Below are 121,896 nucleotides of genomic sequence, written 5' to 3' on the forward strand. Positions count from 1 at the left end.
ATGTAAGTTTAATTCTGAAAATACCCTTGAGTTGGAAAAAATATTCCTAAAATACCCATACGAGAAAGTCTTGATGGCTGATGCTATCGGATTGTCTGAAGCAGCCCAAAACTAACAAATCACCGGCACATATATAGGCTCAGACCCTATGAGAGCCCACCATTTGGCACCGCCTTTCAAAGGTGCCAAAATTTCCTTGAATGATCATTATAGGCTTATAGTAATAGTATAATACAATTAATCATATAGTAACAGTGTAATACAATTAATGGTTGATTTTTTTTTATTGGTCATTTTATCTGACATTTTCACAATTTTTTTTTTCTAAATTATTTAGAACTTTCATTTATTTTATTTTTAATAGTCGTGGAATACGACTTGGATCTACAATTATAAACTATTTTCAGCCTATAGATTATACAAATTTAAGGTGGATTCATCACTTTTGACAACAATTTCATTATTTCACTCATAGAATTCATCATAATTCTAAGCTTCTTAATTTATATTTTAAATAAATTTATAGCCTAACCACTTATATATCATGCTAGTATAATTGTATAAATTAAATCAAATATTCAAATAAAGAGGAAATACAATTCATATGTAGGTGAAACATGTACAAATAATCTCTTGCAATAGAGAAAGGCTTACGTCTCAACTTTATTATTTGAACTACATTTCCACAAAAAATCTATATGATTTTTATTTTCTATTTTTATGTATAATCAAGAAGCGACAAAAAAAATACAAATACTATGAAGGTGGATCAAAATTTTACATAACTCAAACGTGTTACATTGGAATTGAACCTGGAACTCAAGGTACAGATAAATTTTCCTTGCCGTTGAGATAATCCGTAGATTAATTTGAAAAGTTCATAACATAGCTCAAGCATGGAATCATAATACCAGAGAAGAGGGTAAAAGAAAATTATTAAGAAAATAAGATAAGATGAAGAAGAATTAGATATCCCTATAGATAGGGCCTAGGGTGTTGTTTGGCATTATTTTTGCTTGGGCTATAAATAGTTGGATGCGTTTGGTCCATTAAATGAATGGGTCACACTCCTTCTTGAACAACAAGTCCAGAAAAAAAGAATCTTGGTCACAGACACAGTTGCAAATAAAAGATTTTTGCTTCATAAAGGGAAGTGAATAATGGAGCTGAAATACATGATTGATTTGTCCACAACCAAAATCAGAGCCACAAGAGAAAGTTTTGGCTCTCTTTGTCCCCATATATCATTTATTGTAATTTACAAAACAATTGTAATCTTTCGACAAAAGAGAATATTTTACATGATACTCGTACAATATGCAAAAGGAAAATCCAAACCAAAATCATTGGGCTAAAGCTGGACTATGCGATTAGGAGCTGTAACGTTCTGGCATCAGGTAAGAATATGTGGCAAAAATTACTAGGTTTAGTTGAATTGGTGAGGCCTAGCTAAATATCAATAAATCTTTCAAACTGAATCCAAATTCAAATTTTGCACATTTGATTAGAAAATATTTCTTTAAATAAAAAATATTCACATAATATAAACAAGCAAATAAAGCATGCTAATTGCACTAATTTCCTCTTCCTCAAGTGCGATTATTGGTTTCGCGCTGCATACCTAAATAAACGAAGACAATAGTTTAACATCAGTTACTTTTTGTAGTACTCTAAAATAATTTAAGTTGAAGGAATTCCAAATTTAGAGATCCTAGACCACACAGCAGCGGATTATACAATGTCGATCGCAAGGTCAAATTAGTCATTCCAGATCCAGCATCTGACCTTCGGTTGAAGCATGCCTATTTCCGTAATTTCAAGCTACTGTCGTCACACAATGACCATGACCACGCTCCGAATGAAAGGCTTGCAGTTGCAGACTTATTAGCAATGTCTTCTTCTGCCCGCCAATGTCATCTCATCTCTATCTATTATATGCATGTATGTATTATATACGTATGTGTATGGGCGTGCCCACACACACACGCCAGATATTCGCTCTCTCAAGTTGAGCTGCTGCAATCCCCACCTAATATCCTCTCTCTCTCTCTCTCTCTCTGATCAGTCTATACGTCCTTCCATTTATCAACCACAATTCCTCGCGCACTCCTTCATTTGTTCCGCACTCAGAGAGGGAGAAATTTTCAACTTCTCTGAACCTGCTATTGTTCTGTGCGTTTGTTTGTGCGCAAAACGATGCCGTTGGTGCGAGTGGAGGTGAGGAATGAGTACGGATTGGGAGCTCCAGAGATGTACATTGATGCGAGCAACGAAGAGCCTAAGGAGATTCTCCAAGGAGTCGCCGTCGCTGGTCTCGTCGGGCTCCTACGCCAGCTCGGTGATCTCGCTGAGTAAGCGTTCCTTTTTTTGAGCCTTCATTTTTATTAGCGAGTGTTTTTCGGAAAATTTGTAATTTTGTTCACTAGTTTGTTTCTTATGGAAATTAGTTGCATCTTTTTACGATGTTCTTAGAGTTCTTTCCTAGCTTGGAAATAAGTTTTCTATCGTCTGAATTCTTGTCCAATGAACTAAGCCCATATGCTGGCCTCTTGCCAGAGATGGGAAACAGAGATAGAAATGTGGTGCTCTATTTGTTACATATTCATCATCAAGACTTTTTAGACGGACGCATTTTGAAACTCTGTATGTGGTAGTTTTGCAGCGGAAGTTTTCCATGGCTTGAACGAAGAATTGATGGAAACATGTTCTAGAAGCCGAAAGTTGATGGATCGTGTTCTACAGGTTGAAGCAGAAGTTGTTCCAGTTGAGAAAGCTGTACTGGCACAACCAAGCCACTTACACTTAGCTTATACTGCTGGTATGTTTAATAACATTGTTTAACATGTTCTACTCTTCATCATACCTGACCTCATCTGCTTCTTCTAACCAATTTTTCATAGAAGAGGCTGCTTTTGTCTTGAACTATTTCTGCATTAGTCCTTTTCCATCAGCTTAGTTAGTTCCTTATTGAATAAACCATTACAGGTGTCAACTGGCATGTTCCAGCTCGATGTCAACAAAATCTTTTTGTATATAATGACATGCCTCTGTTTATCTTGGATTTCTATGAAGTTTGCCGTAGCCCTCCACAGTTTCACTTGCTTGATAGGTATAAGATACTCTTAAATTCAATATCGTAATCCACATATTGGTTATACAATAAAGATTTTTTTTTTTTTCTTTTTCTTTATAATTGCTTCAGGTTTGACCCTGGTGGCCCTGGATCTTGCTTGAAAAGGTATTCAGATCCAGCTATCTACAACATGACATCAAAGTCATCTGGTGATGCAAGTACTGAGAAAGTTGCAAAATATAAGAAGTTAGAAAAGACTAAGGTAATACAAGCCACCAAGAATTAAGAACACAATGTCTCTGCTGTATATCTTTAACTGTCTAGTTAATAGCTCTTGGCAATGCACACCCTTAGAGTTGAACTTTTTCTTCATCAACATTGATTAGGAAATCCTGTTGTTCAAACTTTGAAGAACTATGTTTGACTATCGCAACATAATTGATATTGTGATGGAGACAGAGCCTAAGGAGATTTTTAGTTTATGTTTAAAATAGCATGGACTCCTAGTACCACATTAGACATGCACCAGAGTTAAATATATGTTTCCACCGAATATGTACTACAACTGTTGAAACAATGTGCATATGATTACCTGAAACTGAGGAAGAAAATATCGACAAACAGTGTACAGTGAACTCATGATTATCTTATATCATTGGAGATATTATGTGTCTCTTACCATTAACGCACTAGTCCCTTTCAGTTATGTTAATTCATTCAGTATGGTATCCATGCATCATCAGGCAGAGAAAATAATTCTCACAGAGTATGAAACAAAATTTCACATTGAATGAATCAACTTATCCTTGTGTTTGCTGCCAAATAAGATAATCAAATAACTCACAGAAGCATTTGGTTGCCCATCCTTAAGTTAATAGGTTCTATCATATCTTTGTTGTCTTTTAGTTTTTCCTTAAGTGTGTGTTGCTCATTTTTCATCCGACTAAGCTGTGGTGAAACTTGGGCAGAAACGAAGGTCATGCCCGATGAATGGAGAAGTATCACGAGGTGCATCTTTTGCGTATCTGGATTCCAGGTACTGTATGTTTATGCTTGAAACTGAAAGTAGAAATGGGAAATCCGAAGTGGAGAACAATGGGAAGTTGTGATGAAAACATGGAAGGCATAATATGAATAATTGAATAGGATTGCTTGCTAAAAGAATTCACTGCACTTTGATGAGGTGTTAAGCTTGAAATGTTTAACATTGCAGAATGCAGTCATCCTCTAATGTAGGTCGCAATACTTCATTTTGCCAACCAACAGATTATTCTGCATTAAGATCAGACCTGTATGAACAGTCAAATTCAGGCAAGAGAAATGAATTATGCTATAGTAAAGATGATATGTGTTCAAGTTACTCAATGCAAAGCCAAGAAGAAAAACTTAGAGGACTGTCAGCTCAAACGACTGGAGATTCCTTGAATCCAAGCAATGCGAAAAGCATAGGTTCTCGTGGAAACGATGGAACTATTGATAACACGAATAAAAAGCATATTCCCCACGGAGTATCGTATAATTTCAGAGATAATGGTTCAGGGATGCCAATTATTGGCAATACAAAGAGCAAGAGCAGTCATGAGCCTGAGAAACCCATAGCAGAAAGTTCTAAAGTTACTTCAATCACCTTCTGGAGTAATGGTTGGGAGGAAGACTCCAGCCACGCTAGCTATCTGAACTCAAATGCTTTTGAGCAGAAAAAACATCCAAACTGTGCATATCAAACAGTTCATGGACGAAATGAAGATCTTTGCAAAGGTGTGTCTTTAATGCAGCTGCCTTCTTCATCACCTCCACTTGCTCACATGAAAATTTCGGTCCAACCAATCGGTGGCTTTAGGACTTCAAAAAAGAAACTGAAATTCATGGAAGGCATTATTGATCATGGCAGCATAGATGTATTACCTTCATTTCAGTTAGTTCCAGCGGTTTCCAAGCTGAATGTTGGTTCAGACTCAGATGATGACACATTCCGTGTGTCATCATCACCTTCTCTATCAGATGACTTTCACAGTCATCACTCTGAATCAAGTTCTGATCAGTTTGAGTCCAGTATCCTAAATCAGCCATTCCAAAATGAAAAAAGAAAAGATACTTATTCAAATGAGCCAGAATTTGCAACTGCTGCTGATCCTCCTCCTCCTCTACCTCCTGTGCTATGGTGGGCTACAGAAAACAGTCGTGATGCGATGCCTAAAGCCTCCAATGATGCTTCTGATCTTATGCATGCAGCATCTTCAAGTTCTCAGCAAGATAAGCCGGCCCCCTTGAATCATGACCAAGATTTGGAGACTGCAAATGAGCAGCAAAACAAGGTTTAGTATTTTAAACTCTTTGATCATACATCATGCTTAAGCTAAATGAGATCTAACAGTCTTATCTTTTTTAATATACAGCCATTCAGTTCAGAGAAGTCAGATGCCAAAGAAGAAGCTAAGGGGGGCAAGAACATAGATGAAAACAATTTCCTCAACCAAATTAGAACAAAAGTGAGTTGCTCAGTAGTTTTTTGCATTACTATTTTCTCACGAAACTATGACAACCTTTTTGCCTCTCCCATATGTTGTGGTTTCAGTTAATGAATCTGAGACCAACTGTGCCATCAGGGACCTCTACGAATGTCCAAGTAATGACGATTCTGGAAAAGGCAAATGCGATTCGCAAGGTCTCTCTCTCTCTCTCTCTCTAAGCTAGTAAATTCACCTTTCCTCTTCCCTAATATTCCTAAAGTTATTCTGTTTCCCTTCACTTTCAGGCTGTTGGAAGCGATGATGGAGGTAACTGCAGTGATACCTGATTCAAGACCCGAACGATCAATATGGTAATTTTTTATTTTAATTTTTTGTCGAAAATGAATGATTGAGGAAGTATAATGCCAGATTTATTGGTAAATAGAAGATTAGTCAGTGCTATAAATGAGGGACTCCACGGTCTCAAAAAAAAGAAAGAAAAGGAACTCCACTTATTTAGCAATATTTGATGTGGCTTGTTTAAATGCACAGTAAAAAGTTAGCTTTCCTCTACTTCTTTCAACTATGGTCTATGGATTCTTCCTTTTAGATCAACAACTTTTTTGAAATTAAGCGCACCTTCAAGTAATTAATTGACTTCTAGTCGCCTCTCTTTTTTTCCTTTGTTTGAGTTGAGAAGAAGTTATTAGCCACAGGAATCTATATTAATGGAATATTTTTCATACTTTTAATTTCTTTTAGAAATTCTCTTGTGCTATTAGTCCGCACAGTGCGGATGGCAGCATGACAGACGGAATGAGATTCAATGTCCTACAATTTTATATGTCACTATATCTTATTTTTATATAGATTATTTTAATAATATTTTTTATGAAAAGAAAATTTACTATAATTCTATAAATTATACTTCATATTTATTCTAAAAAATTATATACCATAACTTTTAATTTATCAACCTATTATTAACTAATAAAAGTAAAATTAAATAATAAAAAATAATTATATATCCTAATTAGATGGAATACATCTTAGTTAATAATCATAAAACTAAGCATACAAAGTTGAAATTAAAATAAAATATATAAAAATATATAAATAAAATTAAAAATAAAATATAAAGTGGGACATCACGTGTGATACACTGAATCTCAATCCAGGAGGAACCTCTAGTTCTCTTGTATTTTCAATAGTTATTACAATTACTATTAACCTACATAAGCGAGCTAGTAACATGGTTAATTCACCTTTTCCGATAGTATCATCTGATTGAGAGTGATACGAGGGGAGTCACATTTATTACCCAAATGCGAATACCACAAAATAAATTGTTTAGATCCGTCTCAATCAATTTATCAATACAGTTTACTCAAAAAAGAAAAAAAAAAACATTATCAATACAGATGTAATCGGAATTTGGATTCTCCTTTAATGAAATTTATTTCTGTAAAGTGAAAGTGTATATATCTTTTTAAAATGACAGTTGATATGGAAAAAGATTTTGAAAATGTGGCTAGCCACTTTTGAATTTACCGAAAATAAAGAGACCTTTATCAAAGTAATCCCATAAGCAAATTCAACTTTTTCCCAAATAAATCTATAATCCATATCCATGATATTAAAAAGTTGACTTTTAATTTCAAATCAATTTTAAAATTAAGTGATAATTGTATAGTTATAATAAAATTAAAATTTTATTTATATATTATAAGTTTATTTTTTTTCCTTTTTCTTATATTTTTTTGTTTCATTTCTTTCTAGAATTGTGAAATTCGACTAATTATAAAATATTCAATATGCAATTATAATTAAAGATTATGATAAGAGCTTTAATTTGATATATTTTATGTAAATATTTGATTTAAAATATAAAAATTATATTTATTTAAGATTAAATTTTTAAAAAAATCTCTCTCCTCTCTCATCTTTCTTTCATGATATCAATTTTTGTTATTGTAAATTCTTCTTTATTTATTTTATTTTTTCAAAATTCGGCACAAAAATATTTAGTTAAAATTTATTTATTTGTTATACTTATAAATATATACTAATTGAGTTTATATCAATTTTATATTAATATAAAAATATAAAAGATTCTCAGTGCATTGCACGTGCAAATGCTAATAAATGAATACATTAATAAGGAACATATTCATGTAATTAAAGAGTAAGTGGAGATTCGAGTTGCAAACAAAAGGAGGAGCATTACCATAACAAGCATCAGATTAAGATTATTGAGGATCTATTCACCTTTCTTTTATATTTTATTTTTGTTTTTGTTTTTGTTTTTGTTTTTTCATTGAAATTACATGCTGCCGACTCCGAGTCCATCGTGCCTTTTTAGTTCTTTGATTTGTATAATTGGTTTGGGACCAAAATCTAAAGTTACACGTGAAATTGGGAAAAGAAACAACCCATTGGAGTATATAGCAATATCACAAAAAATAGTGTATTAACATAATTAAACTTTTATCATTATTGAAAGCAAGCACTTGATTCCCAAATTCTAGACATATGAGTATTGATTCAATACTTTCAAAATGAAAGATAGTTCGTTAACATTAAAACAAAACGTTAGAGCACCACAAGGTAAAAGAAACATTGAACTCGACAATATGGAAGATTTTGTTCCAGCTCCAAAGCCTCCCTTTGACCTCATTAACAAGATTGGACACCTCCCAATTCTTGTTCTCAAACCTACTCTCATTCCTATACTTCCAGATCAGCCAAACAGTCCCAATCCAAAGAGCTTTAAGGAAGTTCTTGTTTCTTTTACCTCTTCCTCCTCCAATGAAAGATATGAAATGATCTTCGACTTTTTGTGGTTTAGCCGTTTCCATTCCAATCCATTGATGGATTTTGTCCCACACGCGATCGACTTTCGGACAATGGAGAAAAGAATGTTCAGCTGTTTCCTCCCTCCACACACATGCATTGCACCACTGTTCTTCGGCTGGGATGAGGACATTCCTTTTGAGAAGGTTTTCGCAGGTTGGCAGCCTGTTACAAATGCTTCTCCAAGCTGTCACTCTGGCTTTGTGAGGAGCCGGTGCCGTCCACATTTGGGCAGTACTACTATTTAGTTTATTTATGTTTTAACACATATGCATGATGTATATTCAATTTTTGTAAATGGATCACCTGTCAAATATATGACACAATGAACTAACCAGTTAAGTGGCTGACTCGACATTCACTTTATGAATTTTAAAGTATTTTACTCAATTATAGTTTGTTGGAATTTCGTGATATTTATATATAAAAAAGAATTAAAAAAAATGTCTCTACGCTTGATTTAAATAAATATAGATACTTTTGAACGTGATCGATTTAATTTCACCATTTATATTCCTAAGAATTTCAAGACAAGAAATAAAGAAACAGTGTCCGATTCCGACATAGGGAGAGAGGAATACAAATGGGAATTTTTTTGAAACAAGTTGGCCAAAACCCAAAGCGTTGGCTATTTTTCAGTTGACTTGGAAATCTAAGAATTTCATTGACTCCTTAAAAGTACAACAGCTGTAATTGGCATTGCACTAGAATGGGGAATTTTTCTTACTTTTTTTTTTAAGAAAGCAACGACTATTAAATCAAATCACGATGTACAATATCTGTAAGCCAGATTGGAAAAATCCGACTTCCAGATCATTACACCATTCGACCAAGCGGCGAAATTCGCTAAAGCATGAGCGACACGATTTGCCTCTCTGCGAGCATGACAAAACTCGATAACAATCCTATCCTTCAAACGGACGAAGGCCTCAAACAACTCGTCACTCAAGGAGTCCATACCTCGAAAGTCCTCTTGCAAGACGTGCACCGCAATAAGAGAATCCGTGAACGCCATCACAGGACCCAAATCATTCTCAAGACAGAAGCCAACTCCAAGCATCAAAGTATGCAATTCACCCATCAGCGTGGTCTCGGTGCAGCCAACCTAACGCGCCACTGCTGCGAGAATAACCCCAGCCGAGTCTCTGATCAGGAAGTCAACCCCAACTGAACTGCCACCATCGTGAACAGAGACGTCAACGTCAAGGCGCAGAGTGCCGCGACGAGGAGGAATCCTTGCATCTATTTTATAAATATTTTAATTAAAGATTATATGTAGATTGAGGGTAAAAAAAAAAAAGGAAAATTAACGACGGGCATCTTAACTCTTAAGACATATTAATTGAATTAATTATATATATACCCAAAAGAAAAGGAAAGAAAAAGAGGAAGAAAGTGGGGGAAAGAAAGAGTAAGTGCATTTGATGTTAATTATTCAAATGAAAAGAAACTTTTGGGCTTTATCCCTTTAATCTTTATCTTTATGCTCCCACTTTGCACTCAACATACCTGGCCCTGGGACCCACTTTCCTGGTTTTCAAACTAAACAAGATCATGACATGGACAAAAAGTCGAGCATCAACTTTTTCACTTCTAATTGGCTACTGCATCATTTATTAATTACACTGATCGTATATATATACATATTCTATACAACTACAACAATATTTTCATTACATAAAATCCTATACTTGACAAGTCAAAACTCGTTACATCATATACCCTTAAATACTTGTTCATCACACCAAATTACTTCTGCAATTAAATCTAATCCCCTCTCTCTCTCTGTCTCTCTCTTTTCTGTTTCTCTCTCTTCTTCGTATGGCGGAGGTGGAGGAGACAAGCATATCGGGGATCAAGTTGTTCGGCACAACGATTCCAATCAACAAGGAAAGATCATCAGAAGCGAAGGATGGTGGAGAATCAACGGAGGATGATCGGACGGCGGAGAAGAGGGCGGCGGAGAAGATCATCCGGTGCCCGAGGTGCAAGAGCATGGAGACCAAGTTTTGTTACTTCAACAACTACAATGTTAATCAGCCCCGACACTTCTGTCGGGGCTGCCAGAGGTACTGGACCGCCGGCGGGGCTCTCCGCAACGTGCCCGTCGGCGCAGGCCGCCGCAAAAATAAGCCGCCCGCGCCGGAGGGCTGCTTCTTCCACGGCGACTGGCCGCCGCCGCCCAAGAGGAGGAGATGCGATCCCAATGCTCAAAGTTGCTGAAATATCCGCCTTCTTGTCTTCTAGTTAATTCAACAACAAATTTAATCGTAAAAAAGAAAGGGAATATATATAAAATGTTCATTTTCTACGTTTCGTGCTGTACATATACACCTTCTACTAGTTGGTGATTTAGAATTTCGAATATGATTTAACTAAAATATATGCCGTTGAAAATACAAGTAAAACGCGTAGATTAAAAAACATGTTTATGTATAAAACTGAGTTGTTAATGTTTAAGGTGAAACATCTTGTGTTTGAATTTATCGTGACGCAGTTTTTTAATTTTTTTTGTTTAATTATTTATTTGTATTCGTTAATTGGTAATTTTCCTTAGCTGGGACACTATAATATACTATACGTTATATAATCCATTTTTAATTCACATTGCAGATATGAGTGGTTGGGAATCTGATCTTATTACAAATAATATGTGCCGCAATAATTTGGTAGGAAACTACAAACAGATACATACGATGTATGATTGCTAAATGGAGTATATGGGACTGAAGAAGTCTTCCATTATTTTATTTTTCTCCGCATATGCATTTTGGATTATAATGGGTTTTTGATAAATTTTACTCGGCCCAAAACAATTAATGGAGATGATATATACAATGAAAATCTACATAGAATATTAATTATAATAATTGTCTTTTTCTATGAAAATCTATATAGAATATTAATTATAATAATTGTATTTTTCTAGTGGATCACATACTATGCTTTAACTAGAATGATATTTCATCTCATATTGTAACCATACGAGTGGGCATATTTTGAAAATTCTATAAAAACACACAAAAACTTGCTAACAATAGATTACAAGAAACTATAGCGAAGCAATACATAGACGTGATGATATATGAGGTGTTAAGATATAAAATCTGGAAGTGGGATGTGATCGTAGAGATAGAATAGTTGTAGAATCTTGTACTAAAAGGGTCATATTGATTTCTACCTTTCTAATTTCTTACCCATTATTAGGTGCAGAATTGGGAACCTAAGCTTTAATAAATCATTTGATTAATAAATTTTTTATAGTATGCTTGAAATTTGCAGCCTAGAAAGAGCTAGCTTTCGGACAATAAGCTCACGCTAGTTTGAATGTATGATTCTATTAATTTTAAAATATTACTACGTTCCTTCCATAAAAAAAGATATACAAGTAGATAGTATTTCATATTTATAGTAATTGAAATACTACTCCATTCACCCCATAATAGTAATGCATTTTTTTGATATTTTTGATGCATCCCACAAAATTGTGCACAAACATTATATTTATAATCCCCACTTTTTCAATTTATTCATAATTTCTATCACATTATGATTCACCACAAACTCTCGAATTCAAGATTTTTGACTTTAGGCATAAATCCCTTACTGCTTGGCCACGCACACACCACAAACTCCTTTTTATTCTCATTAAAAATGGTCCATTACTGCACCCTAATAACACATTAATTGACTTCATATTTATTAAAACGCTGGTTGAAGTTTGAGGTGCATACTACTCTGTGATTGATTTGTGTATTATGTATTTCATAAGTATTCATTTCATCCTATTACAAATGTCACTTTTCATAATGGATGTTTCATTACAAATATCTCATTTAATTTTTGACAACATGTTCTCTTTCTATACCTAACTAGTATATGCCCATTCGTGCGATGCACGACGAACATCGAAATTAAATGATACGCTCATATTTAAATAAATAAATATAAATAAAATTAAAATATAAATAAATACGAAACATGTTTTAAAAATAAAATAATCCGCATCAATTACTCAATAAAAGCTTGATTTTTAAAATGTAATTTTCAACTTTAAGTGTAATAAAAATAAGCATTACACATTATTATTATTGAGTATTATCATGATTGATGCATCATAATAAATATTTTCATATATAAACATAAAAAATTATAAAATTTTAATAGAGAGAGAAAATAAAAAATTTTAAATTTTTTATAACTTATTCGTTTTGAATTCATTTTTGATATTTTTTATACTATAATAAATTTAAATTGTCCATTGAATATTTTTTCATGAATCAAATTTGACAATGTTTAAAAAAGAATTAAAATATAAAAAATAATAGAAAATTGGTGAAAATAAGAGAAAGAAAAAAAGAGGGAAAATATGGAGGGAAAAACTCCTATTTTATAGTATTATATAGATATTTAAATAATTTTCACCAATCCACTTTATCTATACTTTCTACGCATTTCTCAATTTCTGTATTTAAAAGTAATGAGACATTTCTAATGGGAAAAAGAGAGGACTGCCTTTGTTTCATTTAACATGGCCATTATGGGCGGTCTCATTACAAATGAGACGACGACTCATGGAAGTTCCTTCTCTTTTCCGCAATAACATTGGCTGCAAATATTAGTTGTGCATCTGGAACTACCAGTTGTAGGGTGGATTGATAACATTAGGCACTCATGGTGGCCCAGCACAGGTGTCTTCTTCTTGCTTTCTTGGGCCTTTCTGCTGCATCCAAACAAATAATAATTCAATTTGGTTTTCTTGGAGTTTTCTGTTCCAGACAAATAATTCAATTCCGATTGACATTTTGGTGGCATTGTAATTAAAATCTTTGTTCGTGTTCAAATATCAGACAGTAGAAGTAGATGATGAAGGTCTCCTCTCTCCTTCTAAGCGACTGAGAGAGAGAGAGAGAGTGCGAAGAGAATCTTGACTAAAGGCAGCGGAGTTCGGGCGGGGCGTGCTTACGACGCGCCGCATCTGACAAGTACTGGAACCCGGCGCTGACGTGGCGGCTAGAATCTCCTGATTTAATTAATTTATAATTATATTACCAAGTATAAATAATACAGAGCGCGGACAGATGGCGGCCTCTCCTCCTTTGTTTTACTCTTGCTCTCCTCGAATCATCAGTCGCCGGAATACGAATTCGCTTAACCACCACAATACGGCGTCGTCTTCTTCTACCTCTTGCTCCCCTTCTCCTTATTCTTCTTACTCTAATTTCTCGTCTCATCGCCCAGGCCGTTATTGGAATTTCATTACCTTCTCCGGTACGGTAGCCTCTTCTCTCTCTCTCTCAAATACTCTGTATGTAATGTGTGGACACTTTTTGCTCTCAGGATTTTCACTATTTTGTGATTTACAGGCAATGGAATTGTGGAATTTCTGGAGTTTCGTGATTGGCGTATTGGTTTTTTACTGTACTGTAAACCTAGTTCTTATTTCTATTGTAATTTGATTGTGAAATGTCCTTAATCTATGTTCAATCTCGCGTGAAAAAGATGCACTTTATAATTTCGGACTTTGTTCAAAACTGAATTTGCTAATTTTAATTACATAATTGGCCAAAGCCACTTGATTGGGTCCACTCCATTATTTACAAATAAAGATCATGGAACATAATGAGTGTAAGATATCCCTTGCCTCTTAATCATTTCAAGATTGATTACTTAGGTTTGCACTGATTATTTCTGTGGATCTAGTTTATGAGTCAATCATGCTTCTTTGCTTAAACTTCATGTGCTAGCTTACTATAATAATTCAATGCATTGAAAATACAAGTATATGTATCGTCTAATGCGCAAGGTATACTTTGATGCCTCCATGTCAATGTATTCAATTATACAGCATCTTACTACCTGATAGCATATCCGTTTCAATTTCGCTCTGTTGATTTACATCTTGCAGGCTTAAAACTTATCTGGAAGCACCATAGCCTTAAGGCTCAAGCAATGAGTATTACTCAAGGAGATCTTTCATCTCCAACAGCCATGATAAATTTGGAGGACAAACCAGATCATCTTCTTGTCCTTGTTCATGGTATCATGGGGAGGTATGCTAATTATTGTACATGGATTAAGTAACTAAGGATTATGCTATCTGGAGAATGTAAAGTACATATTGAATCTAATACTGCATTAAGTTGCACATGATTTCTCTGTCTTCTGATGTGTGCAAAAATTGAGTTTTGCTGAAGTTTCTAAGTATTGCAGTCCAAGCGACTGGACGTATTGTGAAGCAGAGTTGAAGAGGCGATTAGGGAAAAAAATCTTGATATATGGTACGTATTCTTTTCTAATTGTTTCACATACAAATTCCACTCGACAAACTTCAGTCCTATTTTAAGGTTTGTTTAATATCGTGTTGTATAATATGACATGGGGATGAAATTGTTTGAGTGGAGAAAATGTTTGGGGTAGCATTCCCACATTGTGTTTCCACTGATGATGCAGCAATATGCTATTTAGACAAAGTCTGAGAAGGCCTTAGTGAGGGTTTTTGGGTTGAGTATGTCTACCAAATCCTTGTCAGATCTGATGCACATTTGAGATTCCTGCCCCAGTATTTTGCAGTCTTTCCAATTAGTTGAGGAGGGAAGGTCAGAGACAGTTGGTCTTGTTAAATTATTTTCTGTCCTTCTTTCCTTCATGGTTAACCCGGTACCACCCTTCTTTCTTTCTTTTTTTCTTTATTTCCTTTCCCCACTTTCTTCCTCTGCTTTTACACGTGCTCTTTTTAGATTGGGGCTATTTGTTAAAAGGAGAACATATGGCCCAGTCTTGTTTGTGGTATTGTTAAAGTTTTGTGATGTTACACAGGCTCAATTTTTTTCTTCCCATCCCTTTTGCATAATTAAACACCAAGGAGGGGGTTATTTTAGAATTTTACAATTGGGATAGATTATCCCTTATTGTGAACAATGTTTTGTATACAAGAATAGTGAGCCAATTTGCAACTGTTTAGAGTGTTTACTTCCCACGAATATGGGGATATAGATATAGAGGGGCTTTGCTTGGAGGACAACTAGAGATTTCATATGCAAAAGATGTTTGATGAATGCATACAAAACCGTGCCAGCATTTGATGTAATTCGAACTGATGCGTTCTCACTTTAGGGTAATCTTTGAGCTTCACTGTAAATTTATTGAAGATTTTTACTTCCTTTCTATTTGCAGCAAGTTCTTGTAATATGTATACCAAGACTTTCACGGGCATTGATGGTGCTGGTAGACGACTGGCTGATGAAGTAAGTTCTTTGGAGTGTGCGCTTGTACACATCTCTTTAATACTAGTGTGCTTAGGTTGTGAACCACAATAGGAACTGATTTTCTATGAGCTTTCACTTCATATTCCTGGGCCAGAAGTCTTTCTACTGCTCATCATGAAGAGTCGAGTCTGAATTGACAATCAAAGTGTTTCTATCCTGTTTCTTTTTCTTTTCTGGAACAGGTCACGGAGGTCGTGAAGAAGGCAGATAGCTTAAAAAAGATTTCCTTTTTAGCCCATTCTCTTGGTGGATTGATTGCAAGATATGCAATTGCTGTCTTGTACACACCTAATGTTTTTTCTGATTATCCTGGTGATACTGCTACGAACTCCGAAACCTCATCTTCTTCAAATGGTGGTTTGATTGCTGGCCTGGAAGCAATTAATTTTATTACCCTGGCAACACCTCATCTCGGAGTAAGAGGAAAAAAACAGGTATATTTTGCTGATGGCAAGATTATCTTGTAACTATTTATCTTGTGTGTGTTGATTTAGAACAAATGGCTTATTTCTTAGAACCAATCTTGTCTTATAGAATATTATACTATTAGCTTATATTTGTCACTTAGAGTCAAGTGGGATCTGACCTCCAGACAGTCAATTTTCTTCAATAATTCAGCTTCCGTTTCTGTTGGGTGTGCCTTTCTTGGAGAAAATTGCTCCGCCGATTGCGCCTATTTTTACCGGGCAAACTGGCAGTCAACTCTTTCTCACTGATGGAGAAGCCGACAAACCTCCTCTCCTATTAAGAATGGCCTCAGACTGCGACGAAGGAAAATTTCTGTGAGGAAACTTAACTTCTTGTCATGTTCTTTTGTTAACTTCTGGCTGGTGTTTGACTTTTAGGCTTATTTTTCTGAGTTATCTTGCAGGTCTGCACTTGGTGCTTTCAGATGTCGGAATTCTTTATGCGAACGTCTCTTATGACCGTATCCTGATCTTAATCACTATAAAATTGGTTGTTTTCCGTTGTATTGATTACTCAGATTCTTAACGATGTCCAGATATGGTTGGTTGGCGAACATCCTCCATTAGAAGAGAAGAAGAACTTGTTAAAGTAATTTGACATTTCTTAGTTGTGTACAATTATAGTGATTAGTTAGATTTCTAATTTCGACACTGGCAGCCTACAAATGGGTCATTGGATGGCTACGAACACATTGTTAATGTGGAGTATTGCCCGCCAGTTTTGTCCGAGAGCCCAAATTTCCCTTCAGAGGCAGCTGAAGCAAAGGAGGCTGCTCAAAATGACCCGAGCCCGCAGAATAGCCTGGAATATCATGAGATTATGGAAGGTACATTCCCAATTATGAGTGAAGATGCCTACTCTGTTAAGACGTATCACTGTTTATCCGTTTGGGAGATGAAAGTTGTCTGTTACAGATGAAATGATACGTGGATTACAACGAGTGGGATGGATGAAAGTTGATGTCAGCTTTCACTCTGTATTCTGGCCGTTCTTTGCACACTACAATATTCAGGTAAACTTCAAACTCCTCATACAACATCATAAGCTAATGGCAGCAATAGTCCTTGAATCTATACCGTAATTGTAATTACCCTATAATAACAGGTGAAAAATGAAAGGTTTCATAACGCTGGAGCCGGAGTGGTGGCGCATGTGGCCGATGCCATAAAGCAACAAGACTCTTCACCATGTATCGATGCTAGTGGTTGTATGCTGACAAAATGATGGAAAATTCCAGTTTGTTCTTTTCCCCTCAATTTGTATCAGAATTCTGAGGATAAAAGTCTTTTTATTGATATATGATGTTATATTTTTCATCCACTAATCAAAGGGGATAAATTTTGCTTTCACTTTCACATGATCTTGAATTCTTGATTTTGGTATTTGAGATTTGCTGCATCAGCTCTTAACAATGTTTTGCTCCATCTTTCATTTAATCACATTACAGAGCAACCAGTGGCGTTTTCGTCGCTAAAAATGGCCGCGGTGCGGCTGTCAAGAATATCCGACGCGGGTGGCTGCTGGTAGTAGCCGTGGTCGTGGCCATTGTACCCGTGCTTACGATAGTTGTAGGTGGAGGTTGTCTCGGCTGCGTAATAATTAGCTGGGGTGCTGTAGCCGGAGGCGGAGCCGTAGTTGGCCGGACTCCCGTAGTAGTGGCTGTAGTAGGCGTGGTACTCCGGGTTGTACGGGAACGGCCATAGCTCCGCCTTCCGGCCGGTCTTCCGTACAGTTTTCAGAACCTTTTTCTGATCTGCCCACCCTGTCACCGTCACCTTTTGCATGTTCATATCTACGTCTATGTTGTCCACGCCTATTTCATCAAATAATTTGCACCTCAATTATATGATTCTGAATTAAAGAATGAATCGAAATAGAATGATATGATCGGAATTGGAAAGTAGAGGTTTTGTTTTGTACCATCTAATTTTGAAAGGGCTTTCGTTATTTTTCTTTCGCATCCGGGACAGTCCATGTGCACTCTCATCTCCACAATCTGGAACCACAATATTGATGTAAGATGCATATAAAATAATGATATTACGATAAGTTTAATAATTTCAAGCATTAAAGGCTTTGTCATATTGTGATAATTGTTGGATAAGATAATATGGTTTAAAATAATACGTCGTCATCAATTAATTTGGGCCTTCTCGTAAATCAAGTTTCAATTACATCAAGTTTGTGATAAATCAAGAGTACTGTTTCTTTGTTTTTTTTTTTGAGTACTCCTTATAAAAAATCAAGAGTACTGTTGCTTTTAGTAGAGTAGAGATTATTTAGAGGTGTTTTGCTAAATTTGTTTGAGAGAATTTGTAAGCTTTAGTGGTTTATAAGATGCTTTAAAACAGATTATAAGTTATTTAAAAGTGTTTGATAAAATAAGCTCATAAACAACTGTAAAAATAAATTTAAAATTTATAAGTTTCCCCAAAAATAAATTGCTCAACTTCATTTTTTTTTTCATAATCTTAATTAGAATCAATAATATTCATTTTACAAAAATAATTCTACAATGATTTTTTATTTCCATTAAATGCACTTCCAATCTCATCTCTCTCCAATTCTCCTTTTCTCTAACTAAGATTTTTTTTCTCTAACTCACAATTCTCTTTCTAATTTATTAGTTTAATTATTCAAACACTTTAACAACTTGTAGGCTCTTTAGACATTACACTTTATAAGCTCTTGAAACATTTTATAGGTTGTTAATGCTTATAAGCTCTAAAATAATCTTAGCCAAATATTTTCATATTATAAAGTGGTCAAAGTGCTTGGATAATTGAGGCTACAAGCTATAGAGAGAATTGTGAGTTAGAAAGAAAAAAATCCCAATTAGAATATGAGAAAATTGAAGAAAGATGAAATTGGAATAGTATATGATGGAAATAACAAATTATATTAGAGTTATTTTTATAAAATAATTATTGCTTACAAAATTTTGGAAAAATAAGTTGAGGCTGCTGTACTTATGTTTTGATAAGCTTATATGTCGTTAATTTGGAAGTTTATTTCCAAAAGCCTATATATATGAACTTCCAAATAACTATAAACTATTTTAAAGAGCTTATAAACTTAGCTTAACGTTGAATTTGAATTGCATGGCAGTCAGTTTCTCGAAATCTCTCAAACTGGGAACACATGAATTTTTTTCTGGGTTGATGGCGTCTCAAGCTAGATAACTTAATTTAGAAGTAATTAACTAATATGCGTGACTCCAACAGCCTTAACTACGAACGTTACTTGTTTCATATTAGTCATATTTGTTCATTGTTGAAATAACGTTACGCGGGAAATTAAGCTTAATTAAATTTCCCTGTACCTTCCTTCCATGACATTATCGTATCAATTTTTCTAATAATGGAAAAAAGAGTTGATCCTTCCTTGATGGCTAAATCTTTCATATATGAATTTCTTGCATAAAGACATACAGGAGCACACAAAAACCTCTTTCTATACTAAGTTTCATCTTAATTATACTAATTCTCGTATACTCGCATATATACATGCATCATCTATATTTACCGATACCATAATATACTACACACACACACGCAGTCACATATATACGTGTGTGTGGGAAGCAGAAGCTAGCATGCACACACACATTCATCAACAATGAACATCATCTTCTCTTCAAAACTTAATTAGTTATGGATACATCGTGTGTATATATATAAATATATATATGCAGTTGCAGATTCAAGAAAGGGAAACTAACCGACATGGCGAGACTTTTGCTATCTTCGTTCCCAAAATCTGAGCTATAACATAAACAATGAATGAGAAGATGTTTGTGATAAACTACGCTAGCTGCATTTATATATATATATAGCAACAGCTTTTCTGTAGTGTATGTATATATATAATATTTAATTGGCGAGCAAGTAATGTTAATAATGCAAGAAAAACGATAAGAAGCTGGATATAATAATCAATATTCAAAACAGTTATCCTAATGTCTTTACCTCAGCCTACTATTATAATGCTTCTTTCAACGACAACCAAAGCGTGAAATTACACTGAAATGATTTGTTCGTATAAATGTCTTTTAATTTTGACAGAGTCTTTGTAATTAAAAAAAATAAGTAAAAGAATAAAATATGTGGTTGTGACGTTAATATTTGAGTCCAATAAAGCACGTAAGTTGTGGAGCGTCGGGCAGTGACCTCTATCACTTATTTACAAAACAATAATATTGGGACTCCTTGCTCATGGCCACAATTTGGTCGATGGCCAAACCATACAATTTCTTGCCAATATTTTATATTTTTAGTTTTCCGAATTTCAAATATATTTTGTTAGGCATATGCATACACTTGCGCAGACTATAATCATACAGAACCGATTATTTAGGAAGGGAATTAATAATTCTTCCTCTAATTATAATTGTCACATCAGTTGTGGGCACGTTATATTTGCCCACAGTGGATGGGTGATCGGTTCTGTATAATCATAAGTTTATTGAATTAGTGGCAGTAGAAGATAGGCGTCTTAATATTTTCAGACCTTCCATATCTTTTTATGCAATATATAGAAACTTACTTTTATATATAATTAATTGTTCCGATTAAAAAACCATACATTACAAATTAAAAAGTTATTCTTTTTAAATGTTATAGTTTGGTTATAATAGACCAAATTGTACTTAAAAAAAAGGAAAATTGCACCTAAATACACAAACTTTGTCGAAAATTCATATTTGACGCGAAGTTAGGATTTTACATTTTAATACACCAATTTAAGAAGTTATTCAATTTTGACACAATTTTGAATTCCGGCGACCGGGATATTGATGTGGCAGCCGGAATCGCCACATCATCGCCACGTCACACACACACACACACACACACTCCACCCTCTCTCTCTCACACCCCACTCTCTTTCTCTCTCTCCACACGTCAGCTTCCCCCCACCCCCCTTCCCCCCGGTCGGACCCTCCCCTTCCCCCAGAACTGCGTCGCACCGCCGCCGTCGAGCCCCCAACCGCAAACCTTCCCTCCCGTCGTCAGCCACTTCCCCCTCCCAGAACCGCGTCGCACCCGCCGCCACTTCCCTCACCGGCTTCCCCCACCACCATCACTCTCTCTCACCGCCTCTTCCACCGCCGCCCCTGCTCTCCCCACCACCACACCTCTTCCTCCACTTCCTTCACCCCTGCCGTTGGGCGGCGACATCTCGGCGGAGCTCCGGCTCCTGTGGAATTTCAAAATCGTGTACCTCCGGAGGCTGAACAGCGACACGGTGGTCGCAATGCGGAAGAAATCGGAGGCGAATTCGGGGGCTGGGCGAGTGATTTGCGGCGGCGGAATTGGGGGTGAGAAGAAGGAAGCTGCATTGAGAGGATTGGAGGAAGTGTATCTCGAACCCCCGAGATTTGTTAAGAAATCGAGTTTCCGATTCCTGCCGGATTTGATGGAGAATGCGCTAGATGGGTACCGGCGGCGGGTGTTCATCGCCGATGAGGACGGCGCGCTGGACTGGTTCTACAGCAATTAGGGTTTAGGGCGGGGGGAGGGGGGTGGGGGGAAGCTGACGTGTGGAGAGAGAGAGAGAGAGTGGGGTGTGAGAGAGAGAGGGTGGAGTGTGTGTGTGTGTGTGTGTGACGTGACGATTCCGGCTGCCACGTCAATATCCCGGTCGCCAGAATTCAAAATTGTGTTAAAATTGAACAACTTCTTAAATTGGTGTATTAAAATGTAAAATCCTAACTTCGTGTCAAATATGGATTTTCGACAAAGTTTCTGTATTTAGGTGCAATTTTCCCTAAAAAAAATTCAATTTAAGAGAAAATTATATTCTTTTTATTCTTTTAATTTTTTGTTTATTTAAAATGTTTCTGGATTTGTCAAGGAAGAGTCGAATCTGATTAGATTTTATATTCAACATTATATGGTGGCCTGTAGCGATACTGATTACGTTTACTTCAAAACATCACCATAATGTTGGGAAATACTTAAAGAAAGACCTCAATATACATAGTCCCTTTTTCTAATATTGTGATGAAACGCTGCTGACGCAATACTAATGAATTTAAAATTTAGTGAAGTTTACTTTACACTAAACAAAGTCAGAATATTAGAAGGCATTGGTGCAATGTAATTTACACGAAAATGACCCCCAACTAATTGCTTTGCAGTCACGTAGCTGACTATTTAAACTTGTAATATTATTATACAAATATAGACATACATATATAGTTTGTGGATTTATATTCAAGGCAAGTTGTTGTGCGAAAAGGTCTTCGAAAATAGCAACTTGGAATATTCTGAACACGACGAGTTAATTACAAAGCCTCGCATTAGGTCTTCTAAAAAAAATCACAAAGCTTCCCATCATAGTTAAAGAATTATGTTTTGAATTTCTATCCTCTTATTTATCGTTATCCTCTAAAATAATATGTGAGCCCGATTTAAGTTGGATCAAGTCCAGCACTTGCGCTTCATAAAGAAATCCAATACTTATGGGCCAAATACCCAAAATCAAAGTATGGTATGGGAAGACAAGCATGATAAAATCTTACTTTATTAATTTAGTATATCTATTGCAAACTAATATAAGTAAAATCTTTTATTTTATTACCGTAGGTGTACTCCCTCCCTCCATATAAATTCAGGTGTGATTTGGGGCATGAATTTTAATAAATGACTAAGAGATGTGTATAAAGTGGACAAAAAGATCCATCAAAATTCAATGAAAAAAAGGAACTCAACAAAGTTGGTGGTTTAAATGATTGAGATTTTTAAATAAAATATTGCATGTGAATGGAGTTTAAAATATTAAGGGAAGTGTACAAAAATGAAAACACCGTCATTTTTGTGGATAGACGAAAATAGTAAAAAGACCACAAGTTTTGTGAACAGAAAAAATACAATACAATATATAAAACTAGTATATTATATAGGAATTCTGCTGTAAATTAAACACCATTTCCCGATCGATATATGATCCCAATTGTTGAAAATCTGGATCAAGATCACAATTGTAAGCACATATGTAGAAGCAAGAGAAATAAAACCCAGAGTCTCAAATTATGCTGTAGAAGCCATAATCGAGAAAGATCACACAGTTGAATGAAAATGACAAGCAGCATTGTTGTGCAAAACTGCGAAAAATATACAGTATTAAGTGATATAAACAAAGCTCGTCACGTTGGTTTCTCCATTACATTTTTGTTTTTTATAGGTCAATCTTATGTATAAATTCTGATCAAGCAACTACTTCAAAACCCCACAAATCTGACAGCTAAAATATTAAACAAAGTACCTTTGTCAAGAATGGCAGAAAAGGAAGGAGCAATAGTGAAGCAAGGCCATGAAGAAGGGCTAAAACTGGCCACAGCCCTCCTCGAGGAGTTCGAGCTGCCAGGTGGCCTTCTCCCACTGTCTAATGTGATCGAAGTAGGGTTCGTGAGGAGCAGTGGATACATGTGGATCCAGCAGAAGGAGAAGGTGGAGCACAACTTCAAGATGATAAGCAAGCTCGTGAGCTACGACACGGAGATAACGGGCTACGTGGAGAAGAAGCGAATCAAGAAGCTCAAGGGAGTCAAGGCCAAGGAGCTGATTCTATGGCCTCCAGTCGGTCAGATAACTGTTGATGATCCACCCACCGGAAAGATTCACTTCAAGAGCCTTGCTGGAATCACCAAGACTTTCCCGGTCGAGGCATTTGCTACGGGCCAGTGAACGGATCTACCTTTGTCTAACTATCCCTGATTCTTGATGGCCCTTTGTTTCTCATCTTCATTTGAATGCTTCCTCCTCTTCAAATTTCCTGTGTTAGTAGACCAAATAAAGAGCTCTGTTTGGAATATCAGCAAGATCAAAAAGCATTCACACTATCATATTCCGGCAACTTCAGACCAATCCTGCCAACATCTTATGATGATGAAGATGAACTCGAAAAATGAAATTAGAACAGCAAAGAAAGAAGCTTAGACTACTAAAAAAAGTATAGAGCACCATATTATAAAGCTCCAACAAAATTTCAGAAGAGGATAAATCTACATCCTCGTCACACACAAGACACCCTTGTGGTGAACTAGTAAGTAACATTTCAGCATTCCAAATAGCTGAACTAACAACATGACGCATTTACAAATAGCCTTAGGCGTCTCATTGTCAAAATATATGAGATGAAGGTAGAAATTAGGTACGGCACTCATCTAAACGACTTTTGTGCAGCTGAAACGCAGGATTAATCCACGCCCCACAATTGCACTGCATGCCTGCCCAATTGAAAGAACCCAATCGAGCTTTGCAACCAATGCATTGAAGCTTGTCTCCCACACAACCCTCTTCCACTGCGAACACACACACAAAAGTGCCAAAATAAATAAGGATTTCTCTGACTCATGAGAAAGTTATGGCAATCTTAGAGTGAATGTGATGGTTAAGGTTGTACTAACATGTTTGCATCCATTTCATGGGCTCCACAAAGATAGAGGAGCATTCAAGAACCCGCACGTCATCGTCAGCATTTCTCTTTTTCCATTTGAAGCTTTTTTGCCCTCTTCCGCGTTCATGGGAAACAATGTGCTCCTCTGTAGCAACAATTCTACGGCATTTCTTGCAGCGATATATAACCGGGGGATTTGGATCAGAACCTAAAGCAGTGTTATTAAGAGCTGCTTCCATTGCAACCTACCAGAAACATGATAGCAACAATTTTTTCGTTTAGCATAAAATAGCTTTCAGAAGAAAAACTATTTAATCAATTCAAGTCTCCCCACCCATTGCAGTTCAGGACAAAATAAAGCAGCAAAGCATAAAAAGAGTAGGAAAAAAAAATCCAGAAATCTGAATATATATCTCAAGACGAGTGAGTTGTAGAAGAAAGATGTACAAAAAAGGTAGGGTTCCATAATACCTAGCATCAATCCTGTTGATCCGTAAACAAGGTGGACACTGATTGCTTGAACAATTTTCAGAAAAGTATCTCAAGAAATTACGAATTTAGGGTTTCAGTAGGTGAAATAACAAAATCCTTGATAAGATTTTAGGCGTGGCATAGTAAAAGTAATAAAAGGGCTTACCACAGAGTATGAGAAGTTTTTGTGCAGCACCAAATCAACCTGCAAATTACGAGCTCCGCGTTCTTCTACTTCTTCTTCTGCTGTCTGGTAATTAATTTGAAGCCCAAAAAAAATTCTATTTTCGTTCCTTTTGAATTTTTAAACATGTAAAATGATTGTTTCGTAGTGTTTTATTCCAACTGAAAACTATTTGAAGCCCACTATGAGGCATAGTACAGCTTGTTTCAGTTACCTAGCTAATATAGCATGATTTTTTTTTTTTTTATGTATATAAATATATGGGATTTGCACTCAATTTATAGCTACAAACAAGTTTATTCTTTTTTTTTCTTAGGCGGCACATGTAATTTAAATCCAATATAGGTCCAATATTATTTTTTTGTGTAGCTTTTATGCATTATGATCAATTTTTGGCCACTCGACCTTAAATTATACTCCAACAATTTCACCTTCCATTTTTTTTAATATAGAACTACAACCACTAAAATCATCCACCCAACTACAACGATTTCTTTATTGAAGTAAGAATTATTGTCTCGATCATATAAAAATAGATAAATCTAAATTAATGTTACATGTAGAAAAAAATGAAAGAATTTAAAGATGTGTTGGAATATAATAAAAATTTGTGTGTATTTATTGAGATGAAGAAGTATAAATTTTTGTTTCTTTTAAAATATTAGTAGATAAAATATATAACAATTTTATCTACATATTGAAATGAATTTTAGATGACCAATAAAAGGATAAAAGTGTTTTTATCACATTAGAGCACCCGCATCGCGGGTACTCGAGGAGCTCCTCGAGGAGAGGGAGGGCGTCGAGGAGGGCGATGCGACGTGGAGCTCCTCGAGGACTCCTCAAGTTATCGAGTATGCTCAAAGGGCGGAGGAGATGGCGCGTGCAATGCACGCGCCCAATTAAAAAAAAAAAATTCGAAAATTCGAAAATTCGAATTTTATTCGAATTTTGACTGCAACTCCTCGGTTTCCGCACCTTTGACCGACCGTTTTCATTATTATTATTATTATTATTATTATTATTATTATTATTATTATTATTATTATTATTATTATTATTATTATTTTTTTTTTTCCTTCTTCTCTTCTTTAAAACACCCCACCTTCTACCTTCTTCTCTTCACACGTCTTCTTTTCCAATTTTCTTCTCTTCACACCTCTTCTTCTCCTACAATTTTCTCCGTCATGGATCCACACAACCCTTTCTACGATCCAAATTGGTGCCCCGATCTCTCCTCCGATTATCATCCTGATATGGGAGGAATCAACTTGGAGGAGAGCCCGCCCGAGGAGGAACCGGTCAGTGCTCAGCAGAGTGTCTCCCCACCAAAGAAAGGCGGCCGGAGGAAGGAAATGGCCACCAAAATCAAGCACGACAAGGCCGCTAGGTACCGTCATACGTATGCTCCCGAGCATACGGATCTCATCGTCCAAATTTGGGCGGAGGAGACCAACGACTCGATCCGTGGGACGGATCAGAAGGGAGAGTCATATTGGGGCCGGATCCGCGAACGTGTGAACCCCATCCTCGGCGTCGACCTTAAGATCAAGCAACTTCAAGGACACTGGTCCCGGGTGAGCGCGGATGTGCGTCTCTGGGAAGCTGTTTGGGTGGAGACGCGCAACAATTGGCCGTCCGGTCATTCGGATGATATGATTCGTGAAAAGGCCCAAACCATCTTCAAGGCTCGAAGCCCACATAGGGCCTCCTTCAATTTCTGGAACGCGTGGAGAGTTCTCCGGAACAATCCCAAGTTCAAGTCGATGTACCTCCTTGGAGACGTGCATGCCTCCAAGAGGACAAAGACTACGGAGGAGGGCGGCTTTACCACCTCGGCGTCGGGCGAGGAGATCTCTTCTGCCCGGTCCATTGGCAACAAGGCGGCGAAGGCGGCGGCGAAAGGGAAAGGGAAGGCAGCAGCGTCGCATACGAGCTCGGATCCTCCACCAGAAATTGTGGAGAGGTTGGATAGGAACGACGCGCAGATGAGGGCATTCACCGCCCAGTACCAGCGGAGGAACGATATCCGGGAGAGGGAGCTCGATATGCAGCTCCTGAACACGGATACGACGCACATGACGGACGCACAACGTGCATTGCACGTGTCCATGGTCGCCGACGTGCTCAGGCGTCGTGGTCTATCCTAGGCTATCAAGGAATGTGATTTTAATGATGTTTTAGGTTTTTTAAATTTTTATGTATTTTTTTAGGTGTTTTAAAATTTTTATGTATTTTTTTTAATGTTTTAAGTAATTTTAAATTTATGTTTAATCCAGTATTTAACTATTACAAAAATATGCTATTTAAATTATGCAATAAAATTTAAATGAAAAACATAAAATCAAAACTAATATTATCAAGTAGGATATCAAGGAACCCCAATGCAGCACTACCTACTCAATAACACAAACACTATCAAGGAACCCCCAATGCGGATGCTCTTAGTAAGTAGAAACAAGGAGAGAGATCATGGTTGATCTCAATTTTTTCATGGTTGACTGACCTCTATCTATGATTGGACCTTGAATTTTTTTCTTTTTTAGTTAAATTTCTTATGTGGCAGTGGATCACATCTTCACATTGTGTTCGATAATGATAGTCTTATAAAAGTCATAAAAGTGACAATAAGATTGCTCATAAATTAGACTTCCTTAAGTCCAGAAGACTTAACCTATTTTTTACCAATCAATTTAGGAAAATAAGATTATAATATAAAGATAAATGAACTTATATTTAATACATAATGGTAATTATCTAAAAAAAAATAAGTTAAATTAATTGGGACAATTCAAAAAAGAAATATGAGTCAAATCAAATAGGATGGATGGAATAATACTTTAATACTTTCTGAGGAGAAGTAAATAATTTTCTGATTTTATTAAGTGGCTACTTCGATAACTTATGAATTTATATATCCCAAAAAAAAAAAAACTTACGAATTCATGAATTGCATTTGTATGGGGCAATCGGATGTTTGATCATCTAAAAATACAGGCAGTTCTTAACTTCATTATACTTGAAAAAAAGCATACATCATCATTTTGGAATCTCAGAAGATTATGAATTTTGTCGAAGTTGATGTAATATTTGATGAATTTTAGAATCTTGGAATGGCAGCATTCACTACGTTCACTTTTTAATCTCTGTCTTTTTTGTTTTTTCAAATCTTTAACTGTCTTTTGTCTGTGTTTTTGTTTTTCAACTCTTTATAAGCAATGTGCTGTGTTTATCTTTAAAAAAAAATAACTTTAATAAGTATTCAAACAGCACATGGATCGGGTTCATGAAAGATAGATATCTGTAAGACTTCAAATCCAACTTTCTTCCCGAACCTCTATAAGTCACAATTGTGTGCCCTAATTATCTTCAAAAATTTTGCGATTTTCTTCAAAATTTTCGCGGGGTTTGGCTGTACTTGTGCAAGTCGCCGAGCTTTATTCGGCACAGTTTTACCCCACCCATCAAATCAATAGTATTTTATATATCAATAGTATTTGATCTATCAACGCAAGGAGAAGTGTAGGATTTCATGTCGTCTAGTACGGTGGATAAAGGGAATGAATCGATTCTTCAATTTGCTCCTTTTCAAAGTGCAGTGGACGAGGGTTTTTGGCACATATTATCATCACTGAAGCTCAACAAGCTTGGGATTGACGAGTCTCCAATTCCTATCACTGGTGCGCTTTATATTACACGATGATTGCTTGCAATTTTCAAGCTTGTTTTGAATTTGATTTATCACTTCCAGACATTAAAACTGCATTGAGAATTTGAGTTGTTATTTGTAGAATTCAATCGCATCAGCATCACTAATTACTTTTAGGTAATGTTATTGTTGCTTTGGTGCTACTGCTTGTCTATCCTTCTTTCAGTTAATCTCTGTGTATACAAAATATTTTGGGCATACACATGAAACAGAGTATGCATAATTGCATATGATAGTACTTCACAGAGTTGACGGTGCTCTGTGAAGTAGTACTTTGAACTAATTGACGAAGGCACATAATTTTTTGCAAGCGCTGTAGTACTTTGAACTAATTGACTTCTAGAGATTAGGGCATACCTGCAGATAATTTGAAAATTGCAGAATTTTTCACATCTAAGATTCCATCTTAACTCTCATGGCAGGTTTCTATGCCCCTTCATCACATCGACAAGTATCCAGTCATTTAACTCTTTTCACGGAATCATTACCTCCTGAGTCTAATGAACAATCATTTGAGCCTGTATTAAGTCATGGGAACAGGAATAGATGTCCTATCCCTGGTATTCTTTACAATACAAACACATTGGAGGGGTTCCAGGCTCTCGACAAACAAAGCCTACTCAAAGCAGAAGCAAAAAAGGTCTAGTTTTAATCCATTGTTTTTTCTTTTTGACTCGCCTCATGCATAATTTCTTGGGGTTTAGGGCTTTCGTTTTTGCTGCCAACTCATAACTTGTTTGAACTGATCTTAATGATGAAAACTCTACTTGAATTTGGGTATGTTCTCATTTCAATTTTTTGGTGAAATGTCAGATATGGGAGGATATTTTATCTGGCAAAGTCGAGGAGGACTGCAGCCTTTTATCAAGATTCCTTGTCATTTCATATGCTGACTTGAAAAAATGGAGCTTTTATTATTGGTTTGCTTTCCCTGCGTTGGTTCTTGACCCTCCAGCAACTGTTGTTAATCTTAAACCGGCTACTCAATGGTTTACTCCGGAAGAGGTGATCAAGCTGTGGTATTACAGTTATCTTTTGGGGATATTAAATTTGATATATATGATAACATTGTGCTTGTAGGTGGAGTCTGTGACGGCTGCTTGTAATAATTGGCGCAATATGTGCTCAACAACAGGTGAACACCATCCTGAATAATTGTTGGTTAGTTTTCCTTACTTCCACTACAGTCACAGCTAAAAGGTCAAGTCTTCTACAGATGTTCCTTTCTTCCTGGTATCCGTTCCTTCAAATTCTGCTGCGACTATTAGGCATCTGACTGAGTTTGAAGCCTGTCAGAAGGAGGGCCATAAGGTTTGTCATATGTAAATTAAAAGGACACGTGTTAAAATTCAAACTTTTTGTATGAAGGAAGCTGAATGACTAATCACCACTAGATAATTAAACCACATGTCCTATCCCTTGCAGGTCCTGTTTGGATTTTATGACCCTTGCCATCTTCCAAATAATCCTGGTTGGCCACTTCGAAACTTCTTATGGTATATTTTCAGAAGATGGAGTCTTCCTAAGGTTCAGTTTTTCTGCTATCGTGAGAATCGTGGTTTGGCTGATCTGGAATCATCGTTGGTGGGAGAAGCATCAGTATCAAATTCGCAAGGTAGATCGACCAGAATAGGATACCACCTCTTTTGAAACCTCTCTCTCTTGTTTCAGCAGTTTCATTCTTGATGCATTCTCATTCGAGTGCCTTCATCTTCATTTAGAACTCAGAGATCATCAGAACATGCCAAATGCTGTTGGCTGGGAACTTAATAACAGAGGGAGAAAGGCATCAAGGTGCATTAGTCTCGCCAAGACAATGGATCCAACTAGGTATTCTGCATGATCTACTACTTGACAATCCAGAACCTCATCATGGTGTCCAATTGTTAGTTTTACTTGGACCTTGACAGGTTAGCAGTAGAAGCTGCCGATTTGAACTTAAAGCTAATGAGATGGCGTCAGCTGCCATCATTAAATCTCACTGTGTTGTCATCTACAAGATGCCTTCTTTTAGGTGCAGGTACACTTGGATGCCAAGTTGCTCGGATGCTTATGGTATGGATTTCAAAATACTGTATATCAATCAATACTGCGTTAACCTCAGTTGCCTTTTACATTATAATAACTATTGCAGGCATGGGGTGTTCGGAAGATTACGCTTGTTGATAGCGGCAAAGTTTCAATGTCTAATCCACTTCGCCAGTCATTGTATACCTTCGATGATTGCCTGAATGGTGGTGAATTTAAGGCAATAGCAGCTGTTAAAAGTTTAACTAGAATATATCCAGCAGTGGTAAGTAGCGTTATCTTTTCTATTACGTGAATGATATCAATTCCTTCACATAAAGAAATGTGTTTTTCTTTACACTATTTCTTGTGCTATATATTTCAGGAAGCAGAATCTGTTGTATTGGCTATTCCAATGCCTGGGCATCCTGTACCGAGCCAAGAAGAGAATAGTGTCCTTGAAGACTGCAAACACTTGCATAATTTAATAGATTCGCATGATGTAATTTTCTTGCTAACTGATACACGAGAAAGTAGGTGGCTTCCAACTCTTCTTTGTGCCAAAGCCAACAAGGTCGATCCTCTTTCATTTTCCTTCCTCAAGAATGATTTTTCTATAACTGCATTTGTCCTATTATCAATGTCATCTGAAATTCTGTATTATGTTAGCCATTGAACTATATGTGGTTACTGATTTATGAACTTGTTTGCTTTAATTGTAGATCACCATTACTGCTGCTCTCGGGTTTGATAGCTTTTTAGTTATGCGCCATGGAGCTGGTCCTTTAAGTTCTTCTCATGAAATAAAAGCAGAAGCTGTAAATGATTTATCTGCTGACATCGCAACCATCTCCCTTAAGGACAACATTAGGGGGCAGAGATTGGGCTGTTACTTTTGCAACGACGTTGTTGCTCCAGTTGATGTAAGTATCATCGAAGCAACTGGTCTCAGATATCACACCCCCACACACACGTCTATATTTTCTTTCTTTATTACAGCGAAAACAATCTTAACTGTTCTCGTCTGTTTTGCAGTCAACCTCCAATCGTACGTTAGACCAGCAATGTACCGTCACTCGTCCAGGACTTGCTCCTATTGCATCATCTCTCGCAGTTGAGCTTCTCGTAGGAATTCTACATCATCCATTTGGGTACGATGGTTCTGCACAATTTCTAGCTTTTATTTATGAGTCCTTTCTATGTTTTACCTTATCTTTTCTATATAACCATCACAGGATATCAGCCAAAGCTGAATTTGCTAGCACAATTGATACTGGCGGTGACCAACCTCTCGGTATCCTACCCCATCAAATTCGAGGCTCTCTTTCCCAGTTTTCTCAGATGATCCTCGTCGGCCACGCCTCTGCAAGTTGCACTGCTTGTAGCTCCACTGTGAGTGTTCCGTGTTGTTTTTATTTACAGATTCATTTGAATATATGGCATGTAATTTGTTGATTAATAAAATTGTAAATTGTGCAGGTTGTGGAGGAGTATGAGAAGAGAGGATTGGATTTCATACTGGAAGCCATCAATCATCCTACATATTTGGAAGACCTAACTGGCCTAACTGAACTGATGAAGTCGGCTGGCAAATTTGAAGTGGATTGGGCTGATGAAACTGGCGATGAGGATGATGAATTTGCTCTCATTTGACGACACAATTAACGCTGTATCAATATAGGGCTAACTTGCAGGTTTCATGTCCAACCCTTCTTGTGGTCAAGCAAGACTCCCTTGTATAATTTTTTTTTCTTGTTTCGAAGAATCTAAAATAAGTATTCCCTTCGTCCCAATAAAAGTGGTGCGTATTCCTTTTTGAGCCGTCCCAACACATATTACACTACAAACAATGAGCCCAACACACCTTTACACACTTTTATACTACAATCTTATTCTCCTTAAATTTCGTGCCGAAAAGAAGCGTACCGCTTTCGTTGAGACGGAGGGAGTATTATTTAATTTAAAAATAAAATGAATAAGGGTTGTTTATGCTGAAAGCATATGCTATAATGCTAATAGCCACATTTGGAATATCTTCATTATGATATGATGATATCTTATACTCCCTCCGTCCACGAAATGAGTACCCATATTTCATTTTTCGTCCGTCCACGAAATGAGTACCCATTTCCCTTTTTGGCAAGTGTACCCCACACATATCTTTAATTAATACACTGAAAAAGTGGGACCCTTAAATCATTCACACTACACTCCATATATTTCTTAAAATCCGTGCCGTCCACAAATGGGTACTCATTTCGTGGACAGAGGGAGTAGTTAATACTTCCTTCGATCACGACAAGTGTGGTGTGGATGAACGAACGTAAGTTTTAAGAAAGAGTTTCATCAAAATTGATTTGTTAGGTAATTAATAAATAGTTAGGTAATTAATAAATGGTTTGTGAGAAATATTTCAACGTTGTTAAGCACAACGCAAATGCACAATTTAGTCCTCATCAAATATAAATACATATCCAAAAGTAGAAAGATTATATTTATTGTGGATGAACAAAAATGAAAAAAAGATCACGCTTACTATGAGCAGAACTGCATAAGGAGTATTTTATTATTTGTGATAATTTTTCAAATTGAGTCATCATGTAGAAGATAGGGTATTATAAGTATCACTATATGATAGACATAAAATAGTTGTATATTAGTGGTTACCAAAATATTATGATGACGTTTAAGAATTGGATGATTCAAAAACAAAAGATGAGATAATATTCCATTACTCTCTCCGTCCCATTTGTATTGGCCCCTTATTTTTGGGTCCGAAAATTAAGAAAACTTTTATTTATGATTTAAAGTAGATGGAGTGTTTTACTTTTACCTACTTAAGAGCCTTTATTTTTGCTATTTTAAAAAATAGGCTAATACAATTGAGACAGTCCAAAATGGCAAGGGGCCCAATACAAATGGGACAGAGGGAGTAGTAGCAAACTAGCAATAGTTGATAATTGCAAGGATAGTTGACTAGACCTACAGATTATATAAAAACGTAGAGTAAGGCTGTCAAGCAAGCACCAGTGGTCTAGTGGTAGAATAGTACCCTGCCACGGTACAGACCCGGGTTCGATTCCCGGCTGGTGCATTATTTTTTTGTTCTGTTTTAATTTATTTATTAATTCTAGTTTAATTAGCATGTGTAGCTTATTATTTTTACGCTGACGAATGTGTTTTTGCAAGTTTGTGTGTGGGTATGGTTTCCTAGTAAGATATGATGGACCTCCTAAACCAAACAAACCTCAGATTTGGGTCCTCTCCACTAACAAATTCATTTTCACGTTTCCAAATACGACCGAAAACTGCCTTGAAAAGAAGATGAGGCAATCAAATGAGGACTTTGACCTTTAAGTCGTCGCAATCCTTCAATGTTCAAATCAAAACACAAATTGGAACACCAAAAGGGAGCATTTGAGAAGATGCAACTGTTGCTAGTGGATTTCCTAATCACTATATTCTCAGTGGAACATATAAATCAAAACTCCACCACCATCTCACGTGTTTCGATTTCCTATCTCATCTATTTTATGAATTTGGATATTGCGGGGCTTCTTCAAGTTTATTAGATAAGATCACGTTGCCATCCATTGATATAAATCTGGTATTGCGTTCGATCATATTTACATTTGATTTAATTAATACTCCCTCCGTCTCACAATTGTTGTCCCATAACTTTTGGGCACGGAAGTGGTCAAACCTACAACTTTTGAAGAGTATATTGTTGACAATAATAATGGGACAACCCAAAATGATAAGTGAGACAACAATAGTGAGACGGAGGGGGCAGTAGTTTATAAGACTCTCACTTGGCTTTTTCATTAAATTCCTTGACTCAATTAACATCTTGAACTCACATGCTAGGTAGACATGATCATTAATTAGTTATATTATACGATATGTATGTCTGTTGTAAATCACCTGAGAAGTGGACGTTATGTATACATATATAGAGATTTGAGTAGGGTTAGATTTGTACAAGAATTGCACGTGTAGAGAATTGGAGTGGAGCATCATATTCCAATTTCCACACATGTACATATATGGATCGATATGCCAATTTCAATCCAAACACATCATGGTTTTAACTCATCAACCACTGCTGCCACTTGACATTAAAAACTTTGCAACTTCTTTATTAATGCAACTCCACATGGGTGGTAATGTTGTCACGCCAAAACTTGCCATCTTTTGCCTTTTGGGAATGGGTACGGGACTTATACTATAAACTACGGATATTTCTATTCTAATTAATGTATTTATAAATTAAAATGGAGATTCATTGCTAACATAAAAAGGCCTCACCCATTTCTGTTTTTCCAAAACACACACACACAAAGAACAGTGTTCCAAAAATTTGCAAACTTGGTGAGAGAATTATAAATTTTTGGTAATTGTGGTGAGGGATGCAAACGTATGAAGGATTTTGGGTTAGCATAAATATATTGACGTCAACTAGAAGGGATGTGGGACATCTTGAGGTTGCTACACGTAACAATAGTTAAATATTCAAAAATGGATATAAAGTTTAATTCATTCATTAATATATGACGTTTCGATTAGATTTCAATAAAGTATTTATTTGGAATAATGGACGTGAAAGAGTTTAATCTGTGCATATCATAACATAATATTCTTTACTCTTTAATTTATTCAATCTTGTGAAACACTATGAATGTCACATAACTATATGGTACTTTCCCTTCTAAAAAGAAAATAGAAAAGGAACGATAATTTCTAGAAAGGATGAAATTGAACGCTATACTATATATATACGATTAAAACGCGACTAACAAATTATATTTCTTCTTTTTCAATGATTACATTGAAGGGCTGTTCCTTTTTTTTAGCGGATTTTTAATAATGAATTTAGGAGACTTACAAATTGAAATGCAAATTATCTCAAAAGAATTGCAAGCTAGAGAAAGTAAATGAAAAATCATTCTACAGGCACTACAAAAGAAAATCTACTAATGACACGTAACTATTATATGTGTCACAAAAATTAATGATATTTGATGATGTACTCATTAATAGTTACACTTTTAAAGATTATTAATTTTTATGATACGAATATTAGTTATTAAGTCCCATGTTATTAATAATTTTTTTTTTTTTGTAGCGACGTTAACTTAGGTAGGTTTTGAAATGTTTTTTTCCATCTTAGATATGGGAGACCAAACCACTACATGTAGTACACGTGTCTTGCGATTTTTTATACAAATTTATTAGCTAATAAATGAATCTCACAGTATGACATAAAATAAAATGAGTATGAATTGTTGTAACGTGGAAACTGGTCTGGACAGTGTATATCTAGATTTTGTTTCCTCGAATCCAAATACGAAGCAACAAATGATGATATAATAATAGCACTACATTATGAGGTATTCTGAAAAGGACAATACTATATGTGAACTATAAATTCGTTTACTTCACGAAAATATATATACATATTTATCGACAAATTGGAGCAAATGAGATGGGAGTATGACTTTCAATTAAGACGTCAAAGTTATGTCTAAATTTTTAAAAAATATACATATTTATCGACAAATTGGAGCAAATAAAAACTTTTTTAATTATAAGTTAATTAGTGCTCTAGTTAATTATAAAGTAATGGTAATATATATGGGTAGCAAAAAGATAAGTGTTAGAATTTATAAAACCACACTCATAGAATTATAGCATAATTAGATATTTTGGAGTAAATAGATAAAAGTGTGTAACAATATATTTCGCACGATAAAAATGTGTCATAATCGTGGAAAGGTGGCGGGGAGGTATGGTGGCGCTAGAGAATTGAGGTAGCGCGCAAGGCAGTGAAAGAGAGAAAAAGAACTATGAGGTAGAGAGAGACGACGGCTGGGGAAATTGGGGAGGTCGGGTATGGGCCGTGGGAGAGGCCGACAACTTGGGGAAATTTTTTGTTTGGGGAAGGGGGCTTGCGTCGTACCAAATGGCCGCGGCGCTGATCATGTTTTTTTTTGGGTGGGGGGTTTAAGCTAGGTCATATTTTCTTTTCCGAATTATTTTTTTTTAAACAATTTATTAAGGGTAAATCAATGAATTTATGATAAAAAAATGTTACTCCCTCCGTCCCGGCTTTTGGTATCCAGTTGAGAACGGCACGAGTTTTAATAAAGTGATTGATGTGTTGTGAGTGGAATAAGGGTCTCACATTTTATGTGAGAGTTAAAATAATTAAAGTGGAGTAAGGGCCCCACCTACTTTTACCAAAAATAAAAATGGACGACCAAAAAAGGAAAATTAGATACTAAAAGTTGGGACGGAGGGAGTATTATTTTTAAATTTTTATCTTCATGAATAATATTTTTTTTGTTTTGCTATATAAAATGAGCTACAGTATAGTAGTATATTAACTCTAAAAAATATTGTTGCATATTTAATAAAAGAGTTTCAGTATATAATAGTATAACCAATCCAAAATATACACATGAATATATTATGCATTTCTATATTATTGCACATATAAGAAAAGCAGCATGATTCAGAAAAAAAGTTTCAGCATATAACCCACCATAAATATACAACAAATACTCCATATAGCTAGGATCTACTAATATTTATAAGATCTTAATTAATGATTTTTTTCCATGTCAGCCTACATGTGTGAGGACAACTGGACAAGTCACCGGTTTTGGTGGAATATGGAACCTGGACGATCCAAACTAATCACCACGACAAGCAATAAATGTTGAAGCTTCAGAATTATATGCTTTAAATTAAGATCTAAACAAATTAAATCTTAATTAATTAAGATCATAAAATCTGTAGCAATTAGAGATATATCGTATTTTATGGGAATTCACACACACGCTCACACACAACATATAAATACATCGATTCAAGTTCAATATTACTCATAATATATTTTAACTAGTAAAAGCACTATATATGTTTTATTTGTAAAAATAATAATATTCGATGGAGTATGGTAGCGATCATATTATAATCCCAACAGGCAGCAGGATCTGTTAGGTATACCTATGCGATATTAATCAGTATATTATCTTATTATATGAGTGAAAAAGAGTTGCAACCATTAATAACATTTTGCTTCGCCCTAATTTTGAGTCTTGATGAAATTATGAATGATTAGGTCACGTCTCACTAGTTTCAGTGTCCCAAAACGCCAGCCATGTAAAATGCTGGATAACACATGGGCATTTGTGGGAACTCCAAAAACTTTTATTAAGCCTCCATTTAATAATCCCTTTGTATAAATTTGGTGAAAATTGTAGCAAAAATATAAATAAAAATCGTTCATCCCACGAAACAGACAGATTGCTTAAGCTGCATGTGCTATCTGCTTCTTTTGTATTTTCTCGCAAAGTCTCCTTCTGAATCTGTCTGATTCTCTCACTTTCTCTCTCAACACAAAGTCAGACATAAATAATTATTTTAATAGTAAAATAATTGGTTAGGCAAATACAATTTCGACTCAAAGTTTGTTGAAATATGTCAGTTCCACAAGCACCAGAGCCCTCTGATTCTTTAACTAACTGTTTCTTCACCATAAGATTTTTATCTCGCATTCGACGGCGGCTCCGATTGAAATCGCCCAACAAAGATTGCAAACCGGCGGAGGTGGCGGCGGAGCCTATAGGTACGGATATGATTACGTGTGAAGAAGCCAAAGGTGATCATCATGATCGCGACGGCGATCGTAATTGGATGGCGGCGCTGAAAAAATCCGTGAAGATGCTTCATTTTGGGAGCTGGGAGGAGAAGGAAGCGGCGGCGAGGGAGATGAAGAAGCTGGCGGAGGAAGATGTGAAGCGGCGGAGGACCATGGCGGAGCTTGGCGTTATTCCGCCGCTGGTCGCCATGGTTGGGTCGGAGGTGGCGGCGCGTCAAAGATTGGCTGTGCAGGCGCTGATTGAACTCGCCAATGGCTCTTTCACGTAAGCTTAATTTCATTTTTATGGTTGAATTGAAGCATCAAAATGCATGATAATGATCAGTTTGAGTCTTGCTTAATTTGATTACAACTGATTAGGGTTCCTCAATAAACCATATTCGATCAGTGGGGGGAAGTCATTTTGATTATTATTATTATTATTATTATTATTATTATTATTATTATTATTATTATTATTATTATTATTATTATTTGTTGGGGGTGGGGGGGGGGGGGGGGGGGGTGGATCAAGAAAACAGAGCTAAGAACTACTGTTTCATCAATTGGAGTAGAAGAATTAAATGAGATTAAGAATATAGTCTCTAATCTAGTTGGATGATTGAATACATTTAATTGCGGGAGGGGCCGAAGCTATACTTATTCTTAGTTAATATAATGAGTTGGCAAAATGTTACTCACAAATGGAAAAATGGAACCATAATGGAGGCCTAGTGGCCATTATTGATAGGTGGGGGGTGGGTGGAGTGGGCGTCATAGGCACCGGCCGTCGTCGCCCGGCCGCGCCAACGCCCTTTCTTGCACGTTGGCGAAGTCTTCGCCGGCGTCTAATTAAGTTTAATTATATGATTGAATTTGGTGCATTTGTTAATTGAAAGTTAGGTGTCTCAACATTATTTCTTGGACTTTGTTGAGTCGTATGTAGTGCTTGAAAATTCTTGATTTATGCTTATAATACAACGTGGAAATTGATGTTCTTGGCGTAAGGATATGATGGACCCCAAAAGATATTAATATACTTAGGTTGAAGATAACGATAGTAGGTTGCTATTTGCTAACATCACTTGCTTAACTTTTTGCATATTGGCATATAATATGGAATGAAGCATATGTTGCATATTCCCATATAGATAATAGCGTTTTAATCACTTAATAAACCCAATAATTCGATCCCTTTTTTTTCCAAGTGGGGGTGGGTGGTCTCTTTTGGTGCGCTGACTCTGCACCTCTCTTGACTCCACGCCTTCCAGAGGAGATTTCAAGTGTGCATAATATTTTTGTTTTGGATAAATTATATAAATAAATAAAGAAATTTTAAAAACCACATGACGAAGGGCTTGAACCTAGGACTTCAGGGACATTAACCTCTTATCGCTAGGCCAACACACGCACGTGGCATAGTTCTTGCTTCTGTATATTCTTGCTTGATAAAGTCATGAGCAATAGCAACACTTTGTTCCTTTACTGATTTTTTTTTTTTTTTTTTGTTCCTTTTTATTTCAGGAACAAGGCTCTAATGGTGGAGGCAGGGATTTTGTCAAGATTGCCCAATAATATGAGTTCGTTGGAGGAAACAGACAAGAGAGAATTGGCAGAGCTTCTCCTATCTATATCAGGCCTAGCCAACAGCCAGTTTCCCCTCAACTCATCAAGAATCATTCCCACTACAGTCTGTATTCTTGAATCCAGTTCAAGCATCGAGACCGAGGAGCTCTGCTTGAGCACATTGTACAACCTCTCTTCAGTTCTAGACAACGCGCCGATCCTGATCTCAACCGGGGTCGTCACCAGCCTAACGAAGCTGTCCTCTGTGAAAGAGACCGCGGAGAAAAGCCTAGCAACCTTGGGGAACTTGGTGGTGACCTCAGCCGGGAGGAAGGCGCTGGAGCAGAACCCTACGGTTCCCGAGGGCCTCATAGAGATCATGACATGGGAGGAGAAGCCGAAATGCCAGGAGCTGTGTGCGTACATTTTGATGATCTTGGCTCATCAGAGCTCCCTGCAGAGGCAGAAGATGGCCAAGGCCGGGATCGTGCAGGTGCTTCTAGAAGTGGCGTTGTTGGGCAGTCCCTTGGCGCAGAAGAGAGCTATGAAGCTGCTGCAGTGGTTCAAGGATGAGCGGCAGACGAGGATGGGGCCTCATTCGGGGCCCCTGCAGGTGGGGAGGATAGCGATGGGATCGCCTCTCAGCGAGAAGGATGCCGAGCAAGGGAAGAGGATGATGACCAAGATTGTGAAGCAGAGTTTGTATAAGAACATGGAGACCATCACGCGCCGCGCCAACGGGGATGCTTCCAACCTCAAGGCGTTGGTGGTTAGCTCCAGTTCTAAGAGCTTACCATACTAGAAAACTCACTCATACTAATTGGATCATGTTCTTTTTTTTTATGAGGTGGGGTGGGGGGGGGGGGGGGTTGGTGGAAAATGGTACATACAAAGGAAAGAATGAGTACCAATGGTGGTTTGCACCTCTGGTGCAATTACATGTTTGTGATTCTGATTGTAAATCATGGATGAATTTTTTTTAATAATAATTTTTGTGGTGTATTCTTTTTTCATCGATTTTGTGGCCATTTGCTGTTATGTTCATTTGTAGCCTGCAGTGCCAAACAAGAACATAAGAAAGACAAATTTAAAAGATTTGTGTGATTGTGTTTTGTGTCTATGATCAATGCACATTCATTCCAATTCGATTAAAAAGTGTAGAATCCGATTCCTCTGCAAAGTGTGATCATCACATGTGAGATGTACCTCAATTATATCAGTTCCATTATGTATCATTCTTGAGTGTAGACATTTATCAATTGGTGATAGTTAATATTATATCTTTATTTATTTATTTGATTGAATTATAATCAAAAAAATTTAAAGATCGTGTCACAGTGAATTCGAATTTGAGATCACTCTACCAATATAAGAGCATTTGTAGTGGAGAACTCGCAGAACGGTGCGCAGAAGGCTCGGCCGAACCCCCAATACCACGCCCCGCAGGTGCGCTCCCAACTTTCTTCCGCGCATTAGGCTCAGGAGGAGAGAGAATTGGGCGCGTGCAATGCATGGCCGAATTAAAATATATAAGCGAGCCCCTATAAGCTCTCGGATATGGAGAAGAGACTCTTTTGAGGTGGGGACCACTTTTAAGAGTCATATGAACTCTTCTTACGGATGCTCTCACACACGCACCCATGATATCTTTTATTAACAAAAACTTAGTATGCGCGAATGTTTTATAGAGAATCCTTCGAATTATTAAGCCTCCTCTTATGAATTATATTATCGAAAGATGCTGGTTCCATTTCATGCGTCAATACCCCATTTGCCTGGCACACTGCAAAAGATATTTATTTGTTTATGACTCTTTTGAATTGAAAATCAGGATGAAATGTGCTGATAAATTATAGAATCCCAAATGAATTACTTTTTTGGTGTGTACATAAATACATCAAGTCTAAAGAAAATCCTTCGGTTATCGAGAATAAATTAGCTCGATATTACCTAAAATTGAGTTGGCCCAAAACTAATTTTGTCATAAGAGTAAGCCAAGACTCATACACCAAGACTAATTCTATGTGGCACTCTCCCAAGATTGAATCATAGGTCGTATCCTTCCAACTGAATAAGATATGATAAGATTAATCTAATCTAATCCTATCTAATCCTTCGAACGGAAGGGGTCCTTAATGGTCTGTTTAATCCAAGAGATGGAGAGTGGGCCAGTTTGGTGAAGGCTAATTAATTTGCATATTTCTAAGGAATTATTCGGGTTAATAAAAAAGGCCCAAATATTCCTTTACAGCCCATGCTACGTCGTAAGGCGGTTAATTTTAGAAATAAAACAGTTTTGGATAAAACAAAAACGCCGCGTTTAGCCTCCTTATATATCGGCCCCTTCTTACCAGTAGGGTTTTTTCTTGTCACAAACTACTGCAATTAGGGTTCTCTCCGTAAACTCAATTTTTAGTTTGTTAGCCATGGATCTCACCAAAAAACGTAAGGCCGACGAGAACGGCAGAGCGTATCCCTTAACCGCGGACCTCGGAAACCCTTTGGCCGTCGTGCCGCCGTCGTCGATGGGCATCCTTGCCCCCGAAGACGCAGAGAAAATCCTCGAGCCCTTCACCAAGGAACAGCTCCTCCCAATTCTACGCGCCGCCGTGCTCCGCCACCCTGATGTTCTGGAGGCTGTGCGCGCCGTCGCCGACGCCGATCCCGTTCAGCGCAAACTGTTCATCCGTGGTCTCGGTTGGGAGACCACGACAGAGAAATTGCGGCAAGTTTTTTCCGCCTACGGGGAGCTGGATGAAGCGAATTCTATCGTCATTACGGATAAGAATTCTGGGAAATCGAAGGGTTATGGGTTTGTGACGTTTAAGCACATCGATGCTGCGATATTGGCTTTGAAGGAGGCGAATAAGAAGATTGATGGGCGGATGACGGTGACGCAGCTTGCCGCCGCCGGCAATTCAGGTAATTCTCATTCCTCTGATGTAGCATTGAGGAAGATTTATGTTGGTAATATCCCGTTTGAGATTTCCTCCGAGAGATTATTGGCTCATTTTTCGATGTACGGCGAGATTGAGGAAGGACCATTAGGATTTGACAAGCAGACTGGAAAAGCAAAGGGTTTTGCCTTTTTCGTTTATAAGACAGAGGAGGGTGCGAAGGCATCGTTGGTAGACCCCATGAAAACTATTGATGGTCATCAGGTTGTGTGTAAGTTGGCTACAGATAACAAGAAACAGAAGCCAAATGTTGGACCGCAGGGTGGAATGGTTCCTGGTATGCCGAATTCGGGGCCTATGGGTATGCCGGCACGGAATTATGGTATGGGAGGTTATATGGGATATGGCCCAGGACCTAATATGCCTCAGCCACCACAGCAGGCTGGAATGGTGCATCAGAATGTAGGTTACAACACTGCAATGGGTGGGCCCGGAGGACCAGGAGGGCAAGGTTATGGTGGTGGATATGGAGGTGGTGCATCAGTGTACGACGGAGTAGGTGGTGCTGGAGCTGGGGGCGGTGAGTTTGGTGGAGGCATGGGTAATGCTGGGGGATACAGAATGCCCCCTAGTAGCTTGGGGATGCAGAGCTCTGGCGGTTATCCTGATAGTGGGAACTATGGGATCCAATCGGCGTATCCGACCCAGCCAAACCACCCTGCAGGTCCAGGGCCTAGACTTCCGGCTTACCAGGGCATGCCACCATATTGAGGTAATTGTTTATTATGACTTACTCAAGTCACTTGTGACGTACTTGCATAATTTTTTCGTGGTAGATAAATGTGTCATTGCTAATTCATTACCTATTTATTAGATTAAGGGAATTTCTCATCCCAGTTGACTCTGATTGGTTTACATAGAGTTAGATGTCTTGATATGATTCTGACATAGGAGACTGCAGTCACACAATACTCCTAGCTTTGCTATTGTCTGAGTGAAATAGGATACCACATACATCTCGGTTGTTAAAGACATGCTCCTACTTGTCTTTAGTGTGCGGTGGGGTGGCAGTTAAGGGGTCAAGCTCCCTTTAATTGAGCTGTGGGTGCTTCTGATTTTCTATGTGGAATTAATTTTGATTGTTAATTAACCCTGAAAAAATGGGGTTAAACAGATTTCATTCAATCTTTTTCTTTTTTAAAGATTTGGAGGATATGCCTGTAATTCATATTGATGTGCTCGTTTTGCTGAGTTCATGAATGCCTCATTTTTATCTTTATGATTGCTCTGTTGACTTTTTTATTTCTTGCGCTTCAATTGGATTGATGGATTGAGTTTTGCATGTTGATGTGTTCAGGTGTTTTGACAGCTTCTTGGACGCAAATGTTTTAAATGGTTGTGGTGATTATGTTATTCCCGACTGTGAAATCTTTGGTTGATAAATGGACTGCTGTAGATCTTTGGATGCTCAACCTACTTGTGGATTTATGAGCCTATATATTTGTGCTAGAATGAGCTCAAAGTTGTTACTTGAGACTTGGTGTATTATGTGATAAGTGGCTCTGAAGTGTTCTAAACTTGGGTTTGCTCTTTAATGCTGAGTTTAGATTTTATCTCCCTTCGCCTTTCTGTTTCTAGTTCATTGTAAAATCGTTGCTTCCGTCAATATTCATTTGGATGTTGCTTCCCTGTCTATGTTCTCATTATGAACGTTTTAATTGCTTTTATGCTGCGGCTTCTGTTGAAGCTCTTGCCTACCTGTTATGTCACAGATTTCAGGGCAATTTGGCATCCTTTTTTCATTCATGTGATTTGATCTATTGTTTTCATTCCCAAGCCCATTGTTTATCTTTTTGTTAGGCCGTGGTATAATGTAACTGCACTGTAGTCCACTCCCTTTACCATTATATGTCCATTTGTATTATTTTTATCCTACGCTTAAGAAAAATTCTGCTTGTTTGGTTTGATTTCCTAGAATTGTCTTTCATGGAATAAAATGGGTTCTCTAAAGATATTCTTTGATTTCATTGTAAGGATATTGCGCATTTTCCCAGGCATTAACACCCACTGGTCACATCTAGATCTTTTAATCTGTAGATTACTATATATGTTGCCTACTATTTCCCTGGTCCTTATAGATTCAGGTGATCCTTTATCAAGTTTGAATGGAAAAACAGCTTTTGACATGCTTGTGTTGGCTAGCTATCTTTGAATAGCAAATTGGATTGCATCTTTATGTTGGGATTTGTATTTCCATTTACATGCTTCCATCTGTGGTCTTCAGAAATTTAATTTTGAAGTGAAAATGTGTGGAGCATCCGAATTAGAAGCTTTATTTTTATTTCCATTCATGGTCCTTTTCCATATTTTGCTTTAAATACCAACACTTGTTTTGCTATTTTGTATGATGTAGGTCTAAAATGTCAACTGGTTGTCCTGTTAGATATAGGGTGTTTGGTGTTATGCATCAGAAATAAAATAATCTTGTTTGCTGTTTTTTTCCCCTTACCTAGGTTAAATTGGAACTATTGTATATGTTATGTGAATAGTTGTTGGATATTCTTTTTCTAGTTACCCATCTGTTTGGTGGAGAATATGATCCATCTTGGCAATTATGGGTTTGTTAGAAGCAAGTTTTGGACTGAATGCATGATTTATGTTTTGTAATTTTGATCATGATTGGCAAGTTAAATGAGATATAATCTTGAAAAGTGGGAGGTGAAATATGATTGCAAGATTTTTGTCTTCCCAAGTTATTGTACAGGTGGAGTTCGGCCGGTTGGCTGCCTCATTTATACTCTATTTTGTTTTTTCTGCTTTAGTAGTGATGATGCATTGTAATAGATTGTACAAACAAATAGGAATTAAATATTTATTTATTTGGGCATGTTCATGGATCAAATAGATTTTACTTGGAATAGTTGCAAATTGGCGTTGAAAGTCTGAGATCGTATATCTATTTTTTTCTTCATACAAATTTTTAATGAGGCGGTCTTGGGTACATCTAGTGATCTAGATGTATTGTACACTCGGATTGACCTGCATCTTGATTTCAACTCAAATAGTGTAAATGATGTTATTCTGTTATATAAATGACACTGTATATAAATGACACTATAATATTATACTCCCTCCGTCTTTGAAATAAGTTTTTTTTTTTTTTGAGACGTCCCTCAAATAAGTTTCTCTTTCTTTCTTTTCATTTTTGGACAACTACCTCACCACAAATAATACTTTATTTATTCTTACTTTTCACTTTTTCACCACTTCCAATACTAATTACTCCCTCCGTCCCAATAAATGTGGCCTCCTTTCCTTTTTGGTTTATCCCATTAAAAGTGGTCACTTTCTTAAAATGGAAATATTTATTTTAATTAATCTAATTAATTAATATAATTAATATGTGTAACTAAATCTAAACCCTAATCAAATACACTCACACACACCACAAAACACACACAACTCACACTTAGCCCCCCTTTCCCCCACCACCCTTGATCCCCGCTGCCCAACTCTTGACTGTCGCTGCCCCGTCGTCTGACCCCGCCGTCGCCGCCCACCCCCTGATCGTCGCCGCCCCGCCGTCTGACCTTCGTCACCGGCCTCTGCTCTCTCCCTCTCGCCACCTCTCTCTCTTCACCATGCTCTGTTCTTCCTCGTCCACCACCTCCCACCACCGCTATCGGCGGCGCCTGTATCCGAGCTCCCGAAGCCGACCCCCCAACCCCAGACCTTCCAAAACTCCACCATCTCTCTCCCTCCATCGACGACGACAGCCTCTTCTCTCCCTCGTCTAGGGCTCCGGTGGCGCCTCCCTCGCCTAGAGGGGCGACCGGAGAACGATTTTGGGTGTCTGATTCTCAAGAATTTTGTTTCCGATTTTGGGTGTCTGATTTTCGTTTTCGATTTGGGTGTTGATTTTGGGTGTCTGATTTTGGAAGGTCGTTGTTGTCGTCGTTCGGGTTCAGGCGGCGGCTCCTTCGCTGCCGACGTTAGCTGTCTAGTCGGGGGAGAGATTCGGAGGAAGAGAGAGTCGGGTTGACGGGGGCCGCGATTTGGGGATCTAGGGTTCTGGCGAGGTGGCAGCTGCGGTCGCCGGGGGACAAAGGGGGTGAGTTCTGGCGAGAGATGGAGGTGGTCGGAGAGGCGGCAGTCGGAAGTCGGAGGCGGTCGCCGGAGAAGGAGAAGGTGGTCGCCGGAGAAGAAGGTGAATGACAGCCAACAGTAATCCCCTCATTTCTTAATTAACTCATTAACACACTCAATTAAAACATAACAATGAATTTCTTAATCTCCGTGCCGAAAAGAAAGTGGCAACATTTATTGGGACGGAGGGAGTATAATATATTTTTCTCCACTATCAATACACTTTTCTACTTTTCCTTAAAACTCGTGCCGTCCCCAAAGAGGAACTTATTTTGGGGACGGAGGGAGTAAATGACACTGTATAATTACCACTATTTAGAAATATAAATGATATTTTCTATAATTGATACTATAAAATTGTAAATGCCATTATAATATTTTAAATAATACTATAAGATTGAAAATTATACTATAATATTTTAAAATGTTATATAATTAAATTGTGTAAATTATAAGCAGTGTTATTTGTATAACTGAATAGTAGTGTCAATTAGTATGTTTCATTAATATCACACAGATTGCATTTACAGATGGAGAAATTTTCTTTCAATTTTCATAAAGAAAAAGTTTATAAGAAGTGATATTTGGAACAGCCAACCAAGATTTTACTTCAAAATCTAAATTCGTGTATAGAATTGAAGTCACGACATTCTAAAAGAGGAAATTATTTGCAGAAAACATAACCAAGTAGAATGTTGAAAATGGGGAATTTTGATGCATTCCAGTCTACTAAACATTCAAGAAATAGATGGAAAACAAGATATAGATGGAAACAAACATCAACACCATTTCCAAAGAAAATGCCACAGTATTATCTTTGAGCCATGACAGATATATATGTACAGTAAAATATAGTACTCTATTATTGCAAAATATGGTGAATCGCCGTATCATAGCCAGTAGATTCTACTAACACAAAATGCAGTTAACAACCCAAGTTTCACAATCACATGAAATCATTCAAAAACAGAGTTACTAGGCTAATGGAAACGAAATGCAATGAATAATTGAAGATCAGGCTCGTTTGCCGCTGCTGGGGTTGGTCTTGGTGCAGAGCTTCCAGCGGCCTTTGGCGCGCCGACGCTTGATGAGTGCCCTCCCACTGGTGCTGCTCATACGCTTCCGGAAACCATGGGTTCGAGCCAGCGATTTTCGTGATCTGTTTCTCTTGGTTTGACACAGCAAATATTTGGATGCTCTCACCACTAGCCCACGCCTCTTATCACTTCCCCTCCCAATCGCACCATTCAAACACAACCCCAATGACAAACCTGCAACACACTCCTTCTCAACATTTGCATTCAATTTGCTTCTCAGCTCAATCCCACAACACAACAAAATCAAGCAAATAATTTACTCCACAAAACTGAAACTAAAAAAAAAAAAAAAAAAAAAACAATCTTGGAAAAATGCTAGAAATCAAGAATCCTTCGAGCATTGCCGAGATTGAAGAGAGAAAGAGATACTAACCTGAGAAGGAAGATGCGGAAGAGAGAGAAAGAGAGGAGGGTGTGAAGGCAGAGTGGAGCGTCCCTGAACAAATCTGCGCCTTAGGTTTCGCCTTCAGAGAAAGAGAAGTAGCTGTTCTAGAACCTAATGAAAGTGAAGCTGAAGGTGCGCTGAAATTATTCCCTCTGTAACACAGACTTGAACCCACTGAAAAGCAGGACGCCATTTCTTCCCCTTGATTTCTCGCTCCCTGCTGCCTGCCTTCGATCTTGTTATCCTTATTCAGGGTTTCCGCTTCCTTATCTTCAATTTTCTTTTTCTTTTTTTGAGATAACAAAATTGTCATGGGCTTTGTTATGCCTTTCAATGTACAATGGGCTTCTTGGAATAATATATTGGGCCTACTTTAAGATCCTAGGCCTATTCATATGGGCCTCACTTTGGATTGAGCCTAAACTTTGACTACTTAATGTCATGCTTCCATGAAATAAAATAAGAAAAACTCAAATTGATCAAAAAATAAAATAAAATTGACTCATGAATATTTTTTAAAATTATGTCAATCATGTCATATCAGATGGCTCACAATGACCAAGTAAAATATAAGACCAAAAATTCGAGATTTTGGAGTGAGAAGAAAAGACATTAGACATGTCAATTCCATGACCAATTCAGCAATTCCTGTGCGTCCTATTATAATACATCGCCATTAAACTGAAGCTTTACTTCATTTTTTTAATATTAGAAGCAAATAATTCCGTCCACACATGCTTAACCATTTTGAGGTGGGCTCGAAGACATTGAAAGTCTTGAAAAGGATTAATTTCGAGATTATTCATCGAGTCCGTAGCAGGATTAATAAATCAGCAGAAACCAATGTGATTCCGTGAACTGCCATTATTTCTGCAAATGCAATAAATTTGGTTTGTCACCCCCAATTATGGTTGACCTATACTACTATGTCACGACATGCCAAATAATAATGAAATAATAGCGAAATATTCTGGTCGTATTATCACGTAATTGAGGAATCATCACAAGTTGGATAACACAAACACCAAGGTCCACAAGTCGTCTACCAGCAAGTTGGAGCACACTTTTCAAATAGTTGCCATCAAAATCAATAACAAAATATATATGGAGTGTGTGTGTGACTACTATACATTGATTCAGAAAGTTCCTTGTTGCAGCCGCTTACTTCAAAATTGGCCCACCCCTGCCCATATATAGCCAATTCACCTTATAACAAAAAAATTTGATGGCTTAACTAACCACTTTCATTTGTCTCTTTAAACGTAACCGTAGGTAATGGGGTTGAGTCTTAGTCCAAATAATTGGTGCAGACTGACTCCAAAATTTAATCAAAAAATTTCAAATTACAATTTCATCGTAATTTAGCAAAATTTAATTGGTAATCAGTTGAGATGGCATGAAAGATCTAAAGAAAGGTAGACACCAAAATCCGTGAGAGTGAATCACAAGTCCTGTGATTTAGTGGTATCCATTTATTTTATAAAAACGGGAAGTCTAGGTATAAACCACAATTCCCACTGTCAGGAAAAAAAAAGAAGTTAATAGTACTAGCTAGGATTTTAGAGGAGAAGAGACCAAGATGAGGTAGATATTAGTCTTCTGACGAAGTAAAAGGCGTGTGCCGGTCAGCCACGTAGACACTATGTCATTTTTCAACTGGAGAAAATGATATCGGAGTCAAAATTGAAGTACTTAATAAAATTGGTATATATGATTAAACTTTTCAAAGTTCACATCAAAAATGAATTTTGACCTAAGTTGGTGTATTTTTGTGATATTAACCCAAGATACACAGCTTTAAAATTTATTAAGAAAATAAATAAATAAATAAAAAAAGTTGAGAGGGGGGCCAATTTTCACCCGCCGGCGACAAAACTTGACGTAGCGGTCCTAGCTAGTCTATCATTTTAAATAGCCACAGCATAAAGATATATTATTTGCTACGAAGTCCTATTTTAAATTTAATATGTTCTGCTTTTCTATTGAAAGTATATTGTGGTGGGTGGCGATGGATAATATATAAATCATTGAAAAATGAAAAGAAAAAAGAAAAAAGAAAAAAAGAAAAGTTTGAAATAGTCAATTTTGCTGGCGTCGCTATTGAGCATAATTGTACGTTTTTTAATATTATAATTGCATGGAAATTTCATGATGGCAATTGGCACATGTTATATGTATAGTTTTAGAAAACTTAATAAATTTCTACAAACTTTTAGACAACTTATTTAGCTTTGATTGAGTAGCAGAAGGCGGCGTAAGTGTAAAAGGACAGCCTTAATTTATTTATACTTAATTGTCTTAATTAACTGGACAGCTACAACGAGTAACTCAAATTCAATTCTCCAACTGCTGAGGATTTATTTATTTATTTATTTTTATTTTTTATTTGAAATGTGGACTTTATACAATCTTGAAGAGCATAAAAAAATTTCCAACACAACCAAGTACTAATAATGGATAGAAGTTTGATGCATATGATTAAAAGAGATCTCCAAAAATGTATTCCTTGCCTTGTAAAAAAAGTCATATTGGGAAATTGATTAGACTTGATACACACCACACCACTAATGATTTGAAAGTTAATTATAAAGGTAAGTAATAGAAAAACAAAATCTTTATTTGGAATCCTAACTGAAATCGACATGATAAATGATGTTTGAGTTGTGATGGCCGTAGAGTTACTATTTATGATATAGAAGCCCAATAATTAGGGTTTACGTCACTGTTTGATTGGCTTTAATTAAGGTCTTAATGTTATTCTTCTTTCCGCCGCACATATACGAATAATACGATGATCTGTTAATTGCCAGCACTTAAAATTGCCAAGACGCCACACACTAATTCTAATTGGATTACAACGTCATTAATTAATAAACCTTTGTTTATTTTTTATTTTGGTTTGTTGAAGCAGCCACATCTATTATGCACACATATTATATATTGCTTTTTTCGCTTTTGATGTATAATAGATAAATACTCTTTTTTTATCTTCAAGATTTTTTTCACCGAAGTTTTTTCTAATTTTTTTAAATAAGGCTCGACCCTTAATCAGCGAGTTTATGCTTTCGAGAATTGTCTAAATTTTCTTTTCTTTTTTCTATAAAATCATAATTTAATAGTGGGATTGATATATAGTAGCATCACACACTTCTTATGTAGTGACATACACTATAACAAAATGTTTCAATAGTGACATAATTATTGACAAATAGCAACACTTATAAATATCACTAAATAAAATTGTGACGTGTGCATGACACAAAAATAAAGTCATGTCACTAAATTTAGTGATATGAGTAGTTATTTTTATGACATGTGAAAGTGTAGCTATTTTTTATGATAATTATATTTTATGATTAATTATTTCAAAAAAAAATATTAATAATTATATATAATAATAATTGTTTGTGTACGTGTGAATTTGTGTGAGTCACACACACACACATAGAGAGAGAGAGAGAGAGAGAGAGAGAGAGATTGACGTAGAATGTCGGACATTCCACATCAACCTGCGAAATCGAAAATTTTTAATGGGACACAAACAATATTTTTTTGATAGGTTGGATATTATTTTGGTACTACTTTTAGGTTGAGATATTTTATAGAATTCGCTAAAATGATGAGACGAAAAGTGACATTTACCCTTTATTTTATACATTTATTTTGATTCTAATATTTCAAAAGCTACTATATATTAAAATAATAAATTATACAAATGACATAAAAATCAAACCTTGATTTGTCCATTTTCCCTATAAAATGAAAAATTAAAGGAAATAAATGTACAAATCGAGTTTTAATTTTTACGTAATTCGTAAAATCAATAATGTTTATAACCATTTATAGTATATTTATTTAGAACAATTAAAACAATAAAAGACAAAAATCGTTGAAGTTGAACATGAGTGGTACTCATTACTCATTAGTTATTAACCTGTCTCTATATCTATCTATCTATATATATGTGCATGATTTTAGCTTAATAGAAAATATTTTAACGGAAATTAGTTCAGGCATAAGAAAAATCATCAAAAGTATAACCAACATGTAGGCTGTAGCAGACAGATTTTAAGAATAATAATTTTTAACTATTCTTTTTTACTGCGGCACGTGATTTCTTTCTAGTACAAAAATTCAGGTTCTGCACATAAGTAGTACTCCCTCCGTCCCATGAAGCGTGACCCATTTCTTTTCGGCACGGGAATTAAGAAATTGATATTTTGTATGTTAAGTGTGGTAGGTGAAAAAGTGAAAAGGTGAATAAAGGGTAAATTTTTTACTATTTTAAGAAACAGGTCAAGTTTCGTGGGACAACCCAAAAAGGAAAGTGGGTCACGCTTCGCGGGACGGAGGAAGTATTATATATTAATGAACTCCTAATTAAGATTTTCTCTTTATGTTAATTTAAGAAATAATAATTATTACGATTTGCTTTATGATTGGTCGTTCATAAGCGGAAAACAACCCTCTAACAAATCGATAAAAATAAAATCTTACTCTTACTTTTTTCCTTTTTCTGGGAATAATCAAGTCATCCAATCCAAATGCAATAACTAATTAATACTTGTGGAGCTATATATTGCCGTAAATGAAATCATACACGCAATTAAAATACAATTATGCAAAAAATGGAGCCCAGCTTATGATGATTAATGGAATGGAATGGAACAGAACACATGGTGGCTTTCCATGATAGAAGCTACAATATTTGGACAAGTGGAAAATCCATTTGTTGAACAATCTTAGTTTGTTTCCTCTTCTCAGAATCACTATGCAATGGCTTACAGCTCCTTCTGCAACTTGTCCCATTTGTTTATATATATATTAATACTTATATAAATAATGTGTGTGCTACGACTATATGAGTGGTGGCGACGAGTCTCTAATTCTTGGTGGGTTTGGGCCATGCTATCAAAATTGTCAATTGGCAATCATTACTTCCTTAACACCCAGTTTATTATTCTAATCTTTCATTGCTTCACACACAGATATAGAAATAATTCAACTTTGTAACGGCCGGGTCATTATCGAATTAATTTTAGTTATAACTTCTTTTGGACCCTTGAGTACCATCAAGAAAACTGGGAAAGAAGGTAAGGATAATGTAAGTATTTGATTTTAAGTTTAATTGGCATTTGGGTGTTTTTGTTTGATGGTTTAATAATATGACTATCACGCATTATTAACCGTGGTGATAATTAATGCCTCAACAAACAAATCTTTCTTTTGAATATGTCTTTTGGCGATGAGCTAAAGAACAAGTGTACACTTGAATCATGATAAATTTTAACACTTTTACTAATGTAAGTATGAACCTACTGAATGCGTACATTATATATTTCCTACAAATTTTTATAAATATATATCGAATGTTACCTTCATGAATTTATCTATAATAGTTAGAGTATCTTTGTCCAAGACACCAAGATTTGGCAGTAGATCCATGCGCAAAGTTTAGGATCTGGCTAGCTATTTCACTGCAAGAAAACATGTTGGACACTGACGGACATGTTCCGTCGCAGATTACCAACGGCTTTAAGGAAGGAACAACGATGGATTTTTAATTCTTGATTCAACGACGTAATATTGATGGAATATAAATTGTACCTTCTCTCTTATATTTAACTATAAATTGTACTTTTATTTTATAATATACTTTTATTCTACTTTTTGTACTAACACTGCCGCTACAAATTATATTTTTATTATACTTATAACAATTTTAATAACTTTACCAAAACTTGTGTCCAACATGATATGAGAAGGAATACATATTTGTAATTAGGGATGAACAAAGTTGAACCAAAATCGATACAGAATTTGAGCCGTTCTCGCCATTTTTCACTTCAGGAAACAAAATTAATCTCAAATATAAAATGATATGAGTTCGAGTTTGGTGCTCTCATTGCAAGTTGTTGCGACATTCTTACGAGTTTATCCAATGTCCGTGTTAGTTATACCGACGCGAGACCATAGCGGGTGCTCATCAGTTAGCTCGGAGCGCTTGCGAATATCCTAATGCATATATTTGAGATGAACCTCTAGATTTTGTGGAACGTCTTTTTCATTTACCATATGTTTGCTCTTAATAAAATCTGTTTTTCCTCGAAAGAAAATTTCTTACATTAATTATTTTCGGAATGTAGGAAATGGCTTTTGTTCCGGGAATAAGAAAGAGTGAAAATTACATTAAGTCTGCCCCATATTACAAACATACGAAAGGGCTAAAAATAAATACTTAAAATATGGAAAATGTGATTATCGATCCTATATAGGAGTATATTTCTCTAACAAACACAAAATAAAAAATAAAAATATAAAAAATAGAAACACTATTTTGCCTAAAATAAGGATGTCGCGAAAACAACAAGTTATAAATTACTCAAACATTCAGAAATTATGACGGTGCCTAGCTAGATTTCTTTCTTAATAATTCTTCGACTTCCAAGAAAACAAACGTGAAATAGAATGTTACATCGACAAGTATTGAAAATCCCGTGACATGCGCGCCAATGAAACACAAAATAAAACTATATGGTACATTTTTTTAAAAAGCAAATAACTTTTTTCTTATACATGTATGTACATCTTATTACCTTCCAAAAATCTTTAATAGTCTACGAAAACCATATGTACAAAAAGACACATCTACACCCCCACACCCACACTGGACCTTTTTTTCACTATAATGCTTCCAACAATTTCCAACTCATGTCACTTCCACATTACCATCTCGATTTTCTCCTCGGCATTACGCTAAATAAACCATGTGAACCCACTCCCACCCCCACCCACCCCCACCCCCACCCACCTCTATATATATTATGAACAATGCAGACATGATTTGAATGCAGCTTTTTTCTTCAAAACTTTGTTTTCTTTCTCCCACAACACAATGCCCTCCTCCTCCTTGTTTTTAGTGTTGGCCGTTTTGCTACTGCCACACCCCACTGCATCCGAGCTCATAATTAACAACACTACTACTAATTCTATCAGAAACAGAGAGCTAATCACTTCTTGCAATCTGTTTCAAGGAAAATGGGTCACGGATCCTTCTTACCCGCTCTACGACTCCGCGGGCTGCCCGTTTATCGACCCGGAATTCGACTGCATAAAATACGGGCGACCCGATAAGCAGTTCCTCAAGTTCTCGTGGAAGCCCAACTCCTGCAACCTCCCCAGGTACATACACATTTCAAAATCTTTTTTCCAACACATTTCAAATCTTTTTCTTTTATTTATTTATTTGTTTATTTCAGGTTTAATGGGGTGGATTTTCTCAAGAGATGGAGCGGGAAGAAGATTATGTTTGTGGGCGACTCACTGAGTTTGAATCAGTGGCTGTCACTCGCGTGTATGCTTCATGCTGCTGCTCCCAATTCTAAATACAACTTCGATAGACAGGACACCCTTTCTTCCCTAACATTCCAGGTCAGTAATCATTCTCTTTTTTCTTTTCTTTTTCTAGAAAAAAATTATAGTTTATTCTTCTTGGAATTGTTGTTCTGTTTTTCATGTTCCATGTTAGAATGATACTACTCCCCAAGATAAGATTTTTAAATATTTTGTTTTTTTTAAATGTTTGACCGTGATTAATTAGCATCTTGCTTTAGCGAGGCTAATTTTGTTTAAAGAGTAATAATTTAATAAAGTTGGAAAGTTTGTCACGGATGCTTCAAACACTACAATAATCGAACTGGAGCATTATTGCAATTACAATATACTATAACAAGTTAGTAGAATCTGATGCTTAGTTACAAAAAAAAGGGCTTAAATTAATTCTCTAAGCAATCATTCTAATTAATTATAAAATAATGTATAGCTCCTCCAACAGTTTTGGTGGCACCTTAGAAAAACATAAACTGAATGGAACTAAATATGTTGAAGAAATTAAATGAAATTGTCTGTCAAATGGGCCAGAGTGGCCTAATCTCCAGCGCAATAACAATAAATATTTCACCACTGCCAAGCCTAAGCCCAACATCATTTAATACAACCCCTCTGATTTATTGAGTTCTTGCCGTCGTTGAAAAATCAAAAAACTGAACAAGTGGATAAAACAAAACAAAATCAATATCAGGATTATGGAGTTACGCTGCTGCTATACCGATCACCCTATTTGGTAGACATCACGCGAGAGAAGATTGGGAGAGTGTTGAAGCTGGACTCGATTAAGCAAGGCAATGCGTGGAGAGGAATGGACATGCTAGTCTTCAACACATGGCATTGGTGGACTCACAAAGGCAAAGCTCAATCGTATGAAACTCTTGTTTTAAACACCTGTGAATAACCTCGTACTCGCAAAGCCAAAGCATGATGATACGTGTCTGTGGTTGGTTGCAGATGGGACTACGTGCAAGACGGCTCCACCGTGTCCAAAGACATGAACCGCCTCGTGGCCTTCTACAAAGGGTTGACGACGTGGGGACGCTGGGTCGACCTCAACGTCGATCCCACCAAGACTAGAGTGTTCTTCCAGGGGATCTCTCCCACTCACTATCAGTAAGTTTTTACTCACCTCACCGTCTCCGGGGAATTTATGACTGAAGTCGCGGTTTTTGTGTTGGCAGAGGTAGGGACTGGAAGGCGGCGTCAAAGAATTGCAACGGGGAGCAGCAGCCTCTGGAGGGGTCGACATATCCGGGGGGGACGCCAGCGGAGGTGGAGGTTGTGAACAGAGTGTTGAGCAGAATGCAGAAACGCGTGTATCTGCTGGACATTACGTTCCTGTCTCAGCTGAGGAAGGATGCTCATCCGTCTGCTTATAGTGGAGATCATGCCGGGGTGGATTGCAGCCATTGGTGCCTCCCCGGCTTGCCCGATACGTGGAACCAGCTGCTCTATGCAGCTCTTGTTATGTGACCTGCAATGCCCTTTCTTGTCTGTAATTAATTGCCTGTATTTATTTCTCTGTTTTAGGGCCAAGAAGAACCAATTGTGATTAGTTTGATTGAAGCAAATAAGGGAGAAGGTGATTTTTTTTTTTTTTTTTTTTTCTGGTTAATGTTCATTCATCAGTGTAAACTGGGATATGTTCTATCAAAGCAACCATAAACCATTTTATTGTAGCAAACACTGATTGTATAGCTAAGAAATACAACAATTCATAACAGAGCATCGGCATATACATATGCAGTGACCTAATCTTACAGTGAAGAGTGAAGAGTGAAGAGCAAGCTATTACAAAAATGGAGCCTCTTTATGTTGCCTGAAGACCAACTTCTCTGTGCAGCACCACTTCTGTTGTGATAGTGAATAAGCACACATGAACTATAAGAACAAATATGCTTTTGACATCCTTCACCATAAATACATCTGAAATTAAATTTTCTTCACCAATAGATATTGCTACTTGTAGATCAGTAGGAGATAACTAATTTAGAACTTGAAGGAAAGGAGAAGCAAACCTTGTATCCTGATAGCCACATCAACTTAGTAACCAACATAGACAGCTGCATTCACAATGTAGCAGTTGTCATTCTTATCTCCCATTTCCTCAACTTCCACACCGCTCGAGCATATGAGTCCGCCATCCACAACTTCAACGTTCGTTATTGCTCCACTGGTGAAGTATAAACGATCAAAACGCGCGCAAAAACAGGTACATAAACAAAACAACAGGTTCATCGAAAAGGTGCAGTTACTTACTAAGGGAAAACTGACTTGACCTTACTGATATCCAACAAATGCTGGAGAGGTCGAGGGACTCCCAATTTAATCTGTAGTTTCATCTCACCAAATGAAACACCAGGTATAGAGCCTGAGCCCACGCGCACACACAATGAAAACGGGTAAGAGAATGAATTATCAGTCAATAAGAATGAAAAGAAAAGCATTTCCTAACTGCTTGCAAGCAAACAATTTCAAAGTGATGCAGCATGCACGTATTTAATCTACTGGGCTAATATTTGTAAATAGAGGCATAATAAGCTACAAATAGAGTTCAAACATCTCAATTCTCATGTGATAATCTTTTAATGGAGAAAGTTCGAATCATCATTCCATATGCCTATTCCGGCTTTAGATGTTTCAGAAATTGAACTGTCAACTTAAACTCATCACAAGAAACTGAAAATGGGAAGACGATTACAATTTTAAAATCAACAGAAAACAAAAAGAAGAAAGAAAACAACTTCAGCGACATTTAAGAAGTAAAATTGAGAGAGGAATATGAAGCAAAAATAACTCAAGCTACCTTTTCTGAAAGCGGGAATGGAATTGGAGGAAATGGCATCCCTGCAAGCTCGCATTGCAGCTGATGTAATATCCTGCCTGTTTTCAGTTAAAAATATAAAATAAAATCAGAAAATCCGTGGCATAACCATAAAAGCGAGAGAGAGAGAGAGAGAGAGAGAGGCACCCATGCTGATCGTAGCCGACTCCCATTTCAACAAAGAGGAGCTTGATGGAAGAATCGGGCACAGAGGTAGCCGCTTCAACTGAACTCTGCTCACTCGCCATGGGAGTAGCAGCTACTACCACTTTCAAAGGGCGTGAAACACTAATCGGTTTATTATGCGAAAAGGAAGGGGTTAGGAAATTGGAGGAAGCAAATCTTGATGGGGAAAACAGAATTGGGGGCTTCACAATGACTCCACCACTCAAGAGAGCCGTCATTGCCTTGTGATCTGAAGAAGACGACCTCCGCTGCAATTATTGGGCTCAAAACTCGAACTCTCCGCCAAGTTTTAGCGTTTTGGGCTGTTTCTTATCTCTCAATCCAAATGGGCCTTTTTTCTGATGGCCCTTATCTATTTTTATCCATATAATAAAGGACTGCCCATTTTCTTTTATATTTTTTTATCTTCCTTCGGCACAAGCAAATCGTGTTTTCTCCAAAATGGATAAATACCTTTCAAACCATTTCATTTTTTACAAAATTATACTCCAAATGACTTAATTATCTCTCCAAATGACTCAATTATCTAACACTTGTTTAGAAAATAGTGTAGTTTACTAGTTTCTCGTTTTGTCTTTATTTGCAACAGGAAAAAAAATTGCTGGAAATAAACGATTAAATGCAGCTTAATTAGTAAGATCGTCCTCTGAAAATTGCTGTATAATCGTGAATTCTTAAAAAAAATCACAATACATTTATATCTTTGGAACTCATCAAATGTGATCGCTTTTCCCTTCAATTTTAATTTGAGCCTGAATTGGTTAAATAATAGGTCTATATTTGTAACAGTTCTAGACTTCATTACACTTGTTTCCCCTTCTAAATCATCATTTGACAACTCAATTATTATATTTATAAATATAATAAAAAAATTAATTTTAATTGAATATATTTGAGCTAAATATTCAAAAAATAAAGAAGAATTCAAAATAACAAAAATTGATATGAAAAGGCAAAAAAAGTTAAAAAAATAAAAATAAAAAAAGAATTAAACAATAGATTTATTAGAAAAATGAGAGAGGGAGATAATTTTTTAAAATTTTAACCTTTAAATAAATATAACTTTTACATTTTAAATCAAATATTATACTATCAAATTAAAGCTCTTATCGTGATCTTTAATTTGATATGCAAATTAAACAGTATTTTTGTAATTAGTCGAATTTCACAATTTTAGAAAGAAATGAAACAAAAAATAAGAAAATAAAAAGAAAAAATATACTAGTATACAAATAAATCTTCATTTTTTTTATAACTAGAAAATTGTGACTCAATTTTAAAATTATTTTGAATAGATTTCCAAGAAATAAAAAATTATCACTCAATCTTGGCTTTTTAATCTAGAATAGATTTCCAAGAATTACATAAGCAAATAAGTTTATGTAGAAGGGAAAATATATTAATTGTGTGAAAATGATCATTTGCCAATTTTCTATCTACGCCTGCTATGTTTTTAACAGTTTTTTAAATGTGCACAAAACAACATACTCACTGTGCAAAAGATTCATCGTTTATGATGTAACCGAGTTCATGAAGCAAATTATTTTTATGTTAAAGTTCAAGACAAAATGATCAAACTTTATTCCAAAGGGCTAAACATGCATTTACAATCAAATTTAGAGGCTAAATGAGTCAAATTAAATGTGTCTTATCGCGTATTTCTTTGAGTATATTATTTTGCTGCACTTCATGAATAGAAGGTAAAATGTGTATGAGCGTTTAACAACGAACAATTATAAAAGCTAAAATAATATGAAATCTCCCCCAGAAAAAGAAAATAAAAACTTCAACAAGCAACTGTAAAGTAATGAATTGAACAGACAAGGCATACATACATACATACCAGCATCTTCCTCCAGACTGATTTCATCTTCAACCTAAATTTCATTCAAATAATTGTTATATTTTGAATTGTTGAAAGCTTATACAGCAAAAAGTTTGCACAAAATCAATGCAGCCGCAGCCGCCAATCATATACACATTTTTGGCCTATCGTCACTCCTATTTTACAGCCAAAAATAGAGCCTACCATCTTCTGCAGGTGAATTTGCTGCAGCCTACAGATACACAGCAGACGCACACGACCTCGAAACATACTTGTGTTGCTGCTGCGTTTGACACTGAACGTTGCACAGACGAGCTTTATCTCTCAGCTCCTCAAAAGCCTTCATCGTTTCCACATCAAAGCCACCCGCAAACTAAGACACAAAATCAGAATCAGAACTGATCACTTTGCAACATATGAAGTTTCGGAAAAGAAGTAGAAAAAATCAAACAAGAATCATCACTCACCTGATGAACTCGGAATGCAAACTTGACACCTTGAACTATAAGCTCCTCTTCTTCGGGGCCACCACCGACCATTTCAAGCTCCCCCGACACTCTCTTCATGTACTTCACCGCTAATTTCACGGACGCCAGCTTGATCTGCTCCCACATTTCATCACAATGGTCAGCACCCAGTTGTTATTTTCCCCATCGCAACATGGTAAAACTCAAGGGCAGTAAAACGGTCCAATGTGGTAAGAAATGAGAGCAAGGAAGCTTCTCCAACTAAAGTTTCATTAAACAATACGATGATACATTGTCGAATAGCAAATAGAAACAGGCAAGAAAGTATACTAAGTTAACATAGATTTCAGGGATTAGGTTAAAAGTAAACTTAAGGAGAATATAAAATAATTCCAATCAAAAGAGACAAAATTGAGGCATTTTAGAGATTTGAGAGCCTGCACATGCCCAGCGCCTCTTATGCAGTAGTTGGACATAACAAAATGAGGCATCCTTTGTCACCTACCAAAACTTTAATTTCTGTATGGCATGCTTCCCCATAAGTTTCCAGTTGTATAAATGACCTCGAGGGACCACGAAACGAACTTCCTATACTAAATTACCAAGTCGTAATAAATGGCTCATTTAACTACTGATAATTGCTCATTTGGTTTCCCAGGTTTATCCTTCAATTATCAGTAGATTCTACTTATAGGACAAACGCTGAAGTTTCAGAGAAATTTGCAATTAACAAATACTAAATATTGCAATCAAAGACACGTGAAATGCATGCAATATGTCCGCAGTTAAAGTGAGTTATTGCTAATCCTTAATTGACACAGACATGTTCCTAAAATCCACCTAAATGGATGAACTTGGATCTTGCCAGCAAATCAATCCATTTGAAGAGATGAATATAGATTAGCAAACGAAGGTTATGTCAGTTTTTTTCCGATTAAAACTGCATATAAGTTTGGAGAATAAGTCAAGAGCACATGAGTTTATGGTAGTGAAAGAGCTTGCTGCTAGTTTCAAGACATCTGAACCATTAATTAGACGGATTAACAGTCTCTAGATTTCAAATATGTAGGCTATAATTCAATTTAAGCACAATTTTTATCGAATTTGTCTTAACGTTTGTATAAATTGTTTGGAGTTGACCTTTACCAACTCAGCAAAATAATACAGCTGTTTATGAAGGATGAGAAATCTTGTCTAAATGATGCATTTAGAGAAGATCTCCTCCCCTGTAACAAGTCAAAGTAGTAAATATTACATCATTTCTATATCCCATAACAAACACAAAACCTAGATACCACAAATCCTACATAAATCAAGTCAACATTATAAACAACTATATCAAACAAAATCTTAGCTGAATCTTTGGACTAACTATACTCATCAACAGTCAAAAAAATCAAAACAAGCATCAAAACTTGTGAGGCTGAGATTTTACCTGACTTACATAACCGGAATCAAGCATCCAGTTCACAGGGATGTGGAAACCTTTGTATCTCTCCGTCGCCGACTCTCTCAATCTCGACAAATTGTACACAGCATGCTCCAATCTGCAACAAAATAATGGAGCATATTAATTTATTACTAATGGCAAATTCCGATAATAATTTAGGTAGAGTTCATACTTCTCAAACAAAGACTGTATTTTCTTAAGAGCATGAGCACAAGGTTGTCTAGGATCGTCACGAAATGAGGAGACTTCAGATTCGAGCTTCTTCAGATCAGAGTAACCGAATGCAGCTTCTCTCAACGCATCTGCTCTCTTCTCAGGCCAATCAAAGTGTTTCAACACTGCTCTCTCATCCACCTTAATACATATTCGCAAAAACCAATTAGAAAATCATTACCAACCACAAAATAACAAGCATTAGGAGAAATTAAGGGATATACCAGGTAAGACAGCTCATCATCAAGCCATTTGACGAAAGACACAACATCCTCAATATCAGTGAATGCAGCAGCCTCAACTTCTTTAATCAAGAACCTAATGAAATCCCCTTGAGTCTCTATATCAGTCTTAATCTGTAATCAAGGTAGTAATAAATCAGATACACGACAAACATATGAAAGTGGAAACCACACACACACATTTACAAGCTTTTCCATTTTTGTTGTAAAACCAACCAAAAATGTGCAATGGGAATTGATCTAGGCGAGCACAATCAATAGAGGGAATGAATTGTCATTTTTGCCCACGTGGTTTGGTTCAATTTATTACACTTTCCGCTCTACCAATTTTGATCTCGAATCTAAAACCCAGTCTTATCCTGTAAGAAGTTTGGCGAAATTCCAAGAAAAAGCGACCCATAAAAGACACCGGGACCGGTCAGTCTCAGTGACAGAGAGGGCATAAAGTGAGTGGCAATCGCGGTAAATAACCACCCAAACTCTGACCAAAATAGTCAATACAGAACTCACGGCTAGTAAATGTGCGGAACGGTTCTCGATTTCGCCTATCATGTCCTTCGCCGTAGCACCGGCACCCTGTGGATCGCCGGCGGCGGAATCCTTCCGGCAAGTGGAATCCCTCCGCATTAGAGAGTGGTAAAACTCAGCCACCTCCGGAACTCTCCTGACCTTCGCCGGCGCCGGCGTTGACCCCCTTATTGGAGGAGGCGGAGGAGGAGGAGGAGTAGGTGGTGCAGCGGCGGCTTTCTCTGGCCGTGAAGGAAGCGGCGGGGGTGGAGGAGGGGCGGAGCCCCTAATAGGAGGCGGTGGAGGCGGCGGAGGTGGCGGATGTGAACCGTTGGAGATCTCCGATAATGCGCGGTGCGCTGAATCGGATAAGGAACCGTAAGAAGGCAACGAGACGGATGACAGAAATTTGGGAGAAGATGAACAAACCATCGAGAGAAGTGAAGCGGACGGCCGCGGAGGCGGCTTAGGAACGCGCGGAGCACGGGCTCTTATCCCCGTAAAAACGTCGGAAGTTTCTGGATTTTCATCGGAATTTCCCGTTGTTGGATGCCTCGCCCTTTCGTTACTCTCCGTCGCAACAGAGATTTCGTCTTTCCTCGCATCAGTTTCGTACTTACTGCTGAATTGAGCCGTGCATTTTCTCAAACACTTTGTAGGTATATTTGATTTACGATTGTTGGTGGCGGCGTCGTTGAGCTTCACGGTGGTCGATGAAGACGAGGACTCCTCGTAGTCGCTTTCTCTCTCGGAAACGGCTATCTTAATATCAGCTAGCTCTTCCTGCATGTGTCTGATTTTCTCTTCGTATATCTGATTCTGTTTGGATAGCTCCATATGCAGAAACTCGTTCTCGCTCCTCAGCCTCTCGTTCTCGGCTTCCAGGCATCCGATCTTCCTTCTGGAGCGTTCGATTTCGGAATCTTTGTTGGAGATAACGCTTTCCAAAACGGGGACCATGGCGACGGACTCTCTCACCAGCTTCTGCTCCAAGAGTTCGGTCTTCAAGCGAGACTCGCTCTCTCGCAATTCCTCGACGAGGCGGAGGAGTTCGGAGACGTCGGGAGGGCGGGGCTGAACCTGAGCCGATGCGCGTGGGAAGTAACGTGAGAAGGGAGCGGCGGATCCCTTCTGCGGCGGCGGCTGTGGCTTGGCTGAACTCGGCGTGGTTGACCATGGTGGTTTGGCGGAGGCGTCGGGCTTCTGCTTAGTTGGCGCCACGGATTTCTGCAACCCCATTACAGATTTTACTTTGCCAGCAACCATTGATTTTGTTTCCTTAAATTCAAGATAACTCGGGCAACGCTATCGTGTTGGAGAAGGACGATTGAGTCACTTTCTGTTCTAACTGTACCAGAGTGTTGATAAAAATAAACGACAGTGAGAGAAGAATTCTCATCCTTTTCTCATATTAAAATTAAAATTAAAATTACTAAAATGCTACAGTTCGGCCGTTTGGGGAAGGAGCTTTTTGAGACTTTAATTTGTAAGGGGTGATCCCATGTCAAGAAACGGATCTTTTTCGCTGAGATCCTGTTTCGATTAAATGTACAATTAATGCTTTTGTTTCGAGTAATTTAGAAAATAAATTTAAGATTTCAAGTTTCGAGCAAGTTTACAATGAAATAAATACAATTTTTTAAAGATATAAAATACAAATTATATTACAAAATTAAATATAACCAAGTTACTCACAAATCAATAACTTTATAAAAAAAATCAATAAATGAAACTATAATCTACACAAAATTGATGAAATTTGAACCAATGAACTCTTATAAAAAAATTAATTTTAATTTTACTAGACCTCCTTAGTAGAAAATAAATACTAAGAGTATTAGAGCATCCGCAATGGGCTTACTTGATAGCCTACTTGATAGCTTACTTGATAGTGAGGGACCATATTGAGTAAGTAGTGCTGCATTGGGTTACTTGATAGCCTACTTGATAACATTAGTTTTGATTTTTATGTTTTCATTTAAATTTAATTGCTCAAATTTAAATAACATATTTTTCTAATAGTTAAATACGCCATTAAACTAAAACATCATTAAAAATTACATAAAATTTAAAAACACCTAAAACATCATAAAAAATTACATAAAAATTAAAAACACCTAAAACCATCATTAAAATTACATAAACAGTCAAATTTTGAATTTAAAATTCGAATTTTTTTATTTTTTTTATAAAATTAAGGCGCGTGCATTGCACGCGCCTAAATCTCCCCCCATCGTGCATACTCGAAGACTCGAGTAGCACTCGAGTAACCCACCCCTGCAACGCCCTACTCGAGTGCAACGCTCTACTCGAGTAGGCACTCGAGTAGGTGCGTTACTGATGCTCTTATTTAGAGTCAAATTAGGAAAAACTAACTCGTGATATTATTTAAATTTTCGAGTAGGAATTTGGAGTCAAATTTGGAAATAAATTTTTGAAGAATTATGTTTCTAGTCATGATTAATTTTAGGTTGCATTTTCAAGAGGTACAAGTAGTACCGGATTGAAAGTTTTAATTTGTGGTGATGATGAAGAGGATTCAACGTCGATCATGAAATGTTGTGTACAAAACCTATAAATTTTAAAATATTTAAGTGGTATGTATTTTAGAGATATGAATGTATTGTAATGTTAAGTATTATACTTTTAGGGGCGCGCTCCAGTGAGACCCCCTATTTTTCGTGTAACATGAGTACAATGAATAAGACATATAATACTAATGAACAAAACGCATATCTAATGAACAAGATGTATATACTGATGAAAAATAAATTTTAAAAAATTCGTAATGAATAAGACATATATACTGATGAACAGGGCCGTATATACTGATGAACAATGCAGTATATACTGATGAATAACAAAATTTAAAATATTCTGCTCCCTCCAGGATTCGAACCCTGCGAAAAAAAATCACCCTCCAGATACAATATCAGCCATAGGATTGATAAAATAAACGCACCAGATCGTGCCCTATATCTCATTAAAATTAGGGGGTCTCATTGGAGCGGCCCCCTATACTTTTAATTATATATTTGTCTATGTTGGTGGTATTGTATTGTAATGTATTTTAGACATAAAGTTATGTTTTTTTTTTTTTAATAAAAAGATGATCAATAATGGTTCTCAATTTTCACCTTTAGTGACTCGAACTTTTACCTATTAGTTGAAGGAAAAATATCTTACCAACTAAGCTGCGCTTCGTTGTCAATGTTCTCTTATTTTGATTTAGCCACTTCTCTTTCTTCTTTTATATTTTCAGCAATTGTTTGCTTTTCTTTTGTCATCTCAGTAACAATAGCTTTGTGCTTCTCTTCCTACTTTTTTATTTTCTACAACATCACAATAGCATTGAATCGAAAATAAATTGTGACAATTTATTTTTGGACGGAAAAGGAATAATGCCATCATGCAATGTACGATGAAAATACTACTCCCTTCGTCCCGCGAAACTTGAGCAATTTCTTTTCGGCACGAATTTTAAGAACCTCACGCACTGGCCACAATAAGAAATGGTCATTGATGACCTGAGCAGTGAACATGAGGTGTTACGATAAAAGTTTTTGGGTGATATTTTTCAAGAGAATTTAGAATGCATTATATTTATCATTAATTCTTTACTAAAATCATATTTTTACAAATTGTTTGGAACTAGAAGGTTTAATTATAATTTATGTTTGCGGTTCATGTTGTCCATGATCAACACAACGGCTCGGACTCCCTCTGCGACGAGCTTTATGAAGCGTTTTTGTATGCTAAAGATTATCTTGTTTTAGACTTTTGTCATGCTCGTAGAGAGGCCAATCGAGCCGCTCATTGTTTGGCAAACTTTGCCACTTGACATTCTGATGTAATGGTCTGAAGATCGGATTTTCCGAGTTGGCTCCAGGAGATTGTACATCGAGATTATGAATGAAAGACCTTTTCCCTCTCAAAAAAAAAAAATTATAATTTATGTTTAGTTTTTTTTTTAAATACAATTTATGTTTATAAGTAAATATATAGATAAAAACTAAATATATAGATAAAAACTCATTAAAAGAAAATTTGGAGATTTTTAGGAGTTTATTGCCATTTTTTTTTTCTCACAAAGTTGATTGCGGTAGTGATTAAAGTTAGAGAAAGGTGGAGATTTCTCCAACGGTCGGGTTCTAAAATTATGAGAAATTAATATAGGATATATACTTTGATGATACCATAGGTTTGTAATAGAGATTATTTGTTTGAACAGGATTGGATCTTCTCGGTTGGGCTCCAACTTTTTACCTTTAGTGTGGCTAAAATGGAGTTCAAATTACTCAATCTCCAATCTACTAGCCTTTCGACTTTGTAGATATATGAAGGAATCATAATTATCATTATTGCCTCAAAAGAGCGAATTAAATATTTAATATTCGATGTTTATTAATATACCATATATTTTTCATGGTATAATAATAATAATAATTTATTAGTTCTTAAAGTTTTTCATGTAGATTGAATTATGGTAATAGAGGTTATAATACTCTTTCTCACAATTTTGTGCTCTCTTTCATGTTAACCAAATTAAGGTTTCAAACAAAAAATATTTAAACAAGGTTTATTTTTATTATTTTATTTTTTAAATTGAAAAAAGAAGAACGATAGATATCGAAGCCTAAATCTCTTTTTTACACGAATCAATGTTTCAAAATTCGTAAAATATACGCGATATTTTAAAATCTATAATACGATTAATCAAACGATTTTATAGCGGAAAGAAGTCGCATTACCATGTATGTGCAATGCAACCTCTATAACCGACCTTTGAAATCATTTTCATTGGTACACGCAGATACTAACGTGGGGAATAAATAAACTTCAATTGAACTTGAATAATAATAATAATAATAATAATAATAATAATAATAATAATAATAATAATAATAATAATAATAATAATAATAATAATAATAATAATAATAATAATAATAATAATAATAATAATAATAATAAGTGTAAGTGTTCGTTCCTTTTTACAATTTTTTTAGCATTTGCTAAAAGTTTAATTTAGATGAAAAAAAATCACCATTTGAATGTGGTATTGAATACAAGGCATAATTGATGTTTAGAGTCTTTAACACTTTATTACATAATTAATTTCAAAAAACACTTTTATTATTATTATTATTATTATTATTATTATTATTATTATTATTATTATTATTATTATTATTATTACTTCAATATATACATATATATAGCTGATACTTATTTAATTTACTCAAATGAATAGAGAAAAATTAAGAAACTTAATTGGACATGTAATAAACAAAGGTTGGAAACAATTTCTTTAATTTGCTCTCATGTAAAAGAGATGTTTAATTAGACGATACATAATAAATTAAACTTATAAAATTAATTTGTTAACGAGTTGAAATTTATAACAGCTAGAATATTAACTATAATAATATATTTCCTTTAAAATTTATAAAATGGTATATTACACCATACTAAAAAAAACTTGAGAACTGAACAAGATATTTTACGCATGAAGTTTACTAGAATTAGTAAAAATACCCTTTTAATATTATTTTTTTATAAAAAACAGGGTTCATTATGTTGACAAGAAACACATATATACATATAATGTGAGATTGTGTTGGCGAATGATAGATTGATTATATTTTAAAATTAAATGTCTCAAGTGCGAATCCACTATCATATGAGTTTTAAAAATTTATTTATCCAAAAAAAAAATACTCTACTTAGTTATTGTGCTTGTTATATTTATATTTATGTATACTTGCATCAACAAAAAGATTAAATTTAATTTACTATACTTATTCATTTCCATTTACTCATTATTTGTAGGATTACTAATTAGTTTTAGGTGAGGGATGTAGTTTTTGTAAATTTCATGGCTGATATATCACTTTCAGAAAAAGGGAGCTGAGCAAAATGAATATGACTATTAACCAACCTTCCTCCTTCATTTTTACATTTTTATTTGTCTTCGCAAAGGTCGCATTTGTCACGTTGTATAATGTAGGTAAAACAAACAAAATGCCATAATGTATAATAGGGTTTTCTTTGTAATTTGATTTTTCTGCTTCGATCAATATATGTCTATAGGGATTGATTAAGATGTAAACCATCATTATTTTATTAATTAGGGATCAATTTAGTCTATAAATCTTGACTTCAAGGGTTGCCAGAATTAACTTTCAGATGGAATACTATTTATTTTTTATGCATATAATAATGTTTCTTTATATAATAAATGGCTATATATTACAATGCTGCTTTTTTTGCAATACTTTTTTAATATATTATAAAAACTAATTTTATATATTGTTATAATTATTGTCTCATAGTTACTGGCTAGAAGATTTTGACTGGACTTGATTAAGTTAATGAATGACCAAGATTGGTGTACGTTTATATATATATGATAATGCATTTTATATATACAATAATGTATAAATGTAGATCATAAATATCAACAATACAAATTGGCACCTAGTTCTTACAGAAAGAAAGTGTTTAGTTGATCATTTATATTATATATAAATAAACTATAGGGAGAAAGTGTTAAGTAGATCATTTATATTATATAGAAAAAAAATCTCTCTCTCTCTCTCTCTCTATATATATATATAGATGTTTCGTTGAGAATGCTAAATGTGTTAAATTTGGATTCGCATTCTGAGCGAGATTTTCATCATATTGACTGGATACGGTTATTCGTGAGTTATATATATTGATTTATTCGTTACTTCATTTCTCACGGAAAATAGAAATCTTATTGGAACTCTCTCTCTCTCTCTATATATATATATATATAGATATAAATTAATGTAGAAATATAAAAATTAATTAAGGGTCAATGAATAAATGAAGTTGATGTGTGAACCCCCTACTCGAGTCTCTTGCTCCATTGCCCTTTTCATAGGACACTCTCTCTTTCTTCTATTATTTGCTACGTTCGGGTATCAATCATTTTAATTACATCTTAATCTAGCTGCTTCAAATATAAAATATATATGTTAATTATGGGATAAACCGAAACTATAACTCAAGGCTCTCTCTCTCTCTCTCTCACTCTCTCTCTCACACACACACACACACACAGAAAAGCAAAACAATTTTCTCAGTTTAAAAGAGCTTGATATGTCTAGAATAATATTAATACTAGCTAGTTGATTTTGCTAGAGTTATAGTGATAAAAGTTTTGTGCAAGACTTGTCCAAAGACTCGCCGACGTCGCCCGTTGGCACACATTCATAGTAAGGGTTATTCAATCCATAACCTTTATTTTATTTTATTATAGCCTTTTATTTAATATAATAATAAAATATAATTATAAGAGGCAATATCCTAATTTAGCCAAAAGCATATAATAGTAAGAATTATAAAATGCCATAAACTACAAAACAATGATCAAATAATTATTAAAATAATTTAGAACTTCTAGCATTTTGAGAAGCAAAATCATTAATAACATATTCAATATATATCAAGTATTTCTACTTTCTAGTACCTCATTTTCAATACATTAAATTGTTATGATAGTTAACATCTTATATGCAATAGAAACACGTTGGAAAAACAATAGAAAACTTTGACAAACTCAAGAACTTTACTTCGATTAGATGATAATACATTTTTAGCACTTGAAATTCCTAAAATAAATTATTAAAATTAATGATAAATAATATTTGTTGTAATAAATTTAAAATTATTAAATATTAAATTATAATTGGACTATTTCTTAAATTTGGGGCCTATACCTTTGCCCCATCAATCTTGAAGAAGGGCCGGCCCTGCCCAAAGTCAATTAAAATTGGAAAATGATCTGCCTTCTGCCATTGAGAAAAACATTTCATTTAATACTAATAATAATTCAAATGTCGATAGATTGAAGCTTGAGAAGACTCAAACAGGAGCAATGACCCTGTTAGGACAGTGCGTATCAGTAAAACTAAAAAGAATTAATGTTGTGTTTCTTGCTGCAACGGTTATTATTAAATATTTAATTTAATTTAATTTAATTTGGAACTATGGTTATAAGATAAAATAGTAACTTTATTATTATTATTATTATTATTATTATTATTATTATTATTATTATTATTATTAATGGTGAGCTATAAAGCCTATAATGAGTAAAATATAGTATGAATAAAATTACCCTTATAATAATTACTAATTAATTTCAATATAATAATAATAATTAAAATAATTCAACAATTATTAGTATGTCAATTTTTATATTCCCGGAATTCATATTATTGTACACTATACCACTGATTCTCACAAATGATATTCTACATAAGCCTGTATGAAAATTAATCGATATACCTTTTTTCAGTTAAATACATAAAAACAAAGGTAGAGATAAGGTCACGATTGATTCGACTTTGAAAATTTTGACCATTTTGTTACTCCCTCCATCCCATGAAATAAGATCAAATTTCCTTTTTGGTCTGTCTCACGAAGCAAGACCAGTTTCTAAAAATAGCAAAAAATTTACTTTTTATTCACTTTTTCACTTTTTCACCTACCACACTTAACACACAAAATATCAATTTCTTAATCCCCGTGCCGAAAAGAATTTGGTCTTGCTTCATGGGTAGGGATGTCAATGCAGCCCGAAACCCGTGGGCCGACCCGAATAACCCGACAAAATTAGAGGGTTAGGGTTGAAAAATCGCAACCCGAAAAAACCTCCAGCCCGATTAGCCCGCACCCGACTAACCCGGAACCCGATAGGGCTAGCCCGAAAACCCGATGGGCTGGCCCGGTGGGCTGACGGAATTGTGACTGATGCATCCAATTACAACTTCTGCTATGTTTAGATCTATGGTATTTGCTTAAATATATATATGTAGCCTCATTAAAAAAAGTGAAATTAATTAGTTAGAATATATGTGTGTGTGTGTGCAATCTCATTAAAAAAAGTGAAATTAATTACGGATTTTTTGTAGAAATTGATTATTAGTATCTCATTAATTACTGCTGAAATAAGATTTTATTAAAAAGAAAAGAAACAACAATGGAGAACCAAAAACCCTTGAAAGCACAAAGCTGCAGACTAAGGGCCGAGCCTCGTTAAAACCTCATAATAGCTGAGGAAAAAGAGTACTCGTCAAGGACCAAGGTTGACAGAGCTGAGTTAGGAGATCTCAAGGATTCCGGCCGAACCATTAGTATCTCATTAATTAGAAATTAATTATTAGTATCTCATTTTAAAGTGATACCATTTTTGTTTTCTGTCAATGAGACGTGCATGGCAAATCCACTAATTATTCAGTAATAATCCAGATTGATTCTAGTGCATTGATACATGTTAAATTTTACTATCTCATTTTAATATAATTTTATTTATGTAATCTTGAATATCTTATATTTTTGCATTTCATGCTTTGCTATATAATTTATATCTTTAATATCTATATATGTTTTATACATTATACATTAGATCATTAGGAATAATAAAATACAAATGATAATTTTATTTTTACGCCTTTAACCTGATTAGCCCGATGGGCTAGTCCGAAACCCGAAAGTTTAGGGTTAGGGTTGAAGATTTACAACCCGAAAAAATCTCCAACCCGATTAGCCCGCACCCGACTAACCCGGAACCCGATAGGGCTAGCCCGAAAACCCGGTGGACTGGCCCGATTGACATCCCTATTCATGGAATGGGACGGAGGGAGTATTCTATTTGGACGATTTTGTTATTCGAGATTAGATAGTGAAGAGTTATTCCGTGCTACATCTTCATTTCCTAATTAATTAACTTTCTTGACTTCCGGAAAAGTAAATTTTTTGGTGTGCTTCACTTTCTCAAAGCCAAGAAATTCACAGCCTCGCTTATAACCAACCACATTTGTCAATATATTTCGAGTAAAAGAACTGATTTGCTTCGAGAAGTAAACCCAAGGTACGAACGTGTCTTTTGATGAATCTTGCATTATTAAATTTCAATTTTTTGTTTTTATTTTTTTGGATTTTTTGTTCTCCCACTTTTCTTTTTTTTCGAAGCCATTTTTCTAGGAGACTTTTTTGGTCACCCCAAAATACTATACTCTCCCGGTCACCACCCCATGCGCATATATGCTCGCAATTTTTGAGGCACGTTATGTTTATGACTTAATTAAAGAGTTCAAAATGGTATAACAATGAGTTAGTTGAGGTCTTAAATATGTCGGTCTCAAATCAATTTCGATGGATAATCAATTCATAGTTTTTTTAAAAGGTCAAGATAGAAAGATATATAAATTATGAGTACAAAATTAAGGTGCTCAACCCTTACAAAGAGAAGCAAAACAAAATTATACAAACTAGACGGTATACACTCTCTCGGACTAAAACATCAATCTGTTAATGAATAACAAAAAGAATTAGCATAGTTTGCACGTAACTATTTCGAAGAATTAATCTTCATACATCCACAATCTTAGCAATATTTGGATATATCCTTAAAAATAAGCTTGTTTGTCGCTTTCCAAATTCTCCAAATCGTGCATTGTCAAATTAAGTTTATCACATTTTTCCACCTTTCCTTGGCCATTAATGATGAAGTATTCAAAATAATTGCATAAATCTGAAGAGGTGGCTAGAGTACAACTTAACCACAACTTTATCAGAGACCATACTTGAAACGCGAAGAGACAATCAATTCATAGTTACTTTTGTGTCTTATGCATCAAAACAAAACTAAAAAATTTCTGACTAATTAATTCATGTTGGAGATTTATGTCTAACTTTTTTTTATTTGCTAAAAAATTCATGCTGGAGATCGTTACAAATATTGTATATGTGATTGCCAATTGCAAGAATTTCATCTATCCGTTCGATCACGTGTGCATGTATATATATAATTATATGGAGTATTAGTTGGACGTAATGCATGCATGTATATATATTATTAATCAGAAACTATTTTTTATTTAGGCTAGACCTAACATGATCGGGATCGGATTCTCTCTCCAGAAAATTTTATTATCTCACATTTTGCTACTATTAATTTTTAATAGAATTTGTTATAAAATAATGATTTATTTTTATATGAGCCTCAATTAACATTAATTAATCGATCCTAATAATTAATTAATAATAATTAACTTGTAAATGTAATATAATAATAATTATAAATCACAATTGGATTAGTGAATTGTAATAAAGTTAAACTGAAGCATTAGAAAAAGAAAACCAAAAAAAATAATAGCAAGACACGAATAAAACACTAAAAAAATATATGGAATAGAAGATCTCAAGTGTATATAGCAAGACAATATTTCAGCACTAGTTAATGCTTAGTGTTTATTTTCAAAGGGTGGTTAAGTGAGATTAGAGGTGGATTTCACGCTTTAATACTGCTGCAATGTGCTTAAAAGTTAAAACGTGGAGATCGAGCTTCACTATTTTAAATTTATACAATTGTGCACAGGCAGATAATGGATTATTGTTGAAGGTGAAAAATATTTTGATTTTAGGATTTGTTAACTTTTAGATGGAACATTTTTTCCTTCACATAATTAGGTTTGGTACAACCACTATAATCTATAGTAACTTAATTAGGAAAAATCTTTTTCATGATTAATTTGTCCCCCCTAATTTACTTTGTAGATGATGTCACATTATCATCATATGTGTTTCATATTATTATTTTGACGTTTTCAGAGTTATGGCAAAATTGATTAAACAAAAAAAATCTGATGCATAATTATTTGGTTGAGATTGAGATATGGCGGTTCATTGATGTGACTATAAATTAGATTTTGCAGAAATGTGTAGTCATAAATTAGATTTTGCAAATTGTGTAGTCGTAAATCAACTAAGAAAATTCTGCCTAATCAGATCCACTTGAAACAGATTTTGGGCCATGATTTGAAGACAATGTCTATGTATTGCATATCTCACACGACATACCCACAACAAAAGAAATAAATGATACTAGTTGGGAGCTGTCATTTGTCATTTAATTAATTATCAAAATAAATATCAAACTCTCGAGGCCTTGTGCTACTTTTCATTTTTATTCATTGCCATTTAATTGTCTATTTTTCACAATTATTAAGATTATTAATAAATGTGGGATGATTTGTTAGTATAAAATATATACCGAATAAGGAACGCAGATGCTACATATACACGTTTGTCTTATTTTAAAATAAACATTAAATGACATTCACAATAAGCTTTAATTGCTTTAATTTAAACATGATCTGATATGTTATTTAATTAAGTTATATTTAATTATTGGCTCTAAAACAAACAATAGTTTTACTAATTGAAACACTTTCCACAAAATTAGAACACTCTAAACCCTACTCCACAATTCTCATATCATTAAGAAAGTGAATGGTAATGTTGGAAATATTCTTAGAAAGAAACAACACCAAGTGTATTGTAAATGAAAATGGTCCCACTTAAAAAGTAATATTAATAAGTATAATTAGTTATATTGTGATTTTGTGAGTGAAAAAGGGTCTATCATGTAGCAGAAAGTGTCCGAAATTAAAAAAGACTAATTTTTTAGACGTCCCAAAATAACAAAATAGTTTATTTGTTTGGACGGGAGGAATATTATTTTTTATACTATTTTTCTACTAAAATGCTTCATTTTTTTAATCATTATTTCAGTTGTATTTTATGCCATATATGTTGATAATCTCTTCCATTGCATTTTATCTAATTTGAAGGAAATTTGGTCCTATAAAAACATTTATATATTCGTTCTATAAATTAAAATAAAATAATTTTCTAATTCATTCTTCATTCAATAAACATACGCGATTATTAGAAATATGATTTCATTCTTAATTTCCAACTTCATTCATGCCAAGATTAATTAATGATGCATTATTCAATCCTTAAACAAAAACCTTTTAGATGAGGGCGGGTGGCCACGTAAAATAAATTATCATATAAGTAAATAAAGAAATTAACAGATCACGTTACGGTAGACTTACACTCAAGACCTTAGGTCTTATTACATTAACTATTTATCGCTAGACCAATACACGCACATATACACGCACATATGACTATTAAGATTGTTGAGGACTCTTGAGGTGACATGAGCAAGGTACGTGAAAGGAATTAATGAAAATGTGGTCCTTGAAACTCATGTTTTCCCCAATTTAAGGGATAAATAATCATAATTATTAATTGCCAACGCATGCAACATTAGCTCCCGCAATTAATACAAAACAGCTTTGCACTCCCATGCACTCATAAGTCATAACCAACATTTATTTTTCTGCCACTCCCACTACTTAAAAAAAAAAAAAAAATCTGCGTTAATTAATTTTAGCCTTCTTCTCTATATTTATTCATATGTATATTATATATTTATAATTTATACGTATACTACATTGATGTATGTATGTAACTTTAAGTTTTTGATTTGATAGGCTTAATTCGTCTACAATTTATTCATTTTATCAGCTCATTTTTATTTTACATGTTGGAGTCAATTGCATGTGCACTTGTGATTTCTCTGACTTGGCTCGTCCCAAGACGTAGTCTCATGAAAACGAACTGGGTGATCAATTCTCGTGTTCTTTTCATTTCCGTGATTGCATGTGTGTTATTTGCTAGCATATGCATGTAACCATTCCAACTGTCAGTGGTTCAAACTGCATGATATATATATATATATGATGATCATCAAGATACAATGTTCAAAATTCATTTCAGTTGAGCCACACAGCCATCTAACATAGATGGGATTAATTGTGGTAAATGCTGATATGTGCGGCTTTTCTAAGTCATGGAACAAAATCAGTAAGTTGGGACAAATTTTCTTGACCTCCGTCAGCAGCTGATCAGTTGAGGTGCGACCTACATATTCATCTAACGTAGTGGTTTTAATTATGGTAAATCTTAATTAAATAATGGGTTATTGGCACATAAATACATCAATATTTGGATCAATTCTGAATTTTAACATGAACTTTAAAAAATGTAAAAAAAAACTCCAGCTTATTGATAAGAGTAATTTTAACACAAATTGGATCTATTTATGGCCGAATTAAGTTGACTTGGATGAATTAACTCTGAAATTTGAATGAACTAACTCTAAAATTAACTTAGCGAATGACCAAACATAATTAAATTTTTCATCTTTCGACATTAGCTGCAGATAGAACATAATTTCATACCTCCCATATTGGGTAGTATAGTGTCATCAGATATTCGCAATTGATATCAACATTGACATCTCACCTTGATATCTGCCCAGTTTGAATAGAGGAATATTTTTTTTTTTTTTTTTAAAGAAACGACAATATTGAGACAACGTGTTCACAATGTCGTTTTTGTAAACGTTCGATTTGTCCATATTGGCATTCTGTGCCACATCAGTTTAATTTGGGTGAAAATCGAATTCGTGTCAGAATTACTACTATTAATAGGTTGGTGTATTTTTTTGACACTTTTTAAAGTTCGTGTTAAAAATAAGAATTGATCCAAATTTGATGTATTTATGCGTCAATAACCCTTAAATAATCATTCACGAAAATCGTGATTATTCACCATTAACTTGTATTTATTCATGACCAATCAATATTTATTCACAATCAATAATGTATTATTCACGGGAATTTCATTGAAAATGACTTGGAAAAATTCATTACATTTTTATCATGTTATTACGAGAAACTGTGATATATATCATATATTCATGGAAAATTGATATTTATTCACAACCAACAATGTGATTATTCATGATAATTATTCACTAAAATTTTTCATTGAACATCAATTTCGATTTTTCATTGAAATTAAATGGAAGGTGGCATAATTATTGGAATTTTATTAAATTAATTTTTTTACTTTAAAAATATAAAAAGAAAAATTAAATCATAACTGTAAAATTTAAAATAATCTAGAATCTATAATAGATCTTAATTCTCGTACTAATTTAATGTCAGAATGATATGAACAGTATAGTTGAAATTGAATAACTGGAATATTTTGGGGAAATTAATTCGACCATTTATTGGCGGCCCAAAAGTCATTGAAAGTTTGAAACTAGCCCATTGTAGTGGGCTACCGTGAACAATTATGCTCAAATTCTGATAACAAAATGGAGGTTGACCTTCTAATTCTACGAAGAATGCAAAAAATACTACCTTATAAAACACGTTCTAATAGAATTGGGTGATTCTATTCATAGCCCCATTTTACTCTTTATAGCCCCATATATAAATAATAATTAAAAATAATTAAAAATTTTACTATTTTACCCTTTAATTCATAGCCCCTAAAATTAAATTAAATTTATTGAGTGATGCTACTATGCTCAACAAAGCAACCTTTGCCATTGCCGGAAGCTTCGGATTACAGAGGCAATTCACGAAAAACCTAGTAACATATATACAATATAATCATCACAAATCAGATATATAAAATTGGTGATTTGTTTTTTCTTTTTTAACCTAAGTTGGTGATAATTAATATATACATACGATTCCATTTCTTGAATCAGATGTTGGGTGTGGCGGTGACATCGCTTCTTCTTGGGGCGGTCGTTGGGGTCTTGATCGTCGCTGGAGGTCGCCTCCATGCTGTAGGTGCCGGACTTGCTCTCGTAGTCGTCGTCTCAGATAAGGTCTGTATCATTTCCAGTAAATGGCCGTGGAATTAAATATATTTGGTTGAAACATCCTTAATTATGTCGAACGCCTATATTTCTTGCAATCTGAGGAGAATAACTGAACATAAAATAAAATGGTATAACTTCGAATTAAAATTTATCAAAAAAGAAAAAAAAAATAACCTAACATTCCTAAAAGCACAAGCTGGATTAACCAAAAAAAAATTGAAATTTTCATTAAAAGTTTGATGGAGAAAACCGCGTGCTGCAAAAAGCTTCAAGAACTAAGCTAGCGGTTAATAATGGCAGATCCTCAACTTGAGAAAAAACTATTTTAAAAACTTATGAATCGGCTGTAGCTACTCTTGCGACAGAGAAAGGGGCATGGAGAAGCTTGACGTTTAGTTTAATTTTAGGGGCTATGAATTAGAGGGTAAAATAGTAAATTTTTTAATTATTATTTATGTATGGGGCTATAAAGAGTAAAATGGGGACTATGAATAGAATCACCCAATAGAATTTCGTGAAATTTCTTTGCAGTTTCTCATTATGGATTTTCTGATTCGTGCTACATTTTTTTTTTCTTGGTAGTAAGGGTTTTTTTTATGTGACAATAGACATTTGTAGCCAAAAGTATATAGTTTATGACTTTGATAGCCACCACTTTTAAAGAATGACTTTGGGGGTCAAAAAGCATTGAAAAGACAAAATAACCCTTACTAATTACTGAATAAAAATAAAAGGAAATTAAAATAAATTTTATTTGACTTAGAGAATAAAAAATAAAACAAAAATCAGAAAATCCCTTTCTCTCCAGTTTTGCGGCGACCTTCCCCAAAAATATCCACCGGCGGCGGCGACCTTCCTCTCCAGCGGCAGCAGCAGCGGCGACCCTTCCTCTGCGGCGCGGAGCACTCCAGTCGGCGGCGCGACCCTTCCTCAGCAGCGGCGACTTCCAGAAGCGGTGACTTCCTCTCCAGCAGTAGCCGGCGACACGGCGCCTGGTTCGGCAGTCGGAAAAACATGAGTTTACCGATTGAAGCGATTGCTAGTTTGGAATTGTCGATGGAGACGCCGATGGGACTCACCATCGTTGAGGATGGCAATGACGAGCACCATGAATGGAGGAAAGTCAAATTCTCAGAACACGGTGAGCAGCATAAATCCCAACTGCAATTAGATGAAGGTTTCATTCTTTTAAATCATGTTTAGTATGATATAGATCATATATGTTCAACTAAAGCTGCTTACCACTATACGTATAGTGATGGAGACCGCGTAAATCTGGGAAAAGAGATGGAAACTATGGGTAGAGATGCATTTGCCTCATCCTTGGAATCACCAAGAAGAGATGATGAAGGATACATATTAACTAATGAGTTAGAGCTCGCTCAAAAAATCTTAATTAGTTATTAATAAAATTTAATAAATATTTATTTTTTATAAATTAGCTAGTTAATTAAATTTCTAATTAAGTATATTAGTTATTTTTAATTAATTAAGTTACATATTATTTATTATTTTTAAATATTTATTATGTGTACAATTGACTATAATACGTAAATAATTGATTAAATTTGTACACAATTGAACAACATCAATTGTGTAAATGTTGTGCATAGTTGAACTATATACATAGTTGACATAATATTTATGAATTAGCTTAATTATCATTTATATAGTAATTTAATTAATTAATTCTTTGAATTTATAAATATATTTATTAACTAATGAGTTGGAATTCAAGCTCATAAAAATCTTAATTAGTTATGCCCGAATAATGGGTAATTTGTTCACAATTGTGCATACTCAAATGCGTACACTAGTTGTCAAATTCAAGACATAACACATCAAATGGAATACTTGTTTTTTTATCAAACACGTATCAATTACTACGATGCTATCATATGTACTCTAACACGTACTCTTAGTATACTTAACTCTCATGCGATATATGTCCAATATGTTTGAGGGGGTAATGAAATTGAACACTATTGACTCATTTTTATTGAATATAATGCCTATTGATTGAAATTGCATACTTAATTTCACTTAATTGCACAGGAATTACTAAAACATGCCCCGTTTGGGGCCCACTGTGTACGTAGTTGTTAAATTGTGTACGTAGTTGTGCACTGTCATCGTGCACCGTAGAACTCTTGCTATTTTCCCGATTTCAAGGGCATGGGGCATCGGAAATTTGGATTTTTAATCTCCTATGTCAAATTCAAGACATAACACATCAAATGGAATACTTGTTTTTTATCAAACACGTATCAATTACTACGATGCTATCATATGTACTCTAACACGTACTCTTAGTATACTTAACTCTCATGTGATATATGTCCAATATGTTTGAGGGGGTAATGGAATTGAACACTATTGACTCATTTTTATTGAATATAATGCCTATTGATTGAAATTGCATACTTAATTTCACTTAATTGCATAAGAATTACTAAAACATGCCCCGTTTGGGGCCCCTGTGTACGTAGTTGTTAAACTGTGTAAGTAGTTGTGCACTGTCATCGTGCACCGTAGAACTCTTGCTATTTTCCCGATTTCAAGGGCATGGGGCATCGGAAATTTGGATTTTTAATCTCCTATGTCAAATTCAAGACATAACACATCAAATGGAATACTTGTTTTTTTATCAAACACGTATCAATTACTACGATGCTATCATATGTACTCTAACACGTACTCTTAGTATACTTAACTCTCATGCGATATATGTCCAATATGTTTGAGGGGGTAATGGAATTGAACACTATTGACTCATTTTTATTGAATATAATGCCTATTGATTGAAATTGCATACTTAATTTCACTTAATTGCATAGGAATTACTAAAACATGCCCCGTTTGGGGCCCCTGTGTACGTAGTTGTTAAACTGTGTACGTAGTTGTGCACTGTCATCGTGCACCGTAGAACTCTTGCTATTTTCCCGATTTCAAGGGCATGGGGCATCAGAAATTTGGATTTTTAATCTCCTATGTCAAATTAAAGACATAACACATCAAATGGAATACTTGTTTTTTATCAAACACGTATCAATTACTACGATGCTATCATATGTACTCTAACACGTACTCTTAGTATAATTAACTCTCATGCGATATATGTCCAATATGTTTGAGGGGGTACTGGAATTGAACACTATTGACTCATTTTTATTGAATATAATGTCTATTGATTGAAATTGCATACTTAATTTCACTTAATTGCATAGGAATTACTAAAACATGCCCCGTTTGGGGCCCACTATGTACGTAGTTGTTAAACTGTGTACGTAGTTGTGCACTGTCATCGTGCACCGTAGAACTCTTGCTATTTTCCCGATTTCAAGGGCATGGGGCATCGGAAATTTGGATTTTTAATCTCCTATGTCAAATTCAAGACATAACACATCAAATGGAATACTTGTTTTTTTATCAAACACGTATCAATTACTACGATGCTATCATATGTACTCTAACACGTACTCTTAGTATACTTAACTCTCATGCGATATATGTCCAATATGTTTGAGGGGGTAATGGAATTGAACACTATTGACTCATTTTTATTGAATATAATGCCTATTGACTGAAATTGCATACTTAATTTCACTTAATTGCATAGGAATTACTAAAACATGCCCCGTTTGGGGCCCACTGTGTACGTAGTTGTTAAACTGTGTACGTAGTTGTGCACTGTCATCGTGCACCGTAGAACTCTTGCTATTTTCCCGATTTCAAGGGCATGGGGCATCGGAAATTTGGATTTTTAATCTCCTATGTCAAATTAAAGACATAACACATCAAATGGAATACTTGTTTTTTATCAAACACGTATCAATTACTACGATGCTATCATATGTACTCTAACACGTACTCTTAGTATACTTAACTCTCATGCGATATATGTCCAATATGTTTGAAGGGGTAATGGAATTGAACACTATTGAATCATTTTATTTTTGAAATAGGCGATCATTTAATTTTTTGTTTCGGCACAAATCATTTAAAATTATTTTTGCTAATACTCATTTGTCAGTTAACAATTTTCAACATTTTTGTAGGAGTATATAACTAACGCCAGTTTTGTATGAGAGTTTTGTTATTATAATTATTTTCTCAATTTCAATTATGTCCTTCAAATTGAATTAAATTACATTTACTTTGCTTTTTATATATATAAAGATCTGTTATTTTCCTCTCTTTTTTCTCTCTCTTCTTCCACCAATTTTTTCATTATTTTTAATTTTTTCTATATGTTAATTCTTTTATGAACATTATCACTTTATTCAAGTAAAATTAATGTTAGGTTAATACAATTCAAATTTAAATCTAAAATTACCAACTCGAACCGAACTGATTTTGGAAAAAAAGAATAAAAAAATTCAAAATTAAGAATCCAATCGAATTCAATTTTTCAATTTGATTATTATTTGATTTTCAGCATTTTGTTCAACCCTTACTATATATGTACATATATGTGTTACGTTATACGAATTGAAGAGAAAATCCCTTATGCTTTTAACAGGTTCTTAATTATTTGATATTTGTATTGTAAATCGGAAAAAAAAATACGAGTAGTAACGAAATGAAAAAAATTAGAAATGAAAAAATTATTTCCTCCACTAAAATAACAAAACCGACGTATAAGATTTTGATGAACTTTTTGTAGATAAATAAGCAGTGAAATGACGACTTATATAACCACTTGCAAGTAATAATTAGCATGTTGATGTGATGATCTTACATGTGTTGTCCACATATTTATTATGCGTGAATAAAAAGAGATTCAAACAGCAGACAAATATATAATGATATAATTATATTAAAAATAATTTTAGTAAAAGTTGACTTTTTCAAAAGGGAGAGAGAGAGTTTGGTGAAAGAAAGAGTTTCTTTTTCTTTTATTTTTATTCACTATTTAGTAAGGGTAATATAGTATTTTTAATAGGTTTTGACCCCTAAAGTCATGGTTTAAAAATGGTGACTATATAAGTCTCAAACTATATGCTTTTGGTTAGATATGTCTTTCCCCCTTTATTAAAGGAAAAAAAAACACACACACGCGAGGAAGGATCCCCTATTTTAATTTTTATAGGGTATCCCCTATTTTAATTTTTATAGGGTCCATACACACATGCGAATTACTTTGTTATGGGTTTTCAGATAAATAGAGAGCAATAATGAACTATTACTGAACGTAAACTTGTGCACGTTGGTCGCCTAAATAGATAACAGAATCAAGGGAAATAATAAAACTGAATGAATGAACAGAATCAAGGGAAATAATAAAACTGGAGTTTGGCACCACCAACGCCGGTGCACGCGGCGACGGAGACGGCCATAAGTGCTCTGCTTTGATGCCCTTCTCGAGATCTCTCTCGCCTGTTCGCCGGCTGGAGGAAGCGGCGGTGGAGGAGGGGGAGGGTTCGCCGGTTGGAGAAGACGCGGCGACGCCGGGGTGGAGAAGGGGGAGGGGTCTGCGCAGGGGGAAGAGAGAGAGAGGGTGACGTGGGGGGAGGGTGGGTGTGATTTGGCATTTCTGATGCCACGTTAGCATTTCGGCTGCCAACTTAGATTTAATTTGGCCGGAAAATTACTCCGGACGGACATTACAACAAATTGAAAGCTCGTTGAAATTTTGCAATAATTAAAAAGATTGTCAAAAAACCAAATTTTGGAATAAGGTCAGGTATTTTGATGCAATTAACCCATAATAATAATATAACTGGTCAACAATTTTAAATCGACTCAAGATTAAGAGCATCCACAGCAGATCTCTCAAAAATTTACTCCTAAAAATACTCCTAAAGTCTTCCCTAAATTATTTTTAACCCTTATTTTACAATTGCACACAGCAGCTCTCCTATTTTTCATTATCTATTTTATAAATTTAGGATTAGATTTAAGCGGGTAATTTGAGGGGGTGTAAATTTTTTTGTGGGCTCAACTTAATATAGGTGATATGTTGGATGATCATTTTATGTGTTAATAGGCAAAAATGCCCACTTCCTTAAGTTTTTTTGTAAAAATGCCCTAAGTTATCATATAAAGCATTCTATGCCCTAATTGATGAGGACTGTAATACTCATCAGCGCTATGCTTAGCAATACAGGGACATTTTACCTAATTATTGTTGTTATTATTAAATAAACTAACCAAAGACAACCTGCCAGAGTGCAGCACTACCAGAGCCAAACTTGCCAGAGACGCAGCCTGCCAGAGACAGAGCTAGCAGAGACCAGCCCTGCCAGAGTGCAGCGCTACCAGAGCCAGACTTGCCAGAGACGCAGCCTGCCAGAGTGCAGAGCCTCCAGAGTGCAGCCTGCCAAAGTGCGGAGCTTCCAGAGCCAGACCTGCCAGAGTGTGGTGCTTCCAGAGCTAGACCTGCCAAAGTGCAGAGCCTCCAGAGCTAGACCTGCCAGAGTGCGGAGCTTCCAGAGCCAGACCTGACAGAGTGCAGCGCTTCCAGAGCCAGACCTACCAAAGACAGATCTACCAGAGTGCAGTGCTACCAGCTCTGCCAGAGTATAGCACTACCATAGCCAGTCTTGCCGAGAGCCCAGGTTTGCCACCGAGCTGGGCTTCACTTCTTTGTTTCGTGGGCTTTAGGGTTAGGCCCAATTAGTTATCTATAAATAGGAGGTTTAACATTAGCAAAATGAGGGCATTCTAACTACTTAGCTTGTAACATGTAACTCTCTCGAAGTATAGTGAAAATCGAAGAACTCCCGTGGACATAGGTCTTGATGACCGAACCAGATAAATAATGTCTCGTTTATTGCTTTCTAGTTTAGGTGTTGATATCATGCTTTATCAATCGCCTATATATATATATATTAAACAACAATCATTATTGATATTCAAAATAATTAAATTAACGATATGGAATATATATATATATATATATATGTATGTATGTGTGTGTGTGTGTGTACGATCGCTTAATTATTAAGCGATAAAAATTCTCACGTCCGAAAATAATTAAATCGCCGATACGATTATATAAATAATATACTTTATGCAAGAAATTAGCATTCTTGCAAATATTCACTTCTCACACCAATTTCAATAATCACAATTGCTTCATAAAACGAGCGAGTACATACTTATGCGATTAATAACCTTTTCCAGAGACTCGTCTCGTCATATCATAGGCATAGAATTCTTTTCTCATCGATGGTTGAAAAATGATTTAATATCATCATAATTATGCATGATGTCTCGATATATATATATATATATATATATATATATATATATATATATATGATCAAATGTTTAGACAATAGTCTCATTAATATATCATAAATATAATAATCTCATGTACCGCATGAAGACGTATATATGTATACGCGAGAAATCTCGACAAACGTTACACGAAATTTTGGAAAACAACCTTCATGGTTTATAAATAATGGAAAAATAATAATATACATATTATTAAAAGTATCGAAAAAATGTTATCCTTTAAAGAAATATGAAATCCTCCTTTTATAAAGGTTTAAAAAAAATCCTCTCTATATAATATATATAATATACATATTTATATGCATGTATACGATGGGTAAAATTGACGGATATTACAAATAATTAGATTAAAGAGCATGTTTCTTTAATTTTCTTTAAACACAAATGTTTAAAACATTTATTTATACCCCCCATCTTCATCACAAACCCTTAAAAAAGTTATTTTATTATGCATTTTCGTTCCAAACTCATATAGTATTACACGTTAAATACCCGAATTTGTTTAAGTTTATAAATAAAATTTGTTACAATAATTGGTTATGCACGTATGCGTCCCAATAAAGATTAAAAAAACATAGAAGAATTTCGTTGAACATGTTTATTAAAATTGGACCTATAATTCCCCGTTTTTCCCGAGCTAAGTTTAGAATAATTTTAAACTTAGAAAGTAAGATGATTCATGCTGGATAAAAGAAAATAAATTTATTTTTAATTCACACAAAAATGATTTACAAAAGTATTTGTAAATTTATTTATTTAAATTTTTATACATTGCATATTTATTTAAATTAAATATTTGAGCATTAAGCATTTACATGAGCTATATATTTAACGAACCCTGAAGTTTCGATAATTCAAGCGTGAAGTTTTTAATTGTCAAATCATCACCTCAATTTATTTACACTCAAAAGTTTTTATTACTATTTTTATCATAGTGTCATCTTACACATTTTTATAAGAGTAATGCTAAACAGCCACATTGTGGCCACCCACAATTTACCCAAAAATAATTTAATTCATTTAACTTATTTTTAAAAATAAAAATAAGATTTAGTTATCTTATCATAGTCTCTACACTGTAATTATTTTTTTGTAAATTTTTTGGTAACTTTTTTATTTTTTATTAAAAAATAAAAAATTTAAAAAATTTTAAAAAAATAAGTACAATGCAGAGAATATAGTAAAATAACTAAATCCTATTTTTATTTTAAAAAATAAATTAAATAAATCTAGATTTTCCTTATTATACTAGCGTGTGGATGACCATAATGTGGCTGCATAAATTTATGAGTAATGCTAAACAGCCATATTGTGGTTGCCAACAATTTACTTAAGTAGAAAATAATTTAATTTATTTAACTTATTTTTTAAAATAAAAATAAGATTTAGTCATTTTATCATATTCTCTACATTATAGTAATTTTTTTGCAATTTTTTGGTAACTTTTTTATTTTTATTAAAAAATAAATTAAAAATAAAAAATGCAATTTTTTTTTAAAAATAAGTACAATATAGAGAATATAATAAAATAACTAAATCCTATTTTTATTTAAAAAAATAAATTAAATAAATCAAGATTATCCTTATTACCCCCTCCGTCCCGCTCAAGATGCTACATATTCCTTTTTGGGCCGTCCCAACGAAGATGCTACATTTATATATTTGGCAAAAATAAGGAATTTTAAACACTTAATTAACACTAATTAAGTATTTCTTTATTACCTTCTCTCTTCTACTTTATCATTTTATTACATTCTTTTTTTTTACTTTATCCCTTTATTATTTTCTTTCTCCTACTTTATCACTTTATTATTACACACTTAAAACATTAATCTACAACTCCTTAAATCCCGTGCGGAAAAGCAAATGTGCGTCTCCTTAAATCACGTGCGGAGCAAATGTGCGTCTTGACCGGAACGGATGAAGTATATTAGTGTGTGGGTGGCGGGACGGATGGAGTATATTAATGTGTGGGTGGCCACAGTCTGACTGCATAAATTTATTGCTTTTATAATACCTACAATCAATCAACCATGATTCCACACCTACCACAATCATACTTTCATCATGACCAATGCACATGTATCATGTCGGCCACCATCGACCACTTTATACCATGCCCTTTATCCCCATACCTCTATCAATTGATAAGTTTTCTCTCGCCCACAAGAATTTCATCAGCTGGGATCGTCCATCAAATTAACAACAGCGGGATCTTTTCATAAGAGGTTTCATTCTTCAACTCAATTAATATGTCAATTTCCTTAAAGCCAAAACATTCAGGTTTTCAGCAGCTCAACTTAATCAAAACACCTTAAGCTTCCATCTCGCCGATTTCATTTTTACAGTATGTTTTAAACAACCAATTGTTTCATATCTGAGAAGTTTCAACTCACCACATGAACAAGGCATACACATTCAATATCTCATCAAGGCATCTGCATATACAATCATATGTGTATTTCACAAAGAACAGCATGTATACATATATAAGTAGAACATGGCTTCACTGAAAAGAAATAGAAGTAGAATTTGGAAGCCTTGATTTCCCTTGTTGTCGTTTTGCTTGTGGAGTCGAGTAATGCTTGTGTGAGTGAATCGAGTCGGAGAGTGAAGAAGGTGACCTTGGGGTCGGGAATTGGGGCTCGAGGAGGGAGGCGACGGAGGCCACGGCGGCCGCTGTTGCCAAGGAATAGGGCGGTACTAGCGGTGCCGTCGATCTGAAAGGAGGAAGGCGGAGAGGGAGACCGGTGGCACGGTCGGCGGCGGCTTTCGCTGCTGCTCGCCGGAAGCATCTGGTTTGGGAATTTGGGGAAAGAAGTCGGATTTGGAGAGAGGAGTCGTTGTTGTCGTCGGAGTTTCAGAGGATAGGTCGAGGGTGAGAGTGGTTGAGGGCGGCGGCCGTGGAAGGAGCTGCGGTCGCCGGGAATCGAGCAGGAGAGTCAACTAGAGGTCTGGAGAATTGAGCGGCGGTGGTCGGTTTTGCTGCTGCGGCCGCTGACTTATGTTGTAGGCAAACGAGGGAGAAGAAGATGGGGCGAGGGAGAGGGGCCGATCGTCGGCTCTTCACGGAGAAGGGCGCGGCGACTGTATACTGTTTCCGCTGGGTTCGGTGGAGTGAGGGAGGTGGGCGGCTGTGATTGAGGTAAAGGAGAGAGGGGAGAGCCGGGAGTGTCAGCGGCTTATCGCCGTTGCTGTCGCCGGAAATAGAGAGGCGGCTGCCGGAAGAGAGGAAGAAGGAGAGGATGCAGCGTGAGTTTGTGTTTATGTGCGGCTTCGAGAGGGTTTTGGGCTACTAGGGTTGGGCCTAATTGAGCTGGGCCGATTTTATTTAGATGGGCCCGATTTATTTTATTCAGTCTGGGCCATTCCTATTTTATTGAGTTGGGCCTCATCTTTTAATTGGTATGGGCTGTTATTTATTTAAGCATGAGCTCCATTTCATCTATTTAAATGGCTTCCCTATTTTATTTAATTAGACTAATAATTAGTTTGATTAAATTATTTAACAGACTAATTTGCATAATAATATTATATTATTATTATGTGTATATATTAAATATGATTACTCACTATATGAGTTGAGCACGAAATTATTTGCATTATATATTCTGCAAATGAAAGTATTCATGATTAAATTGGTTCTGGTTATTGGGCTTCATTAATTATTAATAGCATGGACTGTTTAGCAAACTCACTAAGATATTAAGTTAGTTTCACAAGATCTATTAAGAATAGAATTTCTTGTAGGCTTTGTGGTCCAAGGGGATTAGCGCTGCTTTCCCAAGACATGTTTATATGTGAATGATCTTCAGGTTTTGCCTATCTAGGTGGGCTTACTTTCCAAATGTATAAAGTATGATTGAGTTATTAATATCTAAATGTTTCAATAAATTTCAAATTATTTATTTAATGAAATGCAAACTGTTTAACCAATAAAATGTTTATGTGCACTCTACTCTATTTAAGGCTCGCCACAACGAATTAATTGATATTCTCTTATGGCCTAACACGTTATTTGAGAATTGTGTATACTCGTTAGCTGACTTGGTAGGTTGATCTCCATAATGTAAGGTCTACCTGGGTAGCGTCTCGAGGTCAAATGAAACTTGTTTGGGTTACGCCCTTAGTTCAAATAAATGGAAGAAATGGATCCGACAATGGTTAAAAGGTCCGGGATCACAGCGAGTAACAGAAAGGGAGTGTGACATGTGCGCACAAGTTAAAGAAAATATTTTAACATGCTTAGAAGTTATTTCATTTTAAAACCTTCTAAGTTATGTCAGTGTAATTGGATAAACTGTCTTTACGAAAATATGAAATGTTTCAGAAAATGCATGCCCACTAAGTACATTAGTACTTAGCCCAAAAATACTTTCAAATGTTTTCAGGTTGGCTGGCTAGTGCTGACGGGACTGAATTGAGGCTAGGGTTCAACTTCCTTTTAAGACTTTCGATGTAGCATAGATAATGTCTTGTCTTTTAATTTCTCAATTCAAGACTCTCACGTTACATTTCGAATGACAACTCTGATCGAGCTTAGAATATTAACTCCTAGATTTATGCTGATGAATGTCGGTTGTCAGAAGCATGAAACAAAACTTGTGATCCAAAGGGGCCTAGCCTGTCTTTTTATCTCATTATTTGGGTTTCAACAAGGATTTTCCCTTGTTCATTTCTATGAATTATTCGCACCTCGATTTAATTTATTCTTTCAAGAATTGGAGTGTGACAGAATGGTATCAGACTATAGGTTTTCTTTCATGTCTCTGATTACCAAAAGCTTTTTGATGTTGAGTCTTGAATAGTATCTCTAGACTTGTAAGAATGTTAATAGCCCTCAGCCCGCCGTCACACTGCCGCAATCAAGGTACGATAAAAGTTTCAATATATATATATATATATATATATATATATATACATTCAAAGTTATGAAAGTTTTCAGGAAAATGTGCTCCTTATGTTTATGATGCTTTGTGAATTGCTTACCGCTTTCCATATGATATATGTTATGAAGTGCTAATTGCTTTCATATTGTTATTTTGGGTCTCCGACTCATATAACCTAGCTCAGTATCGTGTTTGGGACAACCCGAGCCCTTAACGATCAGATAAGTTAAAGTCGTATTTGGGACTGCTCGAACCCATAACGACTCAATGAATGTTATATCGTGTTAGGGACTACCCGAACCCTTAACGATAGTATCGTGTTTGGGACTACCCGAACCCATAGCGACTCAATGAATGTTATTTCGTGTTTGGGACTACCCGAGCCCTTAGCGAATAAGTGAATATATGGTCGAGTTGGATTCCTTGAATCTTTCCGGCACAAGCAAAGTTTTCATGAAAAGAACTTCAAATGTCTATATATGTTTAAGGTTTCAAAAGAAACAGAAGTATGTATGAATGAGAAAGTTTTATGTTATCGTTTTAGGTTCATGCTTATACGATTAGACTGATGGGTCCTCTTACAAACCGTTTGAGTATCACCCAAGAATGCTTTGAGAATGTTAGTCGTGATAGCACCGCTTGATCGATTTAAGTAAAGATTGGTAAGATAGAAATATTTAACATAGTGATGATACAACATAGAGGCATTGCCTTAAGACTAAGGATTTACTTGAGCTATTTCAATAGCGGTAAGATTAAGTTTCTTATATAAGAACTTATGTTGCTTATGATTATGATGTAGGTCGTGATAGCTTCGCTAGAACGGCATAGAATGGACTTTCATAGTATCAATGATTTATGATTGGAGTACTTAGAAGTAAGTGCTTTAAGTTAGAAGTTGACTTAGAGCCTTATAAGAGATAAGAAGTTGACATGATTGGGGGCAAGCTCCCATTTGACTGAGAGATTCGTTATGCTGGGTCTGGCCAGCCCACATGACTAAGATCTCGGTGATTGTCAATTAGATTTTTAGCATGAAAGTAGAACATCATCTCAATGCCTAGACTTGTACTATATAGTTGGTACAATAAGATTTTCTTTTATCACGATGAGAGTGTTTTACTTTTGTCCACTTATGAGTCCTTATTTTTGCTATTTTAAGAAATGGGTCAATACAATTGGGACATCCCAAAATAGCAAGTGAGCCAATATAAATGGGACGGATGAAGTATATCATAAGAAAAGATTCAACAATAAAGAAAATTTCATATAGACGTGTTGATAAATGTTCGAACCTGACTATTATCTATATACATGTACTCATCCTAAATTCAATTAGTTGTCTGATCTCATTTAAATTTATAAATACAGATTGTTACAATGATATAGTTCAATTATCAAAATTTAGCATATTTGTCCTATTTATATCATACGTGCAGACTGCTAGGGACGTTTCCCATGAGAATCCCAAACGGGATGATGTGTTCACGCGGGTGAAACCCTGGAATAATTGGAAACCTAAGAAAACGAGGCAGAATATAGGGCCGCAGATCGGTAATGGCTTTGCGGTTCTAGAAACTAACGATGGTGAATATGTTGAAAGAGAACATGTGGACCGTGTGGAGAATTCTGACAGCTACATAGATGAGGGGATCATGGCGAACAGTAGCGCGGTTGCGTCCGCGCTCGGTTGCAAGCCCGACAGCGCGGACACAACCACAAAGGGAGGAGCTGAGGCAGCCTGCTGAGGCAGTGACCTTTGGTCAGGCTATGCCCACGACCATGGCTACTGGTCTGATGAGTTCAACAGCTCGGCTGGATGCGGAGATGGAGATCGCGGCCAGTTCTGCGGATTGGTTTTCACCGCAGACTGCTGCGAAGTCTAGGCAGCAAATGGTGACCATGAGGCAGCCTGCCGAGGCGGGTGCGACTCTTGGTCAGACCATTCAGTTCACAGACACGACAGTTGGCCCAACGTTTTTAGCAACTCGGTCGGGCATGGAGAGGGAAATTGAGGCTGGTTCTGCGGGTCGGGTTTCTCCGCACAACATCGATAAAAGCGGGGTATCTCGCATGAGAGTAGAAATTATTCATCCACTCCTACTCCGGAGGATATTGCTAGTCGTATTAGTAGGTTAGAGAAGCATGTTAGTCAGGGGATGAAACTGCTCGTTGATCAAGCGCCGCCTAAGCGTGGACGAGGCCGTCCTCCTAAGGGTATGGAGCGTCCGCGCGTACCACAAGCTCCGGAAGATAGCATCAAAGGTCGCCTCAGAAATGTGGAGGAAATGGGATATAAGCGATGAAGTTTGTTGTTGATCATAGAAGAAATGCTAGCTAGTTTGTGTGCTATGAATAATATCGCCAACGACCGTTGATCGGATGAAATGAATTTGGACGACTTCCACACCAACATAGGTTTTCTTTATTGTTAGGTGTTTGTGCGAATGGGTCTTTAGCGAAGCTTTTTAGGGCGTTTTTGCTGATTCGCCTTTTGTTTTCTGTTGTTTGATGAGCTCGTCTTTGAGTTTCGGTCCCTAGTCTGCGTTCTTGTGTTTTCAAGGGCTTTTTTTTCTTCTTTCTTTTATATAAAACTCAATTTAATTAATAATATCAATTTTATCATCAAATCTCTTCTTTAATAGCTCAATCATGATCTGGTGTGACGTGTTATATTGTCAGTCAAATCCTTCATAACAGACATTTAAGGTGGGAAACCCTGATCCGTAACTACAAAATCGACCCATACCAACGGGTTCGGGACAGGTCGGTCCATTCTGTAAGAGATATGGTCTGGGTTGGGATAGATATGTAGGACCGAACAATCATCGGATCGGTCCGGGTCAAAACCCGCTTGAATCGGTTGAACCCGATATAGGTAAATTATATATTTATTTTTTATTTTTATAATAGAATAATTTTTAAAGCGTAATAGTTAATCTCAATTCATTTGGCAAACCCAGAAACTCTACTACCCTTCCCTCCCTGTTAATCTGCCTGTCGTCTCTCTTCTTCATTTCTCACAAACTCGACGCCTCACGCCTGACCAGCCACCGGTGCTCGCCGCAGCCTCACGCGAGCAAAGCACAACAGCCTCCGGTAGCCCTCATCTTCTCGCCGCTCTCTAGAGTCCAGATAACTCCATCCTTTTGGCAGCGACTTCCTATCGCTGACGATCGTCACACTCACCGCCTCCACGATTCCAGCCTCCAGTTCACAAATTAAGGTAAAACGTTAATTACCTAGGGCTCAAAATTATATGCTCAGATTTTATCACATTTCTTGCGTTTAGATTTTACATTTTGCTTGAATTTACATTACTTGAGTTCAGATTTGATCTAGGGCTAGATTTTCGGCTTGAAATTATATGTTCCTTGATTTATAATTGAATGGTAAAAAATTGTAAAAAAAATATATGTTTGAATTTAAGCTTGAAATTATATGTTCAGATTTTTAGCTTGAAATTATATAGTGCAGATTTTCAGCTTTCTTAAGTTTTGATTTTCTTATTTGTTTTAGTAAGATTGAGTCTTGCTGTGTAAATTCGTGTATATCTTAAATTCATTTAGCGGATCGTTTACCTTGAGCGAGGCACCGTAGGTGTTTTATGACCGAATTGGGTAACTATTCTTGACGTACTGGTCTCCATTGTTTTAGTACAGTCTATGATACTGTATCTGCACATATACTTACTTTTCTTGTGTGCGAGATTTAATGTTTTTGGATAAATGACAATTTCAACATTACTTATATTTTAAAATTATATTAACAATAATTTAAAAATTATTTATATATAATTTGAATAGTTTTACGAAATAATGAATTCTCTCCAACACTGCTAATTAGAGTTGTCAAAATGAGCCAAAAGTGGCCTGGCCCGATCAGCCCGCCCGTAGTTTTGACTGGGCTGGGCTAGGATTTTTAAGGCAAAAAAAAAAAACTGAGCCTATCTGGCCCGATCTATGCGGCCCGTGGGCCGAAAAGCCCGCCGAGCTTTTGGGCTAGATAGGCCCGGTAGTAAAATAGGCCTTTAGGCAACTTTTTTAATAAAATAAGTAAATAACTATCATTTATTTTGAATTGAATCACGTTTAAATTATTTCTAATTTAGCAATCAACATCTAATTGAAACTAAACTAATGTTTTTTTTTTTTTTTTTTGTGGATTTGTGATGAATTTTGATGTGATGAATATGGTGTGATGAATTTTTTTGTTTTGAGAATGCCGAATATATATGCTTTTGTTTTTTAGAATTCCGAATATATATTGTTTACAGGGGAAAAGGTTGTCAATTGTGATATTGTTTGCATTTTTTTAGGGGGTCATACTGTTTACATTCACTTTTATTAATTTACATAATTTAGATATGTAGATACAGAACCGATCACCTACCCACCGTGGGCAAGCATAACGTGCCCACCATTGATGTGATAATTTTAATTAGAAAAGAGAATTAATAAATCTTACTTTAATTAAAATTATCTTACCATAATTATAATTGCCACATCATGGTGGGCACGTTATGCATGCCCACAGTGGGTAGGTGATCGTTTCTGTATGTAGATATAGTTGGCAGTTGCTACTTTAAACCCTTTTTGTTTCAATGTATTTGTCTTCAACTTTTATTCTTTAAATTTAATTTAATTTATCAATTTTTGGAAGTAAAAAAAAATTATATATTAATTTATCAATTTTGGCCATTTTAGCCCGACCCGCCCGACGGCCCGTATAGGGCCGGGCTGGGCTTCATCTTTCGAGGCCCACTGAAATTTTTGGCCGGGCCGGGCCACAAGTTTTGACAGCCCTACTGCTAATAAACGAGTCTTCACTGCAGAAACAGTATACTGGGACCACTGGGTGAATTTAGCTGTATTAAATTTGCAAAACCAGAATAATCCAAATTTGAAGTTGTAAAACAAAGAATCGCAATGCCCAAAACAAAAATTCAAAAGTTAAATATAAAAAAATCAAACCATTCAGACGCATAAAAGATTCTTCTTTGTGTATTAAATTTGCAACTTGCAAGATGCATTTGAGTCATTAAATCGCTGACGTTTCTGACTTGCTCTTCTTTTTATTGGGAGCCAAATCCTGACTTGCTCTCTTGTTTTCATTCATCATCTCGTTTGCACAGAATGTTGAGAACTCCATTCAGGTCGCTTTCTTTCTTTCTCTCTCTCTCTCATGCTTAAAATTCCTTCTATTCTCGTGCTGCTGCTTCTTAATTTTCGTCCTTGTTGATTTGACAGTTTAATTTGCAGTGAATAATCTTGCATTTGGGTTTTTTCTCCAATAATAATTCTGATTTTTGGGATCATTTGGTATTTTCTTATTAAAATTGCGGCTCAGAAAGTTGTCCGGTGCAAGAGTTTTGCTGACTCGGAGATGGCTTTCTCAAGACACAACAAGGTAAAGTTGCTCTATTCTTTTTACAGGTTTTCTCTTCAATTATTTCATTAAACTAATTTATTGTCATAATCTTTAGCGTTGTACATAGTAAAGAAGACAACTCATTACATTAGGAGAGAGCTGGTACTTAACTTCAACTAATAGTTGAGGTCATTTGAAATTTCAAACCTAATCATGTCTTCCCTATTAAATTGTTTTAAACTATAAAAAAGGGCAAATTTTTCAGTCCGAAGAATTGATCTTTTCGGAAACGATCTTGGGCTGACTGCTTTTGAACTAAATGTCATTCACATTTTTAGATTTTAATATATTTATTCCTATTTTGAGCTGCAAGCAATTTCATGTAAATAAGTAAATTTATGGCCCAAGGGCTAATTTGATTTCTGCAAAAATCAAATGGCTGATTTGATTTTTCAGCAAACTGGAAGGCAAGGTAGCTCTAATTACAGGGGCAGCAAGTGGTATAGGCAAAGAAACAGCAACCAAATTCATCAACAATGGTGCCAAAGTAGTGCTAGCCGACATCCAGAAAGATGAGGGCCACCACACGACCCTGGAGCTCGGTCAGAATGCTGCCTTCGTTGCATGCGACGTCACCAAAGAATCGGACGTTTCAGACGCTGTGGACTTCACCGTGTCCAAGTTCGGCCACCTCGACATCATGTACAACAATGCAGGCATTGCCTGTCATACCCCCCCAAGCATAGTGGACCTTGACTTGGCCTCCTTCGACAGAGTCATGGCGATCAATGTCCGGGGTGTGGTGTCTGGGATCAAGCACGGGGCCCGTGTCATGATCCCGAGGGAAAGAGGGGTTATCCTCTGCACAGCCAGTGTGACAGGCCTAATGGGAGGACTAGCACAACACACTTACTCTGTGTCCAAGAGTGGCGTGATAGGGATCGTGAGATCAGTTGCATCGGAGCTGTGCAGGCACGGGATTCGTGTCAACTGCATATCCCCGATGGCCATCCCGACCCCGTTTGTGATGGACGAGATAAAGAAGTACTACCCGGAGGTCGATCCTCATAGGCTGGTGAAGATGGTGCATGATTTCAGTGTGCTGAAAGGAGCTGTTTGTGAGCCTGGTGACATTGCAAATGCTGCTGTGTTTCTTGCATCTGATGATGCAAAGTTTGTTAGTGGGCATAATCTTGTTGTAGATGGTGGCTTCACATCGTTCAAGAATATCACTCTTCCTACACCAGATCAGCTATGATGAGAAAGAGTATACATTTATTTGATGCCAACTTCTCTTTGTCTTTCACTTGTTGCCTGCTTTATTTGGTTTGGTTAGGTTAGCATTGGATGTCCCCGTCACTATTTCAATAAAGTCGAGAACGACAGATAAATATATTTTGAAATCTTAAAAGTCCAAATTATATTATTACTGTATCATCAAAAGTCCATATTTAAAGAAACAATCTATCCTGCTGGCCATAATGAAGAACCAAAATTAAATTTTGGCCCCTAATCTTAAAATAATAAAATATGGCCATTAATTAGGCGGTATGCCTATTATACCTTTTTTACCCGTGTGATCCAGCCCAGCCATCTCCTTTTACCCATCGGATCCAATCCAACCCCCTATCTCTCTCTCTCGTTGCCGTCAATGAAGAGCTGATTCTCCCCCTTTCTCACACTGATTCCAATTTCGTAGCCACTTTACGCGTGATTCTCCTATCTTCCTCTCTCTCTCTCTCGCCCCTGTCGACGAAGAGAGGCTATTCTCGTCTCTCTCTCTCTCTCTCTCGTCGCTTTTGACGAATTTGCAGTGATCCGGCGAGTTTTGATACGAGATTTTGTTTGTTTGATTCATATGTGCTTCATCTTCTTCACATCATGATTTCTTCATTCTATTGATGTTGTTTCTGTAGTTGTGCTGCACGTATGACACTTATGGCACTATTAATACATAAGTGCCAAAAGGGGACCATTTTAAACACTTCCCCGCAGGGTTTAGATGTTCCATTTAGAGTTTAGATTATTCATCTAGGGTTTTTTGTTTGTTTGTTTCATGTGCTTCATCTTCTTCACATCCTGATTTATTCATTATATTGTTGTTGTTTCTATATTAGTATCATAAGTGCCAAGATTTTACTTGGTTTTATTTTGGATTTTCGTTGACACTTATGGCACTAATGAAAAACATTAAAACGATTTTTATTTTGAATAGATGATCTCAAGTGTATATATCTTCAGCACTAGTTAATGCTTATTGTTTATTTTCAAGGGTGTGGTTGAGTGAGATTAGAGGTGGATTTCACGCTTTAATACTGCTGCAATGTGCTTAAAAGTTAAAACGTGGAGATCGAGCTTCACTATATTAAATTTATACAATTGTGCACAGGCAGATAATGGATTATTGTTGAAGGTGAAAATTATTTTGATTTTAGGGTATTTTCAACTTTTAGATGGAACATTAATTTTTCTTTCACATAATTTGGTTTGGTACAACCACTCCTGTAATTAGTAACTTAAATTAGGAAAAATCTTTTTCATGATTAATTCGTCCCCCCCCCCCCCCCCCAATTTACTTTGCAGATGATGTCACATTATCGTCATATGTGTTTATTCATATTATTATTTTGACATTTTCAGAGTTATGGCAAAATTGATTAAACAAAAAAAATCTGATGCATAATTATTTGGTTGAGATTGAGATATGGCGGTTCATTGATGTGACTATAAGTTAGATCTTGCAGAAATGTGTAGTCATAAATTAGATTTTGCAAAAATGTGTAGTCGTAAATCAACTAAGAAAATTCTGCCTAATCAGATCCACTTGAAACAGAATTTGGGCCATGATGTATTGCATATCTCACACGACATACCCACAACAAAAGAAATAAATGATACTAGTTGGGAGCTGTCATTTGTCATTTAATTAATTAGACTATCAAATTAAATATCAAACTCTCAAGGCCTTGTGCTACTTTTCATTTTTATTCATTGCCATTTAGTTGTCTATTTTTCACAATTATTAAGATTACTAACAAATATGGGATGATTTTTGTTATACAAAATATATATATATATACCGAATAAGGAACGCAGAGACTATATATATACACGCTTGTCTTATTTTAAAATAAACATTATAAATGACATTCACAATAAGCTTTTTTTATAATTTAAACATGATCTGATATGTTATTTAAGTTATATATTTAATTATTGGTTCTAAAACAAACAATACATAGTTTTACTAATTGAAACACTTTCCCCAAAATTACAACTCTAAACCCTCCCCACAATTCTCATATCATTAAGAAAGTGAATGATATTGTTGGAATGAGACACTTTTTAAAGCAAGTATAATTAAATAAGATACTTCCTCTGTCAAGAAAAAATATTATTAGAAGACATGCAATACGGTTTTAAATAAAAATAATTAATTGTATTGTAAATTAAATCGGACCCACATATATAATAATAATAATATATTTTATTATTATTATTACACTAAAAGAGACTAATTTTGTGGACGTCCCGAAATAACAAAAGAGTTTTTTTTTTTTTTTTTTTTCGGGAGGAGTATTTATATTTTCCTATACTAAAAGGCTTCATTAATTTGTTAAATCATTATTTCAGTTGTCTTTTATGTCATGTTGATAATATATCGGTTGTTTGAAGGAAATTTGGTCCTATAAAAACATTTATATATTCGTTCTATACAATAATATAAATTAATTTATCAATTCATTCTTCGATTCAATAAACATACGATTATTAGATATATGATTTCATTCTTAAGTTCCAACTTCATTCATGCTAAGATTAATTAATGATGATTCAATCCTTAAACAAAAACCTTTTAGATGAAGGCGGGTGGCCACGTAAAATAAATCATTAGAGGCAGCACCCTACTCTAGCCAAAACCTTTTAGTTATAGGAAATTCTAGCTATACAAATAAAAATATGGAAATAATAGCATTTTTGACTGAAATACCCTTTTAGTGTGTAACAGTATAAAATACTCTATTACACACATTTTACACTGTTACACACTTTTTCGCAATCACACACTTTTACGTAATTACACATTTTTTAGAAAAAGTGTGTAACATTGTAAAATACACTATTACACGATTTTTGAAAAAGTGTGTAACAGTGTATTTTACACTGTTACACATTTTTTTGCAATTACACACTTTTACGTTATTACACACTTTTCCGAAAAAGTGTGTAACAGTATTAAGGGTATAATTGTACATTTACATTAAAAAAGGCTAGTTTTTCCATATTTTTATTTGGGTGGATATTTTTTCCTTTTCTTATCCAAGAAGTGTTAATTGAGCCCATTAACTCTAAATTATTATGTAAAATAATTAATGAATCAAAATCAGTCACTACAAGAAAACTCTGGGTTTAATTATTGGCATTTTGTCATTGTTACATTTTTTTCACACCATGAAGGAAATATTGACAAGATGCATGAAATATAGAAATAAATAGAACCCATCGCCACAAAATTAAAATTATTGTTATAAAGGTATTCCATTCACGAATAAATAATCACCATTTTACTGTCGCAGTTTTTTTTAGCCATTAATTCCGGCATATATACAACATCAAATTACTTTCAAGATGCGTAGTAGTAATAAGATAAAATACAAATGTGGTTCCATTTTATGTAGATATACGGTAATTTACAAGTTTGGTTGTTCAGTTATTGGACAAACTATTTTAAAAATATATATAATCTCTTAAATTAAAATTCATGATGTAATATACATATTGTGCCTAGAAAAATTTCAAACAAATGTAAACAAATAAGGAGTATACTAACTATAAATAAGTAATTAGATGAAGAAAGACGTGGGAATTAATGACTAATGAGATTGTTTTTTTTTAAATAAGTAAATAAAAAAATTAACATATCGCGTTACGGTGAACTTGAACCTTGAATCTCAGGACTTGGACATTAACCATCTATCGCAGGCAGATACATGCACACATGGCTAATGATATTGTTGAGGACTCTTGAGGTGAGCATGGTACGTGAAAGGAATGAAAGAAGATGGGGAATCTGAAAAGAATAAATGAAAATGTGGTCCTTGAAACTTATGTTTTCCCCAATTTAAGGGATAAATAATCATAAGTATTAATTGCCAACACATCTAACATTAGCTCCTGCAATTAATACAAAACCGCTTTGCACTCCCAAGCACTCATAACCAACATTTATTTTTCTGCCACTCCCACTATTTAAAAAAAATAAAATATTTTACCTTAATTAATTTTAGCCTTCTTCTCTATATTTATTCATATGTATATATATTTATAAATTATACTACATATATTGATGCATGTATGTAAATTTAATTTTTTGATTTGATAGCTTATATTTATTTCATTTTATTAGCTTATATTTATTTCATATGCATGTAACTATTCCAACTGTCTGTGGTTCAAACTTCAAACTGCATGATATCTATGATGATCATCAAGACACAACGTTCAAAATTCATTGTGGTAAAAACTGATATGTGCGGCTTTTCTAGCTAAATCATGGAACAAAATCAGTAAGTTGGGATGAATTTTCTTGACCTCCATCAGTAGCTGATCAGTTGAGGTGCGACACCTACAAATTTATCCACATATATATAATCGCAAAGAGAGTAATTAATGAAGTCTATGAAATTATAGAAACTTACTTGAAGGAAAGAGTCTCTCTCTTTGCATTGTGATAAGTCAAGTTTAACTTGAAATATCTTTCAAAAACCCTTGAGAAAATGCTCCCCCAAATTATCTTCAAGGTGGATCTTACTTGCCGGCGTAAGACCTAAAAACAAGACTCCGATGTACTTAGATGGCCTTCTGTAATTCTTATTTATATGAAAATCTTTGGCTGTTATGGCCAAATTAAGTTGATTTGGATGAATTAACTCTGAAATTTGAATGAATTAACTCTAAAATTGACTTAGCGAATGACAAAACATAATTAAATTTTTCATCTTTCGAATGACCTTAGCGGCAAATAGAATAGAATTTCATACCTCCCATATTGGGTAGTAGCGTGTCATCCAATATTCGCAATTGATCTCAACATTGACATCTCACCTTGATATTTGCCCAATTTGAATAGAGAAATACTAGTGTATAACCCGTCGAAATTCGACGGGACTTTAAATTTTGATTTAAATTATTTATATTATTTTTAATTAATTTAATTTGATATAATAGAATTTACATTATATTAATTTCAACTATTATTAAATTGCGACGGGAGTATTAATTTCAACTATATTCGTCAATTAAATGTTCATTTTTAGCTAGAATAATAAAAATACTCTTTTATATAAATTTTGTACAATTTTTTTATATTGACGGATAAAAATTAATTTAAGATCTCATATGCCATATAAGCATCATCCCATCTCAACTCTATAAGACCAAATGATCATCAATAATTCGAAAGACAATATTTAACTTTTGAGAATTATCTCGTCTGAATCCTGAAACAATATATCTGACTTTTATGCGTCAATCGTTTGAACATCACTATTTGATACTTTAAATATCATAACTTACTTCTAAACATTATTTTCATTAGGAGCTTGAAAGATCAGGACTGATTTGTGAGATTATACAATCTGAAGCTTATAAGATCATAACTAACTTTTAAATATCATCTTGTATGGAGCTAGAAAAATCATAACATGATTATGTGCATCATCTCATTTGGAGTTTAAAATACCATAACAAACTTCTAAACATAATCTTGTATGGAGCTTGAAAAACCATAACATAGTTATGTGCATCATCTCATTTGGAGCTTAAAATAGAATAACTGAATTTCAAGCATCATTTCGTTTGGAGTTTGAAAGAATAAAACTGGCTAGTAAGCATCATCTTGTTTGAAGTTTGAAAGACCATGACTAAGTTTTGAGAATCATCTAGTATATATATATCAATTTATTTAGTATTTCAATTGGTAAATTTTCATAAAAAAATCAATGTGGGATGAGAAGATTCAGATAAATAAGAATTAATAAATATGATTTTTTTTTAAGAAATAGGATAGATAAAAATACAAAAATATGGTGATGCTACATAGGAGTATTCCATTTTTTAATTATATATGTGATGATATTAATATTATTATCGTCTCAAACCCATATATATATATACATATATATATATATATATAAATCAATAATTGGTTAATAATCTCGACAAAATTTACACGAATAATCATCTCGTTAGTTACTCCAAAATATCTCTATCCTTAAAAACTTCTGGATTGAATGCAGTATGCAATATCCTCCCTCCGTCCCATGAAGCAATACCAAGTTCTTTTCGGCACGGGAATTAAGAAATTGATATTTTGTGTGTTAAGTGTGGTAGATGAAAAAGTGAAAATGTGAATTAATAATAAATTTTTTGCTACTTTTAGAAACTGGTCTTACTTCGTGGGACAGACCCAAAAGGAAACTTGATCTTGCTTCATGGGACGGAGGGAGTATATTGTAATTTTTTTCTTTTCATTATATCAATTTTTATTATTGTAATTTTTTTTTATTTTTTCAATATACATTTCAAATATATATATTAAGTTAAAATAATTTTTTAATTATATTTATAAATATGATAATTGAGTTGATATCAATTTTATATAAATATAAAAGTTTAAAGTTTCCCGTGCATTTCACGGTGTGCAAATGCTAGTATTACTTTAAACCTCAAATTATTTTTACACTATCAATTATATCCTTAATTATAGATTTTTTTTTTACAAATCTTGAATTATTAATTTTGTATCAATTGCACCACTCGTCTATTTTTTTGGCTCTGAAAATTTGACGTGGCTCGCCGTATGCTATGATTATTCAAAATCAATCCTTTTTTAACATTCTTTATATACTCCATAAAACAACATCATTATATGCTTTATTAATTGAAAATTTAAAGAGTGAAAAATGGATGAAGGGTACAATTAATACAAAATCGATAGTTTAAGTCTTAAAAAATATTTTTTAATAGTTCAAGATATAATTGATTGTGTGAACATAATTTGGGGTTTAAAGTAATATTTACCGTTATATCTAATCCTTATATATATATATATATATGCTCAAATATTTAGCATATGGAGAAATGAAATTCTACATTTCTTAAAGTTACGCCAACTTGATAATTTTATGAAATTAAATATTCTATAATCTATATCTATACTATATTAGAAAGGCAGTTTCCAATTTGAAATCAATTTCAAAATAATTTCAAAATTAAGTTGCAATTTTGTAGTTATAATAAAATTGAAGGTTTATGTTTAAACTATATTTTTCTTTTTATTTTCCATTTCTTTAACTTCTATTTGTTGTTTTATTTCTTTCCAAAATTATGAAATGCGATTAATTGGTGTTTGGAGAGATAAGGTGGGCTTGGTGATTTCTTGGAGTGTTTGGGGTACTAACTGTTAACTTCTAACATTACTTTGTCCGATCAAAAAAAAAAAAAAAAAACTATAAGAGCTTTAATTTGATATATTTTATGTAAATGTTTGATTTAAAATGTACAAATTAAATTTGTTTATTATAATTTTATAAATTTCTCTCTCCTCTCTCATCATTTTGAAAAAATGTATTTTAAATTCTTTTTTTATTAGTATTTTTTTATTTTTTTTTACTTTTTTTTTACTTTTCATAATATCAAATTTTATAATTGTAAATTCTTTTTTATTTTTTTATTTTTTAATATTCATTTCAAATATATTTAGTTAAAATTAATTTTTATTATATTTATGAGTATGATAATTGAATTAGTATTAACTTTTATATATAAAAAAATAAAAGATATTTTCCCGTGCGTTGCATGGGATGCAAATGCTAGTTATATTAAAAAGACAATTTCCAATTTGAAATCAATTTCAAAATTGAATGGAAATTTTGAAGGTATAATAAAATTGAAAGTTACTTTGTAAACTATAATTTTTCTTTAACTTCTTATTTTTTATTTTATTTCTTTCCGAAATCGTGAAATTCGATTGGTTATAAAATATTTAATATGGATATTAAATTAAAGATCACGATAAGAGATTTAATTTGATATATTTTATGTAAATATTTGATTTAAAATGTAAAAGTTATATTTGTTTAAATACTAATTTTTTTTAAAAAAAATCTCTCTCCTCTCTCGTCTTTTTGAATAAATTTATTTTTTAATTATTTTTTATTAAATTTTAGTTTTTCTTGTCTTTTTTTACATTTCATAATATCAAAATTTATAATTGTGAGTTCTTCTTTATTTTTTTATTCAATCAATATTTAATTGAAATATATTCAGTTAAAATAAATTTTTTATTATATTTATAAGTATGATAATTAAATTAGTATTAATTTAATATAAATATAAAAATGTAAAATATTTTTCCGTTCATTGCACGGGGTGTAAATGCTAGTTAAAATTAAATCATTTACTTAGCTAGACATCTTAACAATATATCAAAATAATATTTTCAATAAAAATAAAATTATTTATTTGACCAACTAATTAATTGACCAAATTTAATTGGAGGTGCAAAATAATTCAGGGATGGGAAAATACATATTATATCTACTCCTTTTATATATGTTCTCTAGTAATGATAGACTACTATAAATTTGATGTGGAATTGGAGAAGATATGGATAAAAATGAATAAAAATAAGGAATAGAGAAAATCGTATAATCATACATGTTAATTTTTTCTAAGAGAAGTACATTGATTTTATTTTTACTATCAGTTTAAAAGTTTATGTTTCATAATTCTAATGATCTTTCAAATATTTTCTTCTAATTATTTTCTCAAATATTTAACATACGGAGAAATGCTTCAAGTCATTTACTTAGCTAATTAGTATTGACATCTTAATAATTGGTCAAAATAATTTTTTTAGTAAAAATAAAACTATTTATTTAGTCAACTAATGAATTGATCAAATTAATTTGGAGGTGCAAATACTTGAAATATGGGAAAATACACATTGTATCTAATCATTTTATATATGTTCTCTAGTAGGCATAGACTACTATAAATTTGATGTGGGATTGGATAAAAAATAATTAAAGTGAGTACTTGAGATGAATAAAATTAAAAAATAGAGAAAATCATATAATCATGACAATTTTTTTCTAAGGGGATACATCAGTTTAAAAATTTATGATTCAAAAATTATAAAAATCTAGCAAATATTTTCTAATTATTTGCTCAAATATTTAACAAATGGAGAAATGCCATTTTACAATTCTTCAAATTACGTCAACTTACAATTTTGTGAACTTAAATATTTTCTAATTAAAAAAAAATCAATTACTTAGCCAATTAGCATTGACGTTTTAATAATTGATAAAAACAAAATTTTCAATAAAAATAAAACTATTTATTTGGCCAACTAATTAATCGACCAAATTTAATTGAAGATGCAAAATAATTGAGGGATGGAGAAATACACATTATATCTAATCATTTTATATGTGTTCTCTAGTAGTCATTGACTACTATAAATTCAATGTGGGATGAGAGAATGTATAGATTAGAATGATTAAATGAAGATTTAAGATAAATTAGAATAGAGAATAGACGATGTGCCACATATGATCTTGAATTAAGGGGAATCCTTGAATATGTAATCTATTAAATAATAGATAGATTTAAGATCAATTAGAATAGAGAATAGAGAATAGAGGATGTGCCACATAGGATCTTGAATTCCCCTGAATTATGGGGAATCCTTGAATATGTAATTTATTAAATAATAGATAGATATTTGAAGTTTCATGGATTCATTGTTTTACTTGTTAAAACTATGAGGATGAAATCATTATTTGAATTTTGAACCCGTGTTTTATGTAGATTGAGTAATTCGAATTAAAAAATTATCAAAATTTAATTTTATTAGCAATGAAATGAGAGGATAGGAATAATTATTTATGTTCAGTCATGGAGAATAATTATTGAACTTGAAACAAAGATTTAGAAAAAGAATAGGAAAAATAAATTTATTTAGTAAATTACTATATTTCATTATACAAATAAAAATTAACTTTATAATTACTTTATTAATTATTAAATGATTAATATGATCAACTTTGTGTCCAACCTTGAACAATAATTATTGAATTTGGTACATTGCAATAAATTTATATTAGCATACATTTTGACTAATCAATATTTAATTAATAATTATAGCAATATTAATATAATCGATACATTTCATATTTTGTATTTTTTTGGATTGACCATATGCTCCTTTATTGATTAGTATTTTTATATTTATATGCATTATAAATTACTTCATTAAAAATAATGATTAGATATAATATAGATATTACTATTATTTATTAAATAAAAAATATAGTGCGAAAATTTAAAATTACATCATTATATATATAAATGGATATGAATTTTCCAAATTTATATGCATCTTGTATAAATGCACATTAATATTGCTTATGTAACGGTTAAATATATAAGGAAAGGAAAAAAATTATAATGATTAATTGAATTAATAATAATTATTTAAAACATGAAATGTAGTATTTAGAAAAAAGAGAATGGAAGAATATGAGAGTGCCATGTAGGAGAGAGAAAGATTATGGGGGCTTCAACATGTATTGCATTATATAATTAATAGATTTCTTTATTTAAAGAAACAACGACGTTGAGATGACGTGTTCACAATGTCGTTTTTGTAAACGTTCGATTTGTCCATATTGTCATTCTGTGCCACATCAGTATTTGTGTTATAATTACTACTCTTAATAGTTTATTTTTTTTTGACACTTTTTAAAGTTCGTCTTAAAAATGAATATTGATCCAAACTTGATGAATTTATGTGCCAATAACCCTTAAATAACCATTCACGAGAATCGTGATTATTCACCATTAACTTGTATTTATTCACAACCAATCAATATTTATTCACAATCAATAATGTATTATTCACGGGAATTTCATTGAAAATGACTCGAGAAAATTATTCATTATATTTTTATCATGTTATTACGAGAAACTGTGATATATTCACAGCAAATTGATATTTATTCACAACCAACAATGTGATTATTCACGATAATTATTCACTAAAATTTTTCATTGAACATCAATTTCGAATTTTCATTGAAAATGGAAGGTGGCATAATTATTGGAATTTTATTAAATTATTATTTTTACTTTAAAAATATAAAAAGGAAAAATAAATCATAACTATAAAATTTAAAATAATCTAGAATCTATAATTGATCTTAATTCTCATACTGTCAGAATGATATGAGCAGTATAGTTGAAATTGAATAACTGGAATATTTTGGGGAAATTAATTCGAACATTTTTTTTTGAGGAAAATTCGACCATTTATTGGCTGCCGAAAAAGTCATTGAAAGTTTAAAACTAGCCCATTGTACTGGGCTACCGTGAACAATTATGCTCAAATTATGTTAACAAAAAATGAGATTGACCTTTTAATTCTACGAATAATACAAAAAAATGCCTTATAAAACACGTTCTAATAGAATTTCGTGAAATTTCTTTGCATTTTCTCATTATGGATTTTCTGATTCGTACTACAATTTTTTTTTTCTTGGTACACATGAATTAGTTATTACCTCGAGTAAGGGTTTTTTTATTAAATAATAAAAAAAACACATACACGAGGAAGGATCCCCTATTTTAATTTTAATAGGGTCCATACACACATACAAATTACTTTGTTATGGGTTTTCAGATAAATAGAGAGCAATAATGAACTATCACTCAACGTAAATGTGCACGCGTTGATCGCCTCGCCTAAATAGAGTCCAGAATCAAGGGAAATAATAAAACTGAATGAATGATTAAATAAAAAAAGAAGAAGAAGAAAAAACCGAATGATTCAATCGTTATATTCCATAATTCCGTTTTTGTCTTTTACTAGTATTATTCATTAAATCAATTAATGGTATAACAACGTGTTGGAGAAACTTTCACAGAGCAAACGACATATGAAACTGGAAATCAACTCCAATACGACAGCTTTGGAATCATATGGAAGACAACTTGAGCTTGAGCAGATTATTTTTGCGCAATTTTGTACGTCAATGATTTTTTTTTTCTACAACAACAACAACAACAACAACAACAACAACAACAACAACAACAACAACAACAACAATAATAATAATAATAATAATAATAATAATAATAATATAACTTATCAACAATTTTAAATTGACTCAAGATTAACCGAAATTAAATTAGTTCGAGATTAATTCTATCATTACAGGAGGGGAATAACTGAGTAAGCGTCAATGAGATTAAGTCATGACTAGGGGTGTCATCGAATCGAGTCGAACCAAATAGCGGTATGCTCAAGTTTGATTTGTTTAGTATCGAGTCAAATCCCGAATTTTGTTTATCGAATACTTTGAGGATCACGAGCCTATACGAACTTTTTAAATCTATATTTATATTCAAAACATTAATTATTTTCTTTTGAAAATAAATTATTTCATTCAAAATAATAAATACTCTATATTAATTATTTTTTTATAACAAACATAGTTAATTAGAGATTAAATATGAATTTTAGTAAATAAATATATGTTGTGCCTACTAATAATTTATATTTTCAAATTGAATAACTTAACGAATTTGTTCACGTACGAGTTAACGAGCTGAATACAATTTAATTTATTTATTTATCAAACCTCTCAAAATAAATTTGAAAAAACTTTTTTTGAGCCAAGCTCCGAATAATTTGGGTGGACTAATCATGACTAATCCACTCAATCCTTAGTGTCATAAATAATTTCACTTGAAGACAAATTTAATTAATTTTGAACTTCGTGGAAATATAAGAGAACAGTTTTTAGGTTAGCGAGAACCTCGCAGTTGAGAAAGGTATATACACATGCTGCATGATGCTTCAAATAATTATACGAACTTGTTTTAAACAAACCTGTAAAATCACAGGGGTTATAATTTTCTTATTATAGTAGTGTATGGGTGGCCACAATGTGGCTGCATGATGCTTCAAATAAATATTTTTTTTCAAGATTTTTTTTATTATAGTAGTGTGTGGGTGGCCACAATATGACTGCATAGATTTATTGTAGTGATTATTTCTACAGATAGTTGACCTTTAACATTCAGTTAAAAAATTTAGAATTTTTAAATAAAATATAGCTTCATTGAGCTAGCCACCGTAGAATACTTTTATCAATAATCATTCATGCCATTTCCTGTAATCGAATCTATCAATAGGCATAATGATTGGTTTTACTTTATGTTAATATAGACGCAAATTGATTTGCTTATCATTGTTAATTAGTTGGATGCTTTTACTTGATTTGTTTTCTTAGGAGAGAAAAACATCTATATAGTGGAGAATTATAGGCCGCTGTAGCATAGATGACAAAGAATACGTACATATCATAAATTCAATCGTATATATATATATATATATATATATATATATATATATATATTGATATAAGTAATTCAAAATCGTGTTTCATGTAAAGAACCCATCCATTCCACCAACTTCATGAAATAATTAAAATTGAATTAGAGTACTATGATATTTTGTTTTAGTTGATATATTTATTTTTTATTATAAGGTTAAGTTTTGATTTGAGGTTTATCGGGGATTTATAGTGACGAGTATATAAAAATCAAGAGTCGACAAATTATTTCATATTTTTATAATGTCCGTCTTTGCATATGTCTATATATTACTCCGTTCTCATAAAATGTATATATCTAATTTTTTATTTTCGTCCGTTCTCATAAAATGTATTCAGTATATTTTTTATAAGTCTTCCACTCACAATAAAGTTATATATACTCTTAGTCCACTCACAATACATTCAATTATTTTATTAAAACCCGTGTCATTTAAAAATGAATACATTTTATTAGAACGGAAGAAATATATAAAAACATCTATATATCTATCTACAAAAATAAACTAAATTTTATTTAATTCATAATTTTATTTCAAGTAGAGAATTGACTCAAATTCAATATTGAAAATAAACTAATTAAGAATAAGTAATTGAGATAAAAATAACATAGATTTAATTAACGTAACAAGCTAATAATATAATAAACCACTATAAAAATAACATGTGTGCTACGAACTCATAACATGGAATATTCAAATTATTTTATAAAAATAATACTAAATATTAAAAATTAGGAACTTATGGCTTTCCTACTAAATTCAATTATTAAAATAATATATTATATTTTTTCTCTAAAAAGAAAGACTTAAACCGCCTGGGCACGGTGGAGTGGAATGGAATGGTGGGTTGACCACCCTGGACACGGTGGAGTGGAACGGATTGGTGGGTTGACCTTGACTTGGGAGACAAAGTCAACTCAACTAAATTTGGAACTTACTGTTGCGTGTAATTATAGAGTAAATCATTAAATCATATAATTGCATAGGCTCAAGCTCATCTTTCAAAAATTGCTGCGGGAATAGTCCCAGTAAACTAAACTAGCCACCAATCAAGATTCAGACATATTTCCAGTCCATTCTGACTTTTACACTGAGTCTCCCTCTCTCTCTTAAAGATTCAAATTGGGTCTACCACAATTGCAATACTGTCTCCGTAAGAAATGTTTTCCCTAGTCCTATTATCTGACGCAACAATGAAGCAAGCACTATGTAATATATATAGAGATTCAAAGTTTTGAGTAATATATTTAATTAATGTTAATTATGAGAGAGTTGAACCAAGATGAAAGATTGAATTAATGAGCCAAATTATATTAATTGTGTGGTACGAGCATTTGATAATACTGATGAATATAGGCTTTTGTTTTCAAAATAGCAATTAAATTCAAATACCATGCATATATGTGACAGATTCATTAAGTGTTGGACTCGTTTGCTATGTGTGAGATAATATGTGATGTCAGCAATATCATGTCTGGTAAAATATATAAAAAATGTAATATATACGCTATAATATTTCAGGTGTGATACATAATAAAAAAACATATATATGAATATATAATAGATAGCGTGCTATTAATTTACAAACTACTTTGATTTTTGAAACAAATAACATATTCTATTCCACACTTATCATGTATAGCAAATGAATTACACTACAAAAAAAGCGTTGATTACCGACGGCTAAATGCCGTCGGTAACAAAAGACGGCCGCCGGTAAATAGTGTTACCGGCGGCGATAACGGCGGCAAGCTCCCGCCGATAAACGGTTCGTCGGCAACGACAATAACGGCGGCGAACATCCGCCGTCGGCAGTTAACGGCGGCGATGCCGCCGGAATTGTCTCCGTTAAACGGCGGAGCCTAGCCGGAGAATTAGCGGCGGCAGACACCGCCGCTAGTTACCGAGGGCTATTTTGCCGTCGGTAGAGAGCCACCGGAGTCCGGCTGACCTTGCCGGAAAACTAGCGACGGCGATTACCGCCGCTAACTAGCGGCGGCGAAACGCCGTCGGTAACAAGCTACCGCCGTCCGGTGGGTCATGCCGGAGGATGGCCGGGTATTTACCGAGGGCAAATTGCCGTCGGTAACTACCGACAGCGTTTTGCCCACGGTAATGTTTTTAATTTTATTTTTTTATTTTATTTTATTTTATTTTATTTTATTTTATTTATTTATTTATTTTATTGTATATTGTATATCCACAATTTATTTCCGTATTTATACGGTATTGCATACTTTAGACGAACTTCCCAGTCGGCGACCCGACTTCCCAGTGGGTCACCCATCTTGCTTGTGCTCTGTGTCAAGCACGCTTAACTTTGAAATTCTTTTCGAGTGATCACCAGTACAGAACACTCGTATTATTGATATATCTACATCTATTAATTCATTTAAATGCTATATACTCACTCATATAATTATAATCTTTGAATATGTAGAGATAATACCTGAAATATGTTGTTAATTAGTGAGCGAGTTCGTTTTGGTCCTTATTTTTATCGTCGGTAAAATATTTAATTAATATTTAATAATTAATTAATTAATTAATTTTTTTTTTAACATTAATACACCAAAAGTGTTTTAATTTGGTTATTATAATGTGATTTGAATTTATTTGTTTATGTTAAATGCAATCATCATCATCATTGCCATAAATATATAAAACATATATAGTTTTAATAATTAAAGCACTTGAAATATATAGTTCAATAAAACATAAATTTGAAAAGAAAGTGCAAATGTAATTTTGTTTGAAAACATAAATATATAGTTTTAATAATTCTAAGCATCATCATCATCATCATCGGCATGAGGCCCTGGAGGTGGCTGAGCATTATACATCCTCAGAAACGCCTCCAATTGAGTCATGCGGTCCTGCATCTGTTGGCGTGCTGCTTGCTCTGCCGCCATGCGCTCCTCCATCTGTTGGCGTTGTGCTTGCTCTGCCGCCATGCGGTCCTCCATCTGTTGGCGTTGTGCTTGCTCTGCCGCCAATCGCTCCTCCAGCGTGGAGATCCGTGTCTCATAAAGCTGCTGAGACACCGCAGAACTGCCCGTGCTGCGGATAGACCCCCTACTAGCCTGACTCTGCCCGGCACTCCCGACGCCGTAGATCCGTGACCTATCCGGATGCACCACCTCCAAATACACCTCGTCTAGCCGCTCCTGTCGTCCTGTGGCAGCGGTCAGTCGATGAACCTCGGCCTAATTCATACATAACAATGCATAATTGTTAGAAAATAAATACATTCACTAAATATTTGAATAAACTTAAACACTTACGTCAATTCTAGCATCTCTCTCCGACGTATAACTTCCGTCGGCGTACATGTGGAGGCGGAGGAAGGTGGCATAGTTCGGTGCATCCTGGGGAGTACCAGGATCCAAGCTCTGTAGATGCATTTATATAAGATAAATAAGTTATATTAGTCAATATATTAATTTAATTTATATACTTAATTATTTGTTAATTACATACCATATACTGCTGCAGGATACGAGTCGACTGGGACCCGCCCACGTGCCTACTGATCCCTGTACCCTCCCCATCGGGCTCGGACATCCGGTTGGCACGTGCTCGATTTGAAACAGCCTCAACCTCGGGCTGATGCCAGTAATCCCGGAGTCCAGTCCAAAAATCGGGAGTCATCCAGACGGGCCTAGACATCTCTCTCCCTTGGCGGATACACTGCTTGAGATCTGTCTTGTAGTCGCTCATCATGTCGGAGTACCTTTTGCGGCCTTTTGTCTCCCACATTTTCCTCACGTCACGCTCATCATCGGGCTGCCACATAAACTCTTTCTGTTGAAAGAAAGAGAATTAATTTAATATCAAACATTTTAACAATTTAATATGATATATTTATATGTATTATAAATTTAATTGTACCTGTAATTCATCAAAAAATTTATCCTTCATCGCCGGGGGCGTCAACTTCCATGTGTACCCGCCTGGGTTATCAAACATCTTAAATGTGCGCGTGCAAGCTTTGGACAGGCCAGTGGGCTCCAACAAAACACTGTGTACAAGTAATTTTATCACTTAATCATGGTGTACGAGAAACAGTAATTTTAACTAAAATACTTACCCAGTCGTAGGATGCCTCTGAAATACCGTCCTCCCATCAGGTGCCTTAACCTCTCTCTCTCTGATAGCGGCAGCTGTAGGGCCCCTAGGCCTTCTAGCCCGTGAACTACTAGAAGCCTGGGGAGTCTCGGGAGTCCCAGAAATATGCGTCCCAGACCCATCAGATGTATCTGCTGTAGCTTCTGGCGCATTAACGCCAGATCGCCTCCCAAATCCCAAGAAATCTCGAGAGGTAGACATTATGCCTGTTGCATACAATTAAATTAACAAATATATAGCGAAACATAACATTAACAGTAACTAACAAACATAACAAATTTGCAATCAAATTCAACCAAAATGTGCATTTACATTTATTCATAAGCATCACTACTATCATCATCACTATCGTTAGATGTCAACGGGGAATCATCGTCTTCTGCTTCATCGTCATCTTCAATCTCAACGACTCCACCGAGGGGATGAAGGAGAAGTGGTTGTTCAATGCCTACACTTGTGTGAGTAGGCATAATAGTAACCACTTCTTCTTGAAATGGTTGATCTAATGTTGATGTAGATGCTGCAGTAGACACTTCAACCTTTGATCTTGCGTTGACTTTGCATGCTGACCACCAATTTTTCTTTGATTGGTTCGTACTGGGATAGGGACAGTAAAACACTTGAACTACTTGACTCGCCAAAACAAAGGGATCATACTTCTTATATCTTCGTGTGTGGTTCAGTGAAACTAACTTGAAGTCTGTATCAATAGAAGTTCCCTGAGCCGACAAGTCAAACCATTCACAGTTGAACAAGACTGTCTGCTTAATTGGATACCCCGGATACTCCAGCACGCAAACCTCTTGCAGACGCCCATAAAAGTCTAGCACATCTCTATCACTACCATAGACCGAGCCTTTTATGCAAACGCCACTGTTCACAGTCGCACTCTCTCTATCATGATCAGTTGTGTGAAACCTGTAGCCATTCACGAAATAGCCGGAGTATGTTTCAATCTCCCTTAATGGTCCAGCTGCAAGCGATCTAATATAAGGGTTCAACTCGTCGTTACAAGGACGACAAACCTGTTTCACACAAATATCATTTAAGTTTGCTAGCCAATTTTAGAGTAAGTAAATGTATATTTAACATAAATTTATCGTCTCTTACGTAATGGTTAAACCACATAATAAACTCGTTGTGAAACGCGACTTCAAACTCTGCATCAGTCATGTAAGGATTTGCATATCGTTTTTCCTCCTCGAAGATCCTTGGATACAAAGAATCAAATAAATATGTTAACACCTATATATGATGAACACTTCTTATACGTAAATTGAACGAGAATACTCACTTGCTATATGTCTCTGCAACCTCTGCACAATTGCTCAAAATATACATGTGTGCAGCAAGCCATTCGCGCTCATCCATGTATCTCTTCGTCCCTCGGCCAAGTGAACGCCCAATAAGTTTGAATATGGCGAGTAGGGATGGCAATGGGCCGGATCTGGACCGGATCCTGCTTGGTCCAGATCCAGATCCGTGTTTTTATGCTTAGATCCAGATCCGGTCCAGATCCATTGGATCCAAAAAAATGAGATCCAGACCCAGATCCATGAGATCCACTGGATCTCGGGTCCAGACCCAGATCCATAGTATTTCAGTCGGAGGGTTTTTTTCGTAATTTCACCCTCACCACACCTCGTTTAACCTTTTCTGAGCTGCGCGTTGGCGAAGCAGCTGAATCTGCGGCCAAGGCAAGTGGAGGTGTGGTTCCAGAACAGAAGGGCAAGGTGAGGAAAATTTGTCGAGGGCAGTTTCGTCATTTTGGTTTCGCAACAAAAAGTGTTGAAATTAATACTGGTTTTGGAGCAGGACCAAGTTGAAGCAAACGGAGGTGGACTGTGAGTATCTGCGGCGGTGCTGCGAGAATTTGACGGAGGAAAACAGACGGTTACAGAAGGAGGTGAATGAGCTGAGGGCATTGAAGCTTTCCCCTCAGCTCTATATGAATATGAGCCCTCCCACCACCCTAACCATGTGCCCGCAGTGCGAGCGCGTCGCCGTCTCGTCGTCTTCCACGCTGAGACTTCGGGTGCTCTGCTCTGCTCACGTCGAGACCGGAGATTTCACGCTGCTCTGCTCTGCAGCAGACCGGAGGTGGGGAAGGCCCGCTCTGCAGCAGACCGGAGGTGGACGGAGGTGCGGCGTGCGCTGCTCTGCTTAAGGACGGAGATTTCAGTTGCGCTGCGCTGCTGCTACTCACGCTGCTCTTCTCTGCAACAGACCGGAGGTGGGGAAGGCCGGAGGGGCTGACACCGGAGGTTGGGTGAGCCGCGCAATTGGAGCCTGGAGGATAGGCGAGCGGCGCAAGTGGGATGGAAGAAGTAGGGTTTCAAATCTGAAATGGAATTTTAAATTGTAATTAGGGAAGTTTATGTTTTAGGGTAGATAAAAATAAAATAATAAAAATATTATATATTTAATATTACCGGGTCCAGATTCGGATCTGGACCGGATCTGGACCGGATCTGGGTTTTATATCTTCTGCTCCAGATCCGGATCCGATTTTTTAGAGAGTGGTCCAGATCCGGTCCAGATCCGGCGGGTCCAAATTTTGCAAGGTCCAGATCCGAAAAAAAGGGTCTAGATCCGCGGATCTGGACCGGGTCTCGGATCCATTGCCATCTCTAATGGCGAGACAAAGAGGATCATCATTTTCAGCAACGGGCATCTCAATATTGCGAGGCAAAGTTGTCCACTTTGTAGATATTTGATCTTCAAAGTAAAACGAAGAGAAGGTTGACATTTCTGCAAGTAAGTATGCATTGGCGATGGACGCCTCAACCTTGGCTTTGTTTTTTATATGATTTTTTAATGTCCTCAAATATCTTTCAAAAGGATACATCCACCGATATTGCACTGGACCAGCCAATCGTGCCTCATCTGCCAAATGAACTGGTAGGTGCTCCATTGAATCAAATAAACTAGGAGGGAAGATACGCTCAAGTTTGCAAAGAGTAACAGCTATCTTCTCACTCAGTATTCTCATGTCATATATGGCCACGTTGCGGGATGTTAATTCTCTGAAGAAGAAACTTAACTCTGTAATTGCCTCCCAAACATTCTTAGGAAGAAGTTCTTTAAATGCAACAGACAGAAGGATTTGCATGAACACGTGACAGTCGTGACTTTTCATGTTGTGCATCTTCAGGGCGTTCATGTCAACACATCTACTAATATTTGACACGTACCCATCGGGAAACTTAAGACTCTTGATCCATTGAAGTAAGATCTTCTTCTCTTCCCTGTCAAGCGTATAACATGCTTTCGGATACCCTCGAGTTCCATCCACTTTCTTCAACTCTTTCCGCTTGCAGAAGGTGTTCAATTCTTCTCTAGATTTTTCTGTATCTTTTGTCTTCCCCTTCACATTCAGGACAGTATTAAACACGTTATCAAACACATTTTTCTCAATGTGCATGACATCCAGATTATGTCGAATCAAAAGATGTCTCCAATAGGGTAGATCCCAAAATATGCTTTTCTTTTTCCACCCTACATCTTGATATTTGGCGAGTTGAGCGTTCCTGCCATCGAAGTCTTCGGTAACCTTCACGAAGCCTAACCCCTCGATTTGATTCAAGATTTGTATTCCTGATCTTTGTTCTGGTGGACCAACATTGCATGTCTTATTCCTCAAGAATGAAGTTTTGTTTCTCCTAAACACATGGTTAGGAGGTAAGAACTTCCGATGATTATCAAACCACGATTGTTTTCCACTCATCGGCAAAGTGAATGCTTCTGTATTCTCCATGCAATGTGGACATGCCAATTTCCCAGCTGTACCCCACCCAGACAACATAGCGTACGCTGGAAAATCACTGATAGTCCATATCAGAGCTGCTCGCATCTGGAAATTTTGCTTCAACGATATGTCGTAAGTGTTCACACCAACCTCCCACAGAGATTTTAACTCGTGTATCAATGGCTGTAAGAATACGTCCAACTTCATCTTTGGGTTTGATGGGCCAGGCACGAGGACTGTGAGGAACATGAATTGTTCTTTCATGCACAACCACGGAGGCAGGTTATACGGCGTGACAATAACTGGCCAAGAAGAATATTGACGCCCTGATTGTGCAAATGGGGCAAAACCATCTGTAGAGAGGGCCAATCTCACATTTCTGATCTCCTCGGCGAATTCAGAAAAGACTGAATTCAAATATTTCCATGCCGGAGAGTCGGCCGGGTGGCGCATTATCCCATCGTCTGTGGAGGTCGCATGCCACCGCATATGTTCAGCAGTTGCAGGAGATGCAAACAATCTCTGCAATCGGGGCGTCAAGGGAAAATAGTGCATCTGTTTGGCGGGCACTTGTTTCTTTCTGCGACTCCCAGATGCACGCAAGCTGTCCTTATATCGTGATTGGTCACAGAACATACAACTATGTAGCTCACTAGTTTCCCCCCAATACAACATGCAGTTATTAACACAGCAATCGATCTTCTCTACTGGCAAACCCAAACCACGTAGATTTCTTTTCGTACTATAGAAGTCTTCTGGACAGTTGTTACCCTCTGGTAAAGCAGCTTTCATCATCGAAGACATCTGATTGTAAGTCCTCTCTGACATGTGGCTTTCAGTCTTTATGCTCATGAATTGAGTCATCCAACTTAATTGTGTGTACGTGTCACATCCTGCGTACAATGGAGTATCCGCTGCATCCAACATGTTATAAATCTGTTGAGCGTCATTATTGGGCGGCTGCTCCAGATTTGGAGGATCTTGATAATTACTAGGTCCAGCATGGTCATACACCATCCTTTCGTAGTTATTGTATAATCCATCATCCTCATTCATTATAGCATGTTCTCTCGGCATAGACAGCGGTGCTTCCCCGTGACAAACCCAAACTTTGTAATTCAGGACAAATCCACGCCTACTAACATGTTTTCTGACCGTAGGTACATCTAAATACGCTTGATTCTTGCACTTCTTACACGGGCACCTAATGTTACCTTGTCCATTTGTGTACGCCGTTTGATTGAACGCCCACTCAAGGAAAAACTCAAGCCCCGTTTCAAATGCGGTACGATCATTGTATCTCGCGTACATCCACGTACGATTATCACTCATTCTTGCAAATTCTAATTGAAAAAAACAAATAAAATATAATAAATTACTTGAAATCTAACAAAATTTCGACAGCATAACCCCACTATCCTAACTACCAAGTGCTCGACTCTACCAGCAACTATAGTGACCATAGTGGTCCTAATTTACTAAGCCTATACTAGGTCTACCCGGCCCCCCAATGTCGAAGCAATAATACAATACAAATAAAAGCAATAAAAATCATGGTAATTAAATTAAAAACAATCATTTGTTGGGAGAAGATCCTTAAGAAATAATCAATTTCTATCCCAAAGGGAGAAGATCCTTAAGAAATTGATTAAATCTATCCCACAATATTATCCAACATATATAAATTATTCTAACAAACAACTTAAACTAAATTATATTGATTAAAATTAATATAATTTAAAATTAACCATGCTTCATAATTTAAAACTAAACTAACAACATATACTAATTGATTAATATAATTTAAAATTAATCATGCTTCAATTGATATAATTTAAAATTATTCATGCTTCATATAATTTATTTATAAACAAAGCCAATTATAAATTAATTATTAAACTATATATAACAAATAAATCTATTTAATTAACATATAAATACATAAATAATTAAATAAATAATTAAACAAGAGAGCGTACGGTGGTGGTTTCCGGCGGGTGTCGTGAAGAAAGCGGCGAAACGAAATCGTCGAACTAAAATAAATTAATAATATAAGTCAAAATTTAAAAATTATATATATATATATATATATATATATATATATATATATATATAGAGAGAGAGAGAGAGAGAGAAAGAGAGTTACCTGGGCGGCTGGGCACGGCGGCGGGGTTCGGCGGCGGCTGTCGGCGGCGGTGGTCGGCTGGTGGAAGCAGCAGGCAGCAACAGCAGGGGCGAAGCGGCGGGGGGGAGGGGGGGTGGGGGGATTGTTCTGCGCAAAAGTGAAAAAAGGAGGTTACGCGTGCCCTAATATTGGCCATTACCGACGGCAAGTGCCGCCGCTAGCTAGCGACGGCATAAACGCCGTCGGTAATTGTGTTAATTTAATGTTTTATTATATATTCGAAACTTACCGGCTGCGTCGCCGTCGCTAGTTAACGGCGGCAAGTTTGCCGTCGGTAACGGGCCGGTAATTTCGAAAGCTCGGGTCGCCTGGAATGCCGCCGCCGTGCCGCCGTTAATTACCGACGGCAAAATTGCCGCCGGTAATTTTAGCCGGTAATTATGCGTTTTTTTATAGTGTTAGAGCAGCGTTTGGTTGAAGTGTTAAGCATGAGTAATAAAATAATTCAATTTAATCAAATGTTTGGTTTGCATAATTCAATCGTGATGGATAACGCTCACACTCTAATAATTCAATTGAATATATTCATCACCTCAAAGTTGAGTTGATAATTTAATTATCT

The 121,896-nt window shown here is 35.1% G+C and overlaps 15 protein-coding genes, 1 long non-coding RNA gene, 1 other non-coding gene and 1 pseudogene across 37 annotated transcripts; 11 read left to right on the plus strand and 7 right to left on the minus strand.

The window, feature by feature from the left end:
• Window positions 1-1,834: 1,834 nt before the first annotated feature.
• Window positions 1,835-6,096, plus strand: LOC130985360 (protein SCAR3). 2 transcript variants are annotated; one of them, XM_057908297.1, is made up of 9 exons: window positions 1,835-2,351; window positions 2,655-2,818; window positions 2,986-3,109; window positions 3,203-3,335; window positions 4,042-4,109; window positions 4,287-5,388; window positions 5,470-5,562; window positions 5,649-5,738; window positions 5,829-6,096. In XM_057908297.1, the coding sequence occupies exons 1-9, from the start codon at window positions 2,197-2,199 to the stop codon at window positions 5,868-5,870; spliced, it is 1,971 nt and encodes a 656-aa protein (XP_057764280.1). In that variant the 5' UTR covers window positions 1,835-2,196; the 3' UTR covers window positions 5,871-6,096. The 2 variants fall into 2 exon arrangements, with proteins under 2 accessions (XP_057764280.1, XP_057764281.1); XM_057908298.1 differs by having other exon boundaries at window positions 1,862-2,351; window positions 2,663-2,818.
• A 2,826-nt stretch (window positions 6,097-8,922) lies between these two features.
• Window positions 8,923-10,687, plus strand: LOC130985361 (dof zinc finger protein DOF1.5). The gene has a single exon (XM_057908299.1). The coding sequence runs from the start codon at window positions 10,198-10,200 to the stop codon at window positions 10,597-10,599; it is 402 nt and encodes a 133-aa protein (XP_057764282.1). The 5' UTR covers window positions 8,923-10,197; the 3' UTR covers window positions 10,600-10,687.
• Window positions 10,688-12,954: 2,267 nt separating this feature from the next.
• Window positions 12,955-17,461, plus strand: LOC130985362 (uncharacterized; annotated as a pseudogene).
• On the minus strand, window positions 17,384-20,189 carry LOC130985363 (heavy metal-associated isoprenylated plant protein 28-like). Of its 3 annotated transcripts, none has more exons than XM_057908300.1 (4): window positions 20,081-20,189; window positions 19,834-19,871; window positions 18,033-18,108; window positions 17,384-17,925 (listed from the first exon to the last, which is right to left on the minus strand). In XM_057908300.1, the coding sequence occupies exons 2-4, from the start codon at window positions 19,837-19,839 to the stop codon at window positions 17,549-17,551; spliced, it is 459 nt and encodes a 152-aa protein (XP_057764283.1). In that variant the 5' UTR covers window positions 19,840-19,871; window positions 20,081-20,189; the 3' UTR covers window positions 17,384-17,548. The 3 variants fall into 3 exon arrangements, with proteins under 3 accessions (XP_057764283.1, XP_057764285.1, XP_057764286.1); XM_057908302.1 differs by having other exon boundaries at window positions 19,834-19,876; window positions 20,081-20,158; XM_057908303.1 differs by lacking the exon at window positions 19,834-19,871 and having other exon boundaries at window positions 20,081-20,159.
• A 3,200-nt stretch (window positions 20,190-23,389) lies between these two features.
• Window positions 23,390-23,800, plus strand: LOC131025449 (uncharacterized). The gene has a single exon (XM_057955238.1). It carries the CDS (start codon window positions 23,390-23,392, stop codon window positions 23,798-23,800), a length of 411 nt encoding a protein of 136 aa, XP_057811221.1.
• A 226-nt stretch (window positions 23,801-24,026) lies between these two features.
• Window positions 24,027-25,366, minus strand: LOC130985364 (probable inactive dual specificity protein phosphatase-like At4g18593). 2 transcript variants are annotated; one of them, XM_057908305.1, is made up of 3 exons: window positions 25,189-25,366; window positions 24,523-24,757; window positions 24,027-24,417 (listed from the first exon to the last, which is right to left on the minus strand). In XM_057908305.1, the coding sequence occupies exons 2-3, from the start codon at window positions 24,749-24,751 to the stop codon at window positions 24,263-24,265; spliced, it is 384 nt and encodes a 127-aa protein (XP_057764288.1). In that variant the 5' UTR covers window positions 24,752-24,757; window positions 25,189-25,366; the 3' UTR covers window positions 24,027-24,262. The 2 variants fall into 2 exon arrangements, with proteins under 2 accessions (XP_057764288.1, XP_057764287.1); XM_057908304.1 differs by having other exon boundaries at window positions 25,150-25,362.
• Window positions 25,367-28,151: 2,785 nt separating this feature from the next.
• LOC130985365 (ubiquitin-like modifier-activating enzyme atg7) lies at window positions 28,152-32,699 on the plus strand. Its single transcript, XM_057908306.1, has 14 exons — window positions 28,152-28,847; window positions 29,299-29,516; window positions 29,690-29,881; window positions 29,957-30,011; window positions 30,093-30,187; window positions 30,302-30,491; window positions 30,598-30,706; window positions 30,787-30,931; window positions 31,011-31,169; window positions 31,269-31,457; window positions 31,606-31,806; window positions 31,919-32,034; window positions 32,119-32,275; window positions 32,363-32,699. Exons 1-14 carry the CDS (start codon window positions 28,700-28,702, stop codon window positions 32,534-32,536), a joined length of 2,148 nt encoding a protein of 715 aa, XP_057764289.1. The 5' UTR covers window positions 28,152-28,699; the 3' UTR covers window positions 32,537-32,699.
• Window positions 32,700-33,906: 1,207 nt separating this feature from the next.
• TRNAG-GCC (transfer RNA glycine (anticodon GCC)) lies at window positions 33,907-33,977 on the plus strand. The gene has a single exon. It is a non-coding gene; the product is annotated as a tRNA-Gly (tRNA).
• A 4,219-nt stretch (window positions 33,978-38,196) lies between these two features.
• Window positions 38,197-41,107, plus strand: LOC130985366 (U-box domain-containing protein 4-like). Its single transcript, XM_057908307.1, has 2 exons — window positions 38,197-38,814; window positions 40,053-41,107. Exons 1-2 carry the CDS (start codon window positions 38,369-38,371, stop codon window positions 40,894-40,896), a joined length of 1,290 nt encoding a protein of 429 aa, XP_057764290.1. The 5' UTR covers window positions 38,197-38,368; the 3' UTR covers window positions 40,897-41,107.
• Window positions 41,108-42,415: 1,308 nt separating this feature from the next.
• On the plus strand, window positions 42,416-44,680 carry LOC130985367 (UBP1-associated protein 2C-like). Its single transcript, XM_057908308.1, has 2 exons — window positions 42,416-43,763; window positions 44,349-44,680. The coding sequence occupies exon 1, from the start codon at window positions 42,521-42,523 to the stop codon at window positions 43,760-43,762; it is 1,242 nt and encodes a 413-aa protein (XP_057764291.1). The 5' UTR covers window positions 42,416-42,520; the 3' UTR covers window position 43,763; window positions 44,349-44,680.
• A 3,297-nt stretch (window positions 44,681-47,977) lies between these two features.
• LOC130985371 (50S ribosomal protein L34, chloroplastic-like) lies at window positions 47,978-49,172 on the minus strand. Its single transcript, XM_057908316.1, has 2 exons — window positions 48,608-49,172; window positions 47,978-48,408 (listed from the first exon to the last, which is right to left on the minus strand). The coding sequence occupies exons 1-2, from the start codon at window positions 48,930-48,932 to the stop codon at window positions 48,152-48,154; spliced, it is 582 nt and encodes a 193-aa protein (XP_057764299.1). The 5' UTR covers window positions 48,933-49,172; the 3' UTR covers window positions 47,978-48,151.
• A 6,075-nt stretch (window positions 49,173-55,247) lies between these two features.
• LOC130985369 (protein trichome birefringence-like 38) lies at window positions 55,248-57,692 on the plus strand. The gene is made up of 5 exons (XM_057908312.1): window positions 55,248-55,801; window positions 55,879-56,050; window positions 56,700-56,875; window positions 56,963-57,121; window positions 57,190-57,692. The coding sequence occupies exons 1-5, from the start codon at window positions 55,515-55,517 to the stop codon at window positions 57,479-57,481; spliced, it is 1,086 nt and encodes a 361-aa protein (XP_057764295.1). The 5' UTR covers window positions 55,248-55,514; the 3' UTR covers window positions 57,482-57,692.
• LOC130985370 (uncharacterized) lies at window positions 57,652-59,350 on the minus strand. 3 transcript variants are annotated; one of them, XM_057908315.1, is made up of 5 exons: window positions 58,980-59,350; window positions 58,815-58,891; window positions 58,268-58,379; window positions 58,027-58,181; window positions 57,652-57,859 (listed from the first exon to the last, which is right to left on the minus strand). In XM_057908315.1, the coding sequence occupies exons 1-4, from the start codon at window positions 59,234-59,236 to the stop codon at window positions 58,052-58,054; spliced, it is 576 nt and encodes a 191-aa protein (XP_057764298.1). In that variant the 5' UTR covers window positions 59,237-59,350; the 3' UTR covers window positions 57,652-57,859; window positions 58,027-58,051. The 3 variants fall into 3 exon arrangements, with proteins under 3 accessions (XP_057764298.1, XP_057764296.1, XP_057764297.1); XM_057908313.1 differs by having other exon boundaries at window positions 57,652-57,917; XM_057908314.1 differs by having other exon boundaries at window positions 57,652-57,934.
• Window positions 59,351-60,803: 1,453 nt separating this feature from the next.
• LOC130985368 (protein CHUP1, chloroplastic-like) lies at window positions 60,804-65,319 on the minus strand. Of its 2 annotated transcripts, XM_057908311.1 has the most exons (7): window positions 63,726-65,319; window positions 63,198-63,329; window positions 62,933-63,114; window positions 62,746-62,857; window positions 61,311-61,445; window positions 61,048-61,216; window positions 60,804-60,895 (listed from the first exon to the last, which is right to left on the minus strand). In XM_057908311.1, the coding sequence occupies exons 1-6, from the start codon at window positions 64,986-64,988 to the stop codon at window positions 61,076-61,078; spliced, it is 1,965 nt and encodes a 654-aa protein (XP_057764294.1). In that variant the 5' UTR covers window positions 64,989-65,319; the 3' UTR covers window positions 60,804-60,895; window positions 61,048-61,075. The 2 variants fall into 2 exon arrangements, with proteins under 2 accessions (XP_057764294.1, XP_057764292.1); XM_057908309.1 differs by having other exon boundaries at window positions 60,883-61,216.
• Window positions 65,320-79,999: 14,680 nt separating this feature from the next.
• LOC130985372 (uncharacterized) lies at window positions 80,000-80,657 on the minus strand. The gene is made up of 2 exons (XR_009088951.1): window positions 80,545-80,657; window positions 80,000-80,463 (listed from the first exon to the last, which is right to left on the minus strand). It is a non-coding gene; the product is annotated as an uncharacterized LOC130985372 (long non-coding RNA).
• A 7,960-nt stretch (window positions 80,658-88,617) lies between these two features.
• LOC130985373 (short-chain dehydrogenase reductase 3a-like) lies at window positions 88,618-98,232 on the plus strand. Of its 14 annotated transcripts, none has more exons than XM_057908323.1 (6): window positions 88,640-88,775; window positions 94,119-94,314; window positions 94,400-94,662; window positions 96,521-96,591; window positions 96,786-96,845; window positions 97,263-98,232. In XM_057908323.1, exons 4-6 carry the CDS (start codon window positions 96,572-96,574, stop codon window positions 98,062-98,064), a joined length of 882 nt encoding a protein of 293 aa, XP_057764306.1. In that variant the 5' UTR covers window positions 88,640-88,775; window positions 94,119-94,314; window positions 94,400-94,662; window positions 96,521-96,571; the 3' UTR covers window positions 98,065-98,232. The 14 variants fall into 14 exon arrangements, with proteins under 14 accessions (XP_057764302.1, XP_057764304.1, XP_057764308.1 ...); XM_057908330.1 differs by lacking the exons at window positions 94,119-94,314; window positions 94,400-94,662 and adding exons at window positions 90,298-90,377; window positions 90,939-90,972 and having other exon boundaries at window positions 88,647-88,775; window positions 96,571-96,591; XM_057908329.1 differs by lacking the exon at window positions 94,119-94,314 and adding an exon at window positions 90,298-90,377 and having other exon boundaries at window positions 88,648-88,775; window positions 94,487-94,662.
• Window positions 98,233-115,620: 17,388 nt separating this feature from the next.
• LOC130985375 (uncharacterized) lies at window positions 115,621-116,775 on the minus strand. The gene is made up of 2 exons (XM_057908332.1): window positions 116,512-116,775; window positions 115,621-116,426 (listed from the first exon to the last, which is right to left on the minus strand). Exons 1-2 carry the CDS (start codon window positions 116,572-116,574, stop codon window positions 115,716-115,718), a joined length of 774 nt encoding a protein of 257 aa, XP_057764315.1. The 5' UTR covers window positions 116,575-116,775; the 3' UTR covers window positions 115,621-115,715.
• Window positions 116,776-116,835: 60 nt separating this feature from the next.
• LOC130985376 (homeobox-leucine zipper protein HOX17-like) lies at window positions 116,836-117,909 on the plus strand (the record flags this gene model as incomplete). The annotated part of the gene is made up of 4 exons (XM_057908334.1): window positions 116,836-116,996; window positions 117,063-117,134; window positions 117,217-117,543; window positions 117,628-117,909. Coding segments are annotated over 4 exons (699 nt in total), but the record flags the coding sequence as incomplete, so codon positions are not given.
• Between the last annotated feature and the right edge of the window lie 3,987 nt (window positions 117,910-121,896).

The sequence above is a fragment of the Salvia miltiorrhiza genome, chromosome 5 (assembly GCF_028751815.1).
Source record: "Salvia miltiorrhiza cultivar Shanhuang (shh) chromosome 5, IMPLAD_Smil_shh, whole genome shotgun sequence".
NCBI classification, from domain to species: Eukaryota; Viridiplantae; Streptophyta; class Magnoliopsida; order Lamiales; family Lamiaceae; genus Salvia; species Salvia miltiorrhiza.

What these genes read in the sequence shown, in the direction of transcription:
- LOC130985368 (XM_057908311.1), bottom strand. Translation starts at nt 64,988, where the DNA reads ATGGTTGCTGGCAAAGTAAAATCTGTAATGGGGTTGCAGAAATCCGTG. An exon ending in ATGATGAGCTGTCTTACCTG is followed by an intron (nt 63,115 to 63,197) that starts GTATATCCCTTA and finishes ATATGTATTAAG; the next exon opens with GTGGATGAGAGAGCAGTGTT. An exon ending in ATTCCGGTTATGTAAGTCAG is followed by an intron (nt 61,446 to 62,745) that starts GTAAAATCTCAG and finishes ATGTGGGAGCAG; the next exon opens with ATCAAGCTGGCGTCCGTGAA.
- LOC130985363 (XM_057908300.1), bottom strand. An exon ending in AGCCCTTTCAAAATTAGATG is followed by an intron (nt 17,926 to 18,032) that starts GTACAAAACAAA and finishes TTGATGAAATAG; the next exon opens with GCGTGGACAACATAGACGTA.
- LOC130985367 (XM_057908308.1), top strand. Translation starts at nt 42,521, where the DNA reads ATGGATCTCACCAAAAAACGTAAGGCCGACGAGAACGGCAGAGCGTAT.
- LOC131025449 (XM_057955238.1), top strand. Translation starts at nt 23,390, where the DNA reads ATGGCAGAAAAGGAAGGAGCAATAGTGAAGCAAGGCCATGAAGAAGGG.
- LOC130985373 (XM_057908317.1), top strand. Translation starts at nt 90,929, where the DNA reads ATGTTTTCAGGTTGGCTGGCTAGTGCTGACGGGACTGAATTGAG. An exon ending in GCTGACGGGACTGAATTGAG is followed by an intron (nt 90,973 to 96,570) that starts GCTAGGGTTCAA and finishes TCGTTTGCACAG; the next exon opens with AATGTTGAGAACTCCATTCA. An exon ending in CTTTCTCAAGACACAACAAG is followed by an intron (nt 96,846 to 97,262) that starts GTAAAGTTGCTC and finishes TTGATTTTTCAG; the next exon opens with CAAACTGGAAGGCAAGGTAG.
- LOC130985360 (XM_057908297.1), top strand. Translation starts at nt 2,197, where the DNA reads ATGCCGTTGGTGCGAGTGGAGGTGAGGAATGAGTACGGATTGGGAGCT. An exon ending in ACACTTAGCTTATACTGCTG is followed by an intron (nt 2,819 to 2,985) that starts GTATGTTTAATA and finishes AAACCATTACAG; the next exon opens with GTGTCAACTGGCATGTTCCA. An exon ending in AGGCAAATGCGATTCGCAAG is followed by an intron (nt 5,739 to 5,828) that starts GTCTCTCTCTCT and finishes CTTCACTTTCAG; the next exon opens with GCTGTTGGAAGCGATGATGG.
- LOC130985361 (XM_057908299.1), top strand. Translation starts at nt 10,198, where the DNA reads ATGGCGGAGGTGGAGGAGACAAGCATATCGGGGATCAAGTTGTTCGGC.
- LOC130985365 (XM_057908306.1), top strand. Translation starts at nt 28,700, where the DNA reads ATGTCGTCTAGTACGGTGGATAAAGGGAATGAATCGATTCTTCAATTT. An exon ending in ATCAGTATCAAATTCGCAAG is followed by an intron (nt 30,492 to 30,597) that starts GTAGATCGACCA and finishes ATCTTCATTTAG; the next exon opens with AACTCAGAGATCATCAGAAC. An exon ending in AAGACAATGGATCCAACTAG is followed by an intron (nt 30,707 to 30,786) that starts GTATTCTGCATG and finishes GGACCTTGACAG; the next exon opens with GTTAGCAGTAGAAGCTGCCG.
- LOC130985366 (XM_057908307.1), top strand. Translation starts at nt 38,369, where the DNA reads ATGTCAGTTCCACAAGCACCAGAGCCCTCTGATTCTTTAACTAACTGT. An exon ending in CTCGCCAATGGCTCTTTCAC is followed by an intron (nt 38,815 to 40,052) that starts GTAAGCTTAATT and finishes TTTTTATTTCAG; the next exon opens with GAACAAGGCTCTAATGGTGG.
- LOC130985371 (XM_057908316.1), bottom strand. Translation starts at nt 48,932, where the DNA reads ATGACAATTTTGTTATCTCAAAAAAAGAAAAAGAAAATTGAAGATAAG. An exon ending in TTCCGCATCTTCCTTCTCAG is followed by an intron (nt 48,409 to 48,607) that starts GTTAGTATCTCT and finishes AGTGTGTTGCAG; the next exon opens with GTTTGTCATTGGGGTTGTGT.
- LOC130985370 (XM_057908315.1), bottom strand. Translation starts at nt 59,236, where the DNA reads ATGACGGCTCTCTTGAGTGGTGGAGTCATTGTGAAGCCCCCAATTCTG. An exon ending in CATTCCCGCTTTCAGAAAAG is followed by an intron (nt 58,380 to 58,814) that starts GTAGCTTGAGTT and finishes GCGTGGGCTCAG; the next exon opens with GCTCTATACCTGGTGTTTCA. An exon ending in GTCAAGTCAGTTTTCCCTTA is followed by an intron (nt 58,182 to 58,267) that starts GTAAGTAACTGC and finishes ATACTTCACCAG; the next exon opens with TGGAGCAATAACGAACGTTG.
- LOC130985369 (XM_057908312.1), top strand. Translation starts at nt 55,515, where the DNA reads ATGCCCTCCTCCTCCTTGTTTTTAGTGTTGGCCGTTTTGCTACTGCCA. An exon ending in TTTCTTCCCTAACATTCCAG is followed by an intron (nt 56,051 to 56,699) that starts GTCAGTAATCAT and finishes AATCAATATCAG; the next exon opens with GATTATGGAGTTACGCTGCT. An exon ending in CACAAAGGCAAAGCTCAATC is followed by an intron (nt 56,876 to 56,962) that starts GTATGAAACTCT and finishes GGTTGGTTGCAG; the next exon opens with ATGGGACTACGTGCAAGACG.
- LOC130985375 (XM_057908332.1), bottom strand. Translation starts at nt 116,574, where the DNA reads ATGACTGATGCAGAGTTTGAAGTCGCGTTTCACAACGAGTTTATTATG. An exon ending in TTATGTGGTTTAACCATTAC is followed by an intron (nt 116,427 to 116,511) that starts GTAAGAGACGAT and finishes TGTGTGAAACAG; the next exon opens with GTTTGTCGTCCTTGTAACGA.
- LOC130985364 (XM_057908305.1), bottom strand. Translation starts at nt 24,751, where the DNA reads ATGGAAGCAGCTCTTAATAACACTGCTTTAGGTTCTGATCCAAATCCC. An exon ending in CATGAAATGGATGCAAACAT is followed by an intron (nt 24,418 to 24,522) that starts GTTAGTACAACC and finishes GTGTGTTCGCAG; the next exon opens with TGGAAGAGGGTTGTGTGGGA.